The sequence below is a fragment of the Lynx rufus genome, unplaced genomic scaffold (assembly GCF_022079265.1).
Source record: "Lynx rufus isolate CCGP_SWC_20201006 ecotype Redwood Valley unplaced genomic scaffold, mLynRuf1.p SCAF_8, whole genome shotgun sequence".
Lineage (NCBI taxonomy): Eukaryota > Metazoa > Chordata > Mammalia > Carnivora > Felidae > Lynx > Lynx rufus.
The window spans coordinates 88,072,443-88,184,672 of record NW_025814896.1 but is presented as its reverse complement, the minus strand read 5'-3'; the positions used below and the strand labels follow the sequence as shown (position 1 = coordinate 88,184,672).

General features: G+C 49.4%; 5 protein-coding genes and 1 long non-coding RNA gene across 10 annotated transcripts; 2 read left to right on the top strand and 4 right to left on the bottom strand.

Moving 5' to 3' along the window:
• Positions 1 to 2,995: 2,995 nt before the first annotated feature.
• On the bottom strand, positions 2,996 to 14,546 carry NAGK (N-acetylglucosamine kinase). 3 transcript variants are annotated; one of them, XM_047067955.1, is made up of 10 exons: positions 14,255 to 14,362; positions 12,451 to 12,535; positions 12,199 to 12,297; positions 11,483 to 11,624; positions 10,569 to 10,679; positions 9,757 to 9,869; positions 8,212 to 8,299; positions 7,143 to 7,240; positions 6,571 to 6,649; positions 2,996 to 5,726 (listed from the first exon to the last, which is right to left on the bottom strand). In XM_047067955.1, exons 1-10 carry the CDS (start codon positions 14,281 to 14,283, stop codon positions 5,536 to 5,538), a joined length of 1,035 nt encoding a protein of 344 aa, XP_046923911.1. In that variant the 5' UTR covers positions 14,284 to 14,362; the 3' UTR covers positions 2,996 to 5,535. The 3 variants fall into 3 exon arrangements, with proteins under 3 accessions (XP_046923911.1, XP_046923913.1, XP_046923912.1); XM_047067957.1 differs by lacking the exon at positions 12,451 to 12,535 and having other exon boundaries at positions 14,255 to 14,546; XM_047067956.1 differs by lacking the exon at positions 10,569 to 10,679 and having other exon boundaries at positions 14,255 to 14,364.
• A 3,774-nt stretch (positions 14,547 to 18,320) lies between these two features.
• LOC124503128 (uncharacterized) lies at positions 18,321 to 24,147 on the top strand. Of its 2 annotated transcripts, none has more exons than XR_006960116.1 (3): positions 18,321 to 18,803; positions 18,974 to 19,035; positions 23,911 to 24,147. It is a non-coding gene; the product is annotated as an uncharacterized LOC124503128 (long non-coding RNA). The 2 variants fall into 2 exon arrangements; XR_006960117.1 differs by lacking the exon at positions 23,911 to 24,147 and adding an exon at positions 21,221 to 21,502.
• A 12,609-nt stretch (positions 24,148 to 36,756) lies between these two features.
• Positions 36,757 to 45,640, top strand: TEX261 (testis expressed 261). 2 transcript variants are annotated; one of them, XM_047067960.1, is made up of 6 exons: positions 36,757 to 36,932; positions 38,575 to 38,654; positions 39,794 to 39,947; positions 41,826 to 41,893; positions 42,624 to 42,726; positions 42,896 to 45,640. In XM_047067960.1, the coding sequence occupies exons 1-6, from the start codon at positions 36,914 to 36,916 to the stop codon at positions 43,009 to 43,011; spliced, it is 540 nt and encodes a 179-aa protein (XP_046923916.1). In that variant the 5' UTR covers positions 36,757 to 36,913; the 3' UTR covers positions 43,012 to 45,640. The 2 variants fall into 2 exon arrangements, with proteins under 2 accessions (XP_046923916.1, XP_046923914.1); XM_047067958.1 differs by lacking the exon at positions 36,757 to 36,932 and adding an exon at positions 37,567 to 37,636.
• A 400-nt stretch (positions 45,641 to 46,040) lies between these two features.
• On the bottom strand, positions 46,041 to 51,912 carry ANKRD53 (ankyrin repeat domain 53). Its single transcript, XM_047069301.1, has 6 exons — positions 51,848 to 51,912; positions 51,393 to 51,597; positions 50,862 to 51,061; positions 49,415 to 49,579; positions 48,890 to 49,010; positions 46,041 to 46,889 (listed from the first exon to the last, which is right to left on the bottom strand). The coding sequence occupies exons 1-6, from the start codon at positions 51,910 to 51,912 to the stop codon at positions 46,176 to 46,178; spliced, it is 1,470 nt and encodes a 489-aa protein (XP_046925257.1). The 3' UTR covers positions 46,041 to 46,175.
• Positions 51,913 to 54,265: 2,353 nt separating this feature from the next.
• Positions 54,266 to 80,609, bottom strand: ATP6V1B1 (ATPase H+ transporting V1 subunit B1). The gene is made up of 14 exons (XM_047069736.1): positions 80,492 to 80,609; positions 74,167 to 74,222; positions 61,108 to 61,206; positions 60,817 to 60,910; positions 60,171 to 60,248; positions 59,146 to 59,285; positions 58,636 to 58,737; positions 57,954 to 58,051; positions 56,444 to 56,567; positions 56,113 to 56,263; positions 55,784 to 55,866; positions 54,853 to 54,957; positions 54,525 to 54,654; positions 54,266 to 54,429 (listed from the first exon to the last, which is right to left on the bottom strand). Exons 1-14 carry the CDS (start codon positions 80,607 to 80,609, stop codon positions 54,266 to 54,268), a joined length of 1,542 nt encoding a protein of 513 aa, XP_046925692.1.
• Positions 80,610 to 83,296: 2,687 nt separating this feature from the next.
• On the bottom strand, positions 83,297 to 111,546 carry VAX2 (ventral anterior homeobox 2). Its single transcript, XM_047069266.1, has 3 exons — positions 111,309 to 111,546; positions 93,007 to 93,194; positions 83,297 to 83,743 (listed from the first exon to the last, which is right to left on the bottom strand). Exons 1-3 carry the CDS (start codon positions 111,544 to 111,546, stop codon positions 83,297 to 83,299), a joined length of 873 nt encoding a protein of 290 aa, XP_046925222.1.
• Positions 111,547 to 112,230: the final 684 nt, after the last annotated feature.

Below are 112,230 nucleotides of genomic sequence, written 5' to 3'. Positions count from 1 at the left end.
ACTGCAGTTTCTTTCCGTAGCCTGGCTCTTTTCTCCATTGTTCAGATCTTGTGAGGCAGGAGCACAGTTGTCACCCAGATCATAGGCTCAGCTAGAGAGTTTGCCAGCTCCTTAGCAGAAAAATTCATGTGGGTCTCGTTGGACCTTCACTGGGAAAAGGCTGGGGGCCTCTGTCTCCAACTTTTGCCCTTTGTAGCAAACATTCTGACTGAGTACCAGCCGGGGCATCTTTACCCTTTAAGGGCAAGGCTGGTATTTCTAAGTGATTATTTTCATGTTGAATTTAAGCCACTACTGTGTTTAAACTTTTCCTATTGGCAACTGAAGTTTGAGGATTTGCATAGAAATACAATATGTATTTTCAACATGTGCCAATTCTGGCAGGTCCCAGTGTTAGTTTATTAGTGACTGATTTCTGAGTCTTGTGATTATTGGACTCTAAAACTCCAAGATGAAAATGGTTTTATCTCTTGCTCTTCAAGAGAAAAAAAAAAAACAAATCGAGGAAGTGCCTTTTCAGTTTCTCCACGTCTTTGAACTGCAGCGGAAAACCTGACGGACACAGCCTAGGCCTAAGCACCTGCAGCTGTGGGTCCTTGGGCATTCCTGACACAACAGCTGACTCTGGGGGTCACGTATGGTCAAACCAAAACGGATTGTAAGGAAAAGGCTGGACCTTTGCAGCACCTTTGGTTTTCAAAGTCAAAACAGCTGGGGTCTCTTTAAGAGGCTAACTATGGCCTAAAAAATGTTTTCAGTGAAATACTAAGCAGCATTTTTTAAATTGTGTACTGTCCTAGTGTGAGTTTTGTCTTGATTTTGGAGAGGCCAAGAAGTAAGGAGGTCACTAAAATAGTCTGGCAATTATAGATGTCAGAGAGGAGAGCTGTGTGAAGGAGGAGCTGAAGGAAACAGTTTGACTGTATTAGTGCCGCTGCAGACCCCACGTAGACACATCAGGCACCCAGGAATGGATGCTGCTGTGATCGGAGGGGACAAGTGTTCTTCGATAAGGGTCCCAGCATCACAGGTTAATAATGTTTGTTGGTTTAGGTGACGTGTAGCAGACTTCTGACAAATCTGACCAAGATTTGGGGGTGTCCACCTATTGGGGAAGACTGTATATCTATCCCCAGCCACTCCCTGGGGGTAATGCGTGCGTTTGGGAAATGAGTGGAGAGAACAGGAGGATTGACCCAGATCTGCTGTACGCTATGCTATTTACTATAAAATGGTACAACGTTTTCACTCTGTAACTCAACACTAAGGGATAATCCTGCCCTGTTGATTGTGAGCCTTCAGAAATGTTTAATGCTTGATGTGTGGTTTGGGAAGCAGGGATTTTTTTGACAACAACTTTACTGAGGCATATCTTACATATAAAATTCACCCATTTCAAGTTATTTTAGTAAGTTTCCTGAGTGGTAGGAAACCACCATAACCATACTCACCTTTACAACATTTTCATCCTCCTCCCACCCCCAGATCCTTCGTGCTCTTTTACATGATAATCCCTTATATTTCTGTCTCTATAAATTTGCCTTTTCTGGGCATCATATCAATGGAATCCTACAAACTGTGGTCTCTTATATCTGGCTTTTCTCACTTAGCATATTTTTGAGTTTCATCCATGAAGTATATAACTTGCGTTGGTAGTTTCTTCCTTTATAGTGCTCGGTAGTATTCCATTGACGGATATACCACAGTTTGTCAGCAGGTAATCTTTTAAACTTGGATTTCAGCCTCCTGTGTTCTGAACAGAACTCAGAGGGAACTCCTAGGGAAGCTGCTGTGCATGTCAAAGGAACTGCTTACCAGAACCAGCTTCGTCACCAGAAGCTCCACATGAGGAGCCTCGACTGCAGAAATTTTTATAATTTTGCAACTTCTTTTTTATAAGGAACTTTCGTGCTGTCTACACATCAGGACTTTTGAAACATCTGATAATTTAATGAGTATGTTTTGATGGACACAAAAGTGAAACCATCTGTACTCTGTTGGTATTTATCTTCTTGAACTGGATGGAGGGGATCTCTGAACTTTCTGAATACAGTATTGTCTCCATTACAAAGTTGAGCATGTATTAAAGATTGTGCTGCCTCTGTTGGATGGATTTGGAGAAGACAGCCAGCAAAGGAGGTCTCGAGAAAGGGAGGGGAGCCTGTGGAACAAGAAGTCCTGAGGGTCTACGCATGGCTCACCCATCTGGTGGTGTGGATGGCATAGTGCTGATGGTGCCCCGCGGCAGCTTAGTGCAATGTCTTGACTTTGGACTGTGATCCCCGTTTCACAAGTGTTTAAAAGCTGTTTTTGTTCCCTCCCCCTCCCCAAATAAACATTACAGGGTAGTTACTAATACTTCTTTGGGGGAGGGGGAGGGCTTTAAAATTGAAGAAAATGATTTTCATAAAAATATAAAAAATGGGAAAAAAGTTACTTTTTAAAAATTTTGCTATACAAACCAAATGGCAGCTGTGGAAAGTCTCAATAAAATGAGAATAAATTGCATTTACTGCTGGCAGCATACTGTTTTTCCTAAGGTTGAATTATATGTCCTCATACAGGGAGTGTATGTGTGGTGTATGTGTGAGAGATTTTTGTCCCAAGATGGAACGTGGTTTTAGTTGCATTTTTCATTCTAGTGTTAGGAAGTAGTAAAAGCATTGACTTGGAGTCACGATGCCAAGTGAATCCCACCTCCACCACTTTCTTAGTGCCTTCAGCCTGCACCTCAGTTATAAAGATGTGACACCTCCCTCCTGGGGCTGTTGTGAAAATCAGACTGCATTTAATCTCAAAATACTGCTTGGCATAGGGAAGATGCTTCATTCTTAGTGGCAGTCGCAGCAGTAACATGCACAGTTTGTTTGTTTGTTTTTAATGTTTATTTTAGAGAGTATGTGTGCACGGAAGCAGGAAAGGGGCAGAGAAAGAGGGAGACAGAGGATCAAAGCAGGCTTCTCACTGACCGCAGAGAGCCCAACGGGAGGCTCGAACTCATGAACCAAGAAATCACGACCTGAGCTGAAGTCAGACACTTAACTGACGGAGCCACCCAAGCGTCCCTCTGTACAGCTTTGAACAAAGATGATTAACAGGAAATCCTTGGAGTTGAAAGGAAGTTAAGGAAATTGGATAGCTGTTCTCTTCCTGCCTCTGGGGAAAACAGACTCCGATCTAGAAAACATAAAAGTTCTGTCTGCCTTTCAAATCCTGAAAAAGTCAGAGACCCTGCTAGGTACCAAGGACTGACCTAGGTACCAGAGCTACTGGGTTAACAACTGGACATTGTCCGTTCTGTTGTGGGGATGTTTGAGAACTCATATTTATTCAGGTTACACCTAGCTTGAATCTCCCAGTGATTCTCTTGAGGGGCTTGGTCATATGACAAAATCGTCAGACCCGCCCATGGCTCATGGGCCATGGGTTTTGCTTCGAGGGCTGGTTTTCTTTGCTGCCTTCTTAAAACCAGGATTTGGGCGGGGGGGGGGGGGGGGGGGGATCTGAACTGATTTGCCTGTTTAGACCTTTTTGAAATACTATAGTTATGTCTATTCATTTATTCACATCCTTGAAGATGGGAATGTTGTATTCATTCACTAAAACATTTTATTAAACTTAAGTAGATTACAGAAAAGCAGATATTGTAAACATGCAGTTCCATAAATTTTCGTCAACTTCTCACTTGGTATGAGGTATAGGGGTGTACTCATTTTTAATCCTCCGAGCACCCATCACAGCCGCGAGACATTCAGTGCTTGCTGAATGAATGATATAGATGAGGCTGTGTTGTTGATGAAATCCCACAGGTAGAGTAAAGCAGTGCTGGCTTCATTTGAGTCCCATTCTTGTTCCATGCTTTTGCTTGGTCACAAGGCTGTTTGAGGCTCAGGAGAGATGAATATATCCATCTCTAACGCCTTCATAGCATGGAATCCCATTAGTTACTCCTGGTATCTTATTAGGGAAGGAGATTATAAGTTTAAATAAAAGGTGGAGAAACTCCTCAAAAATCACTATGACTTTCTGCACCACAACCTCTGGTAACAGGGCCCTCCTGCTGGAAAATTACACTGGATGAGGAGATAGGAACACATTTGACCTTGTGCACTTTAATATTGCCTTTATTTTTCTCAACTAACATTTATTCAACCCTTATGCACGGGGACTAAAAAATCAATTAAGATGTGCTCCTTGCTTGGCTCTAAAACCTGTAGTGTCCCACTGGAATAGCAGAGCCTAGACAATGAATGGTAAGGAAGAGGGATGGCCATATTCTTGAAGAATATGAACTCTTATATTTATGTTCTATTTGTACACTCTCCACCAATGAAGTTTTAGATTCTAAATCCAAAATACTGATTGATCCTGGTCCTGAGATCATGTAAAAAAACTTCTCAAAGTTTTTTACATGTGCTGGACCTCTGCAGCACAAATCACCCAAGGTATTCAGCAAAAATGAACATTTCCACCTCTTCTTTGACCTACTGAATCAGACACCTTATAGAAGAGAAAGACAAAAGTCTTTTGTGTTGATAACACAATCTAGAATAACTGATGCACATAAGCTTGAGAACCAATGTCTGATACATGGTCCATGCCTTCTAACAGCTTACACTCTGAACGAACATCTACAGAAGCAGCCATTGTGGACAGAGACTCCGTCTTTGGTCTTCACCGAGCAGCATGGGCAGCAAAACAGGAAGCTTTGGCCTGGTCTTTACTGACCAAACTAACAGTATCCAGGGGACAGGAATCCTATCTGCTCTTCACTGATGTTCATTATTATGTGTCACACAACAAATGCAAAATGTCTTCTATAACCAGAGCCAGGCTAGGAGTTACCAGGAATATGGAGGCCACCTAATTGTGTCTAATTGGCCTTCTTGGATCTAAGTCATCCTCATAACCTCTCAAGAACTCATTCGTGGGGAAAAACTGCAAAATGTGCTGTTTACCTAGAGGCACCAAATCCAGTGAGGTAATTCTCTGAGACCAGAATGGTACTGTCCCCTAAACCCTACCGGGGCTCTCAGGAGGTGAGGGTGTGTCTAAGGTTAGTCCCTGTGATGTTCTCCACAGAAAACCTTTAGCTCCTTAAAAATGGCTGTATAGGCATCATTACCCATTTTGACAGGAGACAACTGAGGTCACTGTTTAACTGGCAGCCGCACAGCATGTACATATGCTAATGTTGGGGGTGCTGGGGAGGGATGGCACACGTGAATGTTCTATGCAACTGCGTGGCAAGCAGATCGCAAACCACAGGCCAAGTACCTGGGCACAGGGCTTTAAATCCTAGACTAAAACCATTCCTGAGCTTTATAGGATACCTACTGGCAGGTGCCCTGAGGATGTACACAGCAAGTGTGCTTGATAACACAATCCAATTGGGGAGGGAGTAAAGTGTGTTTATTTTCTTTCATATATGTTTTTCTTTAAAAAAAGAAAAAAAAAAGGAAAAGGAAAAAAGCCTCCTCCTTTCCAATACTCAGTGTCCACTGGGCTTGTAGTGGTAGAGCCAGGGCCAGCCCCCTAGGAGAAGGTGTAGGAGTAGAAGGCAATGGCATTGGCAGTGTAGTCCATGGGGAGGAGGTGCCCAATATGCCTGGCCCCTAGGCTGGCCCCGCCCAGGGCAGAGGAGTGTTGCAGCTTCATCAGGGTGAAGCTGGAGAAGGAGTTCTGGGCCTGTTTCTCTCTGCCCCGGGTCAGTGCCAGAATGAAACCTGGAGGGAAAGAGGGCATATGACGGAGGTGACAGCAGACCAGCACCCTGTGGTTGAGACCAGGAGAAGGTGGGACAAAGACAGGGAAAGAAGAGGCCCAGGCCCTGAGGCATTCCCACACAGGTCTTCGAGGGGCCCACATGCCAAATCCCTAACAGACAGGGCAGCAGGGTACAGAAGCCCAGTAATGGCTGTGGGGTCCTAGAGCCTGCAGCCACCAAGCACCCAATGCCAGGAACTCCAAGGAAGCAATGGGGTCCTTGAACTACTTCAGAATGTCTAATGGAAACCACAGTTACCCGAACCAACCAATGCTGGGTTGGTTTCCTTCTGGCTGGGACTGTGTTGACTACAAATGTCACCACATGCTGGTCAGCAGCTCTCATTTTAAGTGAGGTTTATCTTTAATTTTTAAAAAGTGGTGCATATTAGGGGCGCCTGGGTGGCTCAGCTGGTTGAGTGTCCAACTTCGGCTCAGGTCATGATCTTGAGTTCATGGGTTCTAGCCCCGCAATGGGCTCTGTGCTGACAGCTTAAGAGCCTGGAGTCTGCTTTGGATTCTCTGTCTCCCTCTCTCTCTGCCCCTCCCCTGCCCATACTCTGTCTCTGTCTCTCAAAAAATAAAATAAAATGTTTAAAAAAAGTGGTGCGTATTTAATAAATCCTTTAAAAAGAACATCGTTTAAGAGTTCAAGGAAGCTGGATGGGACACTGTATAAGGGCTCCATGGCAGAGTGAAGGCTAAGGGCTATGGCCTATCCAAGCCTCTGGGCCCAGGTCCCAAGTCCTCCCTGGGCAGGCAGCTTTCCCAAGCACCCCCTTCTGCCACCCACCCTATACTCACCTTCCCTTAGCAGTTCCCAGCTGTTCCACACAGAGCCCACACACAGGATGGGGAGGCCCATCTCCCTCTGGAACAAGACCTGGCGGAGAGCAGAAATGGCTACTGGGGGCGACCAAACCTATCCAGTGCTGAAGTGGGGTAGTTTCTTAAGTCCAGCCTACCCTATCCCAGTTATTCTCCCTCTAGCCAAGGTGTATGGAAAATAAGGGAGAAAAACAGGGGGATTCATAAAACCAAGGGAGGGAAAGGAAAGGAAAAAGGGTTAAGCAACAATACAGAGGAGGGAAGGGAAGAGACGGAAATCGACAAAAACATGCACCACATTAAACCAATTTACTATATACAAATACAGGTTGCAGGCCGGCCACAGAGGGGAGGCTCTGGACCAAAGAATTTCCATGTGTTACAGACTTTACACGGAATTTTTCTCATACCCTAAGCTCATTTAAAATTGCGCCCCATTTACAGAGTTTGATAGGACAGTCTCAACCCTAATGAGAAAGAGTCAAATCTGGCCCCGCAGCATCCCACCTGCGGGGATAAATGAGGATTCATTTCCCACCTCAACTCACCGGGTCAACCTCAGGCAACACAGCCACAATGTGTCTGCCCAGCATCTCCCCAGCCTTCCTGAAGATAAAACGGGAAAGGGGATCTCCTTGCTGAGCACCTGGGGGAGAGGGGAGGGAAGGGAGCTGGTGAATACCTAGCGAGCTGCCTGTCCTCTGCTATTCCCTCTGTTGCAGGGCAGCAACAGGAGTACCCATAGCTAGCAAAGTAGGAATGGATGCCCACCTCATTGGCATGTAGGTAAGCAAGACTCCAAAGCGGTCTCTCCATCCTTACTCCCCTGCCCACACCACATACTCCCACCTTAGGAGGGGTGTCCTGTATGGAGGAGGTTCATCCCACGTGCATGAGAAGGGGCAGCCCCCCCACCGCCCCGGAAGAGCACAGTGCCACCTGGTCTGTACTCCAGGTTACAGAGTTACTGAGTCTATCCCTGAAGGTCTCTCACCTCTAGGGACCCAAGACCTTACTTGGGCAGCTGGCTGGTGCTCCTGCCTCCCCACCCCCCTAAGCCCCCATCCAACAGCCTGCTGTTGGTCAGCCCCTCCCTAGCTCTGCTCTGAAAGGGTCTCAGTCCAGCAAGACCTAAGAGGGCCCTATAATGCCATGAGGCCTTAGGAATCAAATGAAAGGAGTATGAACCTTATAGTGGAGAAGCAATGTGCAGGCAAGCAAGCCTTATGGTTTAGCTTCTCCTGACACCCAACCCAATAGGCCAAACCTCTCTATGACCTCCTAGGTTTTTGGGTATCATTAGTTGTTTTGTTTTGTTTTAATTATAGATGTGACCAAAGAATTGCTTCGTAAATTTCTCAGACACATAGCCTGCACAAGCCATAACAGCTGTCAAGAAGAGAAACATAGATAATATAAAATAATTTTCATACAACCCACGTGTCCTTCAGGCTCCATTCCAAGGCCCACCAGTACCAAGGCGCATGGGGCAGAGAACTGAAATCACTTGGTCAAAGGGAAATTAGCTTCCAGTTTCCATACGAACCCCATTCCATCCCCCAATTAGGGAGGTCTTTGAGACACTAAATAAAACCCTGCCCCACTTCTATCTAGTACCTTCTGCAACTTTCCGGCAAAACCCAGCAAACCTGCATTTATCAAAGTCCCTATACAGGTGGGTGAGGATTCCTAGCCGATCTGGCACCTGAGAGACAGAGAAAGGGCACAGATAGTTATCAGAAGCAAAGGAAAATAACCAGTTGGCCCACCCAAGTTGACCTTCCTGATGTCTCTGTTTGGAAAGCTGGAATAATGTTTGTTTCTTAAGTTCTAGAGAATATAAAGATTTGAGATTTCTCATTTGAAAAAAGTTGTTTTCCCCACATGGATTCCATCGCTCCTTGTCCTTAGCTTGGATACATACAGCACATATCACAGATCTGGGCTCACCAAGGTGTGTTCAGTAGTTCCTTGAGTTGCTCATGAAAAGATTTCTTTGGGGAAAGGAATCTAAGGACTATCGCACATTGCAACCCTGAGTCACAGGGCACATTAGCAAATTAAAGGCCCTGTGAAGTCCAGAACCAAGAAATCTATTTGTTTCTCCCACACTTCTCTGACCACAAACTTCTCTCCCTTCTTTCACCTCAACAAACTGCCTCTGCAGGTCCTGAGGAACCAGTGCTTCCCCAGAATACACTATGAAAATGGAACAAGGGGGCTACAATTTGGGCACCTACAGTAATATATTAAGCATGTTATGAACATGGTCTCCCTTAATCTTTGAAATGACTTTAGAAGAATGACTGAAGAACAAAAGAGGGAGTGGCAGATATATCGGTGGGTGTAGAACCAATCTGTTGGGTCAGGGTAGCTTAACTCCACTTTCCACGGCAACTGCTATCCAAAGTAATTTCTCTTCGTGGTCCTTCCCCATCCCTCACCTTGGCCCTGGCCAGAGTTTCTCTTTAGTCATCAATCCATGAACTTTGAAAACACAGGTCCTATCTTCCAGCAACTCTAATTTCCTTCACTGAGCCGATCCCTAGCCCCTGTAAAGCAGCTCCCACTCAGAGGTGTCTATCAAATAGATTTCTCTTCCTTGTCTCCCCCTTTACCTCAGGTTCAGCTAAAGGCAGCTGTTTCCTAACCCACTACGAGTAAGCATGGCCCAGACAGAGGAAAAGTCAGTCCCTAATGCCCTGGGTAGGAGATTATACCTCCCTAAGAACTTTCCCTGCCCAACTCTTTAATAAGCTGTCCTCCCTGACCCATACAGGCCAGAGACAGCTCATTGTCCAACACACCTGTGCAACCTTCACCTGCTGTCTCTGAGTACACAGTCTCCTGATCTCACCCTGCACTTCTCATTCAAGCCTAAAATGGCATCTGCCTTCATCTCCCAGCAGGGTCTAGCTGCCCAAGAATGAATTCTAGCTAACCACTTGTCCCCAGCCTACCTATTCCTCATGCCTGAAAACCTCATGGAATGTATCACCTACATCATTGTGAATCCTGTCCTCACTTGGAACTTTTCCATCCTCCAGCTCTGACCCACAAGTCACCCCAACTTCCCTTTGGCTCATCCATCTACATTCCCTCCTGCTCAGCAGCCATTGCCCATCCCAGGTGTGCATGTTTACCAGAGGCAGGGGGAAGTACCTGGAAATAGTTGAACATTGCCTGTTTGATGTAGCCAATGTCATGAGGAGCCGCCTCTAGGTTGTCAATAGAGTCAAACACTATTTTCACTGCTTGGTGTGCAATCCAGTAGGCTGTGGAAAGCAGAGAGGACTAAGTAGATGGGGCAATCTCCCCGGGTTCACAGATAGGGAAACTCAGACCTAGACAGGTCAATGATTAGCATGGGTATTACAGCAAATTAGGTGCCCCAACTCCCAGCCTTGGGGCCTCAGTTTAAACTGTATCTGACCAATCCACTAAGGGAAAGCTAGGGGGAACACAAGACAGCGGAAGCTGTGTCACACTAGCTCCTACCCCAAAATAAAGTTGGTCAGCTGTCACACAAACCACTGTAGTCACTGCCATGAGCTGACCCCAAAGGCCCCTATGAAAATGTACACCTGCTACCTATGAAGAGGTCATGTAGGAGGAGCTTCTATACCTCTCTCCTAGTAGCAGACTGATACAGGATGTCCTGGCACCTGTGGCCTTAACTTTCATAGTGTCAATTTCTCCCAAAGGACTCCAAAAGTGAACACAGGTAGGCAACAACTATTACACTGAGGCATGAATCTGAATCTGGATACAGATCACTGCTGAGGACTAAGGTCAACCACTAGTCTGGCACCTCTCAGTCATTATCCTGTACTCAGAACAACTTTTCAGGAGCTGTCTGAGGAAAGCCCCAAGGGGTCGGGGGCCAAGGGCAGGGGAGAGGAAGATGGGGAGGTGAAGGAAGAGAAGGGTCCAGGACCCCGAGCCAGAGCCAGGCCCAGTTAGCATGAGCTCACCTGAGCCCTCGTCCCCCATCATGTGGCCCCAGCCGCCACAGCCACTCTCTGAGCCATCCGGGTTGATAAGCCTGCAGTTGGAACCTGTCCCAGAGATGAGCACGATCCCACCTGGGGAAAGGGCATGGGAGGCTCAGTGTAGTCAAGGCCCCCCACGGAGCACACAGCTTCTGAGGAAAGACAGGACAGAAACCAGCCCTGGGTTCACCACCCAATCTTGTAGAGATAACCGAGCCCAGCTAGTTTCCTGCCTGAAAGTGGAGGGCCTGAGTCTCAAAGAAGCTCCGTCTACACAGAGCCCTTCTCTGGAAGACAAGAGGAACACGAGCCTGTCTCCTCTCCCAGCCAAGAGACTACCTGCCTTACTGAGTGCCTATTATGAGCCAGGGATTATGCCAGATCCTGTTCACACAGTGATACTGATTCAATATCCTAAACTACATTTGTGAATACAACTGCCCCATTTTAGAGTGGAGGAAATTGAAACTCAGAGAGTTCTAGAACTTCTCCAAGATGGTACACTGGCAAAATAGGAACAGAGATTGAAATGCTGATCTTGCAATAATACCAAGGCCCTTTTACACTGCTACCACAGAGCTCCTCCCATTTTCTTTTTAGCACTTAACTGCTTTCCCAGCCATCCCCATCCCCACACTGCCCCAGGGGCTCCCTCCTCTGCAATACACTCTTAGGTTTCACTCTTCTTGCCTCCCATCAAGATATTGTTCTGCCCTCCCACCTTCTGTCCGGGCCTTGCTCTGACAGGAACTTAAGCCAATAAAAAGAACAGGGAGAAGGGAACGGGGTATGCTGACGCCTGCCTTCCAGATATTGTAAGACAAGTTCTGCTGGCTATCCTGAAGGGGCTTTCCCAAGAAAACCAGTTCTCAATCTCACCCCTCCCTTCTCCTCACCATCCTGCGTAGCCGTGGCGATGGAGCCGGCAGCATCGGTGGTGATTAAATAGCTTTCACTCAGGTAGGGAAATCGGTCCCTCAGCTCCTCCGTCAGCATCTTCACCGCGTCCTCCTGCTCCCCTCCGCTCAGGGACAGGCCCTAGGCCGCAGGGGAGGTGAGCTAGCGAGCAGCACCCTAGACTCAGCTCCTTTCGCAACCCCCCCCCTTCATGGTGTCTGTCCCTTCTCTCTACATCGGGGCGTAAGTCCTCCTTCTACCCTAAACATGACCCATCAGAGGGCTGTGGCTGCAAGAGGAACCTGATCTGGGAATGAACCCAGAGAGGCTATTCAACAATGCCAGGTTTGTAGCATGGGAGGGTCAGTAGTGCCCTGAACAGAAAAGTCAGGCGGAAGAGCAGGCAGAGGAGACAGACTTGGTTTGGAACACACGGGGTTTAGCTGGGCCTGAAGAACATCTCACTGAGGCTATGGCCAGGGAGTGGTCAGCACTACAGCAACTTGAGAGAAACATGTGAGCTAAGAATAACGGCTAACATTTAATGAATGCTTATAGGTCAAGCTCTGTGCTGAGCCACAAGAACAGGTGAGAATCTGTGTTTCTACACCAGAGACTAAGCCCTCAAGGCCTTTCACTTTGTCGTTATCAGATTCATCTAGTGAAAATCGCTGTGTTTCTGTGACTTAATTCCCAGGCTCTATCCCAGACTCACCAAGCTTCGTAGAGGGACCAGAGGATCCACCCCCGCTTTCATCTTGGCCCTGTTCACCATCTCGTTGATCCTCTCCAAACACTTGTCTTTCCCGATCAGCTGGCCCCAAGCAAGGGAAGAGAAGTTACAAAGGCTTACATGACCTGTGTTGCCCCTAGAGGCTGCTGTAAGTGGCCCCAACCACCACCTTAATGGGAGCTACAGAGAATAAAAGCACAACCAAACCCACTGGTCCCTCACTGTGGTCTTTACCCAGTGGTTTGTGCTGAGTCCATCCGCTTCTGCCAGGATCTGCCCATCCTCTGAGAGTAAAAGGACCTTGGACTGTGAGCCTCCCCTACAGAACACAAGGCAGCACTCAGTCTTACTCAGACAAACCTGCAGGTACGGCTAAGCTTATGCAGTCCTTGTCACAGGCAGAGTCCAGTGAGATGGAGGCAGCTTCGGCAAACCCAAGTCCCGTGCCCAAGCCCACTTCTGTGGTTTGGTGTTTGATGTGCTACCGAAGTGAAACGTTCCTGCTCAGCCTCCCTTGGGAATGTCCTACTTATCCTGCAAGACCCTACTTCTCGATCACCTGGTCCTTGAGACCTCTGACATGTGGCCCACCCCAACCCCCACGGCTGCCTCAGTTAAGCCGTATCAGTGCCCCATAACTCTCAAAGATTCTGTTAAGAATGTTTAGATGCTTTCCTATCTGCCTCTCACTAGACTACCAGCTCCATGGGGCCAAGCTCTGGATCACGTGTCCACCCTCATGCCTGGCACAGCAACACTCAGTAAATGTGACTAAAGGGAATGGCACACATCTCTGCTTCTTTCACAATACCTAAAGGCTGCCTTTCAAGGTCCAGTTCCCAGTTCTTCAAGAAACCCTTGGGAGAAACACTGGCCAGATGGCAGGGAGAGTTTATGCCTACTTAGGCAACCAAATGGCAAAATGCTTATTAATGGGGGAAATGGTCATTGGTAGTTTGGTGAGAGGTCTGTGGTGGTGTGATGTACGTTTCTTTATCGATCAGTACTCTTGGGAATATCAGAAGAGGACACCAAACGTCCCACTGTTCAAACTCAAAGACGACAAGAAGTTTCAAGGGTGTAGTCAATGCACGAGGTGGCAGATTCAGTATCCAAAAGAATTTGACAAACTAGAAAAATAGGTCATTATCTTACACATGAATAGAACATGGATAAACACAAGCTCCTGTACTTTTTTTTAACTGATAGGATGGGGGAGATCAACCTTAAAAATTCATGTTAAAAAAAAAAAAAAAAGACATTGGGTTGCGAGCCAGCAGTGGGATGTGGCTGCCACAGAGGTAATCCCAATTTCAGATTCAAAAGTAAGTACCTGGGCTGAGACAAGAGCCACCCTCTATTAAGCTCGGGTTTGACACACCCACATGCACAGAATGCTTTCACTGGCAGGGGACTTGGCAATCCTCTCATTCATCCCTCTTCTCACTTTACACATGTGATAAAAGCCCAGATAGGGCCAAAGTCTTGCCCACAGTCATACAGGAAGCATTATTACAAAAAATCCAGTAAATGAGCTTTTAAGCAGGAAAAATCCAAGAATGACAGAGGGCTCGATCTAGCGTGAGGAGCCTAAGTGCCGACAAGAACAGAGGGGTTCCAGACACTAGTACAGGCTAGCACTTGGGCTACCCTCTGGCAAAGGTCTTTGTCCCGGCTTCCACCACACTCCCACTCCCCACCCCAGTCCAGCAACTTCACACCTAACACCAGTTCAGCCAAACTCTCTCCAGAGTCGGGAATGAGGAAAAGGAACTTCTCTAGCTGGGGCCGGTGGAGTGGGCATTCGTGGGAAAAAGAGGTGTGGTTCCGCCGTGAAACATAAAAGACCCGCGCGGAAAGGCATCGCTGCGCTTGCACACACCCCTCCTCCGCAAGGCCCCCGCACTTCAGAAGCCTAAAGTGGCCAGACCCTAAGGTGGGAGGTCCCCAGCCTGCCCGCCTGGGCACGGGCTTCCTTCCGCCCTCCGACCGTTTCCAAGCCGCCCCTCCCGGGTTCCCTCCGCCGGGCCGCACTCACCCCTCTACACCCCCGTAGAGAGCGGCCATGCCGGTAGTGCGCCGCCGCAGCCGCCGATCCCGCTGTTCGGTTTCCTCCCGCCCACCTGTCCGCTCCGCACCGCCCCGCACCGCCCCGCGTCACGTGAACGTCCACGCCGTCCAGCTGACTGCGCGGGGCGTGGCGCACCGAGCCGCCGCTAGCCTGGGGCGGAACCAGTGAGGGCCTCTGCGGCAACTCCGGACCCCGGCCGGATCCCTCCCCACCTCCTGGACCCTGCCTCCGGAGATGGCTACCAGATCCCAAATGAAGGAGCCAGAAAGGTGTGTCCGGTTCCCACCTGCTGGATACGTCAGTGCCCTGCCCACCCCCCAGCGCCCGGAAGTTGCTGGCAGCCCCGCCTCGCGCGTGCGCACAGCCTGTGAGCCACGTTGGCTGTCGGTGACGGACTCTGAGACTGAGGTGCGACCAGGTCCCTGCGTGGATGTGGGCCCCCGGGGCGCTGAGCGCACAAGTTAGGGGCACTGCGTTAAAAATTAGGATGGCCAACCCGGCACCTGCCTGGAGATGGCAAAAATCACGCTTGCGCGTACAAGCACCACGCAGACTTTTTGCTGCGCTCGTGCCGAATGTGCGTAACCGGAAGTAACTAGAATTGGGCTGGGAAAGAAGAGCCCTCGAGGCTGTCCTTGCAACCCGGACAAGGGGGCGGTCAGCTCTTAGTACCCGCTCAGTTCAAGTCTTTGTGCAGGGAGGGTATTTGCGGGGACATAGACTACAAAACTTTTGTTGCCCTCCAACTACCACCCCACTCTCCTTCTTTACGCGGAATTGGAAAAGGGAAAGAGCGAGAAGGGGAGGGGGCGGGGAATACTAGCCATGGTTAGGAGCCGGGCTGGGGCTCCTGCAGCACTCAGCCGACTCCTCCAGGCTGCTCGGGGCCCACGATGGGACAGCTTGTCAGGTCAGGAGGGAAGTCAGCTGCCTTTGGCATCTCTTCAGCCTTAGGGAGGAGTTCTGGCCTGGTCCCTGCTCTGCCCGCCCCCCCTCCCCGCGACGTAACTTGCATCTCCTTCTAGAGAAACCCTGCATTAGTAGCTTCTTTCCCTGATAGCCACTTGGGTCTGGTTATGTTTTGGTGTGAACCTTTGGCATATATGTGCTTTTTTAGACTGGAAGAGAGGTGTCTTTATCTCATGTCTTAACCTATTTGGGACGCTGAAACACCACAGTGGACCCTTCAAGAGTAGTTAAAATGTAAATCACTGCGTCATAGAGAATATCAGAGAGAGGATTTTTGTATGCCCATTTGTATCATTTACGTTCCTAGAACATCTGAGCTGGAAGGTGCTTAATCTAACACACGTTTTTAGAATAATGGAACTCATAGATTCTGGTGGGATTAAACGGGGCAGGATTTTTAGAGGAGAGGAGATTACAGGTGGATTTGAAAGGACTGTGCCTTTTTGCACACTAGTGCAGTCAGCTTTGGGACCTGTATGTGTGACAAAGTTTCCCTTTGTACTGCTTGTTTAGAAAAGGAAGCAGAAGAGAAAGTGCCCAGATTCCAAGATTCCAATGCAAGGATTAAGTTCACCACAAATTAGCTGATGACCTTGGGTGAATTACACACAATTGCTGCCGCTTCTCATCTACAAAATGGAAATGCTAAGCATCCACCTCCCCAGAATAACACAGAATTTAAATAAATATCAGAAGAATTTTGGAAACCTTAAAGTACTACACAGATTTTAACTAATTTTTATTTACATAGTTAATTACCATGTGCTGTCCAGCACGCTAGCCATATGGGACTTCTGAACACTTGAAATGTGGCTAGTCCAAAATGAGATGTGCTGTAATTGTAAAATACAGGATTGCAAAATAAGCTAACAAACAGAGACCAGCTTTGAAAACTCCCTGAGAGGACAAAACCAGTCTAGTCAAACAAACAAGGCTTAATTTAGCTTATTTTGCAAGACTAACTTGACCTGGGTCATTTCTTGCTTTTTCCTCTAGAAATCATAAGCAAAAACTTAAACTGTTTCCCAAGGTTCGTAAGAAGTAACCACTAACCAATTCCCTATCATTTAAGAAAATTTTAAGGTTATAACAGCAGAGGCCACTTGTAGGCAAACAGGCTTGAGCAATGGAATGTAGAAAAGGCCCACAAGGGCTCCCTGGCTGAGTACAGACAGGCGCATCGGGCCACCCACCTCAAAATATCCATAGGCCCTAACTGACCAATGGGCTACTTACAACCAGGCATAGTTACCAAAAAAGGGAGAATTCCGTACCTGGCCGTACCTCATTTTCCCCCTTTAAAAACAGCCCCCACCCACTGCCTTGTTGTCCACAGCTTCTCCTTTGCTGTTTTGCCTGCTTCTCCCTTGTGGTGTATTCAATAACCTGTTTCCTTTGTTTGCTGAAGGTGAATTCTTTCACCTCCCGAGCCAGCAGCTTCCACCTGATCTTTGCCCCACATTTTGGAGGCCCCATCTATCAAGACAGATACCCCATTTAGACACCATAAATAACCAATCACAGTAAAGAATAGACAGTCACTGTTTTGTCACTAAACAAGCTGTTTTATAACAATATGTGACAACAGTGAACCTCATTCCGTGTTTTGGTTTGAGTGCTCCTAGTTTGCAAACTCTTTATTTTGGAGTGTGCACAGTAAACTTTTACTACTTCAATGACTCATTGGTTTTACTTCTGTTATTTCTGAACTTTTGACAGCATTGTACGTTATAGTTCCATAAAACTCTTACATGTACCTTTATCTCGTTTGATCATTTTACCAACCCCATGAAAATACCAGAGACTTCTAACCACATATTACAACTGAGGAAACTGAGGCTCTGAAACCAAAGTATTAGTTTAGGCTTACACAAATAAATGTTCCTTACTATGGGTGTAGTAGTTATGGGAAGGAAATAAAGATGTTGCAATAGAGACAAGTGTTAACCTCTATTTAGCTTTGTAAAAGTTTAATGGCCCATTATACTGGGCTTGCAACATCCCAACAGCCCCTCCTGTGATGCTCATGTGGTTGGTAAAGTCCTCTTCTGCAAGCCACAGTCTTGTTCTCTGTCTTCCCTTTTTTGTCCCTGTGAGTCCAGGGAGGCCATATTTCCATTGGGAGTGGGGATTGGGGCAGGCAAAGGGGACAGTAGGAAAATATCTTCTCTCCCAAATCCACTTATGATCTTGGGGCAGAGGACTTTGGGGCCCAAGGTCCTCAACAGGTTATGTTGACTTCAAGGCACAACAACTGTTTTTAGTCACTGATGTGGATAACAAAGGTAAAAGAAATGTAGATAAATTTCCTTATAACCTGCAGCAAATATTTGACAAATACTTGAGACAGGCAGAGTATAACATTCCTCCAGGAACACCCAATTGTCTTAATGCTTTGCTGGAGGGAGAAACAAATGGTTAACTGATAAAGATCACAGTAAACTAGTGGTTAACTGACAGAGATCACAGTCAGGCAGGACTTGAGTCTGTATCAGTTTGCAACTGTCTTAATGATTTACAAGAAAAAAAAAGCGATCTTATCAACAGCCAAACTTCCAGAAACCTATAGATTCAAAGTCCTGGGACCCTGTCATCACCCTCCCCTCCATAGGGTAGAAAATCATATATAATCAGTCACTACTCATAATCCCAGGGCAGCTCTTTGTGTCCACGGGTCTTGTCCCCGTGCTTTAATAAAACCACCTTTTTGCACTAAAGATGTGTCAAGAATTCTTTCTTGGCCATCGGCTCCTAACCCCCACATTTCCACATCACTAACCACTGTATTTCCAGGGCTAACCTCAGTACAGGGCAGGTGAGAGGAGTACAGGGCTAACCTCATTGCAGGGCAGGGTAGTTTTGAGCGTGCTTATAAACTATAAAGCACTGTACTGCAGTCATGAGAGGTAGTAAATGCCCCACTGTGAACGAAAGAAGGAAACGAACAATTTTGTTTTGTTTTGTTTTCAATGTTTTTGAGAGAGAGAAAGGAAGACAGAGAATCCAAAGCAGGCTCTGCGCTGTCAGCAAAAAGCCCGGTGTGGGGCTCAAACCCATAAACCTTGAGATCATGACCTGAGCTGAAGTCAGACACCTAACCAACTGAGCCACCTAGGCGCCCCCAAGCTGTTTCTATAGCACAGACAATTTGCAGAACTGATTGAGGAGAGAAAGATGTTTGGAGAAAACAGAAGGGAAACTGGCCTGGGGGAGCAAGAGTTGGAGAAGTGGTCAAGGGGCCTCAAAGGGATCCAGCCCTAATTTGTCCTGAATTGGGAAGCTGCCAGCACAAGTGTGACCTCAGCACTGCTTAGGATTATTAATCTGGCAGGTTCCTTATACCAGGACAAATGGAAGGGAAGAACCTGGAGCAGGGAGACATTTAGAAAGCTGGGGCAATGGCCCAGGCAAGAATGAGATGAACAAGGAATTGATAAGGGATAAGGTAGAGCAGAAGTCAGGAGGAGGGATCCAAGAGGTCCTGTTGATCTGGGATGAGGGCAGAGACAGAAGCTGGAGTTCACTTTCCCACAGTGAAAGAAGACAGGTAAGGAGCTCCCTTACTAAGGATGGAGGTGGGACTCCAGGGCTGGTAAGGCAAGAGACAGGCTCTTCCAGACCTGCAGGACAGTCAGAAGATGTGAGGAGGGGTATGAGAGACAGAGTGCAGAAGCAGGTGTAGATGGTTAACTATAAATAACCTATCTGATCTTCTAGTCTCCTGCCCTCAACCTGAAGATGTGGGGTCTTAGGCCAGTGCAGCCATCCCAGACAATCAGGTTGGTTTATTCCTTCTTCCTGAGTGTGTGGGTGTCTGTGTGTGTGGTTTATATGCATGTTTTGGCCTACGTGTACCTACCTATATGTAGGTGTATATATATTTATTTATATATTTGGACCTGTATAGGCTTCTAAGTGACTTCTGTGTTTACAAGCACATGTATTTGAGACAATATCTTTATGCATTTTTCTGTACTTAGTGTACATATCAAATTACAATTAGAATTTCAATTCTTTTTTTTAATGTTTATTTTTGAGAGAGAGAGAGTACGTGCACGCGAGTGGGAGGGGGGCAGAGAGAGAGGAAGACAGAATCTGAAGCAGGCTCCAGGCTCGGAGCTGGCAGCACAGAGCCTGATGTGGGGCTCAAACTCACTAACCATGAGATCATGACCTGAGCCGCTTAACTGACTGAGCCACCTAGGCACCCCTAGAATTTCAATTCTTTTTTTTTTTAATTTTTTTCAATGTTTATTTATTTTTGGGACAGAGAGAGACAGAGCATGAACGGGGGAGGGGCAGAGAGAGAGGGAGACACAGAATCGGAAACAGGCTCCAGGCTCTGAGCCATCAGCCCAGAGCCCGACGCGGGGCTCGAACTCACGGACCGCGAGATCGTGACCTGGCTGAAGTCGGATGCTTAACCGACTGCGCCACCCAGGCGCCCCTAGAATTTCAATTCTTAAAGGAACCTAAGCAATTCTGGATACGTAGGCACCTCTGAGCAGACGCATAGATGTATAAATGTAACTTTGCAGTGCTATGCTGGAACTGTCTTACACTAGCTCACAAAGAACTAATTGTGCACATCTTTCTAACTTGCATTAGGTGATAATCACATTATAGCTCGAAATTGCCATGGTGGGAATATTTACAACACAGAAATCAATAACTGCTATAAATCAGGTTGTTGTTTTCCAGAAAGCTGCCTGCTAAACACTTACCAGCTCACACTGGGTATATATGTTTTATGTGTGTATGAGACATCTGTGCTCTGTGTGTATCAGTACATATATGTACATAAAAGTACATATATGATGGGGCACCTGGGTGGCTCAGTCCATTAAGCGTCCAACTTCACCTCAGGTTATGATCTCACAGTTTGTGGTTTCGAGCCCTGTGTCAAGGCCTGCGCTGACAGCTCAGAGCCTGGGCCCTGCTTCAGATTCGGTGGCTCCCTCTCTCTCTGCCCCTCCCCCACTCATGCTCTGTCTCTCTCAAAAATAAATAGATAAAAAAAGAAGTACATGTATGAAAGTATGTACCTGTGTAGTGGGTTCACTTTTTGATAGACCACAAACTCAGGGGTGCTAAACTGCAACTCGTTTCCTACAACTAAGATTAATTCCTGTCTCAGTCCTCCGCTATTAATCTAATCATGTACAGGTGAACTCAGTCATTTCAGGTTTCAGTGTAGACCAAACACTTGCGCCCCCCTCCCCCAATAGTTCCCCAGGTTTGCATCTGAGGGCCAGGGTTAAATAACATGCAGCAGCGTGAAGAGGCGCGGCCATACCAGCTGCCAAGATGCCCAGTTCTCCTGTGAGGGCCTCTAACCAGTCTCCCTCTCCTGAGATTTTTCCAGGCCCCAGGAAGCCTCTAGTTGTTCAGTCTAGACTGCCATTTTTGGAACATGTCCTCTTGTCCGGTTCAGAGGGGTTAGTTTCCTTCCTCCTGGGCTCCTGGACTCTCCCTCCAGGATGCTGCCTCCAGGATTAATGGGGGGGGGGGGGAGGAGCATCATGTCACCTAACTACACAACACCCATAAGATAAACTGCAAGCCCATCTCATAGAGACCAAAATGCCCATAGGTCAAGGGCCTCACAGAGGGCCAAGCTGGGGTTTGAACCCAGTTCTTTCTGACTCTAAAGCCTTTCCACTCTACCAGATGGCCCCAGTTCTCAGCAGATTAGGGGCACTTGGTACATACTTTTGGTCAGGATGCCTTAGGCCACTGATGCTCAATAAATCATAGAATTCCAAATTCCGTCATCTGACTTTGTACCAACTGTTGTTACCTGCCCTGACGCTGTGATACAGCAGGAAATCCAGAAATAAGTGTACCCGGAGCGAGGGCCAGGAGGCTGACCCTGTAGGGAGTCTGAGACACGTAAAGGGGTGGGCGGGGGGGGGATGAGTCTCACCAACTTACACTCCCCAGCCTGTCCCATTCCTTTCTCAGGATTTGTTCTTTGGCACCTAGCTGGAGCCCTGGACCCAGAACTTTCTGAGCTGCCTACAGTCTGTGTCCCAGGAGGGAAGGGCAAACCACTGAGGGTGGGGTGGGTTAGGCAGACAAGCCCTGAGGTCAGATGCTCCCAGGAGGGAAGAGGTCCCTCCATTGCAAGGGAGAGGTGGGTAGAGGGGAAGCCTCATCTCTTCCAGGCCCCTGCCTTGCCTATATGCAAATGTAGGGAAACCAGATACCCCCTTTAATAAAATTACTTCTTTTTCCAAAAATAAAGAATTGTAGTTTTTATTGAGACAACTGTAGCAATTGTAAGCAATACTACAGAGAGATCCCAGGGCCTGTAGCACAATATCACACCCAGATATTGACACAGATCTATCAGTCTCCCAGATTTTCCCAGTTTCCCTGTACCTGCTTTCATGTGTACACATGTGTGTGTATGTGTGTTAGTTCTGTGTAGTTTCATCATAATTGTAGGTCCATATGTCGGCTGCCACAGTCCCGTCTCCACAAGGATCCCGCAAAGTGCGACTTTTTTATCCACACTCCCTCCCTTCCTCCATCCCCTTTCCTGATGCTGGCAACCACTAGTTTGTTCTTCATTTTCCATAACCTTGTAATTTCAAGAATGTGATATAAACGGAAGCTTTTTTCACAAAGCACAGTTCCCTGGAGGCTCATTCAAGTTGTCATATGTCTCAATAGCTCCTTCCCATTGCTGAGTAGCATTCCACCATTTGGATGGAGTGCATTTCTTTCTAGTGAAATATTTCCCACATACAAAATCCTATATAATGGACATAAAGGTTATAAAGTTGTGGCTCCTTATCTGCAAATCCTTGAGCCTCACAGAAGAATCTGGAAAATAAGGAGAAACTCCATGTTTTGGCACCCACCCTTGAGCACTAGTGGCTGAGTATTTGTCCCCAGGCTGGCTGGGACTGTTTTCTGGGAAGGGGCTGAGCAGAGCCCAGTGTCCCAAGCCTGCAGGTGTTGGGACCTCAGAAGGGAGAAGACGTAAATAAACCTCTGCCAGACTAGCACCTGTCTAGACAAGGGCCTCTCTTTCTACTCTGACTTCTTTTGGACAGAGGAGGCTGTCCGGAGCCAGTAGAGGCTGGGCAGGGACCCCTCTCAGAGCAAGTCACCACCAGCACCAGCTGCTGCCTGGGGATGGGACAAGTGCAAGGGCAGTCCTAGGATCAGACAGGCCTCTGCCAGCAGGGCTCCTGGAAGGAGGTGAGAATTCAGGACCCAGACCTCTGGGGCTTTGTCTCCCGGAGCTGAGCCTGGCTAGGATCCTCTTATCAGGCACTAAGTGTCTGTGTTTGGACACACAGTAAGCAGCTCAAGCCTTGGACTGGCACAGGACCTCCAGGGAGAGCCCATGAGAGAAGGGGTGGTCCCCTGAGTCAGGTAGAGGGAGAGAAGTGAGGAAAGCACAGGCTGGGAGATTTGCTCCAGGGCAGCCAGGTGTCCTGACTGGCTCTGCCACTCCCTACAGGTGCCCAAAAGACTTCCCTTCCAGCCCAAGCTCCCTCCTCCCAGAATCCTGAGGGTTTGCAACCTCCTCCTCAACTTACCCTTTCTATTGGCCAGAGTTGCATCTCTGTGTGAGGGTGAGCCTGCTCCCTTCTAACCCGGCCCCTTTAGGACTCTCCCAAGGGTGAGAACCCCTCCCTGAAAATCTGACACGCAGAAGTGAGGGAAAGGGCTTCTAGTGGCAACCAGTGCATCCCTTCTGAGCACCTCCACGTGCCTGCCAGGGCTTGAACCAGGCTGCAGGTGGACAGACGTGGGTCTCACAGACTGGCTGGGCAGGCAAGGCGTCACCTCCTAGAAAGTTCACTCAGAAGCTCAGAAGTCACAGGGAGACAGCAGATGAGACTGATGAGGACTGTGGACTCAGTACAAACAGAGGTCAGAGAAGAAAGGGGTTAGAGTGGCCTAGAGCTCTCGGCAAGGCTTTTGTGGAGGAGGGATGCTGCCTGGGTCTTGAAAGACTGGTAGGAACTGACTGGACAGGCAGAGAGAAGGGGCAGGAAGAGCACTGTGAATGAAGTAAGAGGGGTGAGTAGGAGAGTCTGTGCAGGGCAGGGGCCAGGATGAGTGGGATTCTTTAGGATTCCAGAGCCAGGATGCAGAGTGTCTTGTGAGGGAGGGTAACTTTCCTTCCCTGGCCAGTGTGACCTGTGGGGCAGAAGACTAAACAGAAGGAAGAAGAAGGCTGAGCAGTAGCCTAGTCAGTTGAAACAGGCCTCTTGCAGGGTGCCATGCGGGGCTCAGAGAGCTCCTGAGCTCCTTGGAGCTGACCCCTGCTATTGAAATATGTTGAAATACCTGCAAAGAAGCAATGAGACCAGTGGTCTGGTTTGTGCAGGACTGAGGGAGGTCCTGGGATATGGGACTTGCAGTTGTAAAAATGGGATGAGTTGGTCACCCTTTAAAAACAATCCTTTCTGGAGAGGGCCATCCTAGAGCAAGTCTGAAGGGGCTGCCCCAACGATCCATGACACATTATATGACTCAAGTATTTTTTAGGAGAAATGTTCAGATTTCAGCTCTATAGAATTGTCTTTCAGTACTTTAGGAGAGCAGGATTTACATGTGACAGCAAATAACAGAATGAAGTATTACCCACAGAGCAATTCAGGAATGTTTCCCAAATGCTGTTTCCTCAGGAGATGTTAACTGGTAATTCCAGAACAAAGGCTTCCTGTGATTCTTGGGAACACAGTCCTCTACCATCCGTCCGCCTGCCATACCCTTACCGTGGAGAGTTCTGCTGCCTGTCAGTACATTAAGGCTCAGAAAAGCCCCAAGGGAGAGAAACCTGTTTCATCCTGTTTAATGGCTCAATAAACAAGGTTATTTGCACAGAAGGAGCCTTGTCTTTACCCCCGCTGCAAATGCTTTCACCCAACACATACAAATTTTCTCATAATTCCAGACTGGAAAACTCTGGAAAAGAACATAGATCTATAGGATCACCCACTTCATGCTCCTGGAGGGCCTGTACCAACTCAGTAATCCCATGGGCAGACTTTAAAGATAATCCAGTTAGAAGTGTAATTTCCATTCGTGTTGAATTTCTCTCTCTCTCTCTCTCTCTCTCTCTTTTTCTTTAATAATCCATTGTCTTTTAAATGCTGGACTTTTCCCCTCTTCACCCTAAGGCCTCAGGCTTGGGCTTTGATTCTCTCTGGGCTGGAACCACCAGAAGCCTTGGATCATCCTCTTGCCTTGCAGGGTAGGAGGAGGGGCTGGCTGTCCTCCACTCCTCCTTCCCTGGGGCAGCCCAGATTCCGGGTCAGTAAGACCTTGGCCTGCCCCAGCCTTTTCCTCCTAAGGAGAGGGGCAAGGTGGCTGTCAGCTCTCCAGACCCAGAGCAGGGGTCAGGGCTGGCCTGGGAGGCCCAGAGCCTGTTGTGGACCTTCTCTAGCACACTGCCTCTCTCTGGGTGGTGGAATATATCAAAGGAGGTCACTGGAGTTGTTGACCAGATGGGGTTTGTGCAGTCATAAATCCCCGGCTGGGGCACTGGGGGAAGAAAGACAGGGGAGGGATGGTGCTGCCCCAATCCTCCCTGAGCTCTGCAGTCCCCTACATGGGGCAGATCAGGCAAGGGTGTGGCCACAGGTTGGTTGCAAAACCAGGCCAGAGCACCAGTAGAGGGGCCTCCCTGGAGGAGGCAGCATTGGAGGATGGCGTGGAGAGTGACAGATATTACAGTCCCAAACTGGAAGGAAGCTTGGGGCCTGGAAAAACTGTGAAAGGATATAAGTTAGGATCTGGAAGAATGAAAAGTGGGAGCAAGGAGAGCACCTCTGTACAGGAAACCAGGTCTTGAGCTTTCTCAAGGCCCAGGCACAACCCCGCTGTCTGGGAAGAAAGTCAGATAACCCAGCACCCACCCGAGGATCCCAGACACGGCTGAGGAGAATCCACTTTATCTTCACCCAAACCCTAATATCTCAGAAATGGGGTGTCGTGGCATTAAGCTAGGGCAGCTGCTTCTACTCTAAAAACGGTTCACTGAAAATCCCTGGCAATGGGGTGTTGAGAGCATAAGCGTATCAAGCTTACGGCCCTGACAGATGGATACAAGCAAGGATCGATTTTAATGTTCGAGTTAGCGGTGTTTTTTCTTCCCACCTTTCAAGACCTCCCCCACCCCCACCCCCTGCCATATTAGGGGATGTGTACTTTAACAGAAACCCTGTGGGAGAGCAAGGATTGACCTAGCGGGCCCAATGTCCGATGGTGGCATTTCAGGTGCTGTGACAGAGATCTTTGGGCTTGGAATCTTCCCCATACCCCTGTTATCACACCATAGCCCTTAGGCACATGCCCACCCCACGGCCAATCCTGTTTGCTGAGATATCTCTGCTCCCTTTCGGGAGTGAGAGGAGCGGGGGCCACCGTCAGAGGGCCTCGCTGGCCCAGCCGGTCCCACATGGCCGGGCATGTGCGGTTCAGTGGCCGGCTGAGGCCTAAGCAGAGGGGACAGCAGTGCCTTTCCTGAGACAAGTGGGAAGAAGGTATCAGCCATGGCTGACCGAGCGGTGACCCAAGGCCCAACACAGAGCCAATTAGCGGCCACCACGATGGCGGTGGGCTTGCCGCAGCTTCCACGGGAAGCCCCACGTGCAACTGGCGTGTCAGGCTGAGTTAGCACCGGGAGGGCTGAGTGGAGTCCTGCTGGAGGCTGCCTGGATGGGGGAACATGGGTGATAACACTTCCCCCTGGGCTCTGGGGAGCCGGGCACGTGAGCACGCATGCCTCTGCCTGTGCCTGCGCCCATGTGCGTGGTTGTGAGTGCTCATGCGCACATTCACAATTGAGGACTTGTGTGTCTGTGTGCCTGCCTGCTCATGTTCGTTCAGCACGTTTCGTTCATTTAACGTACTTTGTGTGTCTACTTCATGCCGACTTCGTGTGCACTTGGGCATTCTGAGACTAAACGGGCCAAAGTCTCTGCCCTCATGGGGCTTCCATTCTAGTGGGAGAGACAAAAAAGAAACAAATAAACATCTATGTGGAAACACAGTAGTAAGTGCCACGGGGAAAGGTAAAACAGGAAATGGGGTGGGGGAGTTATTTGAGAGTGTCATCAGGGAGGACCCCTCTGAAGAGGTGACCTTCACCTAAATGATGGCAGCCTGTTGAATATCAGGAGGAGGATGGCTGTAGACAGATGGCGGGCATCGGGGACAGAGCAAGAGGAGTTAGAATTCTACCACGCTGCCGGTGTGCATGGCGTGGACAGGAGGAAAAGGGAGATTCCACAGCTGTGGAGACATCTGATGGTCCAGACAGTGGGACAGCCCTCTGGGTAAAAATCTATTTGCCCAGCTCAGCTCTAAGGGGTAATTCTGACCCTCCCCCAAATCCAGTCCCAGCGTCGAGCACACAGAGACCTCTCTACTTGTGCGGGTCCCGACTGTCCCCAGGCACAGTCCCCTCAGCTCTGCCAATCCAATTGTGCCCATATAGTGCCAGCCACAGGAAGCCATTGCCCAGGAAGAGAGAACAGGACCCTCCCAGCCCTAAAACCAGAGCCTAAAACTGGTCTCATCCTAGTGGCCAGAGGCAACTGGCGTGATGTGTAGGACCTGCTGGCAGGTCGGTGTGATGTGATGGCTGAGAGGCTGGAGGGGAATACTGGGGATCCAGCCCAGGCTCCCCTTCGGAGGTCTGGCATTGTGTAGCAACCAGGGTGGAAAAGAGGGAAGCTGGTGGCCTCTCCAGCCCTTACTGTCTTGCCCAATCCCTCTTCACAAACAAGGCAGGATCCAGCTCCCAGCAAAGAGGCCAAGAGCCAGCTTCAGACTTTGCCTTCTATTGCCTAAACCCCACAGCCCTGGAACAGAGAGCCTCATTAGCTCAGGAGGGGAAGCTGAGCTGTGCCCTGCTCAGGAGACCTCCAGGAAAGGGCAGGTGAAAGAAAGGAAAGGGAGGTGGTTGGGTGGGAAACACTGCTATTGCCTTGCCAAACCAGCCAAAGCCTTCCTGCCACCGTGGAAGATTGACTTGGGTGTCCCAGGATGATGTCAGGCATGGAGCCTGTGTCCATGTGTCTCACTGGGAGCTGTGTCTGTGGGTCTACTTGTGCATGTGTGCTTTTGATATCTAGGTCAGTCTGGTACCTTTCTGATTGTTCACGTGTCTGTGAGTCCCATGTGCCTATATGTCTGCCTGTGGGCCCTTCTGTGGCCCCTGAACATGCAGGCTGTGTGGGGGCCTCTGTGTGTACGTGCCTTTCTGGGCATGAGTGGGCGAGTTGTCTTGAGGTTTGTCACCTGTCAGCCTCTGAGGTCTGTACCACCCTGTTCCTTAGCCTGGCCCTGAGGCTCTGGGGCGAAGCTGCCTGCTCCACTCTTGTCAAGGCTGTAGACAGAGTGGCAAGGAGACTCGTAGTTCTTGGGAGATGTGATTCTGCTGCTGTTGGCTGGCAGAGATTTGCACTTAGCTTTGCCTACATGTTGCCACCCACCCCACCCCCACTCCCGCTGCCACAGCTAGCCAGACCAGTGGCATGCTGATTCTGGCCTCTTACTGGCCTCTGGCTATGGCTTCAGGCTCTCATCACTGTCGCTGCCCACGCTGAAGGAGTATGGAGGCTGGGGATGAGGAAAGGCAGGCAGGCTGGCTGGGACAGCAGTTCATCCACTATGTTGGGCTCAGATTTCAGATTTGGGAGGAAATTAAGAGGTAATCTGGTCCTCTTCCCCAATTTAACCGGTTTTATCAGCTACAGTTGTGGCTCCGTGTGAGGGTGAGCCTGCTCCCTTCTAACCCGGCCCCTTTAGGACTCTCCCAAGGGTGGGCACCCCTCCCTGAAAATCTGACACGCAGAAGTGAGGGAAAGGGGCTCCTAGTGGCAACCAGTGCATCCCTTCTGAGCACCTCCACGTGCCTGCCAGGGCTTGAACCAGGCTGCAGGTGGACAGACGTGGGTCTCACAGACTGGCTGGGCAGGCAAGGCGTCACCTCCTAGAAAGTTCACTCAGAAGCTCAGAAGTCACAGGGAGGCAGCAGATGAGACTGATGAGGACTGTGGACTCAGTTTAAACAGGAGGTCAGAGAAGAAAGGGGTTAGAGTGGCCTAGAGCTCTCGGCAAGGCTTTTGTGGAGGAGGGATGCTGCCTGGGTCTTGAAAGACTGGTAGGAACTGACTGGACAGGCAGAGAGAAGGGGCAGGAAGAGCACTGTGAAGTAAGAAGGGTGAGTAGGAGAGTCTTTGCAGGGCAGGGGTCAGGATGAGTGGGATTCTTTAGGGTTCTAGAGCCATGGCTCAAAATGTCTCATGTGGGGGTTGGGAGTAGGGCCAGGAAAGCTCCAGAGAGCTGTCCTTGGCTGAGTAGGGATGAGAGGAGGATGAAGAAAGGCAGGCTGGGTAGGGCAGCTGAGAGGAGGAGGTGGGTATGAGTGCTCAGGACTCTTGTGACCCCACCATCTCCTGTGCTCTCCTTTCCCCTAGGATAGAAGTTCCCATCCAGCTGCCCTGAGGAAACCCTGTGCAAACAGGAGACTTGCTGCCACCCAGGTCCCAGCCAGAGAGTCTGATTCCACCAGTCTGAGGTCATTACATTGTGTGACCAGGACCAAGAACCATTTGACTCAGTGTTGGACAAGGAGGGGGAAGGGTCAGTCCAGCTGGCCATGGGATGGAAAGGGCCCAAACTTGGGGTCAGCACTATTGAGCCCTGGGAACCTCTTCCCCTGGGACACTTAGAATTCTGGAGTTGCAAGAAACAGAAACTCAGTGGTGCCTCACAGAACCAAGGATAAGAAGGTAGCTGGGAAGGGAAGGGCCTGGAACTAGGATCTGGAAGGCCCAGGCCATGCTCCACTGACTGTACTCTAAGAACACATCAGCCTGGGCCTTTTCATGGCGGCCTGGCTTCCTTTGTTGTCATCCACATGATAGGCCTGCAAGTTGACACCTTAATGGCCAAGTGCCACACACCACACACAGGCTGGTCCTGCTTTCTCTCAGGCACCTTTCCAGTTCTGGGAGATAATGATGAGTTTGGCTAGCTTAGGTAAAGAGGATCAGGGGCGCCTGGGTGGCTTGGTCGGTTGAGCGTCCGACTTTGGCTCAGGTCATGATCTCATGGTCCGTGGGTTCGAGCCCCACATCGGGCTCTGTGCTGACCGCTCAGAGCCTGCAGCCTGTTTCGGATTCTGTGTCTCCCTCTCTCTCTGCCCCTCCCCTGTTCATGCTCTGTCTCTCTCTGTCTCAAAAATAAATAAAAACGTTGAAGAAGAAAAAAAAATTTTAAAAAAAGAGGATCAGTTTGGCTAGCTTGGGTCAAGGCTCTACCTCTCCAGGGGTGCAGTATCACCCAGCAGAAATATGGCTGTAGGTGGGATAGATTTGCCCACCAGAAGCCCCTCTTCATGCTAGGCCCCGTGCCAGGTGCTGGGGTATAGAAATGAGCACATATAGAAACGAGCAAGGCTGGAGTCTGCATCTGAGGCAAGAAAGCACAGAAAGAGAAGAAACCTCTTCTCTCTCTCTCTCTCTCTCTCTCTCTCTCTCTCTCTCTCTCTCTCTCGTCTGTGTGAGCAGAGAGGGGGCATGCTGAGGCAAGGAGGGCTCCCCAGAGGGGCTTTACGTTTATAGGTTGTTGGATTTGAATTGCATCACACCTCCACCTCCTCTTCCTGCTTCTCCTGCCTGCCCCCGCCCCCCATGGCTGATAACAGAGAGTTTTGTTTTGTTTTGTTTTGAAAAGCAGGGCACCGTTGCTGCCCTAAACAAAATAGGGGTTCTGGCAGGAGGGGACAAGGCAAGGAGGAGGTCTGGCAGTAGCCTGCTCAGCCTACGTGTGGCCATTCCCCTTTATTGTAAGCACCTGACTCAGACCACCGCAGGGCCACGAGGGAGGTGATGAAAAGTTTGTCAAAGTGGAGGAAGAGTGTCACATATGAGACTGGCTGGAAGGAGAGGCCGTGCGGGAGTATGTGCATGTGAAGCATCTGAAGAATGGGTATTCTGAGGCCAAGTATCCTGGGGAAAGGCGTCCGTGTGTGCCTAAGAACAAGCCTCAGGCCCAGACCACTTCCTCACCAAGAGACAAAAAGCCCACAGAGCTATGCTGGGCTTATCACCTCTTGTGAGAATGTCTTTCCCTGTTTCAGACTGGATGTGTGCCTCTTTGTTCTGCCCAAGCGGTGTGTCAATAGCCCTCGGGCACACCCCCAGCCTTCCATATTTCAAAGTCCAGGGAGGAGTTGGGGCCTTCTGCTGCGGTAGGAGATGGCTGCACAGAAGTCAAATGCCTTGCCGGCTGCATCTGTTGTTGGGGGCACCCTCTGGCCATGAGGGACAGATGCTCACTGCTGAAACTGATCTTCTCTTTTCTATGTGAGTAAAGTGTTGTTCCATCCAGTGCTTGACTGTGATGTTTTCTTTGGTGAGTCCAACACCAAGATGCAGTGGGCAGTGTTTGGATTTCTGGTCCTGGTGGCTCGCATTGTGATGACCTTGGCTACCCTCCTTGTAGTTGGAGTCCTCCCTTGGCACTGGTTCCTGCTGCACGGCGCTCTGCTCAACAGTATCTCAGTGGTTAAGCATGTGGGTAGCTCATGCCCGGAAGACTAGGGACTGGTCGCATCCCAGTTTGCCTGTGACTTTCCTGGTTAGCGCTGAAATCCCCTGTGCTGAGTATATCAGCATGGTTGGTCGCCCAGCAGAGTGGGCTGGGGCTTACCAGCAGAGTGAACTTGATCAATTTGCTAACTTCTCTGTGCCTCAGATTCCTGACCTGTAAAATGGGTATAAAAATAATACCTACTTTATAGAATTTTTGTGGGGGTTAAACAAGAGAGTTTATGTAAAGGACATAGCTCAGTGCCTAGCACAAAGATATGTTCAACAAACATTAGCCATTAATAACAATATTATATTAGATATAGACTTTTTCTGGGTGGTCCCAAGGGAGAAAACTGGACCAATCTGCCCAGTAGAAGGAAAAATTTCCTTATAGACTGGGGATAGTGATTTGCTAAGGTGTTCAAATATAGGCTAATGTTTGGCCTGCTTTGTGAAGTGGATGGTAGAACTAGCCATCTCCTGGTCCTGAAAAACCTTAGTCCTGTGATATATTCATTTCATCCTTTTCCCTCCCCGCCCCCCCAAGGAGGGGAGCTAGCTTGTCAGAGAGAGCAGTTTCTTTTCTTCTAATCAGCAATTCCTGGTCTGGTAGACCACTCAGAGCTGCTTGAATAAAGATGGGGAGACATTCCAGCCACGATTCCAATGATCTGTGTTATGCTAAAGACAGACACAAACGAATGGCTCTCTGCCGTCCTGGCCAATGGGGCTGCCTCCTTCCTTGGAGAGGAGCTCCTAGCCCTGGTTGGGCTTCCGTTAGCTGGCTGCTTCCCCACAACCCTGCTCAGGGGCTCTGCTGTGTGTGTGTGTGTGTGTGTGTGTGTGTGTGTGTGTGCGTGTGAGAGAGAGAGAGAGAGAGAGAGAGAGACACACACACACACACACATACACACACACACACACACAGAGACAGACAGACAGACAGAGCCAGGGAGAGATAAGAGAGAGAGAAAGAGAGGTCAGCAAGTGTCTCATGTGATCTGTACGAAGTCCCAGACTGCTTCCCTTCCCCCACCTTATTCTTTCCTGTTATTCCCCAGCCTCACCCCCTCACCCTCACCTCCCACGTGGTCCTCTCAGGCCTAGTAGCTTAATGAAAGGCAATTAATAGAGCCCTTTGAGGACTTGTCATTAGAAGGCCCTTTAATTCAGCCACTTGAGTTGGGGCCCCAGGCATGTGACAGGGGTGCCAGGAACACCAGGGCAGCTGTTTGGGGTGGGGGAGGCAGAGCAGAGAAACAGGGTCAGGAGGCCTAGACTCCTGGGACGTATAGATTATGTGAACATAGCAGGGGTCATTGTTTTTCATTGTTTGTGGTTTGTTTCTTAACCAAATTTTGCTCTGGCTAAGCTGCAGCAAAACAAAGACCAGAGGGGTGAGATGTCAAACAATAAAGCTGCTGATTACACAGACCATCCTAGGAAAAATTTCCCCTAGGACATGGGCATCTTGGAGAGGGGATATCATTCAGTGACATTGTATGTGTGAGGGTACAGTGGGGGGCATAACTGTGCTTCCTTTGGGGCTGGGGTGCTGACAGGGAAAGGGGCAGGAAGGAGCTCCACAGGGGGAGAAGAAGATCAGAAAGGAAGAGGGACTTGGGTCTCCAGGCCTGCCACCATCTGTCTCTGACTTCACTGTGTCTCTCACACAACCAGGCCAGGCCAGGCAGGGGCAGCAGAGGCCCAGATGCCGATGTGGACTTTGTCTCCATCTGTGTGTAATGTGTGTGTGTGTGTGTGTGTGTGTGTGCGTGTGTGTGTGTGTGTGTGTTCTCCTGGCGTGCCCTCCTGGCCCACACACTTAACGCTGGTGATAAGGCCTCCCACGGTCTCTCAAAACTCCTTCAATAGGCCTTGAACTAGCTCTGACTTTGGTCCTCTGCAGCTCCTCTGGCTGCCACTAGAGGGCAGCAGCCAAGACGCAGAACTGAAGCTGCACACTGCTGCCCTCCCCAGCCTTTTCCTTCCGAGTCCTCCTGCTCTTCCCAGCCCCTGGGGATGTGCCCGCCCCAGCTGTGTGGGCCAGTGGGACCACAGAACCAGCTAAGTTCCCATCCCTGGCCTGGGGCTCAGGGAAGGTGTAAGGCTGTGAGAGTGTCAGAGTGAAGATGCAGGAAGGGATGGGAAGTGACCAGAACCCGGAGGTGTGTTCATCAGCTCCCATAAGGATAAAGGTAGAGGGAAAAGAGGAAGACCCAGAGGGCAAGCAGGCTGCAGGGAGATAAAGCAGGATCCAGCCCACTAGCCAAATGGCAGATGGTGACAAGACGGGCAGAATCACTCTCACAACAAAGCAAGTGACTTTTAAGAGACCAGAAAAAACAGTGGCTCTGGAGCCAGACTGCCCAGATTCAAACCCCGCCTCTCCTAAGCACTAGCTGTGTGACCATAGACAAGGTGTCTATGACTCAGGTTTCTTCTCTGTGGAAAGGACATAATAGGAGCACTATCTCTTGTGCTAGATGTGAACATTAAATGGGTTTATACATACAAATCATTTAGAACAGTGGCACAGAGTAAGAACACTATAAATGCTAGCAGTTAAGTGTTTTGAGGAAGAGATCCATATGATGTTGAAAGCTAATTTCCCCTAGAACATCCTCATGACATGTATGGAAATTGGTCCCCACACACACCAGCATTAAATGGTAACACATGAGTGTGTGAACTAGTAAAAGTTAAAGGATTGTGTGTAACATTGGAATAAGTGTATATACTTATTGTCAATATGTAAATCAACCAACTTCTGAATCTACAGACCCTTTCACTCTTGACTCCCTTGAACTGAAGGTGGGAAGCCCTCCTGCTTCCTCCCAACCCTCCTTCAAGGGAGGCTAGGTTTGCTCTCCCCTGTGACCTCCTGCCTACTAAGCATTGTTCCTGAAGAGTCTCCCTGAGCCCTGTCCAGCCCTGTTGGGTCAGGTGGGGCAGACGGGAGCCAGTTCCTTGGGCTTGCTTCTCACTGCTCTCAGGAAATTATGGCTTCTCCTGCCGTGGGAGGAAATGCCAGTGCTCAAGCCTTGGTTCCTGGGGCCAATTGGGCCCTAAGAGTGCAGGGAAGTGAAGGTGCCCAGCTCTGCAGCAACAACCACGCATCAGTCACTGCAATGCACTTTACTTTGTGGCCCTCAAATTCCCCTGATGTATAATTCTGGGAGGACTGGGGGAATACTTTTATATTCTTCTCCCTCCCAGGGAAGATAATATTTAGGAAAAATAAGAACAATTGATATTTTATTGTGCCTCTACTCACTGATGCATCTGTGTCTCAAATTCAAACTCCCAGGTGACCAGGCCACATGATCCAAGGTTAGGCATCTTCCCTGTAAGCCACTACACAGTGGCTTTTCTCACAAAGGGATGGGGTAAAAACAGGAAATCTGAGCCCTCCCAGAAGATCCAGCAACCTATGAACATTTTAATTTTAAACTTAATTTATGACTAGGTAATGTTTTTACATATACTTACATAGTTTCATGTATTAAGAAGACAAAAAGACATACAGTGGAAAGGCTCTCTCTTACTCTTGAACCCCACCCTCTCTTCCTAGGAAGAAAGCAATGTTACCATAAAAAACAAATTTTTTTTAATATTTATTCATTTTTGAGAGAGAGAGAGAGAGAGAGAGGGAGAGAGAAAGAGAGAGAGATAGATAGCGGGGGAGGGGCAGAGAGAGAGGGAGACACAGAATCCGAAGCAGGCTTCAGGCTCTGAGCCATCAGCACAGAGCCCGACGCGGGGCTTGAACTCACGAACCACGGGATCATGACCTGAGCCACAGTCGGACACTTAACCGACTAAGCCACCCAGGCACCCCATAATGTTACCATTTTTTTAAATGTTATCATTTTGTAATGTATCCTTTCAGAAATGTTTTATGTAAAGAAATACCTAAATAAAGAATACCTAGATTGTTTTTCCCCAGTCTTTTACTTTATTCAAAAGGGGGACCCTCTTACATGGGTACATAAAGAATATCCTCATTTTTGTTGTTCGTTTCTACTCTTTTCTTTTTTATTAAAGTATGGGTGACACTCAATGTTCCATCGGTTTCAGGTATACAACATCGTGATTTCAGCAAGTCTATACGCTATGCTCTGCTCACCGTAAGTGTAGCCACCATCTGTCACCATACAACGCTATTATAATACCACTGACTGTATTCCCTCTGCTGTACCTTTCATCCCCGTGACTTATTCCATCCTCATTTGTTTTTATGGCTTTACTCTATGATGTATCAAAAGGTACTTTATCCAATTTCCTATTAATAAACTTTCGTTTTCAGTGTTTCCCCATGCTGCAACAAAGAGGCTTATAAACAGGCACACAGCCCTTTAAGCTCCCACTGCCCCTTATACATATTCCTTAGTAATTCTTTTTTTAAAATTAAAAAAAATGTTTATTTATCTCTGAGAGAGAGAGAGAGAGAGAGAGAGAGACAGCAGGGGAGGGGCAGAGAGAGAGGGAGACACAGAATTGGAAGCAGGCTCCAGGCTCCCAGCTGTTAGCAGAGAGTCCAACTGTGGGGCTTGAACTCATGAACCGTGAGATCATCACCTGAGCCGAACGCTTAACTGACTGAGCCACCCAGGCCCCCCTTCCCAGGAATTCTTAAGCAGGGGTTTGGGACACCTTAGAAGTCAACAGTGGACACAGAATTCAGGGAGATCAACTCCAGAACCCTGGAAAATTGGAAGGAAAAAAATTCCATCTTATTTGCACTAATAACCTCTAACTGAAACTAAACATTTCCCTCCATGGTGAATAAAGGCAACAGACTCATAGTACTTGTTAGTAATATCCATAACTCTCTCACATGATTGAAGGTATTTTGAAACATCATTTACGTTCATTCATACTTTGTCATTGTGGTAATAAAGGAAAACTGTTTCTCTACTCACAAACCTTATGACACCAAACATGTGGGCTTTTCCCCTCACATCAACCAATTTTCCAACAACCTGTACACAGACTTGGTGTCCTATAATTTTATTCAATTCTGATACTAACCACACGGAGTTGGTGTGATATTTTGCAAGTTTAAGGGCTCAGTCCCACAAGACTGCCCTCAAGTCAGATGCCAGTTACAGTCACGGGTCTCCAGGGGACCTACGCTTCTGTCCAACTTGGCTACAAAGTAGGGGGTTCCCACACCACCTTCCTCAGGTTGGGTAATTTGCTAGACAAAACTTGGAAATGACAACTCAAAGGTAATTGGCTGACAAAACTCTGAAACATTTACTTACATTTACCAGTTTATTACAAAGGATATTATAAAGATACAGATGAACAGCCAGGTTAAGAAGCACATAGGGCAAGGTCTGGAAGGGTCCCCAGCTCAGGAGCATCTGTCTCTGTGCAGTTGGGGTGTGCCATCCTCCAACCACTGGGATGCATTCACCAACGTCTGAACCCCACAGTATTGGGATTTTTAGGAAGACTTCATCACAGAGGCATGACTGATTATTAACTCAATCTCTAGCCCCTCTCACCTCTGTGGAGGATGGGGGATGAGACCAAAAGTTCCAAGCTTCTAATCATGGCTTGGTCTTTCTGGTGACCAGCCCTATCCTATCCAGGAGCCTACCAAATGCTGCTATGAACATTGGTGTATACATAACTCTTTTGAGTCATTGCTTTCAATATTTCGGGGTATATACCCAGGAGTGTAATTGATGGACCATATAGTAATTCTATATTTAATTTTTGATTAATGTTTAATTTTGTATTTACGTTTATGCATGTAAAGGTTATTCTGAGAGGAGTAGCCTGGCCGAATCCCGCACACTTTAGTTTGCATGCCTGTCTTGGCCACTAGATGGAGAACTTCTTAACAAGGACTGCCCTGCTCCTTCTTCCCCCTCGGTAACTCACTCCATGGTAGATAGTAAATGCCTTCGGCTGCAACTGGGCGCCTTGCGTGCCAGCCACTGGCGGTGTGCAGGCGATACAAAGGTGAAGAAAGTACCCTAAAGGAACTCAGCCTAAAGGGAGAGTTACGCCTGAAGATGACTGATTTAAAGGCGCCCCAACTTCTGCCTGTGCCGCTTCCTAGATGTATGACCTGAGGCAAGGTAACCTTCCTTGGCCCCAGCTTCCCTATCCATAAAATGATCTACGTCATCCAATCAACTTCCATTACGAAAATGCAGCGTAGCCTTTAATCACAGTGCCTGGCACGCGTTAGGCATGCAACAATTGTGTCCCGGTTACCTGCGGTAGCGAGATAAAGTGCTGTAGGCAAACCTGCCTAGAGGTTTCCGGTCGGTGCTTGTTTGGGGAGCGGTCAGGCGGCCCTCTCGCGCCCTGGACCCCTCCACCCTGGAAGCGGGAGAGCCCAGGGAGCACACCGAAGGCTGGCCCTCCGGCAGGCGCCGCTTCCCCGCCCCCCGGGACAGTCCTGCCTCCGCGAGCTGCGTCGCCGGCCGTGCGTTGCCGGCCGTCCCCTTGGCGCAGCCCCGGGGATGCAGCTCCCCGAGAGCTGTGCTGTACGCGGCCGCGGCGGTTGGTCCTCCGCGCCGGCAGGCGGCGCTAGGCCGGATTCGGCAGGGGGCTACGCCCCGACCGTGCTTCTCTCGGCGGCGGCGTACGGTCGTCCCGCTGTCCGCGGGGCGGGGACGCGGCGACGGTGGCGGCGGCTCCGTGTCGCCGGAGCCGAAGCGCGCAGGCCCGTCCTGGCGGTCGGGGGGCGGGTGGGGCGGGGGCGCCATGTGGTTCATGTACGTGCTGAGCTGGCTGTCGCTCTTCATTCAGGTGGCCTTCATCACGCTGGCCGTCGGTGAGAGTGCGCGACCCGGATCCGCGCGGGCTCCCGTCCGGCATCTGTGCTGGCCGGGGATCGCATCTCGAGGGTGGTCGCTTCACGGGTCGCCGGAGCCACCCGGGGGACTTCTGTCCGGTGCTCCGGGCCCTCGCATCTCTCTCCTTCCTCGTCCCGTCAGGTCTTGCCCTCTCTTGCTGAACCCAGCAGCCCTCGGGACCGCGGGTCCTTCCCGGTGTCACAAAATGCACCCCGGCAATGCCTGGGAGTGGCTAACTCCATTGCCCCTTGCCCGAGCTCGCGCACTGCCAGCCGCTGCGGGTCCCACCCTCGCGGGCCTACGGAGCTGAACTTTTCCAGGCTTATCGCCGCTCTTTCGCCTCCGGCCCTTTGTACTGCCTACTCTCTCGGAGTTTGACACGCTTTCTGTTTCCATCCGGCTGGTTCCTACTCTTGGTCCCAGCTGAGATGTCATCTCCTCAAGGAAGCTCTCCTTATGGGGTTTGGTGGTGCCCTCTGCTTTCTCGGAAGTAGGGCTTATCACACTGGGATCATCTGATTCCTTTGCCTACTACCCACCTACCCACGCTGGGTCAAGGAAGGGACCTTGTCTGTCTTATTCTGTACTCTCATTACTCAGCCCGGCACCTGGCCCGTGCCGGGTGCCCACAGATATTATTGAATGAATGAATGAACTTGTCCTTTACGAACCAGAGGTTAGCATTGTGCTGAGGCGTCAAATACAGGCTTTCATTCAGTTTTATGAAGTCTCCTTAGTTGCCCTGACGGTTTTGCTTTGTCAGGGGAGGACACCACATGGGATGTTTGGTTTTTCCTTACGTGCTGGAGTTCATGAAGGGTCAGTGGGGACCAGCTGCAGAGAGAGGAACGACCAGGATGGTGAAGTGACTCTGGCTAATGTTCTTCCTGCTTGTTCCTCTTCTTAACCCCCTCAGCTGCCGGACTCTATTACCTGGCAGAACTGATAGAAGAATACACAGTGGCCACCAGCAGGATCATAAAATACATGATCTGGGTAAGTGGCAGATTTCCCAGGATTTCCCCTCTTTTGCCCTGCCTCCAAAGGAGGAAGTGGGGAAAGTTTGGCATGGATGATGAGACCTGTGTCCCTGCTGTTTCCTGAGGGTGCCACCCCTATCCCCTCGACTTGGACCTGGGCTCCTGAGTGTGCTGTCTGGAACAGGTGTTCCCTCACCTCCTTCCCCAAGTGGCATTGCTTCACTCAGTTCCTTCAGGTGACAGCTGAGTGCCATCTCTGTTGACAGCACCACGGCCTGGCCTTTGCTTGGTTGTTTCCCATTGTCTGTAACCCCTTGCTCTGTTCATGGCATTTAGAACTAAGAAGGACCTAAGGACAGTTTTGAGTACTTGAGTTAGAGTACTCATTGCCCTCTTTCTGACTGGGTCAAGTGGCTTGTCCTAAGAGAGGGAAGGAAGCCTGCCCAAGCCCTGCCCTCCGGAGCTTTCATGGAAGGCTTCTGTTCCTGAGGACACAATCCTTGCCATTGATGTCAAAGCTACCAGAGTGCCTGCTGGCGCGGTCAGATTCCTGCCGGCTGCAGGAAGGGCCGGGGATGGGGCATATATTTGGACGGGAGAAGCCCAGTGCTGCTCAAGTCACCTGGTGTCAACAGCCACTCTGGGCACGGCTTGGGGTGGAGGGTTAGTAGTGGAGACAAGACCATAGCTCTCAGCTCTGGGTTCAGGGGCCTGGTTTGTGGGTGTTGCTATAGGAATTATAGCTTCATTCCGCCAACTGCCATTTGTTAAGTGCTGACAGCTATAAGTCTTTCAGAACAGTGTTTTTTCAAACTGCAGGTGTCATTCATTATTGGGTTGTGTAATCAATTCAGTAGGTCATGATCAGCATTTTAAGGAAAACAGAAAAGACTAGAATTGAAATTTGAACTTTGATCTGTAAACTGTTTTCTTTTCCTTTATGGTGGGTTGCTGTCAACTTTTTGAGAATGGCGTGAAAAGACGCTGCCCTTTGGGAGCTGAGAGACAAGTTGGGGAGGCCAGACCTGTGACTGTGAAACAGGAGGAGACTGAAGCATATGAACCTAGTGTTCCCCGGAGTGGGCTGGGGGTTAGTGAGACCAAGAAGGCTGCCTGGAAGAGGCTCCCTGCACTGTGTACCTCTGGTTGTTTCAGTTCTCCACGGCTGTGCTGATTGGCCTCTACGTTTTTGAACGCTTCCCCACCTTCATGATTGGCGTGGGCCTCTTCACCAACCTCGTCTACTTTGGCCTCCTCCAGACCTTCCCCTTCATCATGCTGACCTCGCCTAACTTCATCCTTTCATGCGGTGAGAGGGGGCAGAGTTGGGGAGGCAGTTGAGGTGGTCGCATGTGCCCAGCTCAGTCAGGCGCACTGTGGGGATATAGAGAAAAGAGGCAAAACCACTGAGGTTCTCCAGGAGGCCAGGCTGATGGGGAACTTGGGGTGCTCACACTTGAGGAGCCTAGAGTGAACCTTGGCTCTAGTGACTAGAATTTGGGGGGATGGGGTGGTAGGGGTGGGATACTCAGACAGGGAGGGCTTTCCCAGGGAGGTAAATTTGAGAAGGGAGAAAAGGTGAGTTTGCTGCATAGTCTTGGCTCCTAAGAAACCACTTAGCCAGGAAAAGCCCAGGGCCCCACCCTGGCAAGGCAGGTAGCTCGCCAGCTAGTCGTCTGCCCCGAAGTCTTAATACAAGGGTCTGTGGGTCCCCCTGCAGGCACCTGCCTTGGGGTAGACAGACGTGTTTGGAGGACCCTGACTTTTCTGTTTTTGACCTGGCACTACTTTCTGGTCCTGAGAGTCATTTCTCCTCTCTGGCCTTAGCTTCTCAATCTGTTTAAAGATGATGGACTCCAGTGACACACGGTAGGCGATTATAGATATTCTTGGAAAAGATTCCGGGAAGTGTTTGGTTACCAGGATTGCCTTTTCTCCCATTAAACATTACTGGTCATCTAGCCTTTGGTCAGGATATGAGATGTAATTGGGGGTTTCTTAGAGCCACTTTACTATTTCTGTGGGATAATCTGGAAAGAGAATGTTATCCACAAGGAGGGCATAGCATTAAAGCAAGGACTGGCCTCTTCCCTGAGCACCTTGGTTTGATTCCACCAGAGGATGTGTTCAGTGGAGATTGGTGTGGGGAGTCTGGAGACCAGACCCCTCCTGCATCTTCCCAGGGGATAGAACCCTCCCCATCCCCCCACAGCAGCAGGCCCTCTTGGCTTCCCTTTGTCATTCCCCCGACCTGCCCTTTAGATGCCCGAGAGAGTTCGTCTGAAGATGTGTGGGCATTAGGCACCATCTGTCTTCCAGTTTCGCCTCATTTCTAGAGTATGGCTAGGTATGGTGGAGCTCTCCCTTAGAAAGGGAGACACCAGAGAGGAGAAAAGAGAAGCAAGACATGGCACTGGGCTGTGAGGTGTTTGTGCGGGGCGTTCAGTTTGAGGCTGTGCTTTGTTCTGGTGCCCGCCCTTCACCTCACTGTGAGAACAGGCAGGGATGCCTGTCTCTGAGCAGCCCGTCCCCGGGATCTACACGTTACCTCTCCCTCCATGAACGTGGGTGTACACTAAGGAGGTGGGTGTCAGTCCAGAACATACTAGTTTAGACCAGGGAGCCCTACCCTGGGACAGAACGAGGAAGGGCCCCTTCCCCCAGAATCTGGAGGATCCCTAAAAGTGTGCGTAGCAAACTGTGCCCTTTTATTCCTGAGGAGAGAGAGCCTTTTTATTTGAGGCCCTCTCCCTGCTGCCCAGTTCAGAGTAGAATCTGTTGGCAGTATGTTTGGTACCTGCACACCCATGATTTCCTGCACCCACGCCCATGGGAGAGCACTCTTCAGGACTCACGTCCACTTCAAACCAGGTTGATTGTCACAGTGCCTTGAATTATGTAACATTAAAGTCTCATTTTTAAACCATTCAAAGAGCTTTCTTAATGCCTTCTAATTTTGCTCATAAATGCCTTCTGCAGTGGGCAGGCAGGAGCTAATGCTCCCATTTTAACAGACGGAAAACTGAGTTCTGGAGGGTGGTGTGCTTGGCTTATAGCCATACTGTGAGATGGGTGTAAAATCAGGACTGAGACTCAGGGCTCCCCACTCCCAGGGGCCTTTTGAAGGTTAAAAGTCTAGCTTTATGTTATTCTCCCCAAAGTGACTGACTCTTCATTCCCTCAACAGGGCTAGTGGTGGTGAATCACTACCTAGCGTTTCAGTTTTTTGCAGAGGAATATTATCCTTTCTCAGAGGTAAGAAGTGTTCAGTACGTCGAACTATTAGCAGGGCCAGGGGAAGTAAAGGGGACTTGCATTATTTGCTTTGTGAACTTAGCTGTGATTTGAAACAGTCTATTTAGGGATAACACATTTAAAAAAAATAGTACTGATGATTTTAGAAAGCAGTGTGGATGAGGAGCAGGGAACCCTTTGGCAGAGGTGGGGAGGACACTGCTCTCCCACGGGAAGTCCTTTGGTTCTCCCAGGATCACCTGAGGTCAGGATGGGGCAGGGGGGTGGCCTTGGCTGATGCACATCTCACGGGGCTGGGCAGGTTGCGGTCCTGAAGCCCGGCTCCTCCCAGTGGCCCGCCAAGCCTTTCTCCTCTCTGGGTCCCTCCACACCCTGCTGCTGCAGTTCTGACCCTTGGGAAGAACAGGGTCACTGTTTTGGGGAATATGGGTCAGCCATGGTTTTGCCCTCCATCTGCCTCCTTTAGTTCAGAGGAATTGCTTGTCCTAGTGACCAGGATTTGGGGATTGTGGTCACACTCAGCCATCCTCAGCCTTCACCTTTCCCCACTGAATTATCTCCGTGTCTGAGGTTGTCTTGTCTCTGCTTCCTGGGCCCTGGCCTCCTTCAGAGATCAGGTGTGGGGGCCTTCTGTGCACCCTTGAGCGCCTCTGTAAGATACACGGTGACCATGTCCGGCCCACCCTTGGCACCTACGGGGCACCCTCTTTTCAGTGTCTCTTGTTGCCAGGTCCTGGCCTATTTCACTTTCTGTCTGTGGATAATCCCGTTTGCGTTCTTTGTGTCGCTGTCGGCTGGGGAAAACATCCTGCCCTCCACCATGCAGCCAGGAGGTGAGAAGGGGTTTGTCAGGGGTCATGGTGGGATGACACCAGGAAGACCTGGATCTACACGGGGAGCCAGAGCCCAGCCCTGTGAGAGAGACACACTTGGGCTCCAGGTGGGGAGAGCCGTGTTCACATTTAGACACACACACTCATCTCCCTGCCTATGTCTCCACAGATGACGTGGTCTCCAATTACTTCACCAAAGGCAAGCGGGGCAAACGCTTAGGGATCCTGGTTGTCTTCTCCTTCATCAAAGAGGCCATTCTACCCAGTCGTCAGAAGATATACTGAACCCCTTGGGGAGGGGATGTGGGAGCAAGATCAGGAGAGTCAGGCCCCTGGGCCTCTGCACTAGGTGGGGGCCGTGAGCCTGGAAGGCACCTTCCCCCAGCCCTGGCCCTCGTTCCCTTGACTCTCCCTGAAGCCCTCGTCCCCACCTTCCTCGAGGGGCTCAGCTTGGCTCAGATCTGATGTTGCTAGAGGGCGTGACCTCAGAGGGCACCGGGGGGATGGCAGAGCCTGCTTAGCCAGGAGGCCATGGTCCACCTGGTTATTCGGAAGCTGAGCTCCCTGTGACCCTCCTGCCGGCTTCTGTGGTGGGTCAGGAGGTTCTGGCTCAGCCTGGGCAGGCGGGGCAGGGGCTGTGAAGCTGGAGAGCAAATAGGGATAAGTTCTCTGGGCAGATGGCCGTGGGGAGGGGCCATGGCTTGGCACTTCCAAGAGAAATCGTTTTTGCTGTTGAACTGTGATTTCTGTCCAAGTGCTGATTCCCATTTGAATAAAGATTCTAGGTGGCACTGTTTGCCTTAATACCCTGAAAGTTCATCTCCCTTTCTTCCTATTGCTCTTCTGCCCTGGACTGGATGGGCTTTTCTGTTCCAGTGGCTCCTTTTCTGGGTTTGGGTCTTGCCCTCTCGAAGGGACTGCTGTCATGGCCTTTTGTGGGAAATGAGCAGCGATGAGGAGCTGAGCCAGATCAGGGGAGTTGGGGTGGAGGCAGCCTTTCTCATGCCCCCTCCCTTTTCATCTGTCTCTTCTTTACCTGCGGCTCCACGGCTGTCACAACTGGGGACAGAGAGGCACAGTTTGGGACTGGGTTGGATTTTCAGAATATCTGCAATATCCTACTTGCAAGTCTTCCCCTGGGGAAAAGGAGTGGTTTCTGGCCGAATTCTGTCTCAGGCCTGAGGAGAAACAAAATAGAAATTGGCTTCCAGGCAGCCTGGGTTACAGCCTAATTTTTAAGAACTGGGACTGAGGGGAGAAATGGTTTGTCACTCTAAGAGCACACGAGGGCTGGCCCTCTCTTCTGTGTGCTCTTGGCTCCTGAGGAGATGACCTCAGTCTTGCAAGAAGGCAGGCCAGATCCTGGCACAGACCAGCATATGCTGACTTTGCACTCCAGCTACAGTGCCTTGCAAGTACTCAGCCGTGCACGTTGGCGTGCAGCCCCCACGAGAGCCGTTCCTAGCCACGTCCTCTACCTCAGAGCGAGGCTGGCGGGTGCGGAGATGGACAGTGCACCTGTGGTACCTTTAAGCCGGGGAAGGCGTCTGTGCTTGAAATTTTCTATATCCTGCCTCAAGTCCCACCACAGCCCCGCATCTCCTGACGTTAGTGTTTCCTGTTCTCTTAAAAATGCCAGCCTGTCCCTTTCCCTGAGAGGAGTAGCACATTTTGGGTTTTTCTTGGTGGGGAGGAGATGGCCGGGCCTTTTTATCCTATGCAGACAAGGGAGGACAAGGTGGAAGACGCAGGAGGCCGATACCATCTTCACTGTGGGTCAGCAGCTGGCCCTGCTCTCCCTTGCCATCCACTTCTTTGTTCCTCACCATGATGATATGGCTTCTCGCCTGGGGGTTGCCGGTGGCTTTGTGCTAAGTCCTCTCATATCCTGCTGGATCTCTGCAGCATCTGACAGGGCTGACCACCCCCAGCTCCTTGAGTTGCACTTTACTGGCACTCCTCTGGCTGGTTTTCCTCCTACCTCTGGCTCTTCCTTTCAGTTTCCTGCACAGGCCTCTCCATTTGCCCCCCACACATGGGGTTTCTCAGGGTTCTGTTGTGGGCTCCCTGGAGGAGCCCATCCATGCTGATGGCTTCAAGGACTCTTTGCCAAGGAATTGAGAGTTGACCTCCAGCCCCGATGTCCCTCCTGGTCTTCTGAACTACATAGTTCTGCCTTTGGGTGCACAGGCAACTCTCATGGGCCAGAGGGCACTTGTTGCTGTCCTCTGTAAACCTGCCTCTTTTGGGTACCTGCTGTGGCCCCAAGACCTCTCAGGAGCCAGACCAGAAACCAGCTTTCTAGCCCTGCTTTCTTTTTCGGCCCCTCCCCACCCCCATCCAGTCTCTAAAAACTGTTAAATTTACTTTCCTAACATCTCTTGATTCAAGCCACTGCCACTGTCATCAACTTATACCTGGATTATTGTGACAGCCTCCTTCTGCTTCTCTGTCCCACAGCCAGAGTTGTCTTTAAAATGTATAGTTGATCAGGTCACTCCCTGGCCTACAACCTTTCATGGCTCCCTACTGCTCTCAGGATAAAGTCCAGACCCCTTAGCATGGCTTGTGAGACTTGTGATATCTGGTTACTGCTCGCCTCTGGTCTCATCACTTGCCACCTTGCACCATGTGCTCCAGCCTCCTGTATTCAGAGATGCCACTTTGATTCCCCTTTCTTCTGCTCACCTGGGTACCTTCTCAACTTAGGTTTCATTACCTCTGAGCTCTGTCCCCTCTCCCCCCCAGCACACCACACAATTCACTCTAGGCTTACTTGCCTGCTTACTGGTCTATTTCCCCACTAGACTGTAAGCTCCTTGAGGGCAGGGACTGTCCTTCAGTTTTTGTATCAACAGTGCCTGGCTTGGTGCCTGGTACATAGAAAGCACTCAATAAATGTTTGTTTAATGAATGATTTGTAGTGATGTGTACAGGGGATAGCAGGGGATCCAGGATAGCTACCTGGAGGAAGTGCAAGTGCTTCTATAGTCTCGAACTGAAGCCACATGTCCTCCCTCCTTTCCCCCGAGATATGCTGCTTGTGCCTCCCTGATCTACAGAAACCTTGAAGGACTTAATCTGAACAGGAGGCAGAATTTTCCAGCAGTCCCTCATCCTGGAAGCCTTGTTCCTGGTGGGCTGAGAGGGAGGGGAGGTATTGGGGACACCCAAGTGTCACTTTTACAATGCTAGGGCCCAGGATAGAGACTGATACCCACTCTGAGGCCTTTGCCCTAACTTAAATCTCCTGGGGGGGAGGGGGTCCAAGAAATTTCTTTGTGGAGAAGGGAGACCTGGGATATAGGCTTTTGTTGAGAGAAGCTCAGATCTTTGTGCTGGAGAGTGGGAAGCCTGTGGGCACTTTTCTCCCTGTCCTCCGTCCACACCATGAATCACATCTCAGCCTCCGTTGGGCTGCCTCAGGTAGAGAGCCTACCAAAATAAGTTTATGGGGGACTTTTCAGGTAGGGTCGAGTGGGGAGCCTTTGATGGGCTTGCACAGCTGCCAGGAAGGCTTCATCAAATGTCTCGCGCAGGTTCATGGCCAGAGCGTCAGTCCAGAAGTTGTTATCACCCAAGTGCCGCTTCTGGGGCACATCCTTCATGCTGACAGAGCAAAAGCCCTGGGGCATTTTCATCCTGTATGGCCGCACCGAAGGGTACAGCTCTTGGACTATCACCTCAAAAGGCAGCTGGGGCACAGGTGCCACCTGGTTGCCGGCCACTGTGCACAGTTTGGCACTACCGTGCCTGTCGGACCTCACCTTGAGGAAGCTGCGGAAGTCATGCTCTGAGCTGGGGTCTGGATGCACACCCAGGCGGATGCCCTGCGTGTAGCCGATCTGGGTGGTGGGTGATCTGGCAGGATTGTTGCTAACATTCCATGACTTGGGCCGCCTGACCATGGGCTGCATGGGCGTGTGTGTCCTCAAGGGCTGCAGCTTGGGCCGCGGTGTCTCTCGCAGGCGCGCCTCTGGGGAGGGGTAGAAGCTCTTGGGAGGCCTCAGTCCTTGGTACTTGGTGGCCTTGGAGAGGGCCATAGCCTGGCGTGGGGTACAAGGCTCTCGCTTCGCGGTCCGGATCAGGGATTGGCCTCGGAGCAGCTGCTTGCAGTGGAGCCACTTCTTGAAATTAGCTTCTCTCAGAATTTGGTGCTTTTTCTGCAACATCAGAGGGTACAAGATAGTTGTGGAGGGCTGCCCCCTCCCCGCTTCTGTGGAAGGGGGCCCTGTGGCTATAGCCCTCGAAAACCTCAGGTGTCATTGGCCACCCATCATACAGTGCTGCCCCAGGGGAAACCTAAGTCTGATGGGAGGAACTCCTGCCTTATGGGAGCCCTTGTTCTGACAGGGAGACAACTATTACCCTATGGGAGCCCCTGGGCTGATGGGGCAGATAGACCCTCTCCCATAGAGGAAACCTCCAATCTGACACAGCCTCTGCCCTAGGTCTCCAGCGTGAGTGGGAGATACAGTCCCTGCCCTATGGGGAACCTCAGGTCTCATGGGGGAGACAAGCCTCCACCCCCAAAGAAGCCCCCAGTCTGGTAGTGGAGCTATGTCCTTCCCTAAGAGAACCTCTGGTTTGATGGGGGGAAAGGCAAATCCTTGACTCTGGAAGGAGAAAGAAAGGTTTGGAAGGTCTGGAACCAGGGGAGTCGATCTGGGCAGGCTTCTTGAAGTGGTAGGCCTTGTATGTCAGGGTATATAGTTGGCTGGCTCTTTGCACCAGGTGGTGATGACTCAGCCTACCTCTCTGTTTCTGCCTCTACTAGAACTGAACCCTCAACTTGTCACAGAACTGCCCCCTTTCCATACCCTTGTTTCAGTGTCTCACTTCCCAGATTGTTGCTAAGCAATCAAGTGGTATGGAGATTGACCCAGCTTGGGAGATAGGCTCTGATTAGGCTAAGCCAATCATAATAATTCCATCAGCCTTGCCCCAGACGCAGGTCAGCCAGCACATGGCTTTCCTTTACCTCTAGGGATTGGAGCAAGAATGGACATATGATCCAATGAGGCCAGTAAGAGATAAGGGGAGAGCTACAAGGGGCTTCTGGGAAAGTTTAGAGTCATGGGAATGGATGAGCTTTGCCTCCTCTGGGCACATGGGACTGGGTGACACTAACAACAGAAGAGGGTAGGGTTGAGAAAGCTGGAGAAAAATGCAGCTGGAACCAAGCTGGAGTACTGGATTTTGCCAGGCCTGATGCCCTCCCCACTTATGGATTCACTTAGGATTCCCAGGATCTTCCTTTTGGTTTTTTGGACTCGCATCCTATATAATGACACCTGCTTAAAATCCTTTAGCTACTTCCCCATTCTTACCCAGCCCAGGTCCATGATAGATCTGAGCCCCTGCCAAGTCTCTAGTTTGTCAATCTCCAACTCACATCTGATCCCCTACTCTCAGCATATACCACATTCTCCTGTACCTCTAGGCCTGTCCACAAGGCTGTCTGTTCCTTCTGTTTGGTTACCCCTTCCCTTCTTCTTATGGCCAACTGCTGCCCATCTTTAAAGATCCTCTTAAGCATTATCTCTCTGGCATCTTCCTGGACCCTTCCTCCTCTGTGGGAATATAACCCACCTCCTTTACTAGACCCTAAGCTTCTTGAGTGAGGGGACCACATCTCATTTATCTTTGGCGCCTCAGGGTCCAGCAGGTTCCTAGCACAGAGTACAGTGTGTTGGAAAGGATGGATATGTTTAAGATTTTATTTTTAAGTAATCTCTACAATCAATGTGGGGCTTGAATTCACAACCCTGAGATCAAGAGTCACATGCTCCACGGATTGAGCCAGCCAGGTGCCCCAAAGGATGGGTCTGTTTAACCAATGTGAATCCCAGTATACGCAGGGAATGGGTCTCATTAGAGATTTTCCTCCTAATCCAGAAGGAGGCAATGCACTAGGGAGGGGTGCCATAAATTCTTGCTAATTTAAGCTGTATTTGCTTTCTAACACAAAACAAGACTTTTGACGTAAAGGAGTGGCTTTTAAGGGTGGAATTTCAGAGGATGGGGAGAGGGAGGCTTTTTCTGGGTGGGATTGCTACCAGCCACTCTTCTAAATAACTGTGCATGTGAGTGCACTTGTCCTCTGCTCACATGCTTGGATAGCAGTGGCTGCTGGGCACCCCTGTCCACCCCTCCCCCTTACTTGATACTCAGTCAGGTAGTCCTGTTCCATGAGGGCCAGCTGGTCCTTGAGCGTCTTCAATTTCCCCATCTCACAAGCAAAGTCCTTCTTGTCCCGTTTCCACATGGCATCCTTCAAGAACCTGGTGCCAAGGTGGGGGTGTGTGTCATCCTTCTGATGACTGAGCTTTAACCAAGACTGGGAAGACTGGCTGCTGAAGGCCTGATATGGGTGAGAGGAGCCACCAGAGACACATTCCTCCACTGCTCAAGGCCCCTCTGACTAACTACTGTCATTTGAGGTGAGAGAGGAAAGTGTCTGATGGTCTGATCACCACCCTCCTGCTGAGGACCCAGGGCCTCTGGGCAAGGAAGGGTAATTCTAAACCCAAAGGAGTGAGGCCCTACAGAAAGCCCTGGGAATAATATCCTGGGCAGGAGTCTCCTCAGCAGACTTCTCTCCCAGCCCAGACCCCCCTCTCAAAAGTTCTTAGGTGAGGGCCCCAGGGGAAGGGCAGCAGGCTGTGGGTGGTTCTTACTCTCTCACCTGGCACAGTTGCGGTGATTCCATATTTTGCAGTAGTCGATGGGTTTGCAGCCCATGGCATCTCGGGCATGGACATCGGCCCCATTTTGCACCAGGACCTTCACACATTTCAGCAGGCCCTGGCAGGCCGCCAGGTGGAGGGGTGTGGAGCCATTGCACGTCTGACTGTAGAGGGCCCCACCGGGGGGGAAGAGGGCAGAGAGGAGGGACAAAGGGCATCTGCCCATCAGAGAGGTGGGCAAACTGGCTTCCAGACTTGCTCTGCCACCAGCCCACTGGGTGACTCTGGCACATCCCTTCTCCTCTCTAAGCTTCAGTTTCCTCCACTGTGGAAGGAGGGTTTGGACTAAGTGAATGATAAAAGTCTGATTATACGGAAATGCAACTGTTAAGAACTGCTGGAAGAAGAGCTGGGTTGGCTGGAGCTTAGAGGCACTAACCTTACTGGTTCATAAGTCAGTCAGCCCTCCTGTACCTACCCCTGCCTGGCCATGACGCACAAGGCCTGAATGACCTGAGCCCTGCCTCCACCTCAGCCTCATCTTCTGACCTTGCCCCACTCTTTGCCAACATGTGATCTTTTGCGCATCATATTCCCTCTGCCTGGGACACTTTTCCCTGGTTCTTTGCATGGCTGGCTTGCTCCCAGTTTTCAGGCTGCAATTTAAATGTCATGTCCTTAGAGGTGACTTCCCCTTCCAAGATGGATCCTCTCCCTGCCTCTTTTACTCACCACCTCATCACCCTGTTTATTTCTTGTAACCACTCACTACATTGTCATTTTGATCATTTATTAGTTAACTTCCTGTCTGCTCCTGCACTAGTATATCAGCTTCATAACAGCAGGGACCGTTTCTATGTCTTCACTGCTCTATTCCTCAACTCTGGCTTGGCGCTCTGTGTATACGAATGAGTGCAGTCCCTCATATGCCATCCATGCCCTTTTCATGTACTTCCTCCATTATCACAATAGTCTCATGTCATCCTCTCAAATTTCAGTTGAAAACACTGAGGAAATAGTTTCCAAACTTTGCTGCAAATTAGAAATACTTGGGGATATTTTAGGCTTTCCAAGGCCCAGACTACACCCCATACCAATTTCAACCTTTGATTGAAACCACAGGCACTGGTATTTGTGAAGCTCCACAGGTGACTCTAGTGTACTGACAAGCTGGGGAACCAGAGCACTGAGGCTAAGGGTCGAGTGGCTTCCCTGAAGTCTTTCCGTTTGCTAGCAGATGGCAAAGCTGGGATGTGAACTAGGCCTGTCCTCTCCCAGAGCCTGATCTCCTTACCACACTATGTGGGCTCGTTGGCTGCATTATGTGGGACCCAATCCTTGTCACCCCATAGCCCTCTCCCTGTCCTGCATGGATCTGCCTATCTGGAAGTGGGGTTCCTATCTGCCCACGCTCCAAGACACTTTCTGGACACAGGCTGGACTCACGTGTTGAGGGCCGCCCCTTGCTTAAGCAGGTAGTGAATGCAGGGGAGGATCATGGTCTTGTTGTCCTTGTGGATGGCCAGGTGCAGGGGTGTCTGGCCATTGTTGGTGGGCAGGTCCACGGGAAACTTGTACTCCTCTACCAAGACCTTCAGGCATGCAAGCTTGCCACTCTGGGCTGCGAAGTGGATGGCAGTGAAACCCTGTGGAGACCAGAGGAGGGCAGGAGAAGCCTGAGCAGGGCTCACGACTAACCTAGAGAGCAATTCCTTAGGATTACCCATCCCTCTTCCCTGACCCCCAGGGATCCCTTGCTCACACTCCTTTCCCACCCCCCAGCCCCATATGTGCGCACCCTTGCTGGCTGCCCCCAAATGGCTCTCCCACAGTAGCAAGGTGAATTAGGACAATCTACACAGAAAAGGACATCTGCGGATGCTGCATAGGCACATCTTTGCCAGGGAACAAGTATGTCAGGAGATTTTTGTGAGTGCAGAGGACTTCAGGTCTTGCCCCCAAGCTCCAAGGCCTCACCTTGTCATCTGCCGGGATTTCCTCACCGTGCTGACTCAGACAGAACCGCAACCATTCCAGGTTGCCCAGCGCCGCCGCGTACAACTCGTAGTAGCTCCCTATGGCCCTCTTGTCCCACTCATCCGGGTTAGAGTTGTAGCGCAAGTGGAGGGTTGGAAGCGAGGAGGTGAGTGAGAAAGCGGAGTCCCGGTCTGGGCCGGAAGCCCTGCAGAGGGGACGTGCGTGACGGCGAGGGCTGTCACTGAGCACCGGGGTGTTTCTGGAGGCCAGGCCAGGGTTCGCTGGTCAGCAGGGCAATGAGGAAGCCACTGTCCCCGGGCACCTCTCCGGAGGCAAGCCCGGACCCCAGCCCGGCTCTCGGGCTCCTCGGGCTCCTGCACAAGGCCCCCACCCCAACTGGGCCCTGCCCCTCCTGGGAGGCCCTGCAGCCCGGGACCACCTCATCCCCGGCTCACCTGGGCTGCTTGGGCGACGAACCACCCCAGGAGACCTTGTGGGAGAATTTCTCCGCTGGCGGCATGGCGACACTTGTTTGCGGGGACTGCCCCCGCCCGCGCCACCCTCCCGAGGGTGTTCGAACTTGCGCTCTGGGCAGCGCCGCTCCTCCGAGGAGCTGCGCCACCTCGCGGCTTAGTAACCGCCGGCTCCCGGGCGGCGAAGACCCGTTAGCGTCCCTGGCTATCTGGCCGGGCAGGCCGTCTTCAGGAGATCCTGCCGCGGGATCCCCGCCGCCCTGCGCGCCTTGGAAACAGCATCAACCACACACAAACCAAAAGACACAGAGGTTTTGTTTCTGATTATAAAATTAATAAGTGCTGATTGTAAAAACAGAGAAAAAGATGACGAGAAAATCAGAATCCAACCACCCACAGAAACCACAGTCTGTTACGATACGTATGTACATATCATATAGATATTTTTTTGGACTTCTTTTCGTTTAGCGTTTTATCATGAACTGGCCCCCACTGTCATGCCACGTACTAAACGTACATTATGACGCAACCGCAACACAACATCATAATGGACATGCTATCATTTCACGTGTGCGTTGGAAAACAAAATGATTCATCTTGGTTGTTTCCTTAGGATGGATTCCTGGAAGTAGAATTACTAGGTAAAAAGGAATGAACATTCTTAAAGGGTTGGTATGTGTTTCCAAACTGCCCGCCGGCAAGGTTTCATATTCATTTACACTTCATTTTTTTTTTAATGTTTATTTGTTTTTGAGAGAGAGAGAGCGCACGCGTGCATGAGCATGAGCAGGGGAGGGGCAGAGGGAGAGGGAGACACAGAATCTGAAGCAGGCTCCAGGCTCCAAGCTGTCAGCACAGAGTCGGACCCAGGCTGGAACCCACACCAGCCCCCATGCAAGAAACCTGAGCCGAGATCACTTAACCAACTGAGACTCGCAGGCCCCCCTTCATTTATACTTCTACCTGCAGTCAAGCAGGTTCGCTGCACATCACCTGTGTGACTTTGGATGAGTTACTTGACCTCTGTGTCTTAGTTTCTGCACTGGCAAAATGGGAATACTACTACCTACCAAACGAGGGAGGGAATTGGAGCAGTGAGACTGGGCCAGCTATCTATGAATTTGCTATTATTAAAAGCAAATACTTGAACCATCATCACCAGCACTGAATAGTATGACTTTAAATAAACATTTGTTAATTTGGTAGTGGGAATGTTCTTATTTGACTTCCTGATTACTACCAAGAGTTAAATCATCATCAGTGTTTTTCTCTTCTGGGAATCATCTGTTTATTCACATTGTTCTTTGAGGGTCCTAAAAGTGTTTCTTACTGTTTTGTAAAACCTATTAACATAGTAACCCTTTATACATATTTTGCTGTCAATGTTTTCCTCAGTTTGCCTTTTTAAGTTTTTACAATACATGGCAGTCAGGCCATCAGTGTTGCTGGAGTCACTGTTAAGTATTACTGAACCATATCCACATTCCATCCCTTCTCAGGGGGGAATGACCCCAAGCTTATCAGAGGTTTACTGAGGCCCCAGGGTCAAATGTAGATATACCCGACCATACCACCCACTTCTGACTACCTTCTCCCCTCTGTGCCACATCATTCCTGGTATTTCCCCCAGAGAAATCTAAGAAGGGGGGCGCAGTTTCTCCCAAGACCACAGAGACCTACAGGGAGGGACAAAAATGCAGATTCTCCACCCTGAAGCAGCTCTCCCTCATTCCAGGGAAACCTCTTCTGGTAGCCCACTTGCCTTCCCAACCCCAGTGGTCCAAAGGCATCAGCACCCCTCCTATGCACCTTAAAAGCCAGCAAATTCTACTGGATACCTTCCCCAGGTGGGGCCTTAACAACTGGCTTCTAATGAACAAATTAAGATAAAGTGACAATGCGTTGCAGGGACAAAGCTTGAGGAGGTCCTGGCAGTTGGGGGATTCTGTGGGCTGTTGTTTCTGGGGTGCTAGGATCCTAAGAATGACAGCAAGCCCTATGTATGTGTTGGGGTTAGAGAGTGTGTCAACCTTAATTATCCTTCCGTGGGTTATCTTGCAGTCTCTATACCAGTGGTTGCCATCTGGCTGTACCTGGGGGAAAAATACTGATGCAGAGGACTTCTGCCTACAGATTCGTATTAATTGATCTGGTTTGGAGCCTGGGCCTTGGTATTTTGCAAAGTTCTCTAGGTGATTCTCAAGTGCTTGATACAGGCTTAACAACCTTTTGTTCTTGCCCAGTGCAGGGACTCCAGGCAGAGGGATGAAGCGTGGGAGTGGGCGGGGTGCAGACCGTGAGCACTCAAGCGGTTGGTTGGGTGTGTGGAACTCGAGGCGTGCGTAGAGCGGGTGTAGCAGGGGTCCCAGGACACAGTCTGGGGTCTGACTGTGGGCAGGGCTAGAGCGCTGTGTCTGACGCGGGGTCCTGCGGCGCCCCCTCGCGGGAGTAGAACTCATCCAACACGCTCTGCGGGATGCGCTTCAGCATCTCCTTGGGGAAGATGCGCAACAGCTTCCAGCCCAGGTCCAAGGACTCAAACACGGAGCGGTTCTCGTAGGGACCTAGGGACAGAGTAGGAGTGTGTGCATGTGCGTGCGTGCGTGCATATGTAGCCAGGTAAGGGAGTTACTGCCTGACCACCCCCAATGCGCCTCACCCTGGTTGATGAAGTTCTTCTCGAACTTCTGCAGGAATTCCAGGTAGAGCAGGTCCTCGGAAGTGAGCGCCTCCTCCCCCACCACCGCCTTCATGGCCTGCACATCCTTCCCGATGGCATAGCAAGCATACTGGGTGAAGGGGGGAGGGACGGTCCATCGGTCACCTCAGGCATATCACAGAAGTCCAATGGCCCCCAATTTGGCTGTGTGGGGACCCCAAAGGGGGAGGGATTTTGCCAGAGAAAAGCTCGTGGTCCGGGTACCGGCACAAACCTCCAGCTTCTGAAACTAACTTACCCGCCAGCCCCTGGGCCCTCTCCTTCTTACCAGTTGGTTGGAGACATCTCCATGGTCCTTTCTCGTCATGCCCTCCCCAATGGCGGACTTCATTAGCCTCGACAGGGAAGGGAGCACATTGATGGGGGGATAGATCTGGGGGAGCAAAAGAAGCGAGTGGCAGAAGGCAGGGTCCAAACTTTCCTTTCTTTCCTACCCCTACTTGTCTCTCCTCCCCCTGAGAATCTTAAGAGACTGGTCCTCACTCATCTGACAGAGAGGTGGACTGCTCATACCCTGCCCTCCTTTATGGCCCACAGATTCTAGGGCTTGGGATGCGGGTGTCTATAGGTGTGCTCCTGGACAGGAGGGTGGAGGGTGGAGATGACATGACATTAGGTAATGAAAGTCACTACTTAATAACTTTTGGTTATTTGGACAAAAACCAGGTTAAAGCTTCCTAGTTAATAGCTGCAAAGAAGGAACCTACTAAGCAAAGAGGAAAAAGTCACAGGGGTTGCCTTTAACCTCAGATGGGACAGACACATTTTCTCACCTGTTAGCACATTATTCACATCTACTTGTGTCAGTTACCCATTGTTTTGTTCACCAAAGCAAATTACCGGAAAGGAAAGAGAACTGGTATTCATTTAGTATCTACTATCTGCTGGATGCTTTCTACATGCCGCCACGCACTCCACTGTGTGATAAATACTATTATTTCTATTTTATAGGTAAGGAAACCTAGGATCAGAAAGATTATTTTCTCAAGGTTCCAGTCAGGTAGGCTGGATTCTAGCCAGACTTGTCTTGTGTCTGTGAACCACACAGTCTTCCCGGGTCATCTCCTCTTTGGAGTTAGCCTTGCCTGGCCCCTCCTAATTCACAGAGAAATCAAGCACGGCAGGTGATGGGGCATCAGACAGCCAGTGTCTCTGGGGGTGGTGAGGAGAGCACTAGGTGGGTAGGGAGGGGACAGTACCTGTCTGTTATGAAGCTGTCTATCCACGTAGATCTGTCCCTCTGTGATGAAGCCCGTCAGGTCTGGGATTGGGTGGGTGATATCTGCAAAGAAATGCACTGGTCTCAGTGTAGACACGGTCCACATCTCCACCCAATCAGGGCCACGTGGGTTCTATTCCTCTCATGGGAGTGATGGGATATGTGGAGGCGAGGAAAAGACAGTGAACTCCTTGATGGATGAACAGAGCTACTGCACATCTATGCAAAAAACCGTGAGCCCTTTAAGCATCCCAGTGGGAAAGGAGGGCAGTAGGGCTGCAGAGGGTATTGGGCAGTGAAGAGGCTCACCATCATTGGGCATGGTGAGGATGGGGATCTGAGTGATGGATCCTCCCCGGCCCTCCACACGGCCTGCCCGCTCATAGATGGTGGCCAGGTCTGTGTACATGTATCCTGGGAAACCTCGGCGCCCGGGCACCTCCTCTCTGGCAGCGGAGACCTGCGATATCAGTGTCACTGGGGTAAGGAAGGGGGCAAGAGGCTAATACAAGGAAGGGCGAGTGGGAGGTTCAGTGACTATGAGAAATGGAATAGGGGCAGGCCTGGGTGGGAGAGCTTTGGGGTGTAGGGACCAGGGAGAGGCAGGCGTGACCCTGACACCCTTCACCAGCTGCCTCACCTCCCGCAAGGCCTCTGCGTAGGAACTCATGTCGGTCAGTATGACCAGCACGTGCTTCTCACACTGGTAGGCGAGAAATTCAGCAGTGGTCAGTGCCAGGCGTGGGGTGATGATCCGCTCGATCCTGGAGGTACAGCCAGTGTTTAGAGAGCTCAGAGGTCCGTTTAGCCCCAGTGCTGAGTGGAAAGGGAACCGTGCATAGCAGCAGAGGAGTGGACAAGATGAGCCTCCGCTCCTAGCCCCCAGGTCATGGCTATGGTTCTTGGGGGTGGACAGTCCGCCGATCCTGACACTCCTCCTTCCTGTTCAAGGTAGGAAGGGGTAGGGAGCCTGGGACAGGCAGAGAGTTGGGTGAGAGTGGGACAGGCAGGGCCAGGAGTGTCTGGCAAGGGTGACAGCACCCTGTCCCTGCAGGCCCAAAATTTAGGGGCTCTGGCCCATCAGAGCTAGGCAGGGGCAGGGCTCCTGCTGTAGCTCTCTCTTCCCCAGCCTCCCCTGCCCCCTCATCCCCCCGCACTTGGCTCAGCTGGGGCACCCTCTGGATTCTTTCTGTAATGTTCCCCTCACTACCCCAGAGCACACGTAGTGGGCGTGCTCTGTACACTTGCCCTGCCCGCTTGGCAGCCCCCTTCCACTTGGAGCTCTCCTGAATCCTTTCTTCTGGCTCCAGATGCCCTCAATCCTCAAGCTCTGAGCCTGTGGGCCTTTCCTCTGGTGACATCATCCTGGCCTCCAGAATTCTGTTACTTACTTTTAGGAATACCTTCAGTACCCAGGACAGCTTATTAGATGTTTTTTCTTCATCCACCTGACCTACTGATTTAAACTCACATTTCCTAAACTTTAAAAATAGCAGTTTTTCCAGATGAATAAACAAACAAAAAAGCAGAATCAGACCTATACATACAGAGAATAAACGAATGGTTGCTAGAGGGAAGGGGTGGGGAGATGGGTGAAATGGGTGAAGGGGAGCGGGAGATCCAGGCTTCCAGTTATGGAATGAATAAGTCACAGGGATGAAAGGCACAGCGGAGGGAATATAGTCAGTGGTATGGTAATGATGTTGCTTAGGGACGGATGGCAGCTACACTTGTGAGCACAGCATACCCTATAGAGAAATTCAGTCACAATGTTGCACACCTAAAACTAACGTGACAGTATATGTCAACTATACTCAAATAAAAAAAATTAACAAATAGCAGTTTTTGCAAACAAAGCGTTTAAGGAAATCTGTCTATAGTGGGGACTTTGGTGGTGGTGCAAGGATGAGGAGCCCTGACTTGGGACAGTGGCTGGATGCAGACTATAGGAAGGACAGAGGACTGCAGGTGGCAGGCAGGGTTGTGGGCTGTCCCTACCCCTTACCGAGCCTCAGTTTTCCCCTCTGCACAACCAGGGGTTGGGCCAATGGCTGTGGTTCTGGGATACTTCTGAGCCCTGGTACTCTGGATTTTGGGAGGGGACGGGGCCTGCTGTCTGAAGGCAGTCTGGGTACCAGGGGATGGCTCACGTGGGGTCGTTGGCCAAGTTCAGGAAGAGGCAGACGTTCCCCATGGTACCATTCTGCTCGAAGTCGGACTTGAAGAACCTGGCTGTCTCCATGTTCACCTGGACACACAGCAGGGAGGGCTGGAGAGGGGTCCCTGCAGCCTAAGGGCAGGGGCCCTGGCCCCTCCCATCTCTTCTCAGTAAAGCCTGTTGACTGACTGGCTAACAGTTCCTGGGATGACCTTGTACTTGAGAAGGCAGGGGCTGGGTTGCTCTCATCTTTGGGATCTCATCAGGTTCCCAAAGAGTTCAGATTTCTTCAGGTTGAGCTCTGCTCAGTGCCATCCCAACCCCTTACTTAGCCAGCTGCTCCCCTGCTAAAACCCTCCTCTGGCCCTCTGAGGGCCCCATCATATCCCCTCTCTGAAGGTGTCTTGTCTCCCCAAATTCCCTGGCTTCTCCCTCCTCCAGGTCATCCTGGGCTCATCTTATAGCTGCCATGTCCTTTGGGATGGCTTGAGGGACACACTGTCCTAGTCACTGAGCCCACCTTCAGTCATGCTTTTGCCTCTCCCACCAGGCAGGCCTGGACTCTGACAGCCTCTCAGGGAGAAGGATTATGCCTCCCTCATCAGATCAGACAGAGCCAGGGTCCAAGGGAGACAAGGCTGCCAGAACTTGCCAATCTGCCCAGCTCCTCTTACCCCCATGGCTGCAAAGACAATGGCAAAGTTGTCATCGTGATAATCCAGCACAGCCTTGGACTTCTTCACCAGCCCAGCCTGGCGGCAGATCTGGGCGGCAATCTGGGGTGGAGTGGTTTGGGAGGAAGAATGTCAGAACCAGAGCCCAGACCCAGAGTCCAGCCCACTCAGCACCACTGAGGATGATGGATGGAGCAATTTCCAATCCATCCTCCTGCCAAGGCCTTTGGCAGGAGGGATCCCAGGGCAGAAAGGCGAAAGGGCTGCCCCAGGCCCTACAGCCTTTCCCAGGGTGGAGGCTTGAAGACCTGCTTGGGGACAATGAGGAGGCCTATGCAGCTCCAAGTCCATGAGCTGCCAGAGGACAACTGCCAGTCTGGATGGCGAAGACCCCTGCTTGTCTGGTCCCTGACTGCTTGACACAGGAGACCGTCCTCACTGGCCCACCAGCCCTGGCCTCTGCCTCATCCCTTCCTCTTGGTCATGTCTGCAGGACCCCGCAGGCCTCACCTCATTGTGGGGGAGCCCGGCTGCTGAGAAGATAGGGATCTTCTGACCACGGGCAATGCTATTCATGACATCGATGGGAGAGATGCCCGTCTGAATCATCTCCTCAGGGTAGATGCGGTCATGGGGGTTGATGGGCTGGCCTGGGAGAGGACGATCATGGACCCATGCTCAAGGGCTCAAGTCCCTCCCTGCCCTCCCCCAACCCTGCTCCAGACTCCAGAGCAGCACTATTTGACAGAATTTTCTGTGGTGATGAAAATGTGCTCTAACTACACTGCCCAGTTACACTAGCCCTAGCCACATGTGGCATTGGGCGCATGAGATGTGGTTTTGAAATGAAAGTTGATTCCATTTGAATTAATTCGTATTTAAATAGCCACAGTTCAGTACTCCCTTGGATAGCACTACCTGGCACATTGGAAGCAGCAGGCAGGTGGGAGGAGTCCAGGCTGAGCAGGTGTTTTGTGGGGCACGAAGGAACTGAGGATGACCTGGGGAGCTGTCTGAGTGGATGTGTTTGCTCCGCTCTGCCTCTGACTTGCTGAGTTGTTTGGGGCCAGCCACAGACCTCTGTGGGCCTCCATCTTGTCCTCAGAACTGACAGGATTGGAGGACTCAGGATGGCCTCCCAGCAGGAAGGGGCTGTGTTTGCTTCTGCAAGCCACCCAGGCAGCTCTGAGGGGTGGGGACAGGGAACTGGAAGGCAGGAAAGTGATGGTCCTGGGGCACACATGGAACTTTGCACATGATGATGGCATTTAAAGGAACTGGATATGAAGGGCTTACAGCAGTATCTCAGGCTCTGTGGCAGATTTGGGGACAGACAGGCCTCTACAGTGCTCAGAGCACACCTGATCTGCCTGGTAGTCTGACGAGCCTTTGGAGGTGAGCCCTGGCCAATTGCCCCTGACCTGTGTCTGGTGCAGAACTTCCAAAGGCAAGGTGGCAAAGGTAATGGCTAGGGGTGGGGAAGGTGGTTGGAAGCTGGATCCTGAAAGCTGTCCAGAGCCTCTCTGGTCACTCACCATTGATGTCCAGGAAGTCCTCTGCCATGACCACTGGCCCCTTGTCAATGGGCTTACCGGAGCCATTGAAAACCCGACCTGAGGGTGGGGGAGGATGTTGGGAGATGCTTAGGGCCAGCCCCACGTCTCCCTCACTGCTGCTCACCATCCACATCACCACCGGCTCCCACCTGCCTCTTACATGTCCCTCTCCCCTCAACCCTCCGTTATCCCCAGAGAGCTGGCTACAGTGACTGTTTCCTTGGGGATCTTCCCTCCTTGCCTGGAAATCTTTACAGCTGAGGCCTTGGCCCAGGAAATGACTCTAATGGAGGGTTTTAGGGCTGGAAAGAGGAGAGGTCCAGGTATGGCAGATCTTGGGAGAAAGTTGGAGGATGTGCACTCTGTTTCAGCCTAACCACAAATAGATGGTTACCTACTGTGCCTCCAGTTTATTGAAACTGCCTTCCTCATTTACTGGACATCTGCTGCATGTCCAGCCCTGAGCTGGACCTGGGGGTCAAAGAGAGGACAAAACCTCCGACCTCTACGAACTCACAGGGAGGCAGATATGCAAAGAGTCAATGGCTATGCAGTGCTAAGTGGTTAGGGAAGCTAGGCTGGGAGGACGCAGGAGCTCCCCATCCCACCTCACCCCCACCCTTACCTAGCATGTCCTCTGACACTGGAGTCCGTAGGATGTCCCCTGTGAATTCGCAGGTGGTCTTCTGGGCATCGATCCCAGAGGTTCCTTCAAACACCTACGGGACAAGAGGTTACTCTAATAAGGGGCTTGTGGAGGCCAATGGGGCCTTCCATTCTATGCTCCCTTGGAACCCAGCTCTAGGCAAGACACTCTGGGAAAATAGGACTTTTTTTTGCCTTCAGAGCTTATAAGATAGTCAGGAACTTTGGGTCTGTTCATTTATTCAGCCAACATGTCACTGACACCACTTACCTGAACAATTGCCTTGGTCCCTGACACCTCAAGCACCTGCCCGCTTCTCTGAGTCCCATCAGGGAGGGTGAAGTTGACAATCTCAGCGTACTGGGCAAACTAGCAGGAGAGGAGAGCAGACATGAGACCAGAGCAATGGTGAGACCAGAGGTGAAGTCCCTGTCTCTCCCCATCCCTCCCTGACCCTGTCTCAAGCTTCTATCTCCCCTCTTGGAAGTGCGCTTGAGGGGCTGGGAAGTACAACGTTTGAATTCTGTTTGGGAGTCAGTGTACCTGGACGGGTAGGGGTGTCAACTTTAGAGTTGGGAGACCAGGGTGAGAATTGAAGCTCTGATGCTTAGAAGCTGTGTGACCTTGTGGAAGTTCCTTAATGTCTCTGAGCCTCATCTTTCAAATGGGGATGATAATAATACCTACTTCAAAGAGCTAGTATGGAGAGAAAGTGATATGTGTAAAGTCATTAGCTGGTGCCCGGCACCTTGTAATAGCTCTGTAAAATGTAGTAGTTATTACGGCTGTTCAGGTCCCGTGGACAGTTGTTTCTGCCCCTGTGGACTAATGGTGAAAACACTGGCACAGTGCTCTCCTGGGCTGCCAGGTGTCCCCTTGTGCCAGTGGCAGTCTTTCCCTAGCTATGGGGCTGGGGTTGATTCACATGTCATCCTCACAGCATTCAGGAATAAAATGAACGAGGCAATCACTTCTCTTTTGGCTATGATCAAGTGTAGTATCTTTTCTTGTCAGTTTAAAAAGAACCAGGCTAATATCTAGAATATATAAAGAACTCTTACAACTCAAAAGTAAAAATACAAATACCCTACCTTAAAAAATGGGCAAAGGATCTAAATACATATTTCTCTGAAGAAGATATGCAAACAACCAGTAAGCACATAAGCACATGTTGATGCTCAATGTCATTAGCCACTAAAGAAATGCAGACCAATGAGATGCCACTTCACACTCACGAATGTGGCTGTAATAAAAAAGACAGATGATCATGAGTGTTGTTGAGGGTGTGGAGAATTTGGAACCCTCGGACACTGCTGGTGGGAATGTAAAATGGTGCCACCACTTTGGAACACAGTCTAGCACTTCCTCGAAAGGTTAAATACAGAGATACTGGATGAGCCAGCAATTACACTCCCAGGTATTAAACCCAAGAGGAATGAAAACACATGACCACACAGAAACTTGTGTATGAAAGCATATAAGTGTTCGTAATCAAGTAGCCTCATTATTCATAATAGCCCTAAAGTGAAAACAACCCAAATGTCCACAAACTGATGAATGGTTAAACAAAAGATGGTGTATCTGTAGCATGGAATATTATCCAGCCTTAAAAAGGAATGAAATATGATAATATGCTGCAACATAGATGAGCCTTGAAACATGCTAAGAGAAGCCAGACACAACAGGCCACGTCTTATATGATTCCATTGATACGAAGTGTCTGAAATAGCCAAATCCATGAAGATAGAAAGATTAGGGGTTGCTGGGGGCTGGACGGAGAGAGGATTGGGGGTGATGACTAACAGGTACAGGTGTTCTTTTGGAGGAGATGAAAATGTTCTGGAATCAAGTAGTCATGATGGTTGCATAACTCTGTGTATATACGAAAAGCCACTGAACTGTGCACTTTAAAAGAATGAAGGTTATGATATGTGAATTATAATTTAAAAAATGATTAGGCTGTCCCTCCAGGACCATAGGCAGCAGGTCAGGCAGGTGGAGGTCTGCCCCAAGGGAAACCTGAGCTCTGCAGTCTGCACTTGCTCAGGAAACCAGGTTCCTGGTCTTTCCCCACATCTAGAAGAGGCTATGAGCTGGGCCAAGGAGTCTGGGCTGAGAGAGCAGACCCTCCCCACTGACACTGGCTGTCAGCACCAAGAGAGCTAAGCCCTGTACCTGTACTTGCACTTTCTTTCTGGGGAGGTACCAGAGAGAATGCATAGCATCCTTCAGGCTCCCTCACCTTGCTTCCCAGGTGGTTGATTTACTTCAGGGAGTAAGTCATAATCATAATCTTTTTTTTTTAAGTTTATTTATTTTGAGAAAGAGAGAGAGAGAGAGAACTAGCACAAGTGGGACAGGGGAAGAGAGAGAGAGAATATCCCAAGCAGGCTCCACACTGTCAGTGCAGAGCCAGATGTGGGGGCTTGAACTCATGAACCACGAGATCATGACCTGAGCAGAAATCAGATGCTTAACCAACTGAGCCACCCAGGCACCCCCATAATTGTAATTTGATAAAGATAAATGATAAAAATATGATATTTTTTTATCCCCCCTCCCCACAGTGTTCCTAGAAGTTAATGTACTCTTCTAAATAACTCCTTTGGATATCAGAGGAAATAAAAACTTAAATGATAAATGAAATAGAAAAGAATGAAAAAGGGTATCACTTCATGTCATGACCTATAGAATAAATCAAGCTGTACCATGTTTTCTGACCATAATCAAAATAAGTTTGAAATCAATAATAAAAAGATAGTTAGAAAAAACATATATTTGGAAATTTAAACACCTAATATAGAGAATGTAGAATTAGAACATATTTTGCACTAATAATGAAAAACTATATATCAACATCTGTGATGCATTTAAGCTTTGAATGCTTACATTAAAAAAGAAAAAAAAATTGAGGAAATTTAAGAGTATGCAACGTGAAAAGTTAGAAAAAAGAACAGCATTAAAACCCCCAATAAAGTAGGATGGGGGGATGGGTGAAATAGGGAATGGGGATTAGGGAGGACACTTGTGATGAGCACCGGCTAAGGTACAGAATTGTTGAATCACTAGTTGTACACCTGAAACTAATATAACACTGTATGTTAACTAAATGGAATCAAAAGAAAATCCTTAAAAAAAAACAATATAGTAAAAGAAATATTAGAAGGGCAGAAATCATTAATACAGAGAACAAATATATAACAAGGAAGATCAAAATCCAAATTGGTTCTTTGAAAAGCCTCATAAAATAGACAAATCTCTAGGGGCACCTGGGTGGCTCAGTTGGTTAAGCGTCTGATTTCAGCTCAGGTCATGATCTTGCAGTTTGTGGGTTCAAGCCCCGCATCGGGCCCTGTGCTGACAGCTCAGAGCCTAGAGCCTGCTTCAGATTCTGTGTCTCCCTCTCTCTGCCCCTCCCTGGCTCATGCTCTGTCTCTCTCTCAAAAATAAATAAACATTAAAAAAAAAAAACAACTAGACAAATCTCTAGCAACACTCATTAAGAAAAGGGTAAAGACATAAATAATTGTTGGAATAAAAAAGCCAAAACTAGCTATACTGATAATATTAAAAAGTAACAAAAAGGAATTATAAACAACTTTATGCAATACAGTTCGGAACTTAGATGAAATGGATAAAGTCCCCAAAGAATACAACTCAAACCAAAACCAATCAAAAACTAAACAGAAAGCTGGAATAGTCCTACAATTTTTAAGATACTGCATAGGTAAAATCTTTCCACAAAGAAAACACCAGTCCCAGAGAGTTTTACAAGTGAGTTCTAACAATCAAAGAACAAATAATTTGAAGTTTACTTGAGCTCGTCAAAAGTAATGGATAACTGATACATGAATTCAGCAAAGTTGCAGGATACAAAATTAATGTACAAAAATCAGTTGCATTCTTATACACTAATAATGAAGCAATAGAAAGACAAATAAAGAAACTGATCCCATTCACAATTGCACCAAGAATCATAAAGTACATAGGAATAAACCTAACCAAAGATGTAAAAGATCTGTATGCTGAAAACTATAGAAAGCTTATGAAGGAAATTGAAGAAGATACAAAGAAATGGAAAAACATTCTGTGCTCATGGATTGGAAGAATAAATATTGTTAAAATGTCAACACTACCCAAAGCAATCTACACATTCAATGCAATCCCAGTCAAAATTGCACCAGCATTCTTCTCGAAGCTAGAACAAGCAATCCTAAAATTTGTATGGAACCATAAAAGACCCCGAATAGCCAAAATAATATTGAAGAAGACCAAAGTGGGAGGCATCACAATCCCAGACTTTAGCCTCTACTACAAAGCTGTAATAATCAAGACAGCATGGTATTGGCACAAAAACAGACATATAGACCAATGGAATAGAATGGAGACTCCAGAATTAGACCCACAAATGTATGGCCAACTAATCTTTGACAAAGCAGGAAAGAATATCCAATGGAAAAAAGACAGTTTCTTTAACAAATGGTGCTGGGGGAACTGGACAGCAACATGCAGAAGAATGAAACTAGACCACTTTCTTACACCATTCACAAAAATTAAAAATGGATGAAGGGCCTAAATGTGAGACAGGAAGCCATCAAAACCCTAGACGAGAAAGCAGGAAAAAACCTCTCTGACCTCAGCCTCAGCAATTTCTTACTTGACACATCTCCAAAGGCAAGGGAATTAAAAGCAAAAATGAACTATTGGGACCTCATGAAGATGAAAAACTTCTGCACTACAAAGGAAACAATCAACAAAACTAAAAGGCAACTGACGGAATGGGAAAAAATATTTGCAAATGACATATTGGACAAAGGGCTAGTATCCAAAATCTATAAAGAACTCACCAAATTTCACACCTGAAAAACAAATAATCCAGTGAAGAAATGAGCAGAAGACATGAATAGACACTTCTCTAAAGAAGACATCCAGATGGCCAACAGGCACATGAAAAGATGCTCAACGTCACTCCTCATGAGGGAAATACAAATCAAAACCACACTGAGATACCACCTCACACCAGTCAGAGTGGCTAAAATGAACAAATCAGGAGACTACAGATGCTGGCAAGGATGTGGAGAAACAGGAAGCTCCTTGCACTGTTGGTGGGAATGCAAACTGGTGTAGCCGCTCTGGAAAACAGTTTGGAGGTTCCTCAAAAAATTAAAAATAGATCTACCCTATGACCCAGCAATAGCACTGCTAGGAATTTACCCAAGGGATACAGGAGTGCTGATGCATAGGGGCACTTGTACCCCAATGTTTATAGCAGCACTTTCAACAATAGCTAAATTATGGAAAGAGCTTAAATGTCCATTAACTGACAAATGGATAAAGAAGTTGTGGTTTATATATACAATGTAATACTACTTGGCAATGGGAAAGAATGAAATACGGCCTTTTGTAGCAACATGGATGGAACTGGAGAGTGTTATGCTAAGTGAAATAAGTCATACAGAGAAAGACAGATACCATATGTTTTCACTCTTATGTGGATCTTGATAAACTTAACAGAAGACCATGGGGAAGGGGAAGAGAAAAAAAAAGTTAGAGAGGGAGGGAGGCAAACCATAAGAGACTCTTAAAAACTGAGAATAAACTGAGGGTTGATGGAGGATGGGAGGGAGGGGAAAGTGGATGATGGACATCGAGGAGGGCACCTGTTGGGATGAGCACTGGGTGTTGTATAGAAACCAATTTGCCAATAAATTTCATATTAAAAAAAAGACTAATGGAAAAGAGATGGTCTTTAATTAATTTATGGGGCAAGGATAACCTTGATACAAAATAATATAATTATGAGAAAATTATACACAATCTCACATATGAATATAGATAAAAAAGTCCTGAACAAAATACTCACAAATCAAATCCAGAAAAGTATAAAAAAGGTCAAGTTACAAACCAAATGATAAAAGAAAAATATTAAAAAACAAAAAATGAAGACAAATACACACACACCTACACACAAATAAAAAGACCACGTTGGAATTATTCTAGGAATTCAAGGTTAGTCTAATATTAGAAATCTAATAATGTAATTTACCTTATTAATGGATTCAAAGATTTAAAAAAAACCTGTGATCATCTTAAAACATTCTAGAAAAAGCTTAAAAAAAAACTATCCCTGATTAAAAAATTTTGATGATTAGGGAATCATGATATCCATGATTAAAGAACAAAACTCTCAAAAACTAAAAGGGAAATTCCTTAACTCCAAAAAGCATCCACAAAACACAGAAAATACCATACTCTGATATAATGTATAAAACGTTCCCTTTAAAATTAGGAGCAAAACAATAATGCCTGCTATCATCATTCTGTTCAGCATTACACTGGAAGAACTAGCCAAAATAATAAGAGGAACAGAAAATAAACATTAGAAGGAAACAAAACCTAAAATAGAAAACTCCCCCAACCCCAAATCCAGTAAAGATAGGACCCCCCCAAAAACCCATAGACCAATTTCTCTTATGGATGCAGAGGTTATAAATAAACTATTAGCCAGTGAAATCAAATAGTGTATTAAATAAACAAACAAGTTTAACCAAATAGGGTTTATTAAAAGAATGCAAGCCTAGATCAATCAACTTCTGGCAATCTCAACATTTGACAATATAATTCATAATAGGGAGTTTGTATGTATGAATTATAAGAGAAACACTACAGAATTATGTAAATAGAAACCACAGAGGCTTTTGATAAAATTTGGCAGCGTTTCTTATACAATCCTGTGTAGGACAGGAATGGAAGGCAACTCCTTGAACACTAGACTATTTACAAAACCAACTTCAATAAGCTTCTAAATGGTGAAATGTTAAATCCATTTTTATTTCTAATAAAATCAATAACACACAGAGATGTCTGTATCACCATTGTTACTTAATGTGTTTTGGAAATTGTATTTTATACAATAAGACCAAAAAAGAAAAAAGAAAAAGTATACCAATAAACATAAATAGAAAATGCTTTATTTATTTATTTATTTATTTATTTATTTATTTATTTATTTTTTAAAGGTAGTGAGAGGAGATTGTATTCTTCAGAAATGTCAAAGAAAGGCTGTGAACATGTGCCAGATTACAGAAGGCTAAACAGACATGATGAGGCTGGATCCCCTGCTGGAGGGGAAAAATGCTATAAAAGACTTTATTAGGTCAGCTGATAAACTGGAATATAGATGTAGATTAGGTAAAAGTATCAGTGTAAATTTCAGATATTGATAATTACTGTTGTTATGTAAGAGAATATCCGTATTCTTTGGAAATAAATGCTGGAGTTTTGGGGGATGACTTACCCTTAAAAGACCTAGGAAAAAAATTATGCACACACACATACACACACTCAGAGCAGAAGATACAACAAATGGAATAAAGTGTTAACAGTTGGCCATATGCATGTTCCTTGCACTATTTTTATTTTTGCCACTTTTTATAAATTTGAAATTGCTTCAAAATCACAAGTAAAATTAAAGTCTGCCAATAGAAAAGCAGACATCATTCCCTTCATTTGCAGATGATACTGTATACCTAGAAAAACCCAAGAGGCTCTACTTAAAAAACAAAACAAAAAATGCCCAGAATTAATAAAAGAAGTTGGTTGTATACAAGATAAATATATAAAAATCCATCTGTTGTACCACTGTCACCTATACACTGATTTAAAAAAAACCAACAACTTTTTTTTTTCTATTCCAGCCATAAACGAAAGAGGAAATTAAGAAAAACATTGCATTCACAATAGGGCCCAAAGCCATACAATATCTGGAAAAAAATTTAACAGGAAAGGTACAAGAAAATAATAAAATCTTACTGAGGATATAAAGCAAGCCCTGAACAAATGGAGAACAATAGTGTTTTCCAAGAAAGAATGACTTACTGTCATAAAAATATAAATCCTTTTCAAAAGCATAGAAATTAAATGCATTTCCAGCAAATCGCTGTTTCTTCTGGAACTTAATAAACATCTTAAAATTCATAAGTGTCTGAGAATATCCAAAAATAGTCAAGGTGGAGGATTTGATGTATCAGATATTAAAACGTGTTCTAAAACTGCCAAAGTCAAATGGTTAAGTGTTGGTGTGAAGCAGACAGAGAAGTGGGAGAGATTAGAGTCCAGAAACAGATCCCAGATTTTATGAAACTGTTATAGAACAAATGCGGTATATTACTTCATGGGGAAAACCAAAATCTGTTGACCAAAGGGTGCTACTAACGTAACTGGGTATCGACTTAGAAGATACCCACGTCATAAACAGAAATACATTCAGGCATATAAAACCTTTAAATACAAAGCTAAAACAAACAGAAAACCAGAAGAGTTTTTCTTCTTTCCTTTTCTCAGCTTTCCTAGAAAAGCTGGATAAGAGAGATGTCTTTAAGCAAGGTATGGAATCCAGAAGCCATAAATGCAAAAATAGACATATTTGATTGTACAAACATTTGAAATGTCTGCATGGCAAAATACCAAAAACAAACGTGAACAATAAAAAAGGAGCACCCACAGCTCAAAATGTACACCTCAGTATGTAGGAAGATTTCACAGAGGACAAAGTAAAATCCAAACTTATAAAAAGATCCTCAAATGTAAATAAAAACAGGAAGGTACTAGTTTTCATCAATTAGATAGACAAAATTCCAGGAAAGAACATATTCAGGGCTGGCAAGGATGCTGGAGGGTGGGTCCTTTAACACACGGTTGACTGGAATGTGAATCACCACAACCTTGCCGGGCTAGCAATGTTGCCCCAAATCGTCAATATCTATTTGAAATCTATTTTAAAATCAATATACACTTTGAACCAGCAACTTCATTCCAGAGGATCTATCTTATAGCAATAAAGGCACTAGTGTAAAGGGGCTCTATTTTGCTGTATCATTTGCAATAGCAAAGCCTGGTAACACACTGAATGTCTATCAATAATGGAACCATTAAAAAAATGGAACCATTGAATAAACCACAGCACATCCATGCTATCGCCTACTATGTTGCTCTTGAGAAGAATGAATAAAATGGGCAACTACTGACATGGAGGGAATCCTTGATATGTTTTAAGAGACTAACACCAATGTAAACCTCTAACATACTATCTATTTGCCCCTTTACAGCAGGATCTTTATAGTGGCTGTCTCAAGAGGCTGGGAGGAAGGAGGTTAGGGGCAAATAGTTAAATTTGCGTGTCTTTTGTTTCACTAGTAATAAGGGGCATTTTTTTTTTTTGGTAATTAAAATGTGATAAAAATTTGGGATGTTCAAGTACAGTGCGACTGGTTACCACCATCATTACTATCACTAAATCCCTGCTCTACCCAAAATAGTGACTTTAAGTGTCTGGGAGGGAGGGCTTATGACTCAATTTCCCAGTGGGGTGTGACAGGGTGGGGGGCATTCCCTCACTGCATCCCTGCGAGGGAGGGGGGGGGGGCCTCAAACCTGAGACAGGAGGGTTTGCAGTTCTGACAAGTCACTGGAGGAAGCTCCAGGTTGGGTCCCTCCTTGTCCTGTGAAAAGGATGCCAGGAAGGCGACCTCCGTTGCCCCCTAAACCAGCCCCTCTGAGTGGGGTTGCTGAGAGAGCTGGGCTTCCCCCAGGAGGAATGCACTGAGGTCGGCGGGGCAGCTCACGTCTAGCGGTCTTTGGCTCATCAACCACAAGAGGGGGCCCAAGAGCAAGGGCCGGAAGGCCCCCGCGGAAAGAAGTTTTAAAAAAGTCGGGGCATTCCTCTGCCGCTCTGTAGGCCTGTCCACCTGACGCAGCCACTGGCCTCCTTGCATGGTGGGCTGTTAACCTCAGGAGGAAAACTGCTGGAGAGAGCACAGGCCAGGTTGGGCCCCAAAGAAATCAGGCCATGGGCCCAATAGAAACCAGGCAGCCGGGTGATAAAAAGCCATCATTTTTCATGTGGGTTTATGTGGGGGACGGAGGGCGGAAGGAAAGGAGAGTGGAGGAGGTGGCGCACCGTGTGTCCCTGAGAGGTGAAATCAGAGGAAACGAACTTTAAATAGCAGAGAGATTACAGTCAGATGCCTGAAAGAACTGTCAGAACCATCACACCCAGTCATGGAGGGTGTATAGTTTGGAATCCTTTAGGAAGAGAATACTAGGCTCTGTGTGTGCGTGTGTGAGTTATTTGGGACAGGGATGCCCATAGCCAGTTGGGACAGGGAGTGCAGGGGGAGAATTCCAGGATGCAACAATGAGTTTATACTCAAAGGAGCCCCATTTCAGAGCCTGATCCTCTCACCTCCCATTCTTGGTTACTAGGAGGACCGCAGAGGGTGGGAATGGTTCAGTACAACCTTCTGTGCTTCACTGAGTTCTCAGCCAGCCGGGGGGGGGGGGGGGCAGAGGGGAGCTGCTCTACACACTCGGAGGACTGGGAAGTTCTTGGCAAGCCTGGCAGGACTTGTACAGGGAAGCCCTGGCCTCCAAGGCCTCTCTTTCTGCCAATGCCCAGGGCAATTTGGAGCCCCTCTTCGGAAACTGTCTTCAGAGCTGATACACATACTTCTGAAAGCTTTTTCTTTTAAAAGTTTGGAAGTGGCCACAGACACTTGGAGCCAAGTCTGGTGGATAAGGGGAGAGCTTTCTCCAAGTCTCAGTAAGGACTGCTGTTTCTCAAAATACGGCAGTCGGAAGATCTTGTAGAGCAGGGGATCTTCAAGTGTGGGCCCCAGGCGAGCAGCAGCAGCTTGGGAGCTTGTCAGAAATGCAGATTCCTGGGCCCCAACCTCAGACTGATGAATCAGAACTTTGGGTTCTTCCAGGGGATTCTCATGCATGCTCTAGTTTAAAAACCACTGCTCAAGTGAAATCTAATATATCCCAGGCAGGTGGATGTCAGCTAACCAGACTCCTCTTTAATGCCTGTGAAACTCCTGTGTAATTGTTTGTCATATTGGGGCTGTTTAATAATCTGGAGGAGTCATTTTTACACTCTACACTCAGGGGTTTAGGCTTTAACATTTTATGCTCTACACTCAGACCTCCAAAAATCAGATGAAATCATGGAAACTGTCCCTAGAAAAATGTACAGACACACGAATACCCAGCTTCAAAGGTTTGCATACGATTTCGAGTCCCTTATTGCCTGGGCTCAGAACGTCTGATCTACACAAAAGTTTTCCCCCAAGAATTTTTCCATTTCGGAAGGATGGAAGTGGGAGGCCTAATTGCGGGTATGATTCAATTTGGGCAGAAGGTGGCGCTGTAGAGGATGAATTGGGGTATTTTACCCAAGCAACTCTAGACTGGGGATAGGGATGTGGGGCCGTAGAGAGGAGTACATAAAGCTGTCTTCGCCGCCTCTTGAACTTAAGAGACTACACGTTACTGCTTCTTTTCCTGCCCTCTGCAAGTCCAGGGTTCCCTGGGTATATCCATCACCCAGTTACTCTGTTCTATGAGAGAGATGCATCCAATAATCACAGAACCATAGGTCTGGGGGTCTATCTCGTTTCCCAGTCTAGCCCCATTTTATAGTTGGGAAAGTGGATGTCATAAGTACTGACTCTCCATACTATGAGTGGGGGCGGCAGATGGCACCAGCTGTTTACTCCAGCATATTAGCATTTCTGTCTTCCAGGCAGAGCTAACGCTAGCTGTTCTCAAGGAGGAATAGTAAAAATACATTTATCTGATTTGATCCTCACAACAACTCTCTTCTATATTAGATGAGGAAACTAGGATTTGAAAACCTAAACAGCTGCTTCTCAAACTTCAGGAAGCATCACATCACCTGGAGGGCTTTTAAAGTCTGACTTCTGTATCTCCCCAGCTCTCTAGAGTTCCTGATTCTGTTGGTCCACACTTCCTCCCAGGGCATCCCCAGCACTAGTGGGTCAGACAGTAAGGTCTCTATGAACTTGGGATCTGGTTTCCAGAAACGAGAGGGTCTGGTTTAGTCATTCTAAGACTTATTCATTCATCTCATTCACTTACTCACCCTTCCTCTGAACAAACTGAGCACCTACAATGGACTGGGTGTTCCGTAAAAGTGCGGTATGGGACTCCGGGGGCTCAAGAGTAATATCCAATAGGAGAGACATTGTGGGGGCAGGGAGGAGACATGTGGCCAGGTGGTGATCCGATCGATGCCTTGATGGATGCTGCCAACAAGACAGTACAGAAGAGGGAGAGGAGGGACAGGCTCATTGTCCAGGGGCCTGGGTGAAACTCCCAGAAGAAGTGACCTCTCAGCTAGCCTTGGGGAGGAGTCAGAGGAAGAAAGGGTATGGAGGAAAGGTAGTTGGAGAGGCAGAGGGAAAAGTAGGAGCAAAGGCCTAGAGACATCAAAAGGCAGCTCCGTGCAGAGGCAGGGTGGGTTTCCAAGTAGTGGCACAGTGGGCGTCGGGGAAGGAGAGGATGCATCGTGAGAGTGGAAAAGTGTGGAGGGACCCTTACAGAGCGTGGGGCCTATAAGGTGAAGGTGCTGTGCGTGCTAGGTGAGTTTGAAGCAGGGGAGCAAAGGGGTCAATGCTGCAGGGGGGCAGCATGGAGGATGGCAGGGCACCAGGCTGGGGATCCAGAGACCATGGCTATAATCAGGGAGCAGTGGGGTAGGAGGTTGCAGATAGATCACTGATACTGACAGATGGGGTCCAGGAAGGGAGGGATCAAGGGTGGCCCCAGATTTCCAGGCTGGGGAGGGTGGTGTCTGGCAGGAGCCTGAGAGGTGGAACCGTTGGGTGGAAGGGGGACAGCAGAGTGATCTGGCACCTTTGCAGGGCCCTTTATGCCTTAAGAATCCCCAACCCCAAACTCAAAATGCCGTCAGTCTGCCCTGGTCCTGCGGTGCCCCAGGGGACACAAAGGAGCCCACATCCCATCTCCTTCCGTGAGGCCCGCTTCACTTCCCACCCGCCCTGCTGGTTCCCAGGCTGAGATAGTCCAAAAGCCTCTGAAAACCTTGAGCTCTGGAGAAAAGTTAGCTGGCATGGCTCTTCTGCCTTCTCTTCCTTTTAAAAGAAGACCCACGGGAGCAGCAGGTGAAGGCGTCCAGCTTTGTGAGGAAGTTCAATACAACCATTCCACCGTTGTAGAAAGAGGCACAATAGCCCAGATCCCCCAGGCCCTTGGCAGTAAAGAGTGGTCTCTGAGGGCCCAGAGCGGGCAGAGGGGGACACTGAAAAGGCAGGAAGGGAAACCCAGGGTGGTGGGGGAGACAGCTGGGGAGGAAGAGTGTGGGGATGGGGGATAGGGAATTAGAAGGGACAGATGGGCCCATGGCAGACAGCTAGAGGTAGGGCAGTTTAGAAGAGATCCTGCACCCGAGGCTGGGGAGCCCTGGGATTTGGCCTTGGTGCCTGGGAAGATATGGAAGAATCTTACCTTGACCTGGTCCAGCACCACCAAGGGCCCATTGACGCTGCACACTGTCCTGTAGGCTGGGGGAGGAGTGGAGGTAGGTGAGGTCTCACACCCAGACACACACACACACACACACACACACACACACACAGAAGCATCTTCTGCTTTCTCTCCCTGTATGCACCACCCCCACCCCCTTCCCAGTCTGGGCTGTCAGGGTCATTAGCTGTGACAGGGCCAGCCACCATTGCTGTAAGGGTCATGCCCCTGCCCGCAGGGCTCCCTGCTGGCTTGGACACCTGCAGGAGGCTGGGGGGAGGGCCAGGGCAAGGGCAGAGGCCCCTCAGAATCCTCCCCTCCCCTCTCAACTACGAAGAGGTCTTTCTTATCTTGAGGCTGCTTCCCCTCTGGCCTCAGCCCCCATCTTACATCTCTGACCCACAACATTTTCCAAAAGCTTCTGGCCCCCAGCTAGAAATGGGCAGAGAATTGCCCTCCCTGCCCCCCACCAGGACCACACTTCCCTCCATCACCTGACACTCACTGAGCATGGTGCATGTGCGCATGTCTGGGTGTGTGAGGGGTGGGGGCTGGTGCATGCATGGGTGAGAAAAACCAGCCAGAGTCCCTGCCTGGACAACCTGGGCTCCCTGGGTGCCTGTGGGAGAGGGGAGAGAGTGACAAGGAAAGAGGAAGAAGTAGAATGTCCCAGCCCTAGTGGCTGGAGAGATCCACAAATGGGGAAATGAGCTCAGCTTACAGGGAGCCTCTAACTCCAGTGTTGGGGAGCCCCAAACTCCAGTGTTGGGGACCCCAATAGGAAAGCCATGGACTGGCAGACAGGAAGCCTATCTTGGTTCTGCTAGGGGCTGGCTGAGAGATCCTGGGACTCTCCCTCAACTACAACCTGGGAGACATAGCTCTTCCCTGGGGTCCCTGTGAAGCACGAATGAGACCACGGAGACTGTGGCATGGCAGGATGGCCAGAGTGTCCGTGAGGTCACTGAGTCACTCACTGGAAGGACATCAAAGGGAAGAGAGTGGTCTAAGCCTCTTTTCAAAAGGGGAGGAGAATGGGGTCCAGAAGGGTGAAAACCTACGCCAGGGTCACCCAACATGCTTGTGGCAGAGCTGGGGCTGGGACCCCACCTCTTGCTTCCCGTCAAACCACATTGGCTTCCAGCCCTCATGCTTTCATACAAGTCTGGTGCCAAGTCACCCCACACCAAGGAAAACTAAATGCCCCCAGCTCACACCTTCCCCAGTATGGGGCTCAGTGATCATCCCCCTGTTTTTGTCTGATCTGCATTCCTTTCACCAGGGCATGGGCTAGGATGATGACTGGGCAAGGTGATCCCTGCGGGGATATTTGCAAGGCTCTTCTGAGCTTATGGACTGTTAGGAACACTCAAGAACAAGAGGCGCCAGAAGATCCATTCTTCTAGGGCTTGGGCCTGGAGCAGGGGAACTCCTTCAGCTTCCTCCGAGTTCCCATAGAGGAGGTATCCAACCTCCCCTCTAGGCCAGCCTCTCCTGGTCCTGAGGCCCAGACCCCAGAGATGACTACTCCCTAGGGCCGAAGGCCAGTGCCTCCTTCTCTGTGCCGCTTCCACCATGCAACTCTGGTATCTCCCATCTTAAAACCCTCCCTCTGCCCCAGTCCTTCCAAAGCTGCTGCCCCTCACAGCCCAACTTCTGGCAAGGCGGGCTCCATTGCTGACTTCCTTTCTCCACCTTCCACCCTCTCCTTGCACTCTCCAACCTGGCTTCTCTCTAGGCCACCCCACAGGACCAGGTACACTGGATCAGAGCCTCATTTTAAAAAGCACTGGGACAGGGCGCCTGGGTGGCACAGTCAGTTAAGCGTCCGACTTCAGCCAGGTCACGATCTCGTGGTCTGTGGGTTCGAGCCCCGCGTCAGGCTCTGGGCTGATGGCTCAGAGCCTGGAGCCGGTTTCCGATTCTGTGTCTCCCTCTCTCTCTGCCCCTCCCCCATTCATGCTCTGTCTCTCTCTGTCCCCAAAAAAATAAATAAACGTTGAAAAAATAAATAAAAAGCACTGGGACAAGCCTCTTGCTGGCCCTATAGAGAAAATACCAGACCAGCCAAAAGGGATGAGATGGCAGAAGCAAGATGCAGAGTGGGTAGGCTGGATGGGAGGTGAGAGTGTGGGAGGGGAAGGAGCCCAACGTCCAGAAAGCCCCAGGGAACACTTTCCAGTTCTACCTAGGAGACAGGTCTTTCAACTTCCTCTCTTCCTTCACAGCGGTTCCGCACATTTCACAGCTTCTGTGAGGGAAGCCTGTTAACCTGGACATCCAATAGCTCTACCTTGGGAGGGCAGCAGTGAGTGGCAGGGAGTAGCCTAGGGGCCAGGACTAAGTGCTGCTTGCTGGCCCGGCCCTTGGGCTGGGTGCCCAGCATGTGGTCTGTAAGCCTCTATCTTATCCCACCAGCCTCAGCTATAAGCCGCCTTTCTGGATTTCCAGAGCCCTAGGGCCTCGCTCTAGTAGACTTCCCAAATGCTTGCTGGAGGAGTCCATCACTCCACAGCCTAGACCTTTCACTGCAGATACTCCACTGTGGCTGTTTCTGTTTATCACCCGACTTTTCACGTCCTTCAGTGCCCTGCCCTTAACTGACTCCAGCAGCCACTGGCTCTGCTCCCCACTGAAGTGCCACAGCCCTCAGCCATGCCACTGTAGAAGGCGTCCTGTTCTCCAGCTTGTCAGTCCTTAATGAGATGGATCATGTCTCTCCCCTCAGACTAGAACTCTGTGCCTCCCCAGTCAGACTAGACCATATCTTTTCTTAGAAGCTGTCTAGTTTGGACACCGCCAAGGTGGTGGCTAAGCAACAAAAGTGTCCTTGACATGAAGCCAGGCCTTTTGTTTGCATCCACCCCCAACTGATTGTGTCTATTGCATGCAGTGGCAAATTAAGGCCCAGAAGTTGGCTGATTTCTCCTGGGGCACACCACAAGTCAGTCTGCATCCTGTGGCACTCCCCCAGCCTTGGGACATACCCTTCAACCCTGGAGAGGTGAAAGGTGGGGGTAGTGCTGGAGGCAGTGGGCTGGCCCAGAAGACCTCTGAGGGGCACTCCCTCAATAGGCCTTCCTGAGACTTTGCAGACACTCCCTCCCTCTGCTCTGCCCCCTCCCCTTCTCCATTGTCCCAGCTGACACTTTGGGTTGCACTTAGGGCCGCAGGCCTGGAGCCCCTCCCTGCCCCCATCTCCCCACTGCCTTCCCGGTCAAAGGCTCAGCGGGGCTCCATGCAGCCCACTAATTAGGGCCTGCCCAGCCACACCTGCAGCGTCCTGGGAGCCGGCTGAGCCAGGCGCCCATGCGTGAGGTGGGGGTGGGGGCAAGCCCGGGGCAGTAGGTCCCTCACCTCCTCCCTGATCCCCTCCAGAGGGATTAGGGGAGGGAGGGCAGGGGCTGGAAGACCAGGCTTCTTAGAATCAGCCCAAGACCCTGCCCGGTGAAACTCAGTGTGACCTTCCTGGCCTCTCAGTTGAGGAAACTGAGGCAGGCGGCAAAGCCTGCCTCAGTGGTTTGGCATTCCAGCCTCTGGGTGATCATCTGACCAGGCTCTGTCCCTCCAGCAGGGCTGACAGCCTGACATCCATCCTTTGCTCGTGCTGCGCACTACTCCCCTCCCCCCTTCCCTCCCACCCCACCTAGCATCTTTTGCCCCACACAATGGTTGAAGCCCCAAGCTGCTGCCTCCCCTCAGGGAGAGAGTTCTAGCTCTGAAGGAGGAGAAGGAGTTCCTTTCTGCCCAGGGTGGATATCGCTAGGGTTCACTCCCCACTTTATTCTACCCTGCCCCCTCCCTTCTGGCCCATTCCCTCAGCCACTGCAGTGAAATCACCCCTTTTTTTTTTTTTTCAACGTTTATTTATTTTTGGGACAGAGAGAGACAGAGCATGAATGGGGGAGGGGCAGAGAGAGAGGGAGACACAGAATCGGAAACAGGCCCCAGGCTCCGAGCCATCAGCCCAGAGCCGGACGCGGGGCTCGAACTCACGGACTGCGAGATCGTGACCTGGCTGAAGTCGGACGCTTAACCGACTGCGCCACCCAGGCGCCCCTGAAATCACCCTTAATGCCTCAGGCCTGTTTGGTTCACTTCCTCCTCCAGGAAGCCTTCTATTGGACTCACCCCATCTATGACTGAGGAAGCCCTGGAGTTGGGAGCCAGCTGCCCCATCCCCTGTCCCCCTGGGATCCCCAGCTCTCCTCCTGGGCTCTTTCTGTCTCTGCATAAAGTTCTCCTGCCCAGAGCACATACAGTGCTCAGGTAGGAGGCCAGGGCAGGAGTCCTGCCTCCAGCCAACTGAGGGTAACAGCTCTAGGTTTTGGTCCTCACCCCTCAGAGAGGAAATCCCTCAGGCCCCAGAGGCGGAAGGTGGAAACAGAGAAAGCTCTGGGTGCAGAAGCACCCTGAGGAGCTCAGTATGCTCTGAGGGGTGGAGGCTGTCGGGCTGGGGCTGGCCCCTGGGGGCGCCCTGTGAGGACACTAGTATGCAGCAAAAGCACAGGTAGCCTTTGTCACTGCGGGAACATCTTTAACACAGGGAGCAGAGTCGTGGTGGAGGGGCTCCCCCTCTGCAGACCCTGGTCTCTGGGTCAGCTGTTGGGTGTGACACATTCACCCAGGTGGGGTCCACATGGAGTGACACACAAGCAGGCATGGGGGCGCTGACACCCCTGGGTTCCAGTCTGGGTCAAATCTCCAGGGCTTGTTGACTGTAAATAAGGTCGTGGCTGGAGGGAACTGGCTGCAGGAGGCCCTGGGGTGAGGTTGCACCCACAGGGTCCCTGGGAGGGCACACTGAAGGGAATGATGGGGGGGGAGGGTCCCGCAGGGGTGGGCCATCACTTGGGTCTGGATGAGAGTTAGACAACTTGAGACAACTGGGCTCAGGTCTCCAGGCCTGAGCTCTGGACTCCAGGGGGCTCCAGTCACTGCGAATTTCTGGGCCTTCGTGACCCCTGCTTTGCCCCAGGGGAGAATCTGGATCTCTGCCCTCCCCCATACCTCCAAGACGCAGGGCCTGCAGGGCCTCCTTGGTACATCCGGGTCTCACTCAGTTTCTCCTTGCTGGAATGCACTCCACCCCTCAGTGCCTGCCTCAGGCCTCTGGAGGTGCCTGCTCACGCCCTGCTCTGCTCCTAAGCACCCCAGACCTGCCCTCTCTGGCCCTGCCCCCTCTGTACTTGCTCTGTTCTGGGTGGGTGCCAACTCCATTCAATGCAGACCTAGCTCGCAGCTGCCCCGTCGGGTCACTCCCACTATGGCCTAGGTAACTAGAGAGGGCCAGCTTCTCTCCATACACACCCTGTTAGGAGCCTCTGGCTCTGCTTGGCTGGTGCTGGCCAGGCCGGTTTACTCCAGTGTGGGGCTGTCTGAGAATCTGAGAATTGGAGAATGACCTTGGCAAGGACAGATGGAGGGGTCTCTCCCTCTGGTCCTCAGAACCTCACCGCTTTCTGTGCCCCAGACATCTGGGCACACCTAGGAAGCCTACAAGGGTAAATAATCCAGCACCCATGGCCATGCCAGGCACTCACCCTCCCCCAACTGTACATACACAGACATAAGACATCACCTGACCACATACCCATGTTGTCCCCATGAGCACGCACACTCGTGCACATACACACACATTCACCCTCAGTCTGAATGTAAAAGCATGCACATATACTGTCACATTTCCTCACTCTGATCATACACACATGCAAGCTGTCACACACATATTTACACATATCCGCACCCGAGTGGGAGAGCACACACATCCTTCCCCTGCATTATACACACAGACACATGTAAGGCACACATGACATGTGCCCACTGACGTGACACACACAGTGTTATTATGTATTTCTCCATCCTGAAAATGCACATACTTGGCCTTGCCACACATATTCCCTAAGAACACTTGATCATACATTTCCTCCTGCTGAATGTTCTGGTACACATGCTCGTACTCCAAACACGCACATATTCACACAGGAGAGTGTATCACAAACACACACTTGGGCCCATTGGGAGCTCTCTCTGAACTTGGGGTCTCAGCGCAGGATAAGGGTGATGACCGAGAGGTTCCTGCAAGGACACCCCTGCCCTCTCCGCTGGGGTAGCCTGGGCTGGGGACCCCATCCCTCCATCTGCAGAGGTCGCTCCTCGTCCAGGCAGTCCACCACATCACTCTGCTGGACCAAGAGCCCCCTTGGTCTTCCTCAGTCTCGGTCCTCCCCTTTCCCTGAGCCTGAGAAGCAGAGCCTGGGGACCCAGCAGCCCACCCCAACCTCACCCTCTGGGGATTTGTACTCACTGACACGGGGGTGGGTGATGTAGTTTCGGGTGACCGCTTGCATGTGCTCTTGGGCTATGCCCAGGTCACAGCCACCGCTGGGGAGCCCCCCGGGCCTACCGTCTGCCTTCGTGGCCATGGCGAGGTGGCAGGCTGGGACCCGAGTGCCTGAGCCTGCTGGTGGTGAGTGCAACACTTCGGGCCCAGCTGGAGCCGGAGTGAGCTTACCAGACTGCCCCTGTGGCCACCCCTCCCCTCACCCCTCCTCTCCTGCAGGAGTTGACTGTAAACAGGGAAACCAGCCTCTGGCCCTGGAGCTCTTCCAGATCTGGGAGGTGCTGGTGTGAACTCAGCTCCTCCCCCTGGAACCTCAGGCGCTCTCACAGGCCCTTGCTCCATACCACATCTCATCCTGTTCTCCCCACCACATGCAGTTTCTGGCAGGCTGCCCTCTCTCCACATCTTTTCCTTATGGCCCCCCCTCCTCCTGACCTGCCCTCACCCTGTACCCCTTGCCCTAACCATACCTACATAATTCTTCCCCTGCACAATTCAATCATCACCTTTTTTTTTGAACATCTATAGAGGATCATTCTTGTGCCAACTTCAGTGCCACCTCCTACAGGAAGCCTTCTCAGCACTCCTGATTCACCACATATGTGGTGTCTTTCCTTTGTCATGTCCTTTTGGAGAATTCTCTCTTGTCACTGCTGCTAGGCTCTGAGCCCCAAAAGAACTGAGTTTGTCTCCTGCATCAGACTTGGGTTTCTTTAAGCCTTTCTCTCTCACAGTATCCAGAACTCCCAGGGAAGCAGGGCAGGTCTCTCTCCATCTGGGCAGAGGACTCTGTCTTACCTCTTTATATTTCACCTGTACGGTCTCATGGGGCAGGTCTGTCCTGACATTTTTCAGCCCAGAACAGAAAGTACAAATGGAGGAACCCTCTTTGTGTGAGTGGCTAAAGGAGTTGTGTGTGGCACAGGTCTGCTGGACAAGGCAAGGTAGACACTAGGGTCTGGCTGAACCCAAGGTCTCCCCTGGTCACCCCATGTTTTATTCCAGACTCAGGATGTCCTGGCATTTCTAAGCACCTCCCCAAACTATACTGCCAATGCAGAGGGAAGGGAGGAACACAGTTGTCTGGGGATCCCTGTCTGGGTGACTAAGGACAGCCAATCTGAAACCAAACGTGTTTCTAAGAGCAGACTGGAACAGACTGTGCCCGTCTTTTTTCCCGAATGGAGTTGAAATGTCACCTCTGGCCTCTGATTTGAGGACCCATTTCTGGTCCCTGGGCCCTCTCTCACGATTTCCATTCTTTCAAAGAAGTCTCGTGGGTCAGGGGTGACTATGAAGGGGAGAGCTTTGTGGTAATAGGCAGTGCTACATCTTGATCGTAGTGGCGGTTCCACAGATCTTACACAGGGGCCAAAATGACAGGGAACTACACACACACACACACACACACACACACACTCACACACACTCACACACACACAGTGCCAATGTCAATTTCCTGGTTTTGATATTACACTTTGGTTATGGAAGATGTAACCATTGGGGGAAATTGGGTGGAGGGTACAAGGAATTCTCTAAAGTATCTTTGTAACCTCTTGTAAATCCACGGTCATTGCAAAACAAAAAGTTAAATACAAGTGTCTTACTTGAGGGAAAAAACCCACATTTTTTTTAAAAAAGTGCTTTGTGTTGTGGGGATTGTGATGAGCATGCCCTCTTAGGCATGTGGGATCTTGCCTGGATTTACCTCTTATATCCATTGTCTGGCTCTCTTCTAGATCCTGATCTCACCTTTCATCGTCTGCCCTCCTTTTTTTTTTTTTTTTTAATGTTTATTTCTGAGACAGAGAGAGACAGAGCACAAGTGGGGGAGGGACAGAGAGAGAGGGAGACACAGAATCAGAAGCAGGCTCCAGGCTCTGAGCCATCAGCACAAAGCCCGATGCGGGGCTCGAGCTCACAAACTGTGAGATCATGACCTGAGCCGAAGCCCATCGCTCAACCGACTGAGTCACCCAGGCGCCCCCCCTTTTTTTTGTAATTTACTTTGAGAGAGAGAGAGAGAGAGAACGCAAGCAAGCCCAGGGAGGGGCAGAGAGAGAGGGAGAGAGAGAATCCCAGGCAGGTTCCATGCTGTTGGGGTGAGGGGAAGGGTACCCAGTGTGGGGCTGGACCTCTTGAACCATGAGATCATGACCTGAGCCGAAACCAAGAGTTGCTTAACAGCCTGGCCTAACCAACTGAGCCACCCAGGCACCTGTCATTGTCTACCCTCTTGAAGAATTTGACATTTCTACCTTTCAAATATTTTTATGTTTCGAAGAGGACCTTGCAAAGAGCAATGCTTAACCAGCAGAAGCGTCCATGTGGCTGTCATGGGCTTTGCAATGCCCAGGCAGAAGCTCTAATTGGGAGTAGGAGCCTGGTACCCCATCCCCCATAACTGTGAACATGGCTCCAGTTTTTGCTCTCTCCCATTAGAGGTCTCCTGGCTCAGCCCATTTTCCTTCCCGGTGAGGAGAGGGAGGGATGGGATCGAGGGGCAGTGGTGGTGCTGTGGAGACTCTGTTTCCCTTCTTGTCATTGTTTTCCTTTTATTTCAGTGAGAGGCACACACACGCACACTGCACTCGCACACACAAGCTGCGGGACCAAGGCCTTCTGGGCAACAGTCTCTGAGTTGAAAGGCAGGTGGGGCCAGATGTGAGGCTGCCCGCCTCTCTGGGAGCCTGCTCAGGGCAGTCCATGGGGCAGGGGAGGCAGGGGTGGTGCTGTGCTTGGGGACTGGTGTGGCAGGGAGGTGGAGGCTTAAATGTTGGCTTTCTTGTCACCGCCGCTGCCGCTGGGGCTGCCCACTCTCCGTTCTAGCCTGCTGTAGGGTGCGAAGGCCGAGGAGCCCAGTTCATAGCAGGCAGACAGGTCCAGGAGTGGGGCAGTGGAAAAGCAGAGGGCCGGTGGAGGGGGTGGCAGGGGCGGGGACGCCGACGCTGAGGTCAGTGGGTTGAGGCACGGGGAGGAGTTCCTGGGGTCACCCAGTGAGGTGCCCCTGTGGCCGGCAGGCAGGCCCAATGGGCCAGGGGTCAGCGCCAGGAGGCCGGGGGCCCTAGGCACAGACAGCAGCCGGCCCTGCTCCAGCAGCCGCAGGATGTTGGATGTGGCAAAGGCCTCGGAGGCCGAGGAGGACGCCCGCTTCTCCAGGTCTCTGCTCTGGTCTTTCTTCTGCTTGGTGCGGCGGTTCTGGAACCAGACCTTCACCTTGGGTGGAGGACAGGGAGGGGTGTCGGGAAGGGAGAGGGGACAAGCAAAGCAAAGTGGGGTCAGGTGGGAGGAGAAAAGAAGAGGAAGGGCGTGGAGGGCAAGGGGACAGAGAGTGGGGGGAGTAAGGGTGGAGTGAAAGGGGGAAGAAGAGTATTCAGAGTGTCATTAAGGTCTCTCCACACCAGCCTGCTCTGGGTGAACCAGTAAGGGACCCTCGCCCTCTAGTGCCTGCTGCCTGCTGGGTGCTGCTCTAGACTCAGGGAATCAGCAGTGACGAGAGTGGAGGGAATCCTTGATGTGGAGGGGACGGCACAGACAGGGAGGCGGATGGTGCACAGGAAATGAAAACAAACAGCCGTGACTGTCAGGTGGCTCTGAGTGCTTTGAACAGCATCTCTCAAATTATTTGTGCCGAGGAACTACTTTTTAAAGTTTTTCAGTCTGTTGTGGACCAATGTTTTTGTCAAATACAATGAAAATGGGTTACACTTACTTCCATCTCTGCACTTAACCTGTCCTAGACAGATAAGAGTTTGCTGGGGACAGAACGGGGTGCACAGCAGCCCAAGAACCACCCTTTGAGAGGCACTGGTTTGGAAAAAGGCTGCAGGATAAAGAGGGGAGTGGCCCGGGAGGGGACTAGCTTATTAATGCGTGGTAAACATAGCCTCTCTGAAGAGGTGACATTTGAAGGAAATAGCAGTAAGGGAAGGCCAAGGGACAGGCAGCCAAATATGGTTGAAGGAAGCGTTTGGAAAGAAGAAAACCCTCTATGTTTGTCACTCCTGGAACTCAGTTGCTCCTCCCACCAGATCCTTGGGAAAGTGGCTCTGCGTGTGGTTGCATTCCCTCCCCTGCTGGGAAGCCCCCCTGGCTTCTCTGCCCCAGTGAGCAGCCACCCTTTTAGGACCTAGGCACCACCCCACGAACTCCCCAGCCTCAGTTTCTCATCTCAAAAATGGGGACAAAAATACCTGGGCTGTCGCAGGGATCAGATAAGGAAGTCCAGGTAGAGGGCCTCACGTGGTGCCTGGCCTACCCTGAATTGGAGTCGTCATTTATTGCTCCCTTCTCTGTTCACAGCTCTGAACTAGTGGGAGAGGACAGCCCCAGAAGTCATGATTCCTGTCCTGGGGAAGCTGAAGGTCCAGTGGGATGGTGGCATTAACCCACTCCCAGCAACAAAGGGAGTGGCAGTAATAAGGAGTGTGACCAATAAGGAATGACAAAGCTTTTGCAAAGTGTCTTGTCCTTCTGCAGCTCCAGGGGTACAAGATAGGGTGGATGTGGCTGGCTCTGGGAGGAGGAGGCTCCTGGAGAGGAAGTGAGGCAGGGGCTGGGATCTGGCAGGCCTATGTCTTGGGCCCTTATGGGCTACATTGGGGCCTGTCAATCTGGGCTGCATTTTAAAATTATCTGGAGTCATGTTTTTCAAAATCCCAATGCCCATGCCACATGCCTACTCACTAAATCTCTAGGGGGAGGGGCCTATGTATCCTTTTTTTTTTTTTTTTAAGTTCTGTGTGTGATTGTAATCTGTGAACTGTGATGGAAGGTGCTAGAACTGCAAGGGTTGGGGAGAGGCACCCTGCCTGTCTACCTCCTACCATGAGTCCCATAGTCCCTAAAGGGCTGATTCATAAGGCTCACCAAACAAGGGACAAACTGAGTGAGAGACGGGCTCAAAGCCTCTGGGCTCATCCCTCCTCTCCTCCAGGAAGCTTTCAGTTCCACCACAGGGGTTACCCTCTCTCAGGGTTAAATCTGGGTACAGGTCCTTCAAGGCCCAGTTCATTTGCATGCTGGGTAGGCCAGGGTGCTATCCAGAAGCACACTTTCGGAGGCTTTGGCCTCCGCTTGTCTTCTTGGTGCCCTTCTGTGGTCTTCCTGTGGGCTGCATCTTGCCTCCTCCCTCTCCTGGTTCCCCTGGAACTCAGTGAATGCTCGGTACCTTTCACCCTCTAATTCCTTGCCAGACCACACCGTGGTCCATGAGCCATGGTTTTCAACTGGCTGCCCGGACTAGGGAGGTATTTTCTGGGAGATCATCCATCACCCTCTTTGGGCTCATGGTTGGTGTTAAATCCCAAGCCTCCTTGTTGATTTGGAGATGGCATGAATCTCTAAGAGGCTGCTTCCTGTGACTGTGGGCACATTCCTATGAATGGCACTTGTGTTTCTGGGATGGCCCTGGTTTTTGTAATCTGGAAGGTACCGCCTATTCTGCTGTTCTGGAAGAAGCCATCTTGGGGAAGAGGTGATGGGTAAGGGGCTGAGGACAATTGCTGAAGAATCAGAGCTGCTCTTATCCAAGCCAAGTGGTGATGCTGTCAGTATTGGGACTTGGCAGTTTGTCCTCAGCCTGGATCCTGGGAGGCTGGCCTTAAAAAAGTCCCTCATGCCAGCAGAATGAGGGGAGTCCTGGGGCCAGCCTCCCACCTTTCCTTCCTCTATTGCCACATCTTCTTTTCTTGTTTCCTGCTCTGACTGTGGTCATTCATACAACACATGAACAGCAAGCATCCAATAGGTGTAGGCATTGCCAGGTGCTGAAAAAACAGGAATACCTAAAACTCTATGGGTCTCAGACACCAGTAGTGGGGAAAATGGACAGGTCAGTAAGTGTTACAAGACAGTAAGTGTTTTGGTAGAAGTAGCAAACAAGATAGTGGAAAAGATCCTGAGGTCAAACCTGGAGTCAATTATGGTTCTCTCGTTAATTAGTTGGAATGGCATGGAGCAAGTTCCTTAACCTTTCTGTACCTCAGTTTCCTTATCTGTAAAATGGGGATTATAATCATACCTCCTCATAGGTTTGTTGTAATCACTCAATGAGCTTTAATCATGGATTTAGCAAAGTGCCTGGAGACACTGAAGTCTTTTAAGCAATGTGGTTAATGTGGTCAATCTAGTTTGAGGTTATACAGAGGTTAATATAGAGGTTGTCAGGTCTTTCCTAGAAACTCTGACTGGAGCCTGGGGGCTGAGCATGGAATCTAAGCTGGAATCTGTATTTTAATGAGAACCCCAGGGGTCCTACATATAAGTGGTCCGCAGGCCATACTTTGAGAAACACTGCTTTAATTAAGCACCACATGTTTTCCTTGAAACAAAGCAGGGTGATAAAGTATAAAAACAAGGAGAACTAGACTAAGTGGGACTATCCTTGTTCTCAGATATGGAGAAGAGCACATGCCACTCTGGGGTGGGGGGTGGGAGTTATTCTGGTGTGTCCAAGAACTAGATCCCTCTGACACCCCTTCCTTGCACTCTAGGGCCTCCCTGTAATGCACAGCCTGGGGGTCTGGGCAAGGCCAGGCCCAGAGATCAGTTGCATTCTGCCTGGGTCCCTGTCCGTATATCCGAAGGACACTTCAGCCTGCAGAACTTTGTAAGTGGTGGGAAGGGAAGGCTTCATGGTTCTGTGCACCAGGTCCTATAAGGGGGGTTCTCATTAAAAGTGCAGACAACTTGGGGCACCTGGGTGGCTCCGGTTAAGCATCTGACTCTTGATTCCGGCTCGGGTCATGATCTCACTGTTTGTGAGTTCGAGCCCCACATGGAGCTCTGCACTGACAGTGTGGGGCCTACTTGGGATTCTCTCTCTCTCTCTCTCTCTCTCTCTCTCTCTCTCATTCTCTCTCTCTCTCTCTCTCTCTCTCTCTGTATGCCCCTCCCCCACTCTCTCACTCTGTCTCTACCACCCCCTCTCTCTCAAAATAAAAATAAGCATTAAAAAAATAATAAAAATGCAGACAACTTAACTGGGCACATAGTGGTTAAGGAAGAGATATGGAGTGAGAACGGGTCCTGAGTAAGTGCTCATTTTCTCTGTCTGGATTAGGACCCTCTTGATGTCCAGGAAGGGGGTAAAGATGCTGGTTGGCAGGAGGAAGAGAAGTGGACACAGAGAGGGAGGCAATCACTTGGAGAGCAGTTGGGGGCATATTCAGGAGAGCACTAGGGGGAGAGCTGCATGGGATGTTGAAGTCCTGGGATCCAACATGGTCTTCAGCTTTTGGTCGGTCCCTAGGAGGCCTGGCTACACCGTGGTCCTTGTTCTTGGACTTACACAAGATTGTGCCTCCTGTTCTATCCCTTAGGAGTCCCTCTATTATTTGAGCACACTTGAAGGAATCTCTTGCCTTTCCCACAAAAGAGGCCTGACCAAGACTCCTAGGTAAAATCAGAGAAACACCAGCCCCCGGAGAAATATCTGACATACCTTCCTGACATCTCCACTTGGATCTCAAACTGAACTGATGCAAAACAAAACTCCAGATTCCTCTCCCACCTTCCTGCTCCTCCCCAGCTTTCTCAACCTGTTACATGGCATCACTGACCACTTCTCACCATTCACCAGTTCGAGCCCAAACCATTTCTCTTTCCCTTGCCCTGTGCACGTAAGTCATGATGAACGAGTCCTAACAGTTCTATCTCCAAGTTAGATGACATCTCAGATCAGTTCACTTCTCTCCTCCATTACTCAGAGTTCAAGACAACATGGCAGTGGCCCCCACCTCATCCACTCATTCACCATTCTCCCGATGGTGACCAGAGTGAGCTCTGTAAAATGCTGGTCCTCTCATGGCACTCTCTCTTCAACACCTCATCATGGCCTCCAAACACTATATGCTCTGCCGCCTACCTTCCCTATTACGCTTCGACTCCAGCCACGCTGGCCTTCAGACACTTCCAGAATATTCTATGCTAGTTCCCACCTCCAGGTCTTCACAGTTGTTACCCTGTGTCTTGACTCCTCTTCTGGCGCTTGTCCTGGCTGTCTCTTCCCTGTCATTCACACCTCAGCCCACTGTCATTCATCTCCTTTCCTGATGACCCCAGTCAAAGATTCCTAGTCTCTATCATATCTCATTTTATCTGCCTCATAGTACTCATCACTCTTTTGAATGCTATTTGTCAGGGCACCTGGGTGACTCAGTTGGTTAAGCGTCTGACTTTGTCTCAGGTCATGATCTCACAGCTTGTGAGTTCAAGCCCCTCGTCAGGCTCTGTGCTGACACCTCAGAGCCTGGAGCCTACTTCAGATTCTGTGTCTCCCTCTCTGTCTGCCCCTCCCCCGCGCACACGCTGTCTCTCTCTCTCTCAAAAAAGAAGAATAAACATTAAAATAAATAAATGCTATTTGTATTTCTCATGCAGAATGGAAGCTGCCTGAGGCTAGGTGCCTGATCTATTTTTTTCTCTGATATATCCCCAGTGCCTAGAACAGTACCTAGTATATAGTAGGTATGCAGTAATATTTTTTTTTAATTTTTTTTTTAACGTTTATTTATTTTTGAGACAGAGAGAGACAGAGCACGAACGGGGGAGGGGCAGAGAGAGAGGGAGACACAGAATCGGAAACAGGCTCCAGGCTCTGAGCCATCAGCCCAGAGCCCGATGCGGGGCTCGAACTCACGGACCGCGAGATCGTGACCTGAGCTGAAGTCGGACGCTTAACCGATTGCGCCACCCAGGTGCCCCTGCAGTAGTATTTTTGAACAAACGTATGGGTGAATATATGGAGAATTCCACAGAATTCTAGCTATATAACCAAGGGCAAGTTAATAAACCTTCTGAGTTTCCTGAAATGGGGATAATATTACCCATAAAGCCAGCTTTTAATAAAGATTAATCTGGTGAGCTAATGAATGTGCCTGCTTTATTTTTATTTTTTTAATATTTTATTTTTAAGTAATCTCTGTGCCCAACATGGGGCTCGAACTCACAATCCTGAGATCATGAGTCATGTGTTCCACCCACTGAGCCATCCAGGTGCCCCAAATGTTCCTGCTTTAAATTTTCAGCATGTTATTTAATTTCTTTGTGCCTCAGTTTCCCTTTCTTTAACACAGAAATAATAAAGGCCTATTCTGGTATTTTTAAAATATTTATTTATTTAATTAATTTTGAGAGGGAGAGACAGAGTACAATTTTGGGAGGGGTATAGAGAGAAGGAGAGAGAGAGAGAGATTGAGAGAGAGAGAGAGAGGGAGAGAGAATCCCAAGCAGGCTCCACTCTGTCAGTGCACAGAACCCGACGCAAGGCCCAATCCCATAAACTGTGAGATCATGACCTGAGCAGAAATCAAGTCAGAGGCTCAGCTGGCTGAGTCACCCAGGTGTCCCGCATTCTGTTATTTAAAAAGTGTACATATTCGGGGCACCTGGGTGACTCAGTTGGTTAAGTGTCCCACTCTTGATCTTAGCTCAGGTCTTGAACTCAGCTCAGGTCTTGATCTCAGGGTGATGAATTCAAACTGTGTGTTGGGATCTGTATTGGGTGTGAAGCCTACTTAAAAAAAAATTAAAACGTACATATTTGACTTTTGTTCCTCATTCTTGATACAGAGCCCCTAAAGCCCTTGGAATTTCCTGAGTGACAGGAGTGCCCTTTGTCATTCATAGTAAGCCCCTTTAAAGTACACCTGAGTTTATGCTAACAAGGTGACTCAGGGTGGACCTTATATAGTTCAGGATGTGCACTGGTTCCAAAAAGATCACGTCTGTGATTAGAGGTTTGGAACCCCCACCCTGGCTCCCCAGGGAGGTGAGAGGGGCTGGGTTATAAATAATCATGAACAATGAGATTCAGAGAGCTTCTGGGTTGAACACAAGGAAGTTCTGGGGGGTGGCACATCCATAAAATGTATAGAAGCTCCTTGAACACCCGCACCCCAACATCTTGCTGTATGCATCTCTCCAATTGGCTATTTCTCTCCCTCCCACCCCCAAAATTTGGCTATTTCTAAGTTGTATCCTTTTTTTTTAAGTTTATTCCTTTATTTTGAGAGAGCAGGGGGAGGGGCAGAGGGAGAGGGAGAGAGAGAGAATCCCAAGCAGGCTCCACACCACCAGCTAAGAGCTTCGTGCAGGGCTCAGATTCACAAACTGCAAAATCATGACCTAAGTCAAAAGCGAGAGTTGGATGCTTAACCAACTGAGCCACCCAGGTGCCCCCCTGAGTTGTATCCTTTACAATAAACGAGTAAAGGAAAGTAAAGTGTTTTCCTGAGTTCTGTGAGTCATTCCAACAAATTGACAAGCCCGAGGAGGAAGACGAGGGAACCCCCAATGTTTCAGCTGGCCAGTCGGAAGTACAGGTGGCCCCAGGGACATGCAACTGGCATCTGATGTGGGACTGTCCTGTGAGACTGAGCTGTAACCTATAGTGTCTGTGCTAACTCCAGGAGCCAGTGTCAGAATTGAATTGAATAGTTTGAGTACCAGTTGGTGATTGAGAAAGGGGGACTTGGTTGCTGTTGGTGTTAGAAAACACCACACATTTGGTGTCACAAGTGCTGTCTGGAGAAAACCTCACTCCCATCCCATAAGATTGTGGTGAGAGGAATAAATGAGTTAGGACACGTCAAGCCCTTGGAGCAGTGCCCGGTATAGGGGAAGGTCTCAACAGAGGTTTCCTGTACCATATGTTACCTGTAAGACCCCGGGGACGGGGGAAAAAGAAAGGGGAGTGGTAAGCAAGTCAGTAAGTTGAGGATTCACTGAGGGCTCACTGTTAGCTCAGCTGTGTTCTGAGCTCCCCATGGAGGCCTGAAGTGGAGATGTGGCTTTCAGACACATTCTTGTTCTTGGGAAGTGTGTGCTAGTTGGTGCCCACCACGTACACACACACACACACACACACACACACACACACTTTACCAAGACATGTGGAAGGGTCTCTTGGCATGAAGTCAAGAAGTCTTCCTGGACGAGGAGGGGCTTGGCCCTGACCACCAAGGGCAGATAAATGTCGGGCGCATAGGGGGCAGGGCAGGGGAAAGATGAGGACAGGGAAGGAGCTGCTGGCCTGGGCATCTGAGGTGCCTTTGGAGAGCAAAGTTTCAGGGTAGAGTGTGCTGGCAAAACTAGGCTAGGCAGAGGGCAGATAGGACGAGAGGGGCAGGTACTGAGGGGTGACTCTATGCCTGATGTCCCCCCGGGAGCTCTGGCCGGGCCCAGCCACCGCAGCCCTCTCTCTGGCAGAGCCTGGCTTTCCAGCCTCCTGACTGAGTGTCGCTGGAGGGAGGGCCCCCGCTGCCCCAGGCCATCTGCTGTGTTGTTTGGGGCTCTGCCGGACAACAGGTCCAGGTGGAGACGGCCTGGGCCCGCAGGACAGCAGCCGGTCCTGACTGAATTGCAGTGGGGGTGCCAAGGGAAGCACGGCAGCAGGCACAGCAGGGACCCCTGCATATCCCACCACAGCCTTCTCCAGGAAGCGCACCCTTCCAGACTGTCTGCCTGCTCACTCTGTCCTTCCTCGCCTCTACCCTGTGTAAGTCCTGTTTTGGTCATGTCTGTAATACATCTATCCATGAGCTCCCTCATATATGAGGCTAAACTACCAGAGCTGTTGCTTGACTGAGGGTCTCGAGTCATTCTTTATAAGCCCCAGGATGGTTGCCAGTTTACGGGTGGCATAAAGATGCCAGACTGCTTGTCCAATCCTAGCTCTGGAGCGTATTCTTTGTATGACCTTGGGCAGAGCCTCTCCTCCTCTGTAAAATGGGATAATACAGGCAGCTACATCATCGGGTTGTTGGGAGGCATTGGTGAGTTATCGCAGGCAGAGCACTTAGAGCCCTGCCTCCGCACCGTGAGTACTAGGTATTAGTATTATTGTTATCATTATGTGTCTCTGTTACCAGCTTGAAATGCCTCCATTCGCGCAGAGGGGGTGTTCACTTTACAAAAGCTTTTCCTTTGGGTTAAGCTTATTATTGTTAAAATGCGAAGGCATTCCTGAGTAAAGGGGGTGTTCAGACTCCTTCTCTCCAGCAAGAGCTTCTGAGGCACAGTGGGATGCAGGGCATGTACGGAGGATGGGGAGAAGCCCAGGAGGGGGAAATGAGAAGTCCCCTATCCAATTTTGGATCATTTCTTCTCTTCCCTGGAACCTTTGCTCCCAGCAAGCCAACCCCTCACCGTCCTTTCCTGCAGGGTCCCTCACGCACCAACAGCCCTGAGTAACTCCCTGCATCCTGGATGCCCCTCCTTCCTATTTCTCTGGCCTTTTCCCATGTTCCATCCAAAGTGCCTGACGTATCTGGAAGGCCCCCTGTTGGCATATGCCAGCTCTCTCTTGTCAGCGCTATATTCATTGCTCTGGTTTGCCTATAACTCCAAGTCTTTCCCTAAGGCGTGTCTGAACTCCTCAAAAGCTGGGTCTCCCTGCAGCAGCCCATAGGCCTCACACCCCACGAAGTTCCCAGGCTGTAGGGCAGGGGTGGAGTGGCCTGGCCCTGCACTCTTACCTGGGTCTCGGAGAGGTTCAGCTGGCGGGCCAGCTCGGTGCGCTCTCGGCCCACCACATACTGGCAGCGCTGGAACTCCATTTCCAGGCGGTACAGCTGCTCAGCCGTGAAGGATGTGCGGGTCCGCTTGGGCCGGTCCAGGTCCAAACCCTTAGGCAGGACAATCTCCCGGATGGTCCCTTTGGCATCTGCAGGGGCCATGACAAGAGGCAGGTTAGTTCACTAATTAAGGATATAGGCCACCAACAGTCATATTAACAGGAGGCAGTGTGATCTAACAGGGAGCTCGTTGAGCCGGGGCCTGGCTCTGTGACCTCTGACAAGTTGCTTACCCTCTCTGGACCTAGCTTCTTTAATCATCCAACGCAGTATATTGTGTCTATTGGGTATATGTGTGTGAATGGGCCTTGTTACAAATTTCAAGTCTACCACCGTAGCGTGGGCAGAAAGAATTCACTCTGACCCAGCCAGGATTCTGTTTCCTCAGTAGAATAAAAGAATAAATGGAAACAGATATACTAAGTCCTCAAGTGTAGAGGAAAGGACGGGCTAGAATTGGGTATGACCGAGCAGGTAAGGCTTACTGGAGGAGATGTCCTGAGCCAGGTCCTGTGCTGGGTGTGTATGCATGCATGAGCACCTGGGTCCCCAGACCCTCCTGGGTTCCATGAAGAGGCTAGCTGGTAAGGGGCGGAGGGCAGCCTGGGAAGCTGGGGTCCCCAGGAAGGAGTCCAAGGACCATTGCCACTACATCAAGCTGCTGGGGTGCCTTCTACAGAGGAGATTTCTGCCACTCCCCACGTACGTCGTCCTGAACAATAGGCCACCCCCCTGGATCCTAAACCAATGCCATCCATGCACAGGGTCTCCAAAATTTTGGAGGCTACTTAAGAGACATTGAAAACCTTGCAGCCTACGTTCACCAGATACTTCCACTTAAAGAACTGAGAAATGGCAACAAAGTGTTCAGCAAAAGTAAAATATGATTTGGGGGAGGGTGGGCTGTATATATACATCAGCTTTAGCAATAGGGGCAGAGATGATAACATGTTTGAACCACACACTCAGATAGCTGGAAATCTAGTTATTAGTTATTTGTGTCAAAAATTGACACGTGGAAATATGCAGTCTCGTATTCTGTAGGACTTAGCAAACCATTCCCAGCATATGACACTGCTGACAATGAAGCTGAACTAACAGTAGTTTACCATTAGGGAGAAAGATGAGTGTCGGCAGAAAACCCACCAGCTCAAGGCAGCCCTGATCAATCAACGCAGGCACTGCTGATCAAGCACAGGTGACAGAGCAACCCTCCACAGTTGGGGGAGTTTTAACCCTCCCCCGGGGGTCACACATTCTGCCGTGTGGCCAGAAGTGAGTGGCCTGGCTGCTCGTGTTTCAGTCAGAACGAAAGCTGACACCTGGGCCGTGTTTGCTCGAGGCCAGGCACGGTTTTGAGGACTTGAAACTTCCCAATGTTCTCAGTGAAGCTGGAACTATTATTAGTCCCATTTTACAGATAGGGAAATGGAGGAACACATTTTAAATAACCTCCCCGAGGTCACACTGACAGTGTTCCATAAGGTCTAGAAACAACCTTATTTTCCTTTATGAATACCCTCTTTTAGCAATGTTTAATGATTCAATGGATAGGTTATAATGAAGAGACCTTTGGTCATGGGTAAAAAAAATGGAATCTTCTGGATGGGTTCATCAAGTGCCCTGGAAGACATAGGAAAGGACCTGCATTTGGAATGTTGCTGTCTGCCAGGAGGCTCCTGTGAGCCTCACCACTATAGATTCTACTTTTAGAATCCCTGCTTTAGAGAATGAGTCTAACATCTCTCCTTCCAAATCCTCCACCATATGACTTATGAGAGTGGTTCTTCCTGGCTCCTGCCCCGGCCAGCTAACATTTACTCCTCCAGAGTATGTGTTAGCTCCTCCTGCCTTGCAAGTCCTGCCCCTGATCTCAGAGGTTCTCAAGAACCTTTGTGCTCAGTCAACCCTGGGAAGAAGATGTGTCTGGGTCAGGGGATGCAGTCACTCTCAGAGGTGGCCCTCCCCCCACACTGAGCAGAGCACATCAGATGAACATGGGCCCGGCTCTTGGAGTGGAGGTGGAAACCCCACAGGCCTTTTGGGACAACTCAAGCTTTCCCTCTCCGGTACTTTCTACATTCTGAAAAGGTGGGGTAATATTTGCAGCCCCATCAACTGGGTCCCCTTTGCTCAGATCCTATTATTTCCAACTGTGGGACCGGTCTCAGAACTTCCCTCACAAAACCCAAATGACTCCATATCCAAAGGCACTGATTTTATTAGAAGTGTTTTGGGGGGGTGTGGACTGGAGGAGGGGTGGTGGGTGTTGTATGTGGTGCTGGAAGCTTTACATCCTCTTCCCAGAGAGCCTCCTGGAGCCCACCTAGAGCTCTAAGCCTGTGTTCCAGACCACTGAGGTCAAATCATAGATGTCCCTTGCCCTTTCTTCTTTGTGGAAGAGCTAACACAAGCATTCCTGCCTCAGGGAACAGCCAAGGTTAGCTCTTCCTCTCAGGGTCGAGGAAGGCAGGAATCATATAAGAAAGGCAACTTGCCCGCCAGATATCAAAACGTGCCATAAAAATGAGCATATGAAAAGATATTCAACATCACCAGCCATTAGGGAAAGGCGAATTAAAACCACAAGAGACACATATTAGGATAGCTAAAAGAGGGGCGCCTGGGTGGCTCAGTCGGTTAAGCGTCCAACTTCAGCTCAGGTCACGATCTCACGGTCTGTGAGTTCGAGCCCCGCGTCAGGCTCTGGGCTGATGGCTCAGAGCCTGGAGCCTGCTTCTGATTCTGTGTCTCCCTCTCTCTCTCTTCCCCTCCCCTGTTCATGCTCTGTCTCAAAAATAAATAAAAGTTAAAAAAAATTAAAAAAAAAAAGGATAGCTAAAAGAAATAATACTGAGAGTGTCAAAGGCTGGTGAGGATACAGAGAAAGTAGAACTTTCTACACTGCTGGTGGGAATGTAAATGGTGCAGTCACTCTGGAAAACGACCTGGCAGTTTCTCAAAGAGTTAAACATACACTTACCATAAAACCCAGTGACCACACTCCTCTGCATTTATCCTAGAGAAACAAAATCTTAGGTTCACATCAAAACCTATACGTGAATGCTCATAGCTGCTTTATTTATTTATAATAGTCCCTAAATGGAAACAAGCCAAATGTTCAATAGGTGAATGGTTAAGCAAACTGGGGTACAGTTATACTATGGGATATGACTCAGCAATAAAAAGGAATGACATTGACAGACATGACAATTTGGGTGAATCTCCAGGGAATTCTACTGAGTGGAGAAAACCAAAGTCAGTTCTCAAGATTATGTACTGCATGGGTCCATTTATAGAACACTATCACCATGACAAAGTTATAGAGGAAGAGAGCAGATCCATGGTTGCCAGAGGTTAGGTAAGGGAGGGTGTGACTGTCAAGGGGTAGCCTGAGGAAGTTCCTTGATGGTGACAGAACAGTCCTATATTTTGATCGTGGTAGTGGTCATATAGGTCTATAAATGTGGCTTCATATAAAAGTTTCATAGAACTATACATGAAGACAAAAAATGAGTGCATGGAAAAATGGGTGAAATTCGAGGAAGGTCTGTAGTCTAGTCAATTATATTGTACCAATGTCAATTTCCTGATTTTGACAATGTTTTATAAATACGTAAGTTGCCACCTCCGAGAGAAGGTGATGGGTACACAGGACCTCTCTGCCAAACCTCTCTGTACTATTTTTACAACTTCTTGTGAGTCTAAAATGATTTCAAAATAAGACATCAACAACAACAGAACATACCATGAAGCTACAATGAGGTTTTGTCACAGAGATGGACAAATCCATTGGTGGAAAAAGTAACAACAGCATTTCCCTAAAGTGCCTCTGCATTCCACTTGTGGTCTGTAAGATGATTTTAAATGCTACATAAACATTTGTTACTTCAAAAGTTATGCACTTATTTTAATGTTTACTAGAAAAAAATTTAAACCTATGATTTTATGTGCTTAGGATGATGCAGAAGTAGGTATTTAATTTTAAAATGTATTACGCTTGGGGTGCCTGGGTGGCTCAGTCGATTAGGCGTCCAACTTTGGCTCAGGTCATGATCTCGCGGTTTGTGAGTTTGACCCCTGTGTCAGGCTCTGTGCTGACAGCTCAGAGCCTGGAGCCTACTTCAGATTCTGTGTCTTCCTCTGTCTCTCTCTGCCCCTCTCCTGTTTGAACTATGTCTCTCTCTCTCTCTCTCAAGAATAGATAAACATTAAAAATTTTCTTAAATGTATTATGCTAAAATATTAAGTAAATAAATGGAACATAACAGAAATGGTGAATATTCAAGTGATTGAAATGTGGGAAACAATGGAATCAAGAGTGCACAATTAGACCCACTATATGTATTGATAGGATTTATGATAACAGGAACATTCTAAATGGAGAAAGATCAGCGTAGTCAATAAATGTAGTTACGTAGATTAGTAACCATAAATTACCTATTTGTAATAAAATTAAGTTAAATTCCTGTCTTTCATCATAAATGACAAGTTTCAAATGGATTAGAGGGAAAATCATAGGCCATAAAATGATAAAAGCACTAAAAGAAAATATAGGATGAGGGGCACCTGGGTGGCTCAATCAGTTAAGCATCTGACTTTGGCTCAGGTCATGAACTCAGAGTTCATGAGTTCAAGCCCCGCATTGGGCTCTGTGCTGACAGCTCAGAGCCTGGAGCCTGCTTCGGATTCTGTGTCTCCCCCTCTCTCTGCCCCTCCCCTGCTCATGCTCTGTCTCTCTCTGTCTCAAAAATAAATAAAAACTTTAAAAAATTTAAAAAAAAGAAAACATAGGATGATATTTTTATAATCCTAAGCTTGGGAATAACAAGATATAAAACTGGAGCCATAAAGACAAAGGATATATGGAGACATATAGACAAAGGATATAACCAACTATATTAAAGCTAAACCCTTTTGTATGACAAAAGTACCAAAGCCAAAGTAAAATGAAACAAACTTGAAGGAAAAACTTTAAAAAGATAAAGAAATGACAAATAATGCAACTATAAATAAATGATTTTTTAAAAGGGAAATAGTCCAGGAGGAAAAATAGTCAAATAATTTATGTGGGCCATTCCCAGAAAAAGATGCCAAATGACCAGTAAACACATGAAAAATGAGTACAGCTTCACAGAAATCAGGATGATGTAAACTCACACAACCATGGAAAATCATTTCTTTCCTGTAGGATTGGAAAGACATTAATAAATGATTAATAGATCAATGGTGAGCTGTACGGGATTCCACACTCCCATTCAATGTTGGTAGGGCCGTAAATTGTCACCACCTTTTAAGGTTGCATTTGTCAACCTTAAACGCATGTAAATTTTATCCTAACAATTTTATTCTAGTAAGTATTTATCCAGACAAAGCATGGGCTCATCTGCTCCAAGGTATATTCAAAGATGTTTGCTGCAGCAGTGTTCAAGATGCTGAAAATCTGAAAGCCACCTCACGGTTCCCCACAAGGGAAACGGCTGAACAAATTACACTAATGCATATACTACAAAATACTGTGTAGCAATTTAAAAGAATGACAAAATATCGATACGAACTGACATGAAGAGAAAGAAAGTTATAGGATAACATATGTAGTAATATCTCATTTATGTAAATAAACAACTAGGCATATTCAACCACTCAACATATATTTGATGAGCACTTACTATGCACCAAATACTTTTCCAGGGTCTGGGGGGGTATAGAAATGAGCAAAATAAACAAGGTCCTTGCTTCCATAGACCTTCTATTGCAGAGAGAGGAAGATAATAAATTAAAAAAATGAATATGTAATGTAATGAGAAATGCTGGGAAGACAATAAAACAAGATAAGAGGATATTACTGATCCTCTCCAAATAACCGAAACCCAATAACCATTGTGTGTGTGTTTGCTATTTTAGCTATGACAGCCAGAGAAGGCTACTCATCAAAGTTAAGATAGTGGATAAATCATGAATGCTGTTCACCAGTGTTCCCAACTCCTTCCAGGCACATGGTAGGGTTGCACTAATTTTCTGCGCTTTGAAATTAGATATGACCACATGACTTACTTCACCCAAATGAAAAGATGAAGTCACCTTCAGATGAACACTTTAAAAGCTGGTTCATAATTTGCCACACCCTCTTCCCCCTACTGTGATGGTCCTGGAATCAAGAGTCAAGATGAAGCATCATCAGCCTGAATTTCTGAGTATGAAGATGAGCCTATGCCCACTCGTGATAGACTTATCATGTGAGTGAGAAACACACCTGTGTTCTGTTAAAACTCTAAGATTTGGGGTTGTCTCTGCAGCAAAACCTAGCCCATCCTTACTGACACAGCCCCCTTTCCTGAATTGTTCCTTTTCTGGGTGGAGTTTGGGGGAAGCACCAGGAAGGAAAGACAGATTTAATTCCAGCACCTTTTTGTGGGTAGGGTGAAAATGCAGGAGTCTAAAGGGAATGACTCCTGAGTCTTGCTGCCTTTCTGGTCTCCTCAAGGAGGAGTGAGCCCTAGGGGGACAGGAAAGGGTGATTCTGTCCAACCAGCCTTTGCCTTGGGAGGGGGTGATCTCTGATAATGGCTAGCTAATGCCCCTGACCTCTAGGATGAATAGGATGAACTATTACCCCTTTCTGGTATTCCTCCCAGTAGCTTCCCACAAAACCCTAACTGATTTCATCTCCCAGCACCAGACTAGTTCCTTTGCACGGCAAGCTGCTCATGTGCTTATTTTTACGTGTGACAAAGTCCTTCCTTCCTTGATCCACGATGTGATTATTATAAAAATTCCTTATGGAAAATTCATCCTCAAGTTGAATAGGAAAATTGAAAATGGAAGACCAGTTAAGGAAAGAATGTTAAAGAATGAGGAGAAAATACTTGCATTACCATACAGCAAAATATATTACAAATCTATGGCAATGAAAATGGTACGATGCTGGCATGAGAGTTTGGAAGCAAATTCATGCATATATGAGGACATTTCAGTTAGTGGGAGGAAAGATAGGATTATTAAAGACCTGGCTTTTGGACAATTAGCTCGTTATTTGAAATAATTCATCTCACACTGCATGTAAAAATAAACACAATATAGAAGAAAAATTTTAATATAAAAAATAAGCTCTAAAAATTAAAGAAATACATAAACAATTTTTTAAATATTTATTTATTTTGGAGAGAGAGAGAGAGAGAGAGCAGGGAAGGGGCAGAGAGAGAGGGAGACACAGAATCCGAAGCAGGCTCCAGGCTCTGAGCTGTCAGCACAGAGCCCAATGCAGGGCTTGAACTCTTGGACAACGAGATCATGACCTGAGCCGAAGTTGGACACTTAACTGACTGAGTCACCCAGGTGCCCCACATAGACAAATTTTTAAAAAATAAATGATAGATTTGAGCACTTAGAAATAAAAGCTTCTGCAGGATAAGAGACAGTTAAAAGACAAAGGACAGATTAGGAGAAAATATTCATACTACATGCATAGCAGAGCCTTAATGTCTAAATACACAGCCTCTATAGACCAAGGAGTAAAGTCGAGCAACCCAGTGGGAAACTGAGCAAATTATATGAATGGGTTATTCAGAGAGGAAGAAATGTAAGTGTCTAATAACTATGAAAAGGTACTCAAGCTTAGAGAGAATCAGAGAAAATGAAAAGTTAGAACAGCAAATGACAGCTAGTTTTTTCTTTTTTCCAGATGCCGTATTTTACCTATCAGACTAGAGAAAATGTGCTGGCAAAGCTGGGGGAAATAAAGGTTCTCTCAAGCTCTGTTGTTGAGAATATTTTTAGAGGGCAATTTCACAATGCCTAGCTAAATTAAAAATGGCATAGTTCTGTTGTCCTAGAAATTTTATAAAGGTTTTGACTCCAGAGAAATATTGATATACTTGATAAAGATAGATTTACTGTTTGTGGAATAGTTTGTAAGAGAAAAATAAAAGAAAGAGTTGAATGTTTATCAATGGAACAGTATTGGTGATGCCTTTGGTTTTTATGTAGACATTAACAAGAATGAGGTACATCCCCATATACTGACTTGATGGATGTCCATTACATACTGCTATATAAAAAACGGCAAGTATGTATAAACTATTTTTATAAAGAACAACGAGTAAAACAACACTGTGTGTGTGTGTGTGTGTGTGTGTGTGTGTGTGTGTGTGTGTGAACTTGTGCTTGTGTAGGATCAAGTCTGCAGGATGAACACCTCTCTTCTCTTCACTGTTTAGGAGTGAAAGCTGGTCAGGGAGGAAAGATTTCTTCTATCTTACCTTGTGTACATTTTTATTGTTTGGTTTGTCACAAAGACTATGTAGCAAAATGCAGTTTTATCTTTGGTAGAAGACCTTTCTAACAGAGAACTACAATCCCCAAAAGGAATGACCGTTAGATGTGATTACAATTTAAATTTGAGTTCAGTAAAAAAAAAAAAACCTCACAACAAAGTTTAAAAAAAGAAAAAGAGGGCTGCCTGGGTGGCTCAGTTGATTGAACAACTGACTTCGGCTCAGGTCATGGTTTCATGGTTCATGAGTTCGAGCCCTCCATCGGGCTCTGTGCTGACAGTTTGGAGCCTGGAGCCTGCTTCAGATTCTGTCTGTCTGTCTGTCTGTCTCTCTCTCTGCTTCCCACTCTCACTCTGTCTGTTTCTCTCTCTCCAAAATAATAAATAAACATTAAAAAATATTAAACAAAAAACATTAAAAAAAGAAAAAGACTTGGGCATGTTTACAGCACATATAACATAAGGGATTACTTCCTTAGTATAAAAGTAGCATTCACAACTATAAGAAAACAATAAACCAATAGAGAAATAACCAAGCACATGAATAAAAAAAATTCACAGAACAGGAAATTAAGATGAAGAATAAGTACATGAATATATATGCTTAACCTTACTAGTGATTAAAAATGTCAATAAAAATGTTTTTCACTTGACAAGATCTCACTCTAAAAAATTCAGTATATCCTGGTTGGGAGGGTGAGGTGAAATGACACATTTATACACAATTGCTGGGAGTATAAATTTTGGGCATGGAATTCAGAAATATCTGTCATAACTTTAACATATGTGTGAAATAATGCCTATTATTTTAAACATTTTATTATGAGAAATTTCAAACATACACAAAATTAGAGAAAGTAGTATAATGAGCCCTGACATACCTATCCCCCAGCTTCAACAATTATAAATTCATGAATAATCCTGTGTCTTCTCTATCCTCATAATTTTAAGCAAATCTCAGACATCATATTTCATCCAGAAATATTTTTATATGTGTCTCTGAAAAAAAAAACTTCCTTTGCAAAATAACAACAATACTGTCTCAGCCAAAGACATTATCAATCATTCCTTAATATAAAAAAGTCCCACTTGGTTACACATTTTTCAGATTGTCTCATAAATGAGACTTTAAAAAACCATCTGTCCAAATTAGGATCCAAAGATGTTCACTGAGACATTGCTTGTAATAGCGAAAAAGTAGAACCAACTTAAATACCCATCAATAGAGGACTGGTTAAATTAATGATATCTGCAGAATGGAATACCATGTAGCTGTTAAAAGAATGAGGCAGTTTTAGACAGCAAGCAAGATTTCTACAAATGTTTATTAAATGGAAAAAAATTTGCAAAAAATTTCCCACTTTTGCAACGTATTACAAAAAGAAAATATTTATCTTTTTCAATTACTAATGAGTGTTTGGTTGGTTCCATCTTGGGAGTGTACATGCTTTATGCAGGAAAAAATGAAGACCTTTCCGTTTATACATGATATGGCAAAACAAACATGGTTGGATTTATAATTAGAAAGTTATTTTACACTTTAGAAAACAAAAGGCATCAGAAACAAATTAGAAGCAAATTATGAACTTTAAAAAACTGCAACACATATTGAAAGCAATGAGCTACTATCCTTAATGCTGAGTTTCTACAAACCAGTAAGGAAAGGAATATTTGAAAATTAAAAGTGGTCAAAGGAAATGAGTTGTTAGATAACACCAGAAGAAATACCCTGGCCGGCAAATATGAGAAGATAGTCAACTTCACTAATAATCAATGAAATAAAAATTAGAATGTCAATGAGGTACTACTTATCACCTATATGACTGGCAAAGGTAGAAAAGATATCTATGCCCAATATGGGCAGAGGAAAAAGATGGGGATATAAACTGCAAACTTTCCCCCTCAAAGAGCAACTTGACAGTATCTTTCAAGATATAAAGCCTGAACTGCGATGGCAAGATTTGGGGCTACAAGCACTTTCAGGCATTGCTGCTGGGACTGGGGAGAGGGGTGGGGGAGCAGAGGTGGGTAGATAAGGCACGGGTGGTGTATCATCTATGGAGGGAATTTGACATTATCTTCTAAATTAGAAACTAACATACTCTTCCACCTTTTAGGAACTTCTCTGACATATACCTACACACGTGGAAATGACCAAGGAACAAGTTTATTGCAGAATTGTATATAATAGCAACATATAAGAAAAAAGCTAACTGTTCCACCAATAGGACATGGGTTATCCAACATGCATTATGGCCCCACCCAGTCCATATAAATGGAATACTATACATCTGTGAAAAAAGGGACAAGACGTTCTTTACATCCCCAAATGTACTGGTAAGTGAAAATAGCAAGGTGCAGAAAAATATAGGGAGGTGTCATATATGAGTAAAAAATAAATAAATAAAAGCAAGAAAACAACAGAGCAGCCCTGACTTGCATAAGCGTGAATGTCTTTTGGAAGGACAAACCAGAAAGTAAAAAATGGCTGCCTCAGAGCCAGGTGGGAACTGGAAGAGAGAGGGCAGGGATGGGAGGGATTTTTCACGGTGTACTTAACAGCATAACGTTTTGATGTCGGAATCACAGGAGCTAATTACCATTTTCAAATTAAGCAAAACACGTTTTTAAAAACTGTAGTATGGGTAAACCTTTTGAAGCAGCAGTTCCACTGCTAGGAATGTATTTCACGGAAATACTCAAGTGCGCAAAGACCTGTGCCTTGGAAGTTTATTCCACAGTGTTTACATTAGGGAAAACCAACTGGACCCTCCCTGCAGAGGTGGGGAGAATTCGGCTTTCCCCAACCAAAGTGATACTTTCGGTTCGGTCACGGTCACTCACGGAACAGCGCGAAATGGTTGACCCGAAAAGATGACCCCTGCGGATTAAATTTTGTTTAAAGGTAAGTTGCAAAACGGCTTATGTAATACGATTCCACTTTTGCTAATGTTTACATATGAGAGTGGGAAAATCTGGAAGGGCCCACCTGAAACTGAGAATGGTGGCTATTTGGGGGAGCCTTCTACCGCTTCGGGTTCAGTTTTGTTTTGTTTTATGTTGAGCACGCATAACTTTTTGAAATCCAATCCTCTAGCTACCTATCTACTTTGTAAGTGTGGCCCTGCACGCCCAGCCCTGGCTTCCCCGCAGCTCCACGAGTCGACTGGTCCCCGCGAGGGTGGGTGGCTGGGCAGCGGCCGCGGGAGCAAACCACCAAACAAACCCAGGCTTTAGTCACCCAGTGATTTCAAGCTCCAGCGGATAACTGGAGGCCTGTGAATTGAGCGGGGAGGAGGGGCGCAGATTTATCCAGCTATTTCTTTCTCGCCCCCTGGCTGGCTTTGCTGGTGGAACCACACACTAAGCAGCCGCAGACAGGCGGGAGCCTCACTACCCTCCGCTCGCCGCCCTGCTCCTGGAGCGACCTCCTGCTCCAGTCCCAGCTGGAGGCCCTGCCGACCCAGCTACCAGTAAAAGAACCGTATTTGAGGTTTTCCACGTTTTATATTTCGGGGGTTCCCAAAGTTGAGGACTGCACAAAATGCCAAAAATGTGGCATGGTCAAATTTATATTGTAACAGTTGTAAGGAACAACATTGTAACGTCAAAAAATGAGGATGTCCTCTCAGAACGAACGTCGTCCCCGGGGGGGGGGGGGGGGGGAAAGGGCGTTGCCGCCTTTTACCAAATGAGATGAGAGATGTTGACAGTTTTGTCTCCTTTCACTCATTCGACAAATATTTAGTGAGTGTATACTGTGTGCCAAGAACATATCTGTGGAGATCATGGATTTGGCTGGGCGCGGTGACAGCCTCTTCTGTGGTGCGGGGGCGGCATCAAGGGAACCCGGCCTCGGGCACCTGCCCCCTTCGAACTTAGCGCAGGCATCGCTTCCCCAGCCACTTCCGCGGGCCGCCCCGGGGTGGGGGGGGGGGGTTGGTCAGGAAGCCCGCACCCCGCAGTGTTCAGAGACAGGCTCTCGGTTGGGAAGCTGGGAGCCAGCAGCCCCTGCCGGGTCGGTCTGGCACATAGTAGGTATTCATTAATGTTTGTAGAAAGAATCAACGTGTGAAGGGCAAGACCGCGGGTGAACATGGTGACAGAGAGAGATGGTTGAGAGGCCTTTGCGGGGCCCCAACTAGGACCTTACAACCGACTCCCCACTTCTGCGCTCGCCACCCGGGCTTTCCCAGGTCCGCCCACTCCTCTGCTTTGGGGACAAGATCCGGGCCTGGCGCTGAGACTTCTTTCCGCTCTAGTCAGTGCCACCCTGGCACCTTCAGATCCTCCAACCTCCCTCCTGGATGCGGTGGGGGACGAACCAGGCGCCTAGACTACCCAGCTCGCAGGGATTCCTGGACAGGCCGGCTCAGCCTCGGTGTCCTCTATCAGTTTCTCAAACTGGGGTAGGGAACTCGGCGGGATACACTGCCGGTGACCCGCTACCGGCTTTACGAAGCGTAAGGCCAATCTTTATTTTATATTAAGCAAACAGGAAATAGAAACAAAATTAATATGATTCGTATTCCCACCCCACCCCACCCCCAATACAAATCGGAGAGATATAGGGAGGGAGCTCAGGGCTACTCTGACCCCAGGCTCAGTCAGGGGTAATTGAGGAAATGGTATAGAGCCAACAGGACCCATAGATGCTCTCTCCCTACAGGTGGTGCACCGTGGGCCAATGCCCCAAACGACATCCAAACGACCTATATAAGCCCAAGGACACACGCTCCCGTGGTCCCCTTCCTCCTTGCCAGTGCATGTACTCACTCATCCCCCCCAGCTTCGGGGAAAATCAGCCTCCTTGCCCAGCAGGGTCAAAGCGGGTGAAGGTGGAGGGGGGCACCTAGAAGCTCTGACCCTGCGGTGGGTGCACGGAACCGGAGTCCAAGCCACTGCCCAGAACAACAAAAGTAGCATGAGAACACAAGGAGCCACGCAAAGTTCCCTGAAAATGAAAACAGTGCACACAAAACACACCAACAAGACAACACATTTGGTTGCTGGGCTGCTTGCGAGTTGGGGGGGGGGGGGGAGAGGGGGGCGCGGCACGCATGTAAACAAAGGGAAAAATAAGACCAAAACGATAGAGCCCAGTCAGACCCTTGCTGAGAATGTGGGTCCTTCTGCCAAAAACAAACAAAACAAAAGGAAAAACATAACAAACATAAAACAAAACAAACCCAGAAAAATAAAAAAAAAAAAAGAAACCTAATACCCCCACAAATCCCAAAAACAAAAATGAAAATAAAAAACAAAATTCCAAAGTGCAGTCCCTTGCATGAACCGTTCAAACCTTTCAACTGCTGCCTGAGGCCTGGTCCTGGTTATTGTATCTATTAAGAGACTCATATTGAGGTTATGGTCAGAGGTCCATCCAGGGTGGAAGAGCTGTGACCCCAAATCCAGTGCTCATTTCGATACAACAATCTGCCCCACCTTCACAGTTGCCAAAATGCCTACTGGGCAAGTGGGTAGGTGTGCCCTTGTAGAGCCACTGCGACTTGCAGGGTGAGGCCTGCAAGGTCCCAGCTGAGCTCCTGTAGGTCCAGTGGCTTCAGTAAATCCAAGCAGAAAGCCAGCAGATTCGGAATGACGCTAAACCCAGATCTGGCTGCTGGAGTGGGAGGGAGAGTCTGTTTCCCCAGGCCTCTCTCAGCTCAAGCCCTAGACGTCTTGGCCCCTTGCCCAGCGTCTTCCGATGAGTCTGGCTGCCAGGACCCTGCCTGGTGTATACCATTGTGCAGTCTGTAAGTGTTCAGAGGCTCCCGGTTCTGGACTGCCCCAGCACTGCTCTCCGATGGGGGTGGGGAGCGGTGGACCCCGCTAAATGCTTCCCTTCCCCACACCCACATCCACAAGGAGAATTGCCAGCAGGAGCCGGAGGTCTGGGTCTTTGTGGGCTTTCTTACGTCCTTAGCTCCCAGGTGCATCCATAAAGCTCCCAGGTGAAAGCACTCCGGATAATGGGTGGTGGTGTGGTGGCCGGTTGTTCACTCAGCCAAGAGATCCCTAATTTTTCCTGCCCTCCTGCTCCCAGAGAAGTGTGGAAATGAGGGGAGCTCTGGCCGCAGTTCTTAAAAGGGAGAGCCCTCTGGGGGCAGCCTGATCCTGCTTCACCAGGGTCAAGGTGGCCACAGGGCTGAGGACACAGGATGTGGCCCAAATGGCGTTTTGAGATGCATAGGCCTGAGGGACCGCTTCAAGAGAGCAGGTAGCAGCGCCGTGCATTGTTCATAAAAGTTCGGTGACATCAACAGGCGGCCATTACGGGCTCTATTCAGATGGATTGTTGAATTTGCATCCGGATTAATCTGGGAATCAGGTAGGCTCATCTGAGTGTGCGGGTGCCAGCAGAGACTGAGGTTGCAGGAAGTTGTGGGTGAGAGTTGGTCCACCTCTTCTAACCGCCGGTATCCCGGCTCCACCGAAAAGGCCGTTGCACCTCGGCTGCACCGGGCGGTTAGAGCCACAGCTGGGAGGAGGCCTGTTTGTTCCGGCTGCCGCTGCCGCCTCCTCCTCCTCCTCCTCCTCCTCCTCCTCGCAGTTGGTGCGTCCTTCCTAAATATAAAACAAAAGGACCCCCATCCATACCCGTCACTGGCCAATGGGCTGTGCACGCAGAGGTGTGGGGTGGCCTAAGCCACTGTCTGGTCCCGTAGAAGCCTAGCTGTGTGTGCGGTGAGGTGCGCTGGCCTGCCTGTGTGCACACGCCCCTGTCATCCTTGTGGCCTTGTTTGTGTCCATGTGTGGCACGAAGTGGCCTCCATTTTGAGGCGGGGATGCAGCACGGTCAGCCTCCCTGGCTCCCTGACCCGCATTTCGGGGAGGCAGCCGGAAACTTGAGTGATTGGTGGAGTGAGGGGTTCCTCCAAGGGGATTGGGGAAGGCCACACCTCGTGGTCTGCAAGGTGGCACTAATCCTCCTTTCATCAGCTGTTCTCAACCCCCCAGGGCTGCCCACCTCCCAATGCAGGGCAGCATTTAGCCAAGGGGAAAAGGCGTGGAATCCTTGGAGTCTGTAAGGGGCGGGGGTGAGCTGGGGGAGGCTTCTGAGGAAGGGGGCCCATTCCCAGAGTGGTTTGTAGGTCACCTCAGAGCACCCCCTTTCATTCAACAGAATATTTATAGAGGTCCCGCTGGGTGTTTGCAGTTTTATAGACATCACCTCTGACCTTTAGCACTGACTTTCAAGGTAACAGCTATAGGTTCCTCTGTACAGATGTGGAAACTGAGGCACAGAGAGGCAAAGGAACTGGCTCAAGTTTAAAGGACTCTAAACCAACTTCACTTTATTCCAGCCCCCCACACTTTCCTTCTATTCCCCTGTGCCTTGGAACTCCCCCAACAGATGGGCTATGCTGGGGTGGGGCCCTCAGGTAGCAAGTCCCTAGTGGAAAAGAGGCAGAAAGAAGTGCAAAGACCCAAGGGAAGTGGGGTTCTTTCCCCACAACCTGATGGGATGCGATGGCAAAAACCTCCCTTCCACCTTTTTATGGTTTCCTCCAGAAGTACTTTGGGAGGATGTGTCCTGGGAAATCAAGGGTGAAATGTACTCTCTGCTAAGAGCACACTGGAGGGACATTTCATCTGGAGGCCAATGCGCTGCAGACTTCCCTTCACCAGTACCAGGCCTTTCATCTGTCAGAGCCTCCACCCTGAGTCCCTGTGGGGCCAGGAGTGACACAGGTGACCCTGGCTGGGAGGGATTAGTGCCAAATGACGTGCCTGGTATCTCAGGCCTGTAATAACTGCCTTTTCATTAAATGAGAAAGGGCAGAGGGCCCTGTTTACCTTTTATTTCTTTTAGGCATGTAAATACACCCTCTATACTACATTACCATTATATTGTACAGATATAATAATGGCATTGCTGTGTATGCATACATGCATTTATAAAAGTATATCTCCTGACAATGCACACAAGCTATCTCACATACAGTGGGGGGGGGGGGTGGGGGAGGGTGGTGTCCATCTCTACTCAGCTCTAGATTGCTCCTAGCATGGGTGGCTCCCATCCCACAGGGTGGAGGGTCACTTTTGACTCCTACCTCCTCTAAGTCTACACCTGGGAGTTACTAAACTGACATCTGTACATAGAACTTATTTGTTATACAAGCAGAGTTAGTGGAGTGGAAGGGATGGTAGGTGGGCACAGAACTCTCAGTTGTCCACAACTCACAAATACCCATAGATGGGGTATGAGGTGGTGAGTGTCACAGGCAGGGATTTGAGGGTCTTAAACAGGGAGTGTGGGTAATTTAAGGGACTGATTTCTCCATTTCTGGAAGCCAGGCAAATTTTCTCAATAGAGCTCCAAGGTGGCTGTTGACATCTTGCATTCAGGACTCCCCATAGTCTATGAAAAGGGATCTGATTTAACCCCAGGTGCCCAGCAGGTCCACACACCTGATGGAATTGCTGCCGGGTGGGGACCACCCTCATACCTCAGCCTGTGTCCTGAACATCGATTACCGCCCCATCTCTAGGTGACCACACCTGACACCAGGAGTGTTTCAGGAAGACATGGGTCGCTGAGTCTGTGTCCAAGACGGTCATCAGCCGACTTTAGATTGGGCTGCCTCCATGCTCTGCCCTGGCCCTGTCCCCCATTCCCAGATCTACCCAAACTCAGCAGCCGTGGGGAGGCTGTGGGCAACCGGGCCACAGTATCCCAGTCTGAGTGTGGGTGGCCCAGCTCAGATCAGACAAACTCGGGATCCTGGCGCTGGAGGGTCCTGGAGCCAGTCTCAAGCTGGTTCCTCTTCCCCAGGCGGCCGCGGTGGTTGCGGAAATCAGCTCTAGCCGGTCGACTCCCAAAGCCCCGCGGCTGGCAGGCGGGCGCTCCGGAAGTTGAGGCAGTAAAAGGGCAGCGGGAGGAAGCCGAGCCAGGCAGTAGGAGAAGGAGGTCGGGGGAGCCGTTCCCCGCGTGTGGCCTCTTCTGGGCGCTCGGTCTCCGGGTCCCGGCGCTCAGAGACAGTGGGGGAAACAGATCTCAGGCTCTGGCCGCGGCCTAGGGGCAGCCTGAAGGCAAGTGCCCGGAATCCCCTTTCTCCTTCCATCTCTCTGGGCGAGGCCCGGATCCGGCGAAAGCTGATCTAGAGCTTCGCGTGAGGGTGGCTTTGGGGGTCGGCCTCGCGGCGAGGAGACCAGGCAGAGCTGGGTACTCGAGCGCAGTCCAGAAGCGCTTGCAGGAAAAGAGGGCTGGGAAGGAGAGCTCGGCGGAGCGAAAAGCCAGGAAAGAAGAGAGGAGGGCGAAGGGCGAGGGAGAACGGGAGAGACGCGAAAGGCCAGGCCGGGGGAAGGCCGCACCGAGAGCCGGCTGGGCCCAGACGCCGAGAGGAAGCGCGAGCCGAAAGAGCAAAGCCCAGGCGGGCAAGCGCCGCACGCCGCCCTCCGCGTCCCGATGCCCTCTCCCGCGAGCAACCGGTGCGGTCTGCGTCGCCGGGAACGGGAAACGAGGCTGGTCAGGCGACCGGGAAGCGTCCCGGCCGCTGAGCGGAGCGCCGGCCTTTCCCTCCCGCGGTCCCGGACGCTGGTCCTTCCTCGTCCTGACCCCGCGGAGCGCTCGTGACGCTTTTCTCCGCACCAGCCGTGAGGGACGCGGGGCGGGGACCCGGCTGTCCGCAGCCCGCACTTGTATCCCGGTCCCCGCCGCCGTACCCAGCTGGGATGGGCCTAGGGTGAGCGGCCGGCCCGAGAGGCTGAGAACTGTAAGGCGGTGACACGGACATCTCTTTGGTCCCGTTCGCCGCTTTGTCCCCTGCACTCAGCTCAGTGTTCAGCACACAATAGAAGCTCAAAATAGTATTTGCTGAATGAATGACTGACTGATGACTGGCTGTCTGTGTGAACTGGGAGGTGGAGGCAGCCGAAGGGCTAGGGTGGGGGTCCGGTGGGCCAGAACCGAGAACTGTCCGCTTACCTCGCACCAGGATGCGGCGGCAGTGGTCTGCCTCTCCGAGCCCGGGCTGGCCGTCGCTGTCGGCGCCGCTCTCTCTGGAGCCCGCGGGGCTAGAGGCGGAGGTCCCCGCAATCTCCCTTGGGCTGCGGCGGCCGGCATCGGCGCCCGAGTCCTCCGCTCCGCCGCGGTCCCCGCCGCGCCCGCCGCGCGAATCCCGGCGTGCCGGGCCGCGGTCGCGCTCCGCGCCCCCATCGCCCATGCCGGCCGCCACCGCCGCCTTCTCCACCGCCCGGCCAGCCTGAGCTGGCCAAGCCCGTGGCTCCCCGCCCCTCGCGCCCCCCGCCCGGCCCCTACTCCTCGGGCCCCGCCCCTACCCGGCTGCTCCACCCATCCCTGCTGATTGGGCGCGAGTCGGGGTTCTCTGACTCCCAGCGGCTCACGAGGGAGCAGCGCCGAAGGATGGGAGGGTGGTCCCACTCCTCCACCCCCGATCTAGCCCCACTCCCAGTCCGGCAGAGGGAGGCTGGGGTGGTATTCTGGGGGTGCTGGCCTAACCCTACGGCCACCCCTAAAGTTTATCAACTCCCTCCCCCAGTCCCTTGCCTTCGGTGCTCCCCACTCCCTCCTTCCCCGGGGACGCTCAGGCTCCGCGCTCCAGCTCTTTCGGCGGGATCAATAACCAAAGTGCTCCAGGAAGGCGACCCCGGCGAGACCCAGCAGAAAACAGGAGGTTGGCCTTGCTCGGGCGCTCGGCTGGTGGGGGGGAGGCTGGAGGCAGGGCCTCAGGTCTGGGGTTCAGTGCCCCACCCCTGCCCCCAGACTCATACCGCCACCCGCATTCGAAGCGGGACCGAAGGCGCGTCCCGGCGATCCTGGGAGAGCAAGGCCTAGAATGTGGTAAATGACCCCGAGAGAGGCCAGGGGACTGACGGAGTGACCCGCA

What these genes read in the sequence shown, in the direction of transcription:
- ATP6V1B1 (XM_047069736.1), bottom strand. Translation starts at nt 80,609, where the DNA reads ATGGCCACGAAGGCAGACGGTAGGCCCGGGGGGCTCCCCAGCGGTGGC. An exon ending in AGTGTCAGAGGACATGCTAG is followed by an intron (nt 60,249 to 60,816) that starts GTAAGGGTGGGG and finishes CCCCACCCTCAG; the next exon opens with GTCGGGTTTTCAATGGCTCC. An exon ending in TTGTCTTTGCAGCCATGGGG is followed by an intron (nt 58,052 to 58,635) that starts GTAAGAGGAGCT and finishes CTGTGTGTCCAG; the next exon opens with GTGAACATGGAGACAGCCAG.
- TEX261 (XM_047067958.1), top strand. Translation starts at nt 37,567, where the DNA reads ATGTGGTTCATGTACGTGCTGAGCTGGCTGTCGCTCTTCATTCAGGTG. An exon ending in AATATTATCCTTTCTCAGAG is followed by an intron (nt 41,894 to 42,623) that starts GTAAGAAGTGTT and finishes TCTTGTTGCCAG; the next exon opens with GTCCTGGCCTATTTCACTTT. An exon ending in CTCCACCATGCAGCCAGGAG is followed by an intron (nt 42,727 to 42,895) that starts GTGAGAAGGGGT and finishes ATGTCTCCACAG; the next exon opens with ATGACGTGGTCTCCAATTAC.
- VAX2 (XM_047069266.1), bottom strand. Translation starts at nt 111,546, where the DNA reads ATGGGCGATGGGGGCGCGGAGCGCGACCGCGGCCCGGCACGCCGGGAT. An exon ending in CCGCCGCATCCTGGTGCGAG is followed by an intron (nt 93,195 to 111,308) that starts GTAAGCGGACAG and finishes TGGCCCCTGCAG; the next exon opens with ATGCCAAAGGGACCATCCGG. An exon ending in TGAACCTCTCCGAGACCCAG is followed by an intron (nt 83,744 to 93,006) that starts GTAAGAGTGCAG and finishes CCTCCACCCAAG; the next exon opens with GTGAAGGTCTGGTTCCAGAA.
- NAGK (XM_047067955.1), bottom strand. Translation starts at nt 14,283, where the DNA reads ATGGCCGCTCTCTACGGGGGTGTAGAGGG. An exon ending in GATGGGGGACGAGGGCTCAG is followed by an intron (nt 9,870 to 10,568) that starts GTGAGCTCATGC and finishes TGCTTTCCACAG; the next exon opens with CCTACTGGATTGCACACCAA. An exon ending in TGTTGCCTGAGGTTGACCCG is followed by an intron (nt 6,650 to 7,142) that starts GTGAGTTGAGGT and finishes GCTCTCCGCCAG; the next exon opens with GTCTTGTTCCAGAGGGAGAT.
- ANKRD53 (XM_047069301.1), bottom strand. Translation starts at nt 51,912, where the DNA reads ATGCCGCCAGCGGAGAAATTCTCCCACAAGGTCTCCTGGGGTGGTTCG. An exon ending in AAATCCCGGCAGATGACAAG is followed by an intron (nt 51,062 to 51,392) that starts GTGAGGCCTTGG and finishes TGGTCTCCACAG; the next exon opens with GGTTTCACTGCCATCCACTT. An exon ending in CAAGGGGCGGCCCTCAACAC is followed by an intron (nt 49,580 to 50,861) that starts GTGAGTCCAGCC and finishes GGCCCTCTACAG; the next exon opens with TCAGACGTGCAATGGCTCCA.